We start from the raw sequence: 132,889 nt of genomic DNA on the forward strand, positions 1-132,889 counted from the left end.
AATAGGGATAACCGCACCCTGGAGAGGATTGTGAAACAAAACCCATTCAAAAATGTGGGGGAGATTCACAAAGAATGGACTGCAGTAGGAGTCAATGCTTCAAGAACCACTACACACAGACGTATGCAAGACATGGGTTTCAGCGGTCCAAAGTTATGTTCTCTAAGTACATTTTTCATTTCCTTTGGATGTCAGGGTCGCAGAACCTGATTTTACCAAGTGAGACATGTTCCTGGGACAACATCTTTGTTGTCCCTGGAACAACATTGTGATTAACCAATCAAATTTGAAGAACCAGTTTATAGATTTTGTGAAGTTTATGCTTAAAATCACTGTTTGGTGCTTGTACATCAGTGACATTCATCTATCATTTCCTCTGATTTTAGGGATTACTCATGGTTAAGGTTAGGTTTAGGTGTAGGGATATGGACAAGAACACATTCTTGGAGTAAAATGTTGTTCCAGGGTCAACAAAATATGTTGACCTAGGAACACATCTAACTCAGCAAAATCAGGGCGTGCGTCAGGGTCCCAGAGTCTGGAGGAAGAGAGGAGAGGCACAGAATACACGTTGCTTGAGGTCCAGTGTAAAGTTTCCACAGTCAGTGATGGTTTGCGGCACCATGTCATCTGTTGGTGTTGGTCCACTGTGTTTTCTGAGGTCCAAGGTCAACACAGCTGTATACCAGGAAGTTTTAGAGCACTTCATTCTTCCTGCTGCTGACCAACTTTATGGGGATGCACATTTCATTTTCCAACAGGACTTGGCCCCAGCACAAAGTGCCAAAGCTTCCAGTTCCTGGTTTAAGGACCATGGTATCCCTGTTCTTAATTGGCCAGCAAACTCGCCTGACCTTAACCCCATAGAAAATCTATGGGGTATTGTGAAGAGGAAGATGTGATATGCCAGACCCAAGAATGCAGAAGAGCTGATGGCCATTTTAAGAGCAACCTGGGCTCTCATAACACCTGAGCAGTGCCACAGACTGATCGACTCCATGTCACGCCGCATTGCTGCAGTAATTCAGACAAAAGGAGCCCCAACTAAGTATTAAATGCTGTACATGCTCATACTTTTCATTTTTATACTTTTTAGTTGGCTTTAAAATCCTTTCTTTATATTGGTCTTAAGTTATATTCAAATTTTCTGAGATACTGAATTTGGGATTTTCCTTAGTTGTCAGTTATAATCATCAAAATTAAAATAAATAAACATTTGAAATATATCAGTATGTGTGTAATGAATGAATATAATATACAAGTTTCACTTTTTGAATGGAATTAATGAAATAAATCAACTTTTTGATGATATTCTAATTATATGGCCAGCACCTGTATATTTGTTTTTTTCACTGTACAGCAGAATGACAATGTTGAATTTCCTTCATGAGATTTTCTTCTTTAGTCACGCTTGATCTCAAGTCTCCATTAGATCTCAAATAGTTCCTACAGTCAACAAGTGTGCGGTCTCGCGGTCTGATCGAATCATCTAGTGTGCACGTTTAGAGGTTTATAAGGCTAAAATAAAACGGTTGAAATTGTTTTTATGTCTTGGTAAACCCAACAAACATACTTTGTCTCTAAAACGTTCAAAAGTTGTTAAAAATGTGTGTAAAAATGCTAGCAATTAAAGTATCTCCATGTTTCAATGGTCATTTCCATCATAGAATGTTGCTAAACACAACATTAATTTAAATGTGGAGAGAATACAGCCCAAAGTTATTTTGCAGTATTCAAAATTGAAGGTCTAAATTAGACTTGTCATGTGGATCAAGTTGATGGCAGACTATATCTGAATATCAAATGGTTCTTTGACAGCTAGCTCAATTTAGGATCAATGGCTGGCAAAAATCAAAGTACAAGTCTGTACAGTACAGTGCAGTGTGTGTTTTTAGGATATCTTTTAGCAGTTTGTTCGCCAATATGGAAACATGGTAGTTGACACCACAAATCAGCAGTGTTGTAATACAAGCAGAGATTCCAGGTTCCCTACAGCCACAGTTTGTTAAATTACCTTCAAACGGACAAACCGATGATCCCTCTCCCACAACTTAGCTCAAATACAGCTGTATAAGCCATTGATACAAAATCTTCAAAAAAAAAAAACAACAAGAACCAGGGAAAGGGTAAAGCAGGCATGATAGCTGGTTATTAGTGTCATAGGCTACAGGTCCAAACTGTTCTTAGCCCATGCCTCTATCGCATGCTGTAAAATGATACTGTAAACAGTCTATCAGCTGGGTTAGTCAGCATACCTTCACAGCAAGACAGTCAGAACCTGACTGAGAGACGAGGATCAAGTTATTCGCAAATATACTCACAGTAACAAGGCTAAAGCTAGTGATCATTTGTGCAATTTGTAATAATCTCCATAGTGTGGGCAAATAAATATTTATGTCATTCAGGTTTGGAAAGACATGAGGGTGAGTAAATGATGACAGAATTTGTGAACTATCCCTTTAAGCCGTAAAGAACACACACAGACACCCTGGACAACAGACAGGATTTAGTGGATCCTAATGACTTAGGATCCACTAGAACTAATGACTTCACATTGCCATTCATATTTTCCTAACAAACCTGTCTGTCACACAGCAGATGGGCCAACAGCTGTGCATCTCGGAGATAGCGTGCTGTTGTTCTCCAGCCCACCAAGATTTCCAAACAGTCTCAAATGACAAAAGAAAGTGCACTGCAGATGTACAGGATATGATTCACTAGAACTTATTTTCAGTCACAAAGTTCAAGTGAATTTTGAAGAAGTAAAAAAAAAAAAAAAGAGTTGAAGTGTTACAGTAATATAAGATTTATGGTAAACATTTTTGGCTTGTAGGTTAAAGTAACTTTATTGTATTATTTTGCAACTACAGTATGTAAAAATTCCACTTACTTAACTGTACATTTTTATAATGTATTCATGTGACAGGTAGACAAATCCTCATTGCAAAGGACTCTAAAACAAACATCAGATTTTGTTGTGTATTTTGACTTAATGGGTGAACTAAAGATATTTTTATGCAATAAGCATTTTACAAAAGCAATAAGTCCCATGAAGCCATGGTTTACAGTGAATTTAGAACTCTAGATATCTCCACTCCATGTCATACCTAATAACAGTCCTTATAGGTACTTATTGCTTTGAGAAATATTAAGTAACCACATTATATTAAAAAACAATGCCTTTAGTTATGTAAACAAGCCAAAAAAAGCGCATTAGGGCCATCTCTTGTGGGCACTAATTTACCAAGCAAATTTCACTATATGTAGTGAACAAAATCCCTGTAAAATGTCGTCTGCCTATAGGGAGCTTAATGTATACAAATCTAAGGAACATAAAGTTTTGTGTCTGTATTTTCAGTCTTCAAAAATGGATGTGCCCGGTTTGTGAATGAATCAATACTTGAGCAGGTTCTTTTCAATGAATCGGTCAAAGGGTTAGCGAAACTCTCTGAATCATTTAAATTTTTCACCCACTGAATAATTTGGAGTGGTATCTCTCACAGTAAACAAATATTAGTGAAACACAGTTTTAGAACCCACAAAAAGAGCGGACGAATTCTAGTTGAAACCTCCTGATGGATCCTGTCTTTTTGCAGCATTGAAGAAGTTATTTATTAACTGCGCATGCTACTTGTAAACAACTGTAGTGCAAGTAAAGATTAAATACATTGAGATGCTTCTCAGTGCTGCACAGATTCGTGCTCATCTCAAACTAACGTATTTTCCAACAAATAGTTACAGTAAATTATAATAACCTGCATTGATAATATGTGTCCTCTCACCTCCAGGCCAGTACATGTGATACCTCCCAGCCCCTTGCTCACAGTTTCTCTCCATGACCATTGAACCAAGCTCAGAGATGTTAATAGGAAATAAAACGAGGTTAGAAACCCTGCTGACAAGAGCAAGTACTGTTCCTTCATGTCCTCCTTCTCCTCTAGTGTTTCCGTTGCCAAGATATCTCACTACCAAAACAAAATCAACAACACTACAGACACTTGGAAACTATTCACAACATTATCTTCTCTTCACTGTCTCCCTCTTCTCTGATTGCTGATAAGGTAGCAACCAGTTCTCTATACCACTTACCCACAGCCAGCTTCCACCCACCCAGACACATTCCACTCTTCTCTACCTTATCTCCTCTTACAGAGAATGAGGTCTCCAAAGTTCTCTGTGCAACTGTCCTACAACCTGTCCAATCTGTAGGTGCTCCAGGTGATCTCATCAACATTTCCCACCATGTTTAAAAAGGCCCAGGTAACCCTATGCTCAAAAAAAGCCAACACTCAATCCCACAGCTGCTGAAAACTACAAACCAGTCTCATTTCTGTCCAAAAGAGTTGTGTTCAATCAGCTCTCTGCTTTTCTATCAAAGAACAGCCTAAGTCAGTCTGGCTTCAAAAGTGGACACACCACGGAGGCCACACTAAAGGGTAATCTGCAAAATTTTTAAAATCAAATTTAAAACGTTTTAAGACCTGCACAAATAAAATGTATATCATATAGGTGGGGTACGGCAATGTCTATGGTAACATATTAAACCAGAAAATTACTTTAAAAAGCATGATTTACAATTCAGATAGGTTTTCACAAAAATGAAAAGTTTTATAAAATCATAACCTTACATTTCAGCATTTAAACCATTTTAAAGAAAAGGGAGTCAACAGTATATATATCCTTAATTTAAATAATTATTATCAATAAATTATTATATGAATTTAATAACACACACATGTATATATGTATATATGTATATGTATATGTATATGTATATATATATATATATATATATATATATATATATATATATATATATATATATATCTTGGTGTCTTTTATAATGCTTAGCATTAGCTTCTTGTCAATCCACTAGTTCACATTTACAACTGCGTGTTTGCTGCATAAAAATATAGGTCGATTTTAGCCGATATGTTTTCCTGCTTGGCCGATGTTTTCGAGGCAGGACTTTTATTTTGACGGCGCTGAGAGCGGTAGCCTCTTGAGCGCCCACAGCCCGCAGTCTCTTTCTTGTTTACCGTCGTTGTGAACAGTTCTGTCTAATATGGATAGAAGTCTGTCTAAAAATCTAAAATTATTATAACGATTGCTTTTATATTGCTAGTAAAAAAAAATGCCGTTAGCATTAAGCAAATATGCATTTCATTTAAACAAATCATTGTATGGCCAATAAAAATTAAATTTCACTAACCTTGCAAACTTAGTCAAATCCAGCTGTGAGAACTTGTGAAGTGTGCATGTGTCCTGCATGATTGTGTGCTCTCTGTGTGACGGTCAGTCCGTGTTAAATGAATGCTTTAAACTTTAAAGTCATGATTTTAAATTATGCTGTGGTTTATGCATTTGCCCACTGCCATATTCATGTCATTTTCTCTGTGTACCGTATGTAAAATTAGTGTTTCTCTGGCTTTATTTGAAAAATATGATTCCCACTGCACACAAACTTCCCAGAATACTTAGTGCCCTGTTGATTACAGTGTTTACTTCCTTTTAAATATTTTTATTAAATATTTACTTATTTGTGAAAAATACTTTGTTATCTAAAGTATGTTTATTTTACACTTTTATTTTTTAATCCATTGTCAAATTATTTCTAATTTCTTAAAAATATATATATATATATATATATATATATATATATATATATATATATATATCAGCCTTATATCGGCTAACATCCCCGTCATCCCCGGCCACATCGGCCGTCAAAAAAAAAAAACAATATCGGTCGACCACTAGTCAATTTTCCCATTGGTCTGAACAAAAAAGGCAGGCTGGCTTACTGAAAATGCAAATTCACTCTCTGTCAGCAGGTGGCGCTTTCGGAATGTCAGAAATATAGCGGGTCCCTGGTAACTGCAGTACACAAGCAGCCCAGCACCTTACTTTGAAACATGCAGTGCTCAAATACAGTATATTCAATGAAATCATACACCTCTTGAAATCATAAGATCATCTTTTTATATATTTTTTTTTTATAAATTTGATACAACTAAATGCAAGATTTAATTCTTTGTATGGACCCATGGAAACCCCGAACTAACCATTGCTGAAACTCTACGACTGGCAAGAGCGAATTTCAAATCATCTGTTCATCTTTTGCTGGACCTGTCTGCGGGCTTGGGCACTGTTTACAGGAGGAGCACCAGATCCTCCTGTCCACCCGTTCTGACTTGGGCATCACAGGTACAGTACTATGGTGGCTTCAGTCCTATCTCACAGCTAGATCTTTCAGGGTTTAAAGTACAAATTTGGCATAAATCAGATTTTTCAAGTCTCTTATGCTGCACCAAGACTGCATTTTTTTTATAATTTTTTTTTATATATATAATAAATACAGAAATATTTTGATATAATATTGCAATTGCGAATATGTTTTTCTATTTGAATACATTTTAAAATATAATTTATTACTGTGGTAGCAAAGTCAAATAATATATAATATAATATAATATAATATAATATAATATAATATAATATAATATAATATAATATAATAAATGAATAAGCAGCCATTTCTCCAGTCTTTGGTACAGTTATTAATAAATAATAATTGATAACTGAGCATCAAATCAGCATATTATAATGATTTCTGAAGAATCATGTGACACAGAAGACGGAAGTAATGGCTGCTGAAAATTCAGCTCTGTCATCACAGGAATAAACTGAATTTTAAAACATAATCAAAAAGAAAAGAGTTCTTTAATAAAACTGTTTTTACTGTATCATTGAATAGTTAATAAATGCAGTATTGGAGAGCTTAAGAGAATTCTTTCAAAAACATTAACAAATCTTAATTATTGCAAACTTTTGACATGTACTGTATTGTTTATATGTCAACAATGTGACTCATAGGAAAGCTGAAATTTGAAGTCACCCTTAAATTGTTAAACCTTGAACAGCCAGAGCTGTAATGCAATGTAAGTGCATATGAATAGAAAACTAAAGAGAGACTGATAACAGATAACACTGCTGAAAGACTGCCAAAGGGTTCACTGTTCACCTCTTCATTCTCTTCATTAGTAAAAGAGGCCATGAAGATGTGTTATACAACTGTTCTGTAGCTGTAAGTAATGCCACAGGCTCAACTGTGAAATGTCTGGAGTAAAGTGTCCTCTATCAGCTAGAATTAGATTAAAATGATATCGTCTGTTAACAGTGCATTCAAAAGGACACCACCTTCGCATGCATTGCACAGACTGCTGCCTTGCACTTGAATGATATATATATATACATTTTAGTGAAGTGAAAATGACAGTTGTCTTTGCACCTGTTTAGTCACAATGACTAGTTTCTCATTCAAATCTGTTCTTCAGAACATTATATTTAATCAGATTCAGTTCAGATATGGAGACATCTGCTGTCTGTGACTGCTTGCGCAGGAGCATGAATCTCTGTGTTTTATGTTCTACAGAAACCATGGAAACTTCATTCATCATCTCTAGAGACTGAAAGAGGGAATCAGTGATTCACTGTGAAAGCGCAAGCAGAGTGTGTAATTTCTAGCACTGTGGAGACATTAAAAGAGGCCCAGGAAAACACTACTCGTGTATATCAAGTAAGGCTTGACCTCCAGGAGAGAAATTTCGTTTCGAAGGCACCTAGATCGGTGCTGCCACATGGAGGATACATAGATGTAGAACAGAAAAGTGAAAAATCTGTTATGGAAACACTTTATTATTGATACATATTCTGATTGTTATGAAACAGATGACTTATATAATTATTTAATTAAGGGATGATTTCATGCAGGATACAGGCATTTTATCACAATGATGGAGTTTTATTGTTTTATGTGTATTGTTTTAAGTCTATTATTGTTAATTTTCTGTTTTTCATATATAAGTGTTATATTTCATTTCTACTGGGTAATTATGTCAGGAATACCATGTATGTTTGTACTATGTTTGTACTTTCTTTTTCACTTGAAGCTCCTGCTGCCAAGACAGATTCCTTGTGTGTGTAAATATATTTCGCAATAAAGCTCTTTCTTTCTTCTGACTTCTGAAAGTTCACTCTCAAGCTTCATCTTGACATGAAAGAGCTCCACTTCCTCCCAGCTATGACCTCTGTCAAGTCTCTCTCTATTTTGGTTAAAGGTCAGCTGTTGCCTTCAGGTGTTTAGTAAATAACATTCCCACTAGCTGTTAGAACAGCTGATGCTCTAACCACATTACAAAACAACAACAAAAAGCTCTACACTGCCCTGTAGGGTGTTTGTTATGTCAACTTATCTTTAGAGAATTGTATGTAGTAAATAAAGAAAGTGTGCATCTATACTATAGCAAACTAAATTTGTATTTATTTGCAATTTGTGCATTTCATTTCGCAAAAGAGACCTAAAAAAAAGGAATCACAGTTTCCACAAAAATATTAAGTAGCCAAACTGTTTTTAACTTTAACAATAATTTCATAAGCAACAATTTAGCATATTAGAATGATTTCTGAAGAATTGTGTGTCACTGCAGACTGGTGCACAATTTTAATTATTAGAATTTAAATTGCAATAATATTTCAAAAGATTACAGTTTTTTCTGTAATATTCATTTAATAAAATGGATCTTTGTCACCATTAGAATTTTCTTCTAAAAACATTTTTACTGACCCATTATATACTTTTGAACAATATCTAAAAAATAAAAATAAAAAAAATAGAAATTTAAAAATTTAAAACCTGTAAACCTATTTTGTATCTGAAGTTTGTGCAATGTGTAAAATAGCAAAGAACATTTAGCTCTGCATCTGAAGTGTGTACTAATAGTTGTGGCAGATATTCTGTTATGCAACACAAAATGTTTCATATACATCCAATCCTTTAAGAAGTAAAATCAACATGGTATGTTCATTTTTATTTGAACTGTAATAGCAATCTTTAAGCACTAGAGGGCGAGAGAAGCCCTCATATACAAATCAGAAGTAGGCTGCATTGAGATCTGAACATCTGATTTCAACTTCTGTGGTAACCCTGGAGATAGCCTATGGATTGAGTTCCCCTGTTGTCTGACAATTTCCTGTTCTCTGTGCATTTGCTCAAAAATGATTCATATAACTATTTACATTACACACACACACACACATATAGGTGCTGGTCATATAATTAGAATATCATCAAAAAGTTTATTTCACTAATTCCATTCAAAAAGTGAAACTTCAATATCATATTCATTCATTACACACAGACTGATATATTTCAAATGTTTTCTATGGGGTTAAGGTCAGGCGAGTTTGCTGGCCAATTAAGAACAGGGATACCATGGTCCTTAAACCAGGTACTGGTAGCTTCGGCAATGTGTGCAGGTGCCAAGTCCTGTTGGAAAATGAAATGTGCATCTCCATAAAGTTAGTCAGCAGCAGGAAGAATGAAGTGCTCTAAAACTTCCTGGTATACAGCTGCGTTGACCTTGGACCTCAGAAAACACAGTGGACCAACACCAGCAGATGACATGGCACCACAAACCATCACTGACTGTGGAAACTTTACACTGGACCTCAAGCAACGTGGATTGTGTGCCTCCTCTCTTCCTCCAGACTCTGGGACCCTGATTTCCAAAGGAAATGCAAAATGTACTTTCATCAGAGAGCATAACTTTGGACCATTCAGCAGCAGTCCAGTCCTTTTTGTCTTTAGACACTTCTGACGCTGTCTGTTGTTCAAGAGTGGCTTGACACAAGGAATGCTGAAACCCATGTCTTGCATATGTCTGTGCGTAGTGGTTCTTGAAGCACTGACTCCAGCTGCAGTCCACTCTTTGTGAATCTCCTGCACATTTTTGAATGGGTTTTGTTTCACAATCCTCTCCAGGGTCCGGTCATCCCTATTGCTTGTACACTTTTTTCTGCCACATCTTTTCCTTCCCTTCACCTCTCTATTAATGTGCTTGTACATAGAGCTCTGTGAACAGCCAGCCTATTTTGCAATGACCTTTTGTCTCACCCTCCTTATGCAAGGTGTCAGTGGTCGTCTATTGGACAACTGTCAATTCAGCAGTCTTCCCCATGATTGTGTAGTCTACAGAATTAGACTGAGAGACCATTTAAAGGCCTTTGCAGGTGTTTTGAGTTAATTAGCTGACTAGAGTGTGGCACCAGGTGTCTTCAATATTGAACCTTTTCACAATATTCTAATTGTCTAAGATACTGAATTTGGGATTTTCCTTAGTTGTCAGTTATAATCATCAAAATAAAATAAAAAATAAACATTTGAAATATATCAGTCTGTGTGTGATGAATGCATATAATATATACAAGTTTCACTTTTTGAATGGAATTGGTGAAATAAATACACTTAATTTCTAAGTGTTTAGCACTTTGTAGTTTGAATCACATTGTGAAATCTGCACTTATGTGTCCATAAGAGGACAAGACATTGTGGCTTTATTAATTGAATCTCTGGACATTGAATGGAGAAGTTAATTAACAGATAAAAGAATATGGAAATTAGTTTATGCTTTGATTTTTTTGTAGGCTAATTCAAAAGATTTTAATAACCTCTATGGAAAGATAACCAAACAATCATGAGAACTCACTTAATACTCACCAAATAATACACCTCAAAATCTATTATTAAAGTAAAAGCATATCATGTGATTCTGAGAACTGCATGTTAAGGAAATACAGCATACTGCACCAGTACTTTAGGGCAAGTTTTTTTTTTTCTGTTAAACGTAAACGAAGATATTTTGAACAATGTGGATAACAGTTTCTGGTCCTACTGACTTCCATAACATTACATAATGTGTACTCTAATGGCATGAGCTATTTTGACTTAAGAATTGAATATGGGGGCAAAAAGACGTTTGTGGTGGCTGACAAATGCTGAGATTGCTTTAATTGTCATTCTACAGGTCCATATACAATGTTAAGAGTAATACTCTCTTCTGCTTGCTCGGTTTGTGTGAAGGATAATGCTTCCTGCCTCCTTGCACTCTTTGTACCCCACATGTCACTTGATTCAGTGCCAGTCTAGCGCCCGGTGTGCCGGCTTCAATAGGGCTTTGAAAGCGCTGCCATCCAGATCTTCCGACCCACCCACCCCCCAGGCAGCTATTCATGGGTTCCCATGATTCCTCCCAGTTGGCTCTGGTACAATATGTGTCTGTCAGGGGCACCTCATTGGCATGCACTGGCACATGCGCACAGGCTATGTCTCAACCGAGTGTGCCCTTACAATGTGCTTTCCAGAGACAGCTGAATCCAAAACGGTTTGCACTTAATCACACTTTTTAAGACCCTAGATTCATCAAATGTATAAATGCAAAACATTTTAATGTTATGTATATATAGATAAAAGAAATGGGGGAAAACTTGTCATGCTGTCTGGTCTCTGTTCCACTAGTGGGCTCACTTCCCCTTAGGCACCTCACAGTAGGCACTACAATTCCCACTAGCCTTGTCCCTTCATCACAGTAATTGCACTCCTGTTAATTCCACCAGGTGCCTTCACTTATTAGTCATTAGCCTCCCTATATTAACCAGTCTTTTCCTGTTTTCTGCATGGAGTCCTTTCCTTATGTTTCCTTCCGTTTCCTTCCGTTACCCAGTTTTCTCGTGTTCCGAGTTCCTGTTCCCTTTCCTGTTCCCTTTCCTGTTCCTTCTTTGTTTGTTTGTTTGGATTGATTTCTGGTTTTGACCTCGGCTTGTTTGATTCTGATTTAGATTACCCTTAATAAACCCATACTGCAATTGGATCTATCGTCTCCTGCATTTCACTGGGTCTCCGATCGTCACAGAAGGACTCCATCATGTTGAGATCCAGCGGGGTGGGACTTCATACCCGTTCCCCAGCCAGTATGGTGGAATGAAGGGCGTAATATTTGAAATTAACCACCCTCCGCCAAGAGGGCAATGAGGTGGGTGCCATGGCACAAATGTTCTGGTCCCTAGCTGAGGGGATGGGATATAATGATGCGGCTCTAAAGGACACTTTCAACACCGGGCTGGATGACCCGGTTCCTCGTATCGAAATGGAGCAGTTGGACGCTTATAGTTTCTGGGAGTTTGTATTATACTTACAACATCGGTCTCCGTGGAATACCCCAGCCACACCTGTCTCTCCCGGTGGGATGGCCGATTCTAGACCGGGGTTTACAAACAGGAGAACCGCCAGTCCAGCGCCACTGCACAAGATGGCCGTCAGCCAAGCACCACAGCACAAGGTGGTCGCCAGCTCAGCGCCACGATGCAAGATGGCCGCCAGCCCAGCGCCACAGCACAAGTTGGTCGCCAGCCCAGTGCCACGATGCAAGATGGCCGCCAGCCCAGCGCCACAGCACAAGGTGGTTGCTAGCACAGCGCCACGATGCAAGATGGCCGTCAGCCCAGCGCCACTACCCAAAATGGCTGCCGGCCAAGCGCCATGGCCCAAGATGGCTGCTTGTCCAGCGCCTCTGCACAGGATGACAGCCACGGTTGACCCTCCTGAGTCGAGTCAGGTTTCCATGGACCCTCCAGAGTCGAGTCAGGTTCCCGTGGACCCTCCAGAGTCGAGTCAGGTGCTCGTGGACCCTCCAAAGTTGAGTCAGGTGCTCGTGGACCCTCCAAAGTCGAGTCAGGGCTAGTCACCGTTGACCTTCCAGAGTCAGGGCTAGTCACCGTTGACCTTCCAGAGTCAGGGCTAGTCACCGTTGACCTTCCAGAGTCAGGGCTAGTCACCGTTGACCCTCCAGAGTCAGGGCTAGTCACCGTTGATCTTCCAGGGTCAGGGCTAGTCACCGTTGACCTTCCAGAGTCAGGGCTAGTCACCGTTGACCCTCCAGAGTCAGGGCTAGTCACCGTTGACCTTCCAGAGTCAGGGCTAGTCACCGTTGACCCTCCAGAGTCAGGACTAGTCACCGTTGACCTTCCAGAGTCAGGTGCAAGTCACCAATGATCTTAATGAGCAGAGTCAGGCCACCAATGATCTTCATGAGCAGAGTCAAGTCAGCATTGATCTTCTGGAATCCAGTCTAAACACAATGGCATTACCAGAGTCTCTCCACTTCTCATGTTCTCTGTTTCAGACTTGCCTAACCAGACTTGCTGTCCTGTCTCGACCGCACAGATGTGGTGGTCTTCCGCGCTGCCTGGGTGGGCTTCTGTCCCGACCGCACGGATGCGGTGGTCTTCTGCGCCGCCCTGGTGGGCTTCTGTCTCGACCACACGGATGTGGTGGTCTTCCGCGCCGCCTGGGTGGGCTTCTTTCCCGACCGCACGGATGTGGTGGTCTTCTGTCCCGACCGCACAGATGCGGTGGTCTTCTGCGCCGCCCTGGTGGGCTTCTGTCCCGACCAAACGGATGTGGTGGTCTTCTGCTCCGCCCTGGGGGGCTTCTGTCTCGACCACACGGATGTGGTGGTCTTCTGCGCTGCCCTGGGGGCTTCTGTCTCGACCACATCGGATGTGGTGGTCTTCTGCTCCGCGCTGGGGGGCTTCTGTCTCGACCGCACGGATGTGGTGGTCTTCTGCTCCGCCCTGGTGAGCTTCTGTCTCGACCGCACGGATGTGGTGGTCTTCTGCGCCACCCTGGGGGGCTTCTGTCTCGACCACACGGATGTGGTGATCTTCTGCTCCGCCCCGGGTGGGCTTCTGTCTCGACCGCACGGATGTGGTGGTCTTCTGCGCTGCCCTGGTGAGCTTCTGTCTCGACCGCACGGATGTGGTGGTCTTCTGCGCCGCCCTGGGGGGCTTCTGTCTCGACCACACGGATGTGGTGATCTTCTGCTCCGCCCTGGTGGGCTTCTGTCTCGACCGCACGGATGTGGTGGTCTTCTGCGCCGCCTGGGTGGGCTTCACGTTATGTCCTTCCCGGACTTGTGTTTGTTGTAGTTTTGTTTTCGGTTTTGTTTCTCTCCTGTCCGTTTCCATCTATGGACCTGGCCCTCACAGTAGGCACTACAATTCCCACTAGCCTTGTCCCTTCATCACAGTAATTGCACTCCTGTTAATTCCACCAGATGCCTTCACTTATTAGTCATTAGCCTCCCTATATTAACCAGTCTTTTCCTGTTTTCTGCATGGAGTCCTTTCCTTATGTTTCCTTCCGTTTCCTTCCATTACCCAGTTTTCTCGTCTTCCGAGTTCGTCATGTTCCGAGTTCCTGTTCCTGTTCCCTTTCCTGTTCCTTCTTGTTTGTTTGGATTGATTTCTGGTTTTGACCTCGGCTTGTTTGATTCTGATTTGGATTACCCTTAATAAACCCATACTGCAATTAGATCTATCGTCTCCTGCGTTTCACTGGGTCTCCGATCGTCACAAAACTATATTATATTATATTATATATTATTCTGCAAACCACTTTGACCTATCCTATGTAGGGTTTCAGGTGTTATATTATACTATGCTTTAAATCAGGGTGAAGTACATTTATCCTGGAGGGCCACTGTCCTGCACAGTTTAGCTCCAACCCTGAAAAAAAAAAAAAATGACCTGTATCCTGAAGACCTTGATAAGCTTGTTCAAGTTTGTTTGATTAGGGCTAGAGCTAAACTCTGCAGGCACTCCAGGATCAACGTTCCCCAGTCCTGCTTTAAACAGTCTAAAATATGTACATTACACTGAGATTAGATATGATATATATATATATATATATATATATATATATATATATATATATATATATTCAGCAAGAGCTATATGTCTCTGCCTATCTGTCCCCCCCCCCCTGAGAAAGAATCAGCATCCCTCACCACACGCAGTCTCTACTCCCTCTCTTTCTCTTTTTCTCTCTCTCTCTCTCTCTGTCTCTCTGTGATGAAGGAGGAGCGACCTGCTCGTGTCGTGAGCTACGTGCAGAGTTCACATCTACCACCAAAAATCTCACTCGCCCATCCCATGAAGACGTAGCGTTATATCAAGAGCGCTCTCAGCCCACTACAGTCTCATGCGATCTGGAGAGCGAATTTAGTTTCTGTTTTACGAGTATCCGTGAACCCACAGCCTGCGATGCTTGCTTGAGCTTACACGATTATTGATTTGTTAATAATGCGCACGGTTTTATGCACATTTAAAGACCTGATTGATTCATTAATGGTCGCTTGTTAGAAGAAGGTATAAGGTGCGTTATATTGCGGAGGCGCTGAAATTGAGCTCTTTTCATCTATTTGCGTTTGTGATCGAGCAGGAGGGAGGAGTGGCGGTGACAACGGCTGGTAAGTCCATAATACTACACCCACACGAGCAATTAATACATATAGCCTATCATGTGGTTTTTGCACTGTCATAAACAGACATTCTTCCCTGACGAGGTTCATTCCGCGAGTGCACTGATCAAAGCGCGGCGCTTAACAGTTATACTGAAGTTTAAAAAACATAAACTGATGCCTTGTAACGTAGACTCCGTTAGCCCCGCTGGTTAGCGTGTCCGAATCGTGAATGAATCTTCATTTGAGTCGGATCTCCGTAATGTTTCGGTTGATCCGTTTCACAAGTCCGATCGGACTGAATTGAGCGAGAACCGTTTCTTTTGAATATGTCCGATTCATAATCCAACATAACAATAAAACATGGATTAAGGATTTCACTGATAGGACGAAAACTATGAAAGTAACTCTAAAAATCTAATAATTTTAATATTACATATTAAATGTACTGGATTTTATTTTACTAATTGGGTTGACAACTAGCTTTTATCAACAAGCCTTTGCTTTAATAACTCTCATTTTATTTGAGCATGAATACACTTTTCAGATAAGGGAATTAGTTTTTTAATGTAAATGAAAACTGTATAAGTTCCTAAATAAAATGTGTGTAACTATAAATCCTACGTACTACAACAATATAATGTATTATTAGCAATAATAAAATGGGATGACGCAAGACGTCATGATGTAAAAGAACGTTGAATTATTTTAAATGATTTTTTTAACTGTTCGAATGAGTCGATTCGCATAAATTAGTCTGAATTCCTTATTCTGTTTCAGATAGCAGAGCAGCTAGTGAGTTTATGCAAGTCGAAGCGTTAATTGTCGCTATTAGGCTTATAATGTTAATTACAATTAGACATACGTGCTTTTGCTTTTACAAATAATGTAAGAGAACATTAATTACTCTGTATGGACGATAGAGACACTGCCTTCTATCAGTCCAATAAAAAATATATCCGAAGTTATACATCAATGTTTTAACCGATTAAATGGAACTCAGTCGGGTTTTGAGAAGTGTAGACTGCTTTTATTTGCTTTGTCTGCCACTGCGAGAGGGTTTTTTGCTGAATGCTCGTTCATTCACGTGTGGTGTCTAAACTTCAAAACGACGTCATTATGAAAACAAAAGGAAGCGCGAGAGCAGAATGTTCGAGGCGCGTGCTGGTCTGACCCCAGCTGTTTGTGTGTGTACCACGCGCTTCTGTTACACAAAGTAAACACAATAGCAATCTGTGCACTTCATTATGAACTCCAGCGCTGGGGAATGTTTAGTTATGGTGTACCAAAACATGATTTAAAGTTGCTTTGAGATATAGGCCTAATTCTTAAGCATACTTTTAATTGCTGTATGTCTGTCCAGTGTTAAACCTTGATTGGGTCTTACGTTTTTTTTTTTGTTTTTTTTTACTTTAAACTTAATGGTTTTCATGGATTAGGGTATATTCATGTTATTATTTAACTAATTTGGTGACTGACTACCCAGTAAAAGATTATTTTGTACCAAAACACAATGGAGTTTCACTGACCACTTTGTTTCTGTAGTTATGCACAATTATAGCATGCTGTTATTTTGGACCATTTTGTTATTCTGTATCATTTTGGGTCTTGGCCCACCAGTTAAATTCCACTGATTTAGATATGGTTTAAGTGCACATATAAACGTCATAAGATGAAGAAATCCAAACCACAGCATTCTTCTTAATTTGTCATGGCAAGAACATTTATTTGCTTCTGTTGCATCATTAAGCAGGCATGTCTGGTCTCTGGTGTAATACACCAAGCTTGTGCACGCTGGTTTTCAGTGTAGCTGGCTGAACGACATGTACGACACATAATAAGATCTAATCAGGAACATGTTTTTGTGCACAATGTCCAGAGATGTCAGTTTGCCTTATGCCACCTTGGCCATTTGGTATTAGACAATGAAAATAACAGCCCCCCTATGGTGTAGAGCAGTGTTTCCCAATCCTGGTCCTGGAGACACCCCAACACTGCACATTTTGCATGTCTCCTTAATCAAACACCTTATCCAGGTCATCAGCTCATTATTAGAGACTCCAAGATGTGAAGGGGGGGGTGTCAGAGAAAGGAGACATGCAAAATCTGCAGTGTTGGGGTGCCTCCAGGACCAGGACTGGGAACCTCTGCTGTAGAGGACCTTATGTGGAGCAGTGCTCAGAAACTATAAACATTTGCCTACAGCTAACTGTTAAAAGCAGTGTATTCATGGACAACTGACAATCAAATCTATCTCTTTTCACTATGTGTATTGAAAACCAAAGTGGTAATTTCTGATGTTTATGCATTGTAATAATGTACAAAATGTTTGAATGATGCAGTAGGGTTATGATTGACAAATCCATATTTTGCTAATTTAACTCTGAGGTTACTTAACATGCAAATGAGCTGTTAAACCTAGCCTGTGATTGAGCTGTGGATAATGCTTATGAACACATGCCAGATATGACTCATGGGTCATTTGTGGTAAGTGTAGTTAACTCCAGTTATTCCATTCTTTTTTTTTTTTTTGATAAGACCAGAAATTGTTTTATTCTAGACTATATGTGGAAATGCAACATAGCTAGTGAGGCAATTTACCATCAGCTGGATTTGCATGTTTGTTCCCCTCAATACTCTTTTGTTAATAAAAAAAAAATAGGATTATGTAAGTTTTTAAAGACACAGATGTGAATTAGCCATCATGTTTTGCAGGCTCCTGAATTCGGAATCCTGCCTAAAATCCACAAAGATGCTATATCTGCCAGTGTAAGTCTTAATATACTACTTTACAACATATTTGATAGCTGAGTTCAAGTTGTCTGGTCATTTAAAGGGATATTTCACTCAAAAATTAACATTTGTTGAACACATACTCTCTCTCAGATATTCAAGATGTAGAGTTTGTTTTTTCAATAAGAGATTTTGAGAAATTTACCATCACATCACTTGCTCACCAATGGATCATCTGCAGTGAATGGGTGCCGTCAGAATAAGATTTCAAACAGCTGATAAAAACATTACAAAAATCCACACAACTTCAGTTAATGTCTTGTAATGTGAAAGGCTTTAAGAAACAAATCCATAATTAAGCCGTTTTAATGCAGGCTTCCTCCAGTGGAAAATCTTTACATCCAAATCCACTGATATTTGTTCAGAGCTTTAGTTTGTAGACAGTGCTTGATCTGTGCATATTTCTCTTCTAATTCTAACAGGACAACGTTATCACTGGAGAAAGCTTTGTTATGGATAGAGGACTCGCATTTTAGCCAGAAGCAACTATTTGAAGTTAAAATTGTCTTAATTATGAATTTGTTTATTACAAACACAACTTTTCATTTAACAAGACATGAATTAATGGACTGGAGTTGTGTGGATTCTTGTGATGTTTTTATCAGCTGTTTGGACTCTCATTCTGAAGGCACCGATTCAATGCAAAGGATACACTGGTGAGAGAGTGATGCAATGGTAAATTTCTTTAAATCTGTTCAGATGAGGAAACAAACTCATCTACGTCTTGGATGGCCTTAAATAAGTTTAAATTAGTTTTCAGCAAATTAACATTTTTGGTTGAAATATTCCTTTAAAGTTAATTGATTAGCAAAATCCAGTTCTAGAGATTCTCCTTATACAGTTGCATCTCAATAAATTAGAATGTCGTGGAAAAGTTGATTAATTTCAGTAATTCAACTCAAATTGTAAAATTAATGTATTAAATAAATCCAATGCACACAGACTAAAGTAGTTTAAGTCTTTGGTTCTTTTAATTGTGATGATTTGGCTCACATTTAACAAAAACCCACCAATTCACTATCTCAACAAATTAGAATATGGTGACATGCCAATCAGCTAATCGACTCAAAACACCTGCAAAGGTTTCCTGAGCCTTCAAAATGGTCTCTCAGTTTGGTTCACTAGGCTACACAATCATGGGGAAGACTGCTGATATAACAGTTGTCCAGAAGATAATCATTGTCACCCTTCACAAGTAGGGTAAGTCGCAAACATTCATTGCCAAAGAAGCTGGCTGTTCACAGAGTGCTGTATCCAAGCATGTTAACAGAAAGTTGAGTGGAAGGAAAGAGTGTGGAAGAAAAAGATGCACAACCAACCGAGAGAACCACAGCCTTATGAGGATAAAGCAGAATCGATTCAAGAATTTGCCAAAATCATCACAATTAAAAGAACCAAAGACTTAAACTACTTCAGTCTGTGTGCATTGCATTTATTTAATACACGAGTTTCACAATTTGAGTTAGGCTACTGAAATAAATGAACTTTTCCACAACATTCAAATTTATTGAGATGCACCTGTTTTATTAAAGAATTAAACTGTCCCTTGTATTTCATTCAAGTTTATTTGTATAGCGCTTTTTACAATACAAATCATTACAAAGCAACTTTACAGAAAATTATGTTTCTACAATATTTAGTAGTAGCTAGTAGTTTGTGCACGTTTGACAGGATTTTAGAAAAATAAAAATAATAATAATAATACAAGACGTAGTCAGCTAGATGATGAACTATCAATATTATTAATTAATAGTAATTATAGGATGCAGTCACACATGTAGCAATAATTGTTAGTTCTGTTTGTTGATTCAAGGTTAGGATCATCTGGGGTCCTCTGAGGGTCAGCATCATCTCTTCTCAGGTGTTCTGGATCCAGACTGTAGCTTGTGTAAATCCTAGTTACCACGGAATGTAAATCCCGTGGCAAAACATAGAAACAAAATAGAGACATCATTAGCATAGCTGCTGATCCAACAAAGTAAAATTAGTTTAACCCAAGCTAAAGAATAAAAATGCAGATGCAACTACACTCACAATTTAAGAGATACATTATTCGAATGCTTGGCGAAAGAGATGCGTTTTTAATCTAGATTTAAACAGAGAGAGTGTGTCTGAACCCCGAACATTATCAGGAAGGCTATTCCAGAGTTTGGGAGCCAAATGTTAAAAAGCTCTACCTCCTTTAGTGGGCTTTGCTATCCTAGGAACTACCAAAAGTCCAGCGTTTTGTGACCTTAGGGTGCGTGATGGGTTGTAGCGTGGTAGAAGGCTAGTTAGGTATGCAGGAGCTAAACCATTTAGGGCCTTATAGGTAAGTAATGATAATTTGTAACAGATACGGAACTTAATAGGTAGCCAGTGCAGAGACTGTAAAATTGGGGTAATATGATCATATTTTCTTGACCTGGTAAGGACTCTAGCTGCTGCATTTTGGACTACCTGTAGCTTGTTTATTGACGAAGCAGGACATCCACCTAGAAGTCCATTACAATAGTCCAGTCTAGAGGTCATGAAAGCATGATCTAGCTTTTCTGCATCAGAAACAGATAACATGTTTCGTAGCTTGGCAATGTTTCTAAGATGGAAGAATGCGGTTTTTGTAACATTGGAAATATGATTTTCAAAAGACAAATTGCTGTCTAATATAACACCCAGATTTCTGACTGTAGAGGAAGTAACAGTACATCCGTCTAGTTGCAGATTGTAATCTACAAGATTCTGTGTGGTGTTTTTTGGTCCAATAATTAATATCTCTGTCTTATCCGAATTTAATTGGAGAAAATTATTTGTCATCCAATCTTTTACATTTTTAACATACTCTGTTAGCTTAGATAATTGGGAAGTTTCATCTGGTCTCGTTGAAATATATAGCTGAGTATCATCAGCATAACAGTGGAAGCTAATTCCGTATTTTCTAATAATATTACCAAGGGGCAACATGTATATTGAAAATAGAAGGGGACCTAGGACGGATCCTTGTGGCACTCCATATTTTACTGATGATAAATGAGATGACACCCCATTTAAGTAAACAAAATGGTAGCGATCGGACAGGTAGGATCTAAACCATCTTAGAGCCTGCCCTTGAATACCTGTATAGTTTTGTAATCGATCTATGAGTATGTCATGATCTATGGTGTCGAACGCAGCACTAAGATCAAGTAAGACTAGAAATGAGATGCAGCCTTGATCTGACGCAAGAAGCAGGTCATTTGTAATTTTAACAAGTGCAGTTTCTGTGCTATGGTGGGGCCTAAAACCTGACTGAAATTCTTCATACAGATCATTTTTATGCAGGAAGGTGCTCAATTGAGCAGACACAACTTTTTCTAAAATTTTAGACATAAATGGAAGATTTGAAATAGGCCTATAATTTGCCAGTACACTAGGATCTAGTTTTGGTTTCTTAATAAGAGGCTTGATAACCGCCAGCTTGAATGGTTTTGGGACGTGACCTAAAGATAACGACGAGTTAATGATATTGAGAAGCGGTTCTTCGGCTACAGGTAACAGCTCTTTTAGTAATTTAGTGGGTACAGGATCTAATAAACATGTTGTTGGTTTAGATACAGTGATAAGTTTATTTAGCTCTTCCTGTCCTATATTTGTAAAGCACTGCAGTTTATTTTTGGGTGCGATGGATGAAACTGAAGTGTTAGACGCTGTAGAATCTACATTCGCTATTGTATTTCTAATGTTATCTATTTTATCAGTGAAGAAATTCATAAAGTCATTACTATTTAACGTTGGTGGAATATTTGAATCAGGTGGCGTCTGGTAATTTGTTAATTTAGCCACTGTGCTAAATAAAAACCTTGGATTGTTTTGGTTATTTTCAATGAGTTTGTGGATATGCTCTGCCCTAGCAGTTTTTAGAGCCTGTCTATAGCTGGACATACTGTTTTTCCATGCAATTTTAAAAACTTCCAAGTTAGTTTTTCTCCATTTGCGTTCAAGACTACGAGTTACTTTCTTGAGAGAGTGAGTATTACTGTTATACCATGGCACAGTACGTTTTTCTCTAACCTTTTTCAATTTGATGGGGGCAACAGCTTCTAATGTATTAGAGAAAATAGTGCCCATGTTGTCAGTAATTTCGTCTAATTCATGTGTATTTTTGGGTACAAATAGCAGTTGAGATAGATCAGGCAGGTTATTTGCGAATCTGTCTTTGGTGGCTGGAACAATAGTTCTGCCCAGACGGTAACGCTGAGACATATAGTTAATATCAGTTATACGCAGCATGCACGATACAAGGAAATGGTCTGTAATATCATCACATTGGGGTACAATATCTATAGCAGTAAGATCGATTCCATGCGATATAATTAGATCTAGTGTATGATTAAAACGATGAGTGGGCCCGGTGACATTTTGCTTGACTCCAAAGGAGTTTATTAGGTCAGTAAACGCAAGTCCTAATGTATCATTTGCATTATCAACGTGAATATTAAAATCTCCCATGATTAGCGCCTTATCAACTGTAACTAGAAGGTCTGAGAGGAAATCTGCAAATTCTTTTAGGAATTCTGTATACGGCCCTGGTGGTCCATACACAGTAGCCAGAGCAAGAGATACATTAGATTTCTTTTGCATGTCTGACAGTGTAACATTTAGCAGAAGTATTTCAAAAGAGTTAAACCTGTATCCTGTTTTCTGGGTAACATTGAGAATATCACTATATATTGTTGCAACACCTCCTCCACGACCAGTCTGACGGGGCTCATGCTTATAATTGATCATTCAGCTGAATTTACTCACCTTCATCATGTCTTGCATCAACAGCTTGTAAGTTTCTTTAATGAACAGTTGCTCTGATATTTCCAGTATCTGGTGTTTTATAGACTCAATGAAAGAAGACGACTCTTATGTTGTTTTAGAAAAACAAATTCTCTAGTGAAAGATACTAGTAATAATACTGAATCAAAGGGCTATTGCGTGCATATTTGTGTACATATACATGGCCACACGATGAACAGAAGATGAGAAATAAGACCAAAAGAAATACCGGCAATAAGAAATACATAGTTGTTTATGAGGGCCTCTCAGGGAAATGTCAGCTGAGAGGGTAAATTAGGGGCAACAGCTGCTGGTGTCACTTCTACAACTTGTTTGTACCATCTCATGTTACTGTTTAGCCTCACAAGACAGGACACTTGCCCTCTTTAATACATTTAAGATCATTAAAGCACTCATAAAAGCGACAACAGATCTGTTCTCAGATCAGTATAACAAGCCAGCTTGCACACTCGGCACATAGAGCTTTGGAGAGAATTATTGCAAGATAAGCTATATGATAGCATGCACACTATTCATCATTACTCTGGACCTATAAATCATATCATATTTGTTCCCGTGCTTAGTCTACAGTGTGTATTCTTGTTCACCCAGAAATGAAATTTCTGTCATTTGCTCACCCTCATGTTGTTCCAAACCCATATGACTTTCTTGCTTTCAGGGAACACAGAAAGACAACATTTCACCTATTGTGTTCCTTAATAGATAAAGTCATATGGGTTTGGCTTCTCTTCTCTGTCCTTTATAATCCCTCACCTGCAGCTCTGCTTCTCCTTAAAATGGATTAATTAGCTGCGGATCTCACTGCCCACACATACTGAGGCAAGACGATTTTTTATACTAATCTTTGATGGTTTAGATGATGGTTGCATTGATTGAAGGTTCATTTCTGTGCTGTTCTGTCATTGTCTGATACTATCTATTATTCTCTCAGCTGAGTTGAAGCCTTGAAAGCAAGCTTTGTCATATCAGTTAATTTTGAGGCATTGTAGGGTATATTTTTTATTTTATTATTATTTTGTTTTGATAAATGTGAGTGACTGCTACTGTAGACATGGTTCTACAAGACTCACTAACATGGCACCAACAGTGTCAGAACCCACACCACTCTCCTTACGAAGCTTGAGGTCCTCTAGTTTTGTTGTAATATTAAGTTTCAAATGTGCAGCTGGGATAGCCAGGGCTCAAGGCTCAGTGGAAATTTCCACTTCAGATTCAGGCAGCAGCCTTTGTTCTGATACAGGGGCTCGACTCAATTTGCTGGAAATTGGCTTGGGACTTTGTTGCGAAAAAGTGCAAACAGTGTTTCCCTGTAATAAGAAAAAATAAAATAGATGAAAACCGATAATGATTAAAAAAAAAGTAAAAAAAAAAAAAAAAAACTAAAAATCAATTTCTGGTAAAGCATGTTGATTTTTTTTTTTAAAGGGCTCCAGTGAATAGAAGGATGTTGAGCAATCCAAGCTTTTTCCAGCCTTAAATGGTCAGTAGACTATACTTTTTTTTTTTTTTTTTTAGGAAGGCAGACTCATGTTCATTCTGTAAAAATGTTTACTGACAGACATCAGGAATACTAATTATCCAAACAAATTTCCCCAATATACCCCAATTGATTTTGTTTGGAGTCTAAACGGCTGTAAAAAGGGAACTTTAAACTAACAATGTTAGGTGGGGAGTAATGTTTGCTGCCCAGTAGGGGCATGTTGACAGTCTTAAGATATTGAGATCCTCCTTTGATGGTGGGGGTAACAACTACCCTCCCTTTTTTACTAGAAGTACCCAGAAAGGAGTCTTTTTTTCTGCTTGATAGTGTGCATGGATAAATAAGAGTTTTAACTTAAAAGCAAAGGTGGGTTATGGAAGCAAGTGTTTCTGTCTCCATTAATACCATGTCGATTTCTATGGCGCTTACACAAGTGTTGTAGAGAGGTCAAATAGTGGTGTCAGTGAGAGTAGTAGAGTTATTTTTGTCTTGTCTTGTTGAATGGTCATAACTGCCTTTGAATGAAAAGCTGAGTAGAGACTTGACATAGGGAAAACAATTATAGTCTGTCTGTTCCAAAAACCTAGTAATCCAATGTCTGCCTATCCAGACAACATTTTAGATCATTATAGATACACTCTTAATGCAAAGGGTGGATGACAACAGTATAGTAACTTCTCAGTGACATAATTTTTTAGTAAAGTCTAAGTATCGCATGGCGCATGCATCCTTTGTGACGAAGGCAATCCCAAAAGGCTCTGCGAAAAATTAATATAAGTTGTAAAAATAGGACATGAGAAATGTTGATTATTAATATACTGTATTCAGTACTGAAGAAGCCACTTCTCGCTTTTCTCTCCAAAACTGACATCAGAGGTTTGATAATATTCAGGAGTTTGAGCTTGCCAGGGCAGATGCTGAAGTGCATCTTGGCTCTCCAACTGTCCAGGTTTTATGATCTTGACACCACCTTTTGTGCATTTGAGCATGTTTGTTTTTGTTATTTAAAGTTTTAGCAGTTGCAGCTCTTTCATGGAAGTTGACTTTGTGATGGTCAGTTTTTGTGGAAATAGAGTCTTCCAACTGAATATTGAGCAGAGGTGGGTAGAGTACCCAAAAACTGTACTCAAGTAAAAGTAAAAGTACTAGTCTTGAATAGTTACTTGAGTAAGAGTAAAAGAGTATCGGATAAAAAATCTACTCAAGTAGTTAGTTACTAGTTACTTTGGGTCATATATACTGAGCCTATTTTTATTTAGATATATAGATAAAATGTAGGTAATGTATGTGTGCGTGTATAAATGTATATATTAAAATCACTGAAACTGTTAACACTGTGAAATCAATATCTTAATTATAGATTCGTACACACATCTGCACTTTGTTGTATAGCATTATATAGCATTATTACAGAATTGTTTTATCAAAATTGCAAGCAGTAAAATATTTACGGCAGAACAAGCTCTGGAACAATTACTGGAAAGTGACGAGGGGAAATCTGGAGCAGACAGCTTTTACACAGATGACGAAGCATTTTACCAGGATGGGGAAGATCCATTTGAGGACTGGTATGTAACTTCAAATAACCTCTTTATCATTATAATTTATTATATCATACATCTTGAGTATGTATATGTTTTGGACTTTTAGTCAGATAGCGATTGAGGCATGAAATATTTGTTTTAGTGTACCATACTACTCTTTCCCTGTAAACTCAGTTCAAGAGTGGTGTGAAATTTGTTTCAATAGACTGACTTACTCAACTAAGTAAACTGCTCAGGTCAAGAGAGGTGAAATGTGTTTTTAGTGTACAGTGGAGTTTCATAGGGTTACATGAGTTTATAGGAGTTATTTTTTCTACATTGAATTTTGACACAAAAAAAGCTTCCAGTTTGATTGTGTATTTGCTCTGATGCAGGATGCAGACAGGACAACTTGCCGCACACCCCTACCCATTGTCCCTTGGACCCAACAAACCCTGCACACAAGCCTGCAGATGTCAGAAAGTACTGTGAGCACTGCAAGGCAAGCAAAGTGTACAACAAGACCTCCTGGCCTTGCTTTGCTCACTGGCATGCCTAGGACTGTTTGTAAAAAAAAGTTAATTATTTAATTGTTCTTTACACATTTGATTAAACAATAACACATTTCTGTCAAGCAAAGAGTTTGAAAAAAAATTTTTTTTTCAAAAACTGTTCTATATTGTGTGTTTTTCAGTAATAAATGCTGCAGTAGTTCTGTCATGTTTGGACACAATCCTTAGCGTTTGACATTCCTATATCATTCACTTTTGGTTTTCACCCAGTATTTTTCTTTGCTGATGAAGTCTTGCCATGATTTTGTTTATGCATTCTTAATTGTAAAGACTGATGATCTTTAAACTATAATACAATTAGGCTGTTAGGTTACAGATATGGCTTAATTTAAGGTGTTCGTTTAATTAGTTATGGAAAAATAACGCAATTTAAAATATTTTAATGCAGTTAATGCACTCGCCCCATTCCAGATCTGTATGTCATCTTATATTTCAAATAGAAGACTGTTGGCAGCAACTCACTGTGTGATTTAGTTTATAAATGCAGTTATGTGCAAATTCAAGATATTTGGGCAAAAAATACCTCTGTATGAGAATTTGTCTCATATTTATGCCATATGATAAGCGATATCACATGAGCAGCGAGTGCAATATCACACAAGTGCTGTTTTTGTCCCCAATAACAAGAGAGCCCTTTTTTTTAATACAATTCAGTAAATAAGAAGTTATATTTTGTTAACTTACATTTCCTGTTTTTGCTCAGTTTTGCAAATGAGAATATTACCTATAAAGCCACAGCAGAACTCAAACTCATATATGTCTCTTACAGTTATACAGCGATTATTAGTGTCTGAATTAATCTGTGTTTTGATGAATCATGTGAACCAATGATTCAGTGGCTCATTCATAAAGGGAGCCATTGACATCATTCCTTACATCAAGCCGTCTGAACGAATCAAATGAATGAATGACTCAATGACTTACTCATAAATAATTCACCAACATTTTCATAAAAAACAAACAAACAAAGGGATAGTTTGCCCAAAAAAAGAAAATACTTTAATCATTTACGTCCATGTTAGAATATTTGCTAAGCTACATGCTGATTGAAACTCTATTTCCATCCATTGTGAGTTGTGTTTCCTGTGTACTACACGTGAAGAGTGCTAGTTGTATGAGTCAGATGTCCTGTGTTGCGTGTTTCAAATCAGTCACTTATGTTCTTCCATGATTGTTAGGATGCTGCCTTGAAAGGTCCACTTTAGTTTAATATTGTTTGCATGTTCATTTAAATGTCATTTATATTTAATATGTTTGGGGCCACTCAGAGGATGTGTGAAATATCTATGAATTAATGTTTGCCACTGGGTCTTTAGCTGCAAGGCAACATAAGAGAGGTCATTATAAAGGTGTGTGTGTTGAAGGTTTACTTTACTGAGTTTCACAACATCTCTATGCAAACACTTTAGCAATCAGGGATGTGCAGAGAGTGTGTAATTATAGCTCTCTTTACTGCAGTAAATGCTTCCTTTTGCATCTTTGCTCAGTGTCAAAGTGAAACATGACTCATGAGCAAATATGAAAGTGAATTTGAATGTTAGAAAATTTAATATCCTTAGTGTATATTAGGGAATTGTTTTGCTGGCATATAGACAGGGAAAGAGAAAGTATCTCTTTTTCTTTTCCAGATATATGTTGGTGCTTTTCTTTTAACCTCAGAAAGACTTTTTTTTTTTTTTGCTCAGTAATCCAATGGTGGTCAAACATTGACTTTATCAGCTATGGATTTGGCAATTAATAACAGCCCTTTTCTTGCAAAGTATGAACATGGTTTGTGTGGCCTGCTGGTTGCAGATCTAGACTGCTAACCAAAATAAGTTGTAGGTTTGAAACCTGAAAATGCCTCTGAAATATGGGTGTTGTAGTTTAGTTGGGATAAAATAATCTGGTAAATGACAGCAACCTATAATTTTACATTTAATTTCCAAAATGTGCCAGAAACACAAAACATAACACAACAGAAAGCCATATTCTGATTCTGTCAATTACAAATTGGTTTCAAGTGTTTCCTTCAAGGGTTATACATTTACAGCATTCACGTATTTGAACAGTGTTAATATTTACATAATGCAGTTTTAACATTTCAATTTCTATGAGTTAATGAACTATGGATGATCTTGAATTATTTACAGACATGTATATTTATAAATTAAGGCTAACTTTGATAAATGCTGTAAAAAAAATGTATTGTTATTATTATTTCATGTAATGCAGATGCTAAGTTCATGATAAAATTCTGTTAACCAAGGTTCAAGATTATTGTTAATTGTTATTGCTTTCACTCCAGTGCTATTTTGTTTTCAAGCACCAATCATTTATTAGTGTCGGAAGTCATCTTGAAGTCTAGATTTGTTTCCTTTAGCAAAGATCCTTTAAGTGCTTTATTATATTTCAAGTGTACCAAACAGGCTATTGAGATTTTATATATAAATATGTACTTCTCACTCCTTTATTTACACTGAAAAGGAAATAAAGTAGATGTGAATAGGGCACTATAGAGTATAGGTTTTGCTGCTTTGTTTAAAAAAATAAAAGTACTACTGCTTTGCACATGGCTCACTGCATGTGAATCATTGTGTTTTGTCAGAACCTTCTTTTAAGTCCAATTTTGAACAAGCAAGGACCACTACAGTGTTACTCTGCACTTCCTCTCAGCTCTGAGAGTGCCTCTGCTCTATTGAAAAGCTTTCCCTTCTCAGCAGAGGTGAAATACCATTTGGCAGTGTCGTTACAGCAAGCCAAGCATTGCAGAATGACCTTGTCTGGCCAGTTTGGTGACATAATGGGAAGTAGGGGTGAGAAGAGACTGGATATTGCACCCTGTGGTACGGTAGATCAGAAAAAGAAGCTGTTTAATTTCACTTCCCTTTATTTTGGGTGGCAGCAATGGCCTGACACACACTTAAAAACACCTTTTGTGGTTTGGCTTGTCTTCCACAGCAAGACATTGGCTCCAGGATACATTTGGTGTCTGCGACTCTCTTGCTTAGCAGAAGCTGGTGTGTGAAACTGTCACTGCGGTTCACAGGGGGTTTCCATTTGTGGTGTCCCTGCTGCAACCTCTGCAAGCTTTCCGTCTTCTCCCTTTTGAGAAGTTGACATGTAATTCTAAAGCTTTAGACGATCTGATCTGCTCACTATTGGATATTCCCTTTACAGGCTAGGTTCTTAAAAAGTTACATAACTATCTTACTGTAGTCCATCGAGAATGAGACTCGAAGGAAAGGCGCCTATTACTCATTTAAGAAACATCTCAGAATCACAGGATCAGATTTGGGGAAAATCCCTAACACTCCAAAGGTGGATTTGTGTTATTATGTCTTGAGTAAACAAAGGATTTTTTTTAAGTGCCATAAAATCAAATTGTTATCATTTACACTATAAATCAGTGCTGCATTTCATCACATTTGGGATCTGTTTAATGGTTATAAAGTCAAAATTGATAGTTGCTTTTAAAGATTCTGCTTAAGTTGTGTACATTTATGTGAGAAAGACAAAATCCAGAACGTTTTGTTTGAATGTTTTTATCTTCTATGCAGGATGAGACTCATAAGCAAAATTGGATGAGGAATTTGCATTGAGTTGATATCACTTCACAAATTGTTTCATTACCTACAAGATAAAACTTGCAATGTGAAGGTAGAACTGTGTATTTGAAATAGCAGCAGTTATATGCACTTACTGGATAAAATGAGTTCATTATTAAAGATATGAAAAATTTTATCACAGTCCATTATTTTAACTCATTTATTTAGTTTTACTGGGTTTATTTTAGTGTCTCAGTGAGGAGATCTTTCTAATGATGTGACAATACTGTCTGATCTGTCTGATGCATTTGCTAATTCCGCATTTCAGAGAGTAAACATATTGGTTATTGTATCATCTGCAACAAGCTGTTATTGATATCGGAATTTTCACATCAGTGCATACTTTATGATTGTGGCTATTTTAACCTATCCAAACCCCTTGTACTCAGTGTGCCCTCATGGTTGATAAGCACAAATCTCAGCTGGAATGCTGTGACTGTTAACTGGGGTGAAAGTGATGTTGTGACCAATACATCCAGCTCTCATACTTTGTTTAAATACCTATCTTTTTCAACCTTTTTTTTCAGATCAGTGTGTCTCTTTGTTCAACTTTGATATCAGTGAAAAATGTTTCTTGAGCACAAAAAGTCAGCATATCAGAATGATTTCTCAAGGAACTTAAGGAGTTTTCCCAAGTACATGCATCTTTGTGTTTGAGGGCATTCAAATGCCAGTATGTAGGCTATGTATGTTTTGGCTTTGTGTCAAGAACCAGGCCTCAAGAGCTCAGACAGTTAATTAATGGCTGTACAATCATATTTTGCCACAGAGTCAAAATTACATCATGAACCCGACAGATTCAGACCTCAAACTAGGTTAAACAATTAATACTGTTTACTAGTACATACTGTATCGTTAAGAGTAAGCAATGCTGTTATTGATATAACAGTGTGTGTGTGTGTGTGTGTGTGTGTGTGTGTGTGTGTTTGTGTAAAGGCAGCTGGTTATTGATTTTCTGTTTGGATGTTTACCCTCATCTGTCAGAAAGCTTTGCAAGGGGTAAAGCTGTACAGACACAGACAGAGGAAAGTGGGAGCGTTTCCGAATGTGTCAAAGGCCCTCACATTCAGACAGGTCAAGGATGTCAGATGTTTATACGGAGAGCACAGCAGCTCCAAGTCTGAGAGAATAGTGTAGCATATATATATATATATATATATATATATATATATATATATATATTTGCTAACACCAGCTCCATGTGCTGTTACATCACACAGCTTTTCTATACCTTCCCCTTTGTTTACACACACACTGTCTCATGTGTCTGTTGTCTTCTTAAGGGATGTCCAGACATGCTTGTACTGGGGGGAGTAACAACCCTAAGACTGTCCCACTCTCACTCTCACACATATAAACAAACAAAAGACCCCCCCCCCCCCACACACACACACACACATCATGTTTTTAAGAATAAAATGTTAAATATATACATCAGGTGGATGATATATTGGCAAATCCTAAAAATATTGATAGGAATAAAACTATATTTAATGTGTTCAAGTTCTAATGAAGTGGAGATTTCCGGCTTAGTGCTTGATTTTAAGAAAACAGCCTTTATAGATATGTGTTGTAATTGAAATGCAGACACAAAAAGTTAAAGGGATAGTTCACCCAAAAATCTAAATTATGTCATTAATAACTTAACCTCATGTTGTTCCAAACCCGTGAGACCTCCTTTTATCTTCGGAACACAGTTTAAGATATTTTAGATTTAGTCTGAGAGCTCTCAGTCCCTCCATTGAAACTGTGTGTACGGTATACTGTCCATGTCCAGAAAGGTAAGAAAAACATCATCAAAGTAGTCCATGTGACATCAGAGAGTCGGTTAGAATTTTTTGAAGCATCGAAAATACATTTTGATTCAAAAATAGCAAAAACAAAGCAGTTTGTGATGTCTGGTTGGCGAACTAATCATTTGATGTAACCGGATCTTTTTGAACCAGTTCACCAAATCGAACTGAATCGTTTTAAACGTTTCGCGAATCCAATACGCATTAATCCATAAATGACTTTAGCTGTTAACTTTTTTAATGTGGCTGACACTTCCTCTGAGTTTTGAATTTTGGTTGAACTATCCCTTTAAATTGTAATAAAACAAACACTTAAATGTGTGTTTTGGTCTGAATGAAAACAACTTATAAAAGCAAAATTGCCCCAAATCCACCAGTACTTAAATTATCAAAGGTTTTGCATGCAGTTTTTATTAAACAGATTTTCTTAATGCAGGTGACTTTGTTTTAATATCTTTTTTTTTAAAGTTTGACCCTTACATTTTGCCTTTTGTTTTACATGTTATTTGATATTTTGCTTTCTAACACTGAAACTGAAGTGTCCAAATACTTTTGGGCCATTACTGAATTTAAGTTTTGGCAAGAAAATGTATTAATGATTCTGTTAGAAAGTTTAGGGTTTAATTTTGAGTATTTCTTCAAGTCAGAAGTGAATATATGATATATTAATTTTATAACAAACATGCTCATAAGGGACCAAGTCAGAGCTGTGCTGACTCTCAGTAGATTAGTTAACACTAATTTCCCACAGACAGACAGTGTGGGTATTACTTAATGGCTCCTGCAGGACCAATGTTCTCAAACTCTCTCCCCTAGAATATTACATGCACTACCCAAAGCACAATTTAATGTATTAATGAATTTATTTATTGGTCTGTTGGGTACATAAGCAGTTGTTGTGGAAACCATCCAGAAATCAAGCCAAGCCACATATCAAATCACAGTCATACTGACAAGAACATTTGCGTATACGTGCATCGGCAGACAGGGTGATTATTTTCCTTTGAGACTGAGCTGACACAACATAAATGGATTACTGCACTAATGGCCATGTGGTCTGCTAGCATTTGTACTTGCATTTAGTGTTGTGATCAATAAATCGCTCACTGATGTTTCTTTGTCTCCTTTCCCTCTCATTGTAGGATATCCATGAGCTCAGATTTACAGCATTACAGTTTCAGGATGCCGAATATAGGGTTCCAGAACCTTCCCCTTAATATCTACATTGTCGTCTTTGGGACGGCCATTTTCGTCTTCATCCTCAGCCTACTCTTCTGCTGCTACTTGATTCGGTAAGACCACCTGGTTGTTCAATGTGTGTGGCAGCAGAATGTGTTTGGACAAGCCTCAAAATGCCATACATTTGCTTTTTTATCCTCTTCAGCCAGTTACAGGGTTTTTAAAGTCTGATTTAATCTCTAAATATACGGGCTATAAAACGGAATTGTTGTAATTAAATGGCTAACACTCATTTAAGAGTAATTTGCATCATGATTTGTTTGCAAATTCATGAAAAAGGAAATCCACCCTGTATGAGTAAGTGGGTGTAGTCGGAAAGTGTGTTGTAGTGTGTTGCCATCAGGACTGATGTACGTCATTGAAGTCACAATTACACCACAAATATAAAAGTAACAGTTCTCTTTCATCTTCAAATTGTGTTTATACCATGTGAGGCAGCTTTTATCATGCTTACCTTTAAAGACTGAACCAAGTCTGAATTTCAGAGCCATGCCTTAATTATTAGTGGCTGCCTAATAAAGAAGTAGAGATAAAATGGCACGTTTTATTCATTTTGCTAATTTGGGAAGCTAATCCTTCACATTAACACAGTTTGTTGTTGTTTGTTCTAATAGAGCTGTTCAGTTTCATAATGGGTTCCCTCTGAAATGTTGGGTTTAGTTTTGGACTTATGAGTAAAATAGGGTCTGTTATTTTTTTTATTTATTATTATTCATTTATATTTTTTAAATACACATTAAAAGTCAATTCCCATGGGGAATTCCCAAATTACAGCCTTTCCAGGTTGGTCTACAAACCACATCTTGATGGCATGCTCGAACAGCTCGACTGCATAACAGCATTTTCATGGGGATGGTGTCTTCATCTTGTAAATGAAATCCAAAGCTTCTGAAATTCCTAAATAAGCAATGATCGGGACAACAAGGCAATTGTTTGGCATTTTGAAGGAAGATCATGATTACTTGTTGCAGAAATGGTTTTGTTACTTTTAATTTTTTGTTTGATGCACTAACAAAGATTTTCACAAAGAGTGAGAAGGTCAAACAGCACAGTTTGGAGAAGCTAAGAAAACTACTGACTTGATAATCTGAATTTAAAATAAAAATACCATTACAATTTTGCCCCCTGCTTGGATTTGGCTGGTAGTTTACTTGTAGATTGATATAAAGCTTCTTATTTTTCACAATAACGGAACCCAAAGCAGCTTATTTGCACGATCACAAATTAATGCATTTTCCATTTTCAACTACATTGTATCACACAATTCCCTTAAGTTAACTCTACAACAAATGCTTCACAACTTGAAGGACATATTTTTTTTCTACTTTTCAAGAGAGAATGAACCTGGCAATGAGCAAACACATAGAAATGGGAATATTTGGTTCTTCATGAAGCTTAAGGAATGCTTTTTCCTTCAGCTATTGAGCTGCTGTCATCTAGTCAGATTTCATGTCAGATTTGCACTGCCATGTGGTCATTCCTGGCAGCAGAGATACTGAAGCTTTAATGTGCAATTGTGTAGCATCTCTTACATAAGACAGTGAGAACCAGCAGCTCTTATCCAAATTCACACTAACCAGTGGGGAAGATGGTAAGTTCTTTCCTATTTAATATAAATTATTTCTGTTTTATTTGACTTTGCCTCCCCCTTACTGTATTTTCAAATGTTTACCTGTATTGATAGCCTTTTATATTCTTATATTAGTAGTACCAGTAAAATAACACTAGATTCTTGAATGAAAAACTGCCAGATTACCAAGTCATTTATAAAACAAGTTTGTATTTAGCCCAGATTCCAAGCTTCTAAAGATGCAGTCTCCCTTGCATGGAATTAGTTCACAAATTTTCATAACTTTCTCATGGAATTACCAGCAAACATTTGAGTATGTGTCCACTAAAAACATTTCAGGCGCACTTAAAAATGCATTAACATCGTTTTAATAATAATTAAATAAACAATGTCAAAATAACTGGTATTTAATTTAGTTGACTGCACAGGTACACATTTCACCTACAACATTTAAAAAAAAATGTTAGTGGGGCCACTGTACATCTAAACAAACAGCTCTGAAATATTTACTGTACATTACACCAGCAGGGGATAATGAAAATGACAACAATCGCAAATTCAGCATGTACCAAAAGAGTAGGCCACCATTTCAGATCAAAGCTGCCTAGCTGCATTTTCCACTACATTTTTATCTTACTATTTTTCACCTCCACATATAAATTCAGCACTGTTGAAACAATAGGGGAGAACGCAGAGTGCTTATGCACATCTTTTTACACCATTTAACAGTTGCTTTTGATAGGATGGAGACGTCCCTAATGAAAAGACCAGCTTATGTTGTGTTTGAATGCTGGTTACTAAATGGGATGTCTGTATGCTAGCGTAATTTTCCTCCCGTAGAACACAAAAAGATTATTTTTAAAGAATATCTTGACTACTCTTTTCAATACAATGCAAGTGAATGAGGACTGGCGCTGTCAAGTCAAAAATGGCAAATAATCCAACTGATCCAGTCATATTGATCCGGCCACTGTGCTAAACAGCTCACTAAACGCACATTTCAGCCATTTCTATACCAAACCTTCTGTATGGCTTCAGAAGACTTGGAATATAGTTGTTTGGACCACATCTAAGGTACGTTTATAGTTCTTTTATGTCTTTTATGAAACTTGAAAGCTCCAGTCCCATTTCATTGTGAATGCATTGATAAAGGCTTGAAAAAGTGTGTTATCAAAGAAATACCCTCTTTTCCAAAGAAAGAAGTAATATGGATGAGTAAATGATAACAGAATTTTACTTTTTGGTGAAACTAATTCTCCTATATAACTTAACTAGTTACCAGCTAGAAAAGCATGAAGTTAGTCTTTTCAGCAGGGATTTCTATGTAAAAGATGCTTTCCTTTAAACTGCTATTTTATCAGGAAAATCATAGACTGAATAAAGGACCATCGGATTGTAGTCGTGCAATTCTGTGGACATTCACAAAGATGAAGGGAGTCGTGAGCTCAATTGGACCTGTGTTATGGATGTCTTGATTGAGAGCAAACACATGCAGCCGCACGTAACATCCATGCACCAGCTCTGGCACATAAATGCGAAGCGCCCCTGTGACTTGTGAACACCAACATGGAGAAGAAAACAGCCGGGTGGGGGAGTGTTCGTCTGGCGCAGTCATCCTCATGGGAAGAAAATCACAAATTCACACACACCCATTCTGAGATTGAGCACTTACTGTGACATGTTAATAGCTGTACCAGCTATTTTACAATGCAGGGAAATGGTTATAAGGTGGTTTTCTACATGATTGACTGGAACACTAACCTAATGGTGCATGAGCAATCATGACTGCCTGTAGTTTATCTTGACCTAGCCAACCTCAGGAACAACACTTTGATTTTGGCCATGATTATGAAACATGAATATCTTCCTATTTTGAGTTCCCATCATGTTATGATCATATTTTTGCTTAGAAGAACGAATGGTCCTTGACTACTTTTACCCAGCCACCACAGACTTCAGGTGCTATTCACACAAAACACATTTTTGCATTCCACTTGACATCATTTCCATTGTTTTCCTTTGTAAATATGCGGCAGGCAGACATGTGTGACCACCTGCATTTTTTTGCAGTGTTTTATGCATGACATGGCATTCTAAAAATGCGTTGCTTAAGGTAAAAAAAAAAAAAAAGATGTTCCTTTTTTTTCATACCCGTGCCTTAAAAAAAACATTATTTTAAGGGGCCCTTTAGACGTCAACATTAGCACCCGGGTTTTGGGTTTGATTTGTTTTTGCATGCCAATGAGAATAAACAAAATTTTTCCTAAAATACCCATAAATCCCTCATCCTCACCCCAAAAGGGAGAATCTGCACCTTTACCTGCTGGTCTCTTACAGAATGTCAGTTCATCTCCTAGACTGTGCTGCCTGTTTTACAGGTCCCTCTCACTCTGCTGCGAGAGGTTAAGCTTACTTGTAATGGAGGTAAATTTTACAATACATGTCTCCAGTTTTCTCATATCTATCCAACTCTTTCTTCATTTGCTAAATCTTTTCTGAATGTATACTGTATTGTCTTTGATCAGATTGCAAGATACTGCAGTATCGTATGTTGTGTTCTTTTCCTTTGCACAGGAAGGAAGTTATATTGGTTGAAACTATGTCAAATCTTTCAGAGCATCTAAATGAAAAGGGTTCCAGCAAAACAAACATTCAAAAAAGGCCAAGATACCGTAAATGCCTTGTAAAGCTATTGGACTAGGACTAATGTTCTAACAGCTCTACAGACATTAACAAGTCGGTGTTAACAAATTAGAGGCTAAACATAGTGTGTGAGGCATTTGCTGATTTTCTTTAAATAGCCTTTTTCTTACACCAGAGACTCGATGCATTCCAGTTATTTTCTGCCAGAGTTTCTCTCTCACTTTCTCTCTCTGTCTGTGACACACACTTGCTCAAGTTCAAAATAGTGATAAATGTAGACTGTCCACTGCTTGGCTGCCTCCATTTCTTGAGATTATGCCAAGAGTATCGGTATATTGTTCTTTTAAATGGTTTGGCTCCAGTCAGACAGTCACACTCAGTAAAGCATTGCAGCTGTGTGAGAAGGTAGTATCTGGGTAGTTTGGTTCAGACAGGCTGTTAAAGTGTGGTCAAACATGATGAGACAATACAAGACTACTCTAGAAAGACTCTGAAGAGAGTTTTAAAATATTAAGGCAGCTCACAGCACTGCTAGAACTGGACGCAGCCAATGTCAAAAGGAAGATCTCTGAAAGTGGATGTCTCTGTGTTTAATTATATGATTAAGCTCATATATGGTGGATATAATTTATACTATACACTGACCGGCCACTTTAGTAGGTACACCTGTTCAATTGTTTGGTAAAACAAATTGCTAATTAGCCAATCACATGGGAGCAACTCAGTGCATTTAGGCATCCAGATGTGGTGAAGACGGCTTGCTGAAGTTCAAACCGAGCATCAGAATGGGGAAGAAAAACGATTTAAGTGACTTTGAACGTAGAATGGTTGTTGGTGTTAGATGAGCTGGTCTGAGAATTTCAAAAACTTCTGATGTACTGGGATTTTCACGCACAACCATCTCTAGGGTTTACAGAGAATGGTCCCAAAAAGAGAAAATATCCAGTGAGCGGCAACAGTAACTCAAATAACCACTCATTACAACCAAGGTATGCAGAATACCATCTCTGAACGCACAACGCATCGAACCCTGAAGCAGATGGGCTACAGCAGCAGAAGACCACACCAGGTGCCGCTTAAGACCACTTAAGAACTGGAGACGGAGGCTACAGTTTTCACAGGCTCACCAAAATTGGACAAACAGAAGATTGGAAAAAAACGTTGCCTGTTCTGATTAGTATCCATTTCTGCTGCAACATTCAGATGGTAGGGTCAGAATTTGGCGTAAAGAACATGAAAGCATGGATCCATCCTGCCTTGTTTCAATGGTTCAGGCAGGTGGTGTAATGGTGTGGGGCATAGTTTCTTGGCACACTTTGGGCCCTTTAGTACCAATTGAGCATTGCTTCAACGCAACAGCCTACCTGAGTATTGTTGCTGACCATGTCCATCCCTTTATGTCTACAGTGTACCCATCTTCTGATGGCTACTTCCAGCAGGATAATGCATCACAAATCTAATAATAGATAATGCATGTCACAAAGCTCAAATCATCTCAGACTGGTTTCTTTAACATGACAGAGTTCACTTTACTCAAATGGTCTCCAAAGTCATCAGATCTCAATCTAATAGAGCAGCTTTGGGATGTGGTGGAACGGGAGATAAGCATCATGGACACAACTGCGTGATGCTATGATGTCAATATGGACAAATCTCTGAAGAATGTTTCCAACACCTTGTTGAATCTATCCCACAAAGAATTAAGGCAGTTCTGAAGGCAAAAGGGGGTCCAACCCAGTACTGTCAAGGTGTACCTATAAAAGTGGCCAATGAGTGTATATGATTATCAGGATGACAGGGGCAATGCCTTTTGGGTCGTGAAGAACACAATTTGTCAAATTGTGGTTGAAAAATAAGGTTTAGGCATGTGTTTGCCATAAACAGCTGGAATATATAAACTGAGGTCCAAAAGTGAATACAATGCATTTATCAAACCCAGAAAACCCTTTGAAAACATTGCCATGTAAAGTGGTCTTTAATTAGTCTGTTTTTTTTTTTATCATGGTTCAAGTTGATCTTGGTCTTTGTTTATATATAGTTTGGTATTATCAGTGACTCTCCAGCACAGGTTTATGAAAATGTTGACACACTCTGAACTAAAACAAAGATTTCCTTTGTCCAGGTTACGGCACCAGGCTCACAAAGAGCTCTATGCATACAAGCAGGTGAGCTGCTGATGTATCTGTATTGTGTAAATGTACATTATTTACCGTATGATTCAGTTTGGGTGTGAATGGGAGTGTTGCAAACTGATAGTGTTTTTTTTTTTTTTTTTACAGGTTATTCAAAAGGAAAAGGTCAAAGAATTAAACTTGCATGAGGTGAGATTTTCATTTATTTAATGATTTATTGTGACCAATCATGTTATTCATTTTCTCAAAGAAATTGTAAAAATTGTACAACACTGTTGAAACACTGGTTTTAATCACTGTCTGTTCACCGTTGTAGCCTTTTCTCGTGTTTTTGTATTTTGAGAAAGTCACATGTTCAAGTTTAACATTGTCACCCTAATTGACATTACACTTGTAACCACAGTAGCTGTCTGTCATTATATTAATGAATATCAGTTACACTTCTCAGTAGATACAGACTGTTAAACCTGCCTATGTGCATGAATGCAATGTAATATTTCAACCAAACAGCTATTTTTTTCCATTTGTTGGAATACTCGGGCTTGTGTAGCATCTGGCTTATTTTTTTATTTGTATTTGATACAACAGCACTACAATTGCAACACAAACAAAACCGTTAGTAACATATTATCTTGGAAAGGAACAAAAAATTCTCCCAGCTACTTCATTTTTTCTAGTACATAAATTGTCATTGATATTAACAGCACTATTAGTGATTTATATTAGTCATATCTTTTGAAACACACCTGAAAACGATCAGAACTGCCCTGAAGTGCCAAGCAAATGTCAACTGCACGCAGTTTTTATGGTATTCCGCATGTTTTGTTGGACTTTCCGTGCCAGCAGTCATGGGACGCAATTGTCGGACTCAAGGTTTTATATTTGATATTTCATAAATACACTGTAAAAAAAAGAAAAGGTGACTTAACTTAAAATTACAAGGTAATTTGCTGCACAGTTTTTTTTTCAGTTTACTCAACTTTTAAACGAACTAGTTCACTTAACTCAATTATCTGAGTAAGGTCACATGTCTTCCAACTTAAGATCTTTTGTTCAGCTGATTGAGTTTTTATAGTTAAAAAAACTTTTATGTAATTTCAACTTTTAATATTATTTTCACTTGACTTAAAGTATGTTCAATTGACTAAAAATGTGTTTTTAAAAAGTATCACAAGGTTAAAAAAAACTACTACATGCTTGATAAAAAAAAACCTTCAAAGTGCTGTCTCATTAAACCTGTCCTAAATACTTTAAATGTTCTATGTTTAACATTTTAAATTGTTAACACAAAACATGTTACAAAACGAGCAATATAAGTGCAAGTTAAAGGAGTATGCTGACTTTTTGGGGCTTTAGCATATTCACCGTATCCACCACAGTTAGGGTGAGGCTCCTTCGTCTGTTCGGTGTTGGTTCACTTCATTGCACATGCGCCAATTTCATGGTCGTTACAGTGTGCATGCTCCAACCTCCAACCCAACTTGTATGCTTGTTAACTTGAAATTACAAATTGAATTTACAATCAATTCTAGGTTGGTCCAACGATTGTTGAACCAACGTCTTTTCACTAGTTATGCCAACATTTTTGCATTTAATTGTCCAGTTAACTAAAATATAATCATTAGTCTAACTTTTTGTGAGTTGGATTTTTTTACAGTGTAGCTTTGGGGAAACACTTTAGTCCATGTGCCTGATACTGGCTTTTTATAATTTGCAGGTGTTCCCATTTTTTGTTAGGTAACAATATCTGTTAACCAGGCTAATTTGATTATGCTTTAAGCGAGCAATAAGGGCTTAGTTCTCTCAGTTATTTTTAAATGTATTTAAATCCATTCCACCATAAAATTTGGACCATTTTACTACAAAATTACAGTAGAAATGTGCAAAATATATATTCTAGTATATATGCTATTTTTTCCTTATCTGTAGTTTAAACTAGAGCATATTGGAACATTGTTTATAAAATAATTTGACAGCTGTAATGGTACCATGTAATACGCATTTTTTAAATCTACATTGATACTGTTCAGTTTAACAGTACACATGCATGAGAGATTCCCCACCCACCCAAACCCCCATTAGTTTAAAAGGTGATCTGGCTACAGTTGAGTTCGTAAGCTGAATTACACTGCTTCACACCACTGGCTCTATCCATGATCTATTAGATGCAGTTTGAAATGAAGGAATATAATCTCAGCTCTCAAAACATTAAGTACCCTTCCTATAATGTGATTATACATATATACACACACACACACACACACACACACACACATTGTACGGTAGAGCTTGTGCATGGATGATTGACGTGCAAACACACTGGTGCAGAAATCTAGCACATGTGCCAGACGGTTGCCAAGATATGGATCCTCAGTTGGCAACCAGTGACAACAGCAAGGACATAAATATCACATCATTTTGTAAGATTTATTTTTCATAATTGCACTGCAGTGAAATAGTTGCAATTAAAACCACATGGTTTGTGTTTTATTATACTTTTATTATACTTGGCTCTCTAGGTGAGAGATCAAACAAATGAGAGCGGCGGTGTGAAATGGACTTAGCAGTACTCATGTCCGTATGGTAAAAAAGACTCCTGGCAGTCATATTTGAACTGCAGTGGTGGTCTGTTCAATTCAGAAACCCAGCAGACAGGAGAAAAAGAGAGCGAGGACATTAATAAAACAGAAATACATGATGATCCATGGTAGTTTTATTGAGTTTTTCATTAATATTGTGAATGAGATTTTTAAATATTGTCTGTTTTCATTTTAAGTTTAGGTAATTTTGTTGTGCGTTATGTATTTTGTTTCATATGGATGTACTATCTGTAAGTGTTTTATATTTTATTTCAGTTAATGATCATTTTATTTCAGGTAACTTTTTTTTTTTCTGTTTTAATCTTAGTTCTAGTTTTAGTTCCTCTTAATATCCATTATGAGAATGACACTGGTCTGGCTGAAAGATTTATTATAACCAGACTGGCCTTGGTTGGAGTATAAACAATAATAGTGAAAGAAATAGTAGCATCTGTTTTGAGCAGGATTTAGCTACATGTTTAGTGCTGTGAGAAACATTCTGTCCCTTGTTGGCCTGTTAATGCCATTCTTTCCTCACAAAAGCCAACAGTGTATATTCAGCAGACAATCTCTTGCGAGACGTGTGCTTGCAGTCTCGCTGGTCTCAGACAGAGAACCATTGTGTCTCGATTAATTTGCCAGCTACCCTCAGCTCATGGTCAATGACACCTAAAGCACTCGGGCTGTATACAGAACGATATCTTGTTTTATGATGCACACAGAACAGTAAATAACTGTTGTGACCGATACCCATGTGCCCCGGCACATTTGTCTGAAACCACTTGTCTTCTCTTAAAACTGGTACTGTGCATTTCCCAGCACCCTTGTTTGCTGTCAGCAAGGTTAATGAAATATTTACTTTGTACACAGTTCTGGAAGATGTCCTGGATAAAAAGAGCTATGAAACATACTGTCCCTTGTATTCTAAATTATTACAGAAAGGTATTATAATTGTATGTATATTGTGAATTAAAACTTTGTCAAGGCTGTATGATTTATTCTAAATATTCAGAAAATTCTAAAAAATAAAAAAGTGGCAGAATTTCTCTTAAAATTTACAGATTTAGCTTAATGTAAATGTACAGTAAATAATTAAGTCTATTTTTTCAGTGACAAAATTGTCTTTTTAAGATGGAAAATAAAATGGAGATACATTTTTTCAGAACATTATTTAGATATTTGTAATTTTTACATTTTAGCTTAATATCTTTACCATGGTACAGCTTGTCTTTCTGTTTGGCTTTTCCTCAGTTGACTTTCTCATGTTCAACTACTGTAGATGTTAGCCCTTGGCCTTATATGGAATAGCCAGAGTATTTTGCCTACCTCCAGATTACATCACTATTTATATCCAAATTAATTAAACAAAGAAAATTAGATTTAGCTAAATATTGAGGTTGGTACCTTGGATGTTCAATCAGATGTCAGGGATGTCTAGTCCCACCCCTCTGGCTCCACAGCTCTGGATTTAGACATGTTAGCCAGCAATCAGAAAATGCTGCATTTCAATGGATGTCCATGAAAGGTTTTTGTCATATCTGCACCCCCAACTGCTACACTTCACTGCTAGATTACAAAGGAAAGGTCTTGAGTGTAGTCCATTTGATGGCTTAAGATTGAAAAGCCTTAAAAGAAATGGTATGTCTATTATAAAGTTGTAGGTTAAAATCTTCACAAGAATACCGCATTACAACATATATTCTGGTCTCACTGATCTTTGAAGGATATATCATCCATTTCTTGTAATAACATGCTGAGTGTATTCAGTGGAAATGTTTTCTTCATTGAGGGCAAATTAGTTTTTATTTCAACATTTTATCTGTGTTCATGGGAATGTATTGTTTTCTCTCCCCAGATTTGTGCGGTGTGTTTGGAGGAATTCAAGCAGAAAGATGAGTTGGGAATCTGCCCGTGTAAACATGCCTTTCACAGAAAGTGAGTACCCTGGCATATGTTGTTTTCTAAAAAGAGGAACATTTCTGCACCGCTAGCTGCACCAAACAGTTTTTGCAGTCTGTTTATTTGAGCGACTCTCCTGGGCCAAAATGAACATTGGGGTCTGAGGTTGGACCACCTGTCTGATGAACCATGGCAGACGTGTAGTGTGTACTAAATTCAATGAAATCCAAATGTACAGTGTAACATTGTTTTAAATGTGCTGGATAACTGTAATCTGCCATTGATCTATTTGAAATGTCTGACTCACCCATCTTCTCTTTCGCCACTTTGTGAAACATTTGCACTGAGTTGTATATCAGAGTAAATGTCAGAGCAGTGCTTGGACTCTTATCAAAGGGGTGGGCAACTCCCTGTTCTTTATAAACATATCAACATTATAGTTTGCTTCTATGGGAATCCAGACAATTTTTAGCTTAAATGGGTCGTTGAAGTGAAGCCATATATTACACGGTAAACTGGTAAAATGATAGTAGTTAATTATTTAATTAATACATTTGTATTTGTGAATACTTATCACATGATACTTTAGAGGAGACAAAATGATACTTAATGCAACAGATTTGAGCTAGTAATAAAGGACCGAAAACCTTAAAGAAGACAAAAAAAAAAATTTAAACTGGAAATATAAATAATTATTAAATGTTCAGGATAATTTATAAAATAATAATAAATATAAATAATAATAATAATAATTGTTGTTGTTTGAATGTATATTGATTATAATGGACTGTTATTGAAATACAGAGAGGTATTTCTAAATCGGTTTGATTCATTTGTGAAATAAAAATATTAAAACTTAAATAAGTATTCTATAATATTAATACAAATTATAAAATGGATAAAATTCCTAAAAAAGAACCCTAAAGGCTTCAACATCCCGAATGTGTTAGTGGTAAATAGGGACTTCTGTATCATAGATCTGTTTGTGTACCTGATGGGACCAGCACGGCCTAAAATAGAACTGTGCTTGCAGTGAATTATTTATCAGTGCAGAGATGGCAAAATCTCACTCAGACTAACCCGAGATTCATTCTCACATTCCACATGGGAAGAGAAGACGCATAACCAGCTCTGAGATCATATGAGCTCACTTTAGTCTCGCTATCAGTAGCATTATTGGTAGTTTGGGTTAGCAGTGTCTCTTGATAGTGGGAAACTCTGTTGTGATCTTGGAAATTTTGGGACAGATTATTTTCTAGTTGGCCATTCATCTTCTAAATTCTCTTTGTATCTCTCTCAGGTGCCTTATTAAATGGCTGGAGGTGAGGAAGGTTTGCCCGCTGTGCAACATGCCCGTCTTGCAGCTGGCGCAGCAGCAGAGCATGTCCGAATCTGTGCCCCCATCGCAGCAGCCTCTGCCCGGAGTGGAGAACCTGGTGTAGCCCCTCCTGTTTCTCCTAAAAACCACCACTACCTTCACACTCACTCCTGTACAGGTACACATTCATATCCAAGGACAGAGCGCAGGATTCGTGCCTGGAGCCACGGTGACCTGTGACCTGCATATGTTCATGTCCTGCCTCGGTGGTTTTACAAAGGATTTTTTTTTCTCCAAATTACAAAAATAGATGACTTCCAGTGGGATAATGACAAAGAATTGAGTTTACATGGCCAAGCCATGTTTAAAGTAACAGTTCCACACCAAAGCACTTTTTTGAGGACACCAGTAAGAGGCTAATAAAAGACAAGGACTAAAAAAAACATAACATTAAAACGCATTAAGAAAAACTTTTTTTTTTAACTAAAGGTTTTTTGTTTTTTTAACTAGCACTTTACACAAAACTCAATCCTAGTTGCTTGTGATAGTAGCAAGATCTTGTTTTATATTTTATGACTTCAAACTTTTTTTTTAGAGCCACAGAGCAAACCATTGCTTTTATTTTCATTAGAAAGGGTTACATTTATACTGTATATTAAAGGGACAGCAGCTCTCCAGTGTGTATATGTTTGTTTGCGTGAGTGTTTATGTATTAACAGTCAGTGGAATGGCTGTTTCGCTAGATACAATTCATTGTGACCTTTAGCTGGTGGCCAAAACAAATGTGAACGCAGAGTTTGTCTTATTAAGGTCAGGATGTGACCTAACAGTATTTGATCTGTGTTCTGTGGATGTCTTTATATTTGAAATGCTTTTTAACTGAGGGCTGTGTTAAATAAACACACACACACACACACATCTGTACCTTTTGATTCAAGGCCATATTTGATGCGAAATAAATACTGAAGCAAAATACACGTTATTGTCTAAATAACAAAAGCATTATATACTTATAAATAAATAAATATATAGATATACAGTGTAAAGATATACACAACTCGTTTTTTTTTTTTTGCACCCCTGACTTTGGCTTCAAGTTTTGCAGATGTGTTACAGAGTTGAAATAGGTGCAAATTAAATGAGGCGTTTAATCAAATTTGAACAAAATGTCCCAAAGTATTGTTTGTCTTTTTATAAATTATTGCATAAATCTGGGGCTTTATGCCCCAGGTACTGTTGAGTATTATATTTTCTTAGTTATTACTTATCTCCCATGAAGCCTTGGCTCTATGCATTGCAGCCTGTGTGTGTGTGTGTGTGTGTGTGTGTGTGTTTGTGTGTCTGTGTATGTTCATACTGGCTCTCATATTGTGCTGCATAGCTTTCTGAAAATATGCTTGGCAAAAAGCTCAGATCTGTCTCCAACAAATATTAATGAATGAAATGGCGCAGAGGCAAATCAAACAAGACATGCAACAGAAACAAACTCCGATTTGACCTGAAGCTGCAGACACAATCTAGTAATCAGTCCAGCACAACACCGAATCCTCAGCCATTAAGACCAATGACCAGCAGGTGGATTCAGTCAGCAGGAAAAGCCGTTCTTTATTGTCTGTAATATAATAGAAGCTCTGGCTCTTTCCTGCTCTATTATACAGCTATTTTGCAGGGTCTTCTATAGGGTCAGGCTGGGTCTCTGTGCGCTCCAGGTTAAGCCATTCTAGAAAGGAAATATGTACATTATTAGACATATGGGCTGGCCACAACACCAGAAATGATGCCAGATGTGAAAACTTCTTTTTGATGCCAAGTAGAATTATCTGACACAAGTAATGTTTTATCTAAACCCAAACTAAATCGGCACTGGTTTGGTTTAAAGTGCTGTCTGGTCATGGACTACTCATTCATTGCCAAGCAAACTGTCCACCACGTTCTGCAATGTGTCTTTGTGTTTTTAAGCTAGATTCAGATTGTAAATTAAGTTGAGCTTATATATTGTATTTATTTTTATTTTTTTTATATAAATTGCATTTGCTGAGGGTATGAAGAAATTAAAATAGGTTTCTTTCTTCTTCTTTTTTTCTTTTTTTGGTACTGTCTTAAATTGTAAAACACTGAGGATTTCTTTTAGACTTGTAATTCCTTATCATGGACAAATATTGTTGAGTCCTAAATTAGGATCTCTCCTTCATCTCTTTGGTGTTTGTAACACAGCAGGTCTTAAAGACTCACTCTGATCACGAATGTATGCATATAGAGAGCTGAGGTTCATCCGTGTCAATATAATGTGAAAGTAGTTATGCCTAAAATCACGAATTACATTACTGCACTTTTTCATATTCTTCGATTTTGGTGGTATTGGTGCCTCTCCATTGAGGCTGAACTGAAATGGGGCAGAAAAAAAAATGCTTTCTTATTTATTGTGTGCTTGTTTTAAACCCATAACATTTCAGTTGTACTTTCTAACAGCTCTTAGATAGTGCTAATGCAGATTAGGGTAAGAAAAAAGGCTTTGTGGACACCGTTACAATCTACTTCAATTTGAAAACATCTAGAAAACTGGTCAAATTAGTGTGTTTCTACAGGAGTGTTAGGTTACATTTTTGCTTAATATATTCAAACTAATGTTTTGTACTGATCATTATTGAAAGTGCCACATCTTGTTGACCAATTGTATTTTGAAAAGGCAAAATAAGGATTTCAGATCCAACTTTGCAACTTGTTTGTTCCGAGCAGGCTTTGTAGAGATAAAGATTTTATTGTAAGTAAAGAAGACTGTTTGGGAAGATATTGGCAGTATTTCTTTTTTAAAGTAGTAGTTATTTTATTGAATGTTTTCAAGAGTCACTAAGGCACATGACGTAATAAAAAAAAAAAGAAAAATTAAATACATGAATACTATCAAAACTGAACTGCCAATACATCAACTATCCCAAAGTCATTGTTAACCACCGTGACAATGCGACATGTTCTTTAAACTTCTCACACCCCTTCTTTGCCTCATTCAGAGATGACCTAATCTTGCCCCACCCCTCATTATTGTGACCTCACAGATGTAAACATGAGCCCCACCCCTTCTTACCACAGTCTTTTAACACTGCTAATGTTTGTGAATTTCACAAACATGTTTGTAAAAGTAAGAATTCTGCAGCAGAATATTTTCTGTACAGTTTTTGTAAACTATATTTTTGTATATTTAATCAACATTTCAAAGAAAATAACTGCAAAGATGCTTTTTTTTTTGCTAATTTTGTGTTATGTTCATTCAAACATGTTGCATGTGACTGACTTGAATTGTAAATAAAGTTGCCAAGTTTTTGGAATAAAGAATATTTTTTGTCATTCTTGAAATTGGAGGAGGGGGACCCTGCAAGATCAGCATTACAATAAACAGGTAAGAGTAAAGTGGATAGTTTTACTTTGAGCAAGAATTAAAATCAAATAATATTTAAACAAATAGCAGCTCTTCTTTGACAGAGGCCCTCAGCTCATCTTCATTTTTTGGTCTATTGCTTCTCATTTTCCTTGACAAAATTCCTTGACATGTCTATATGCCTTGACCCCAGCCTCAGTCCATTCCTTGTGAAGTTCACTCAAAGTCTTGAATCGATTTTGCTTAACAATCCTCATAAGGCTGCGGTTCTCTCAGTTGGTTGTGCATCTTTTTTTCTTCCACACTTTTTCCTTCCCCTCAACTTTCTGTTAACATGCTTGGATACAGCACTCTGTGAACAGCGGGCTTCTTTGGCAATGAATGTTTGTGACTTACCCTCCTTGTGAAGGGTGTCAATGATTATCTTCTGGACAACTGTTATATCAGCAGTCTTCCCCATGATTGTGTAGCCTAGTGAACCAAACTGAGAGACCATTTTGAAGGCTCAGGAAACCTTTGCAGGTGTTTTGAATCGATTAGCTGATTGGCATGTCACCATATTCTAATTTGTTGAGATTTCATCACTGAGCCAAAATCATCACAATTAAAAGAACCAAATACTTAAACTACTTCAGTCTGTGTGTACTGAATTTATTTAATACACGAGTTTCACAAATTGAGTTGAATTACTGAAATAAATGAACTTTTCCACGACATTCTAATTTATTGAGATGCAGCTGTATTTATATATTTGCTTTGAAACCAAATGAATTTGACTTGTCATGTAAGAAAAAAACAAAACAGTGTTTCACGTCTATCACTTTTCTTAATTGCGCTTATTTTAATGACAGGAAGGTTTATTGGCTCTTTATAAACAACTGAGAGGGCGTCAAATCTTAACTTCATGTATACCTTTTTCCCCCTTTGGACCATTTGAAGAAATTTGTGACTGATTAAAAGTGTTGACTTTTATTTAAAACTATGTCGTCTGTTTCAGACACTCTCTCTGCGATGCAAGTCATTAGATGATTTATACATTCTACAAACATCTGGTTATATTCTGCATACGTAAGCTTTATGTAGCCTATATCAGCATGTACCAGAATATTCTCTTGTGAATTTAATGGAGCGGTAAAGATAATAATTCAATTAGATTTTTGTTTTGCACAGGCAAGTACGCCTCACATTTTAATCTAAAAATGTAAACATCTAGTTAAAATCGAGGCGACTCTTTGTCCGAAAGGCCATGAAACCTGTATTTACTCTCTTCCAGCCTACTGACCCACTAACTCTCGACGTGTCCCCTGTGCTGATAAGAAGACAGGAGAGAAAAAGCTTGTCTGTACTGTACACATGCACTCAAAACATATACTGCTATCCGTTTCTTTTCTAAGAGAAGACTGCTCCTGAAAACACATGTAGGCTATTTGTATCACACACAAAAACTTCTTCAGGCTCTAAACTCATGCCTGATGTTAGTGATAAAACAATGTTTATAGATAAACAGTAATGTATGATATACTTGATGTAGGTGTAACTAATAACCTTGAATCATTTACTAAAGCAATTAGGAAAGACAGGCCATGTTGTTTTTCACTTGCTTCCACAGTGCACTACTGACATCTGGTGGACATGCTGTTTTTATTTAGTCTTTAAAATCAGTTGTAGGCCTATTGAAACCTAAAAATATATGTAAAATGTAAATTACTTACATTTTAACAACTAAAAATGTGCAAACACAACAATGCACTATAAACAATGATCAGCCCTTGGCGAAAATACTTATTAGGCTACTTTTACACTGTGCATTTGTGTGGGTGTGTGTACGGCAAAATGTTTTTAATAAGAAACATTTGTTGCCGACGATTTGGTCCAAATATAATAAAAGCACCCTAACAATACTGCCAGAGGACACACTTCACACCCCATTTCTTCACTTTTTACTGCCCCCCCCCCCCCTGTCTGTCTTAGAATTGACTTTACGAAATGTTTAAAACGTAAAAATTTGTGCTTCAAGGGTATATTCTTCATTCCCAATTAGTATGAAATACTTAACCTAAAGGCTGCATGCAATACAAAAATCTCTTTAGACAATATAAGTGAATGTATCAGATTTTTATTATAACTCATAGAATATGCCTGGAACAAAATGGCATGAGATTCTGGAATGTAAACAATTCCATCACACTTTTATATTCAACTTTTTGCAAACTGGGATAACCCATCGAACAGACAATAAGGAATGTTAATTAGCAGGCCACAAAAATACAGGAAAAAAAAAGGTCTGCAGTTTGTTCCCACAAGCAAGAAAAGAGTTTAATAATGAACATTTTCCAATAAATATTAACTAACTTCGGGTGATGAATTGCGTTCTTGTGCAACGGCAGAGAATGTGCATTCATTAAATAACTTCAATGCAATCTGTTGGTATAAAAAAAGCAGCACAATTCAACTTATGTTGCCAGAAGATGTTTGAGGTTATGCATGAAAGCAGTTCAGACAGATGGCATAAAATACAATCATTCAAACGAGAGCCAAGAGGTAGACTAATGACAAGCCAAGAAGTATCATGGCTAAAGAACAGCACAGCACAGAGCTGCACATTGGAAAAGCAAAATCTCAATATCGTGACATCAAGGACTGAATGCCATATTAATGGACAGACTAGCAGAAATAAAATAAAACTGATAAATGAAAGGCATTAAGATGTACTATACGTGGTTATTATCATTCCAGGGCTATGGAGTTTGAATATGGCTGTTAAGATTGTGAATGATGTTTTATCTTACACCATGTCGAGTCCACTAAACATAACAGAACAAAAAGCTGATAATATTCCACTATTAATAAATCATCTGTTTGTCTATTCGACTTACTTGCCAATGACGAGGTCATTGATTTGATGGTTACAATTACAGCTACACATGAATAGTCACAACATCTGGCACCTAACAATAACAAACACCAATATAACTGATTGATTCAAGAAGTTCTGGTTAGTGGTACAGAAACAATGGTTATGCTTACAAAAAAAAAAGAAAAAAAAGTATATTTATCTTTTTGAGTGCTTCAGGTCTTCTGTTAAAGTGGCATTCTGTAGACATGAAGACAAGTTTCAATCGATCTCAAAATCTGTCTTGTTTATGGTAATCCATCCAGATGCAAGTTTGGGTTGGTATAGTTCAGAATCGTTTTAGGCTATTTTTAGTCAAATAAAATTTCATATTCAAAGTGCTCAGTCCACACACTATTACCCAGCATGTCATCATGTTCACCACTTGCTTAAAGCAAATAAAAAAATATTAATGTTGCTATTTATTGTTATATTGCAGGTTAATGCTATGCATTAAATAAGACCACTGAGAGGGTTTCATAAAAAGTCACTAAAACTATTGAACGGACTGATCACATGATGAATGGGAAGCTGATAGTCTTCTGGTGCAAAGCTTAGGAAAAGAGGAATTGCACATTAATTATATGAAACCAACCATCACAGAGCAGTGGAAGTGCTCTGATAAAAAAAAAAAAAGAAATGCATTTACATATGTCAGATTCTTTAAAAAGACTCGACATTAAAAAATACAAATAAAAAATCAACGGCTTAAGTAGCAGTTCATTTTTATCATCATAATGCTGCAACGGTTGCTCAGTCTAAAAATTAAAGGCAGCAAGCAATAATCCAGAGCACTCAGATCTAATAATCTAATAACATCTACAGCAGAACACTTGAAAAGGCAACATGATATATATATATATATATATATATGTGTGTATATATAATGCTTTAGCACAAACATGCCATCATCATAGACATCTTTTTATAGAAATAAATAGTTGAAATAAATTGCACTCTGTTTTTAAATTATTTCCATCTCTATAGGACTCTGATACACATTCAATATAAAGCATCTATAATACACAGCATACTGCAAATTCAATATCTTTGAACTCTGAAAGTCATCTGGTCAGTGTGGCCACCACACCGGAAACCATTTGTGGGCGGATATCCTTGAAACACTGCAGGTTATCTCTTTCCTTAAGTTACATTTGAAATATTTACACAGTTTGTAATTCCTTCCTATAGAAACAACATATACATACAGTTTTTCAGCAGACGAGTGCCAACACACTCGAAACATCACTGTGTGGCATTGTGGGTAGAGTAGGTTACCCTCTCCCACTTCTGCAGTTTCTTTCTTGAAGATGGTTTTGCAGTTTCCATTCTGGTCCACATTGTCTCATTTTGAACAGCCATCCTAAAATAAACTCGAGCAGATTTTGTGAACACTCCTCTCATCTTAATTCAAGCCCCATATTGTGTTTTAAGACAGGAAGTAGAACGTTGCACTGTAGAAGTGCTCGCCTTGACTAAAGCACTTGGAGTAGAGCGTTTGGACTGTGTGATTTCAGCTCAGAGACTGGCCAAGGGGAGCAGCAATGCATGATGGGTAAGTGGTACAGCACCGAGAGCAGTCGAGACCAGTACTTGCATCAGTATTATTGCATTAGTATGTTTTTATTTTATTATTATTATTTTAAAGAAACTTGATGAGAATGCTATATTCTAGTTCCCTTTCAGTCGGTCACATTCGACGTTACGAATGGGGGATCTCGCCCGAGAGCCCAATCACCTTCGAGTGGTACAAAACGAGCCAATGGTACACAAAGTACCTTGGTCTGCGGGATTTGCATCGCGAGCTCCGCCCCGCAGAGCGGGTAAATAAGGAGCAACGCGAACAACTCGCATTCAAGCTTTCGCTTCGGAGCCGAGCACATCGTGTGCTGCTTTCACCGGAGTGTTACAAGCAAGAGTCACTGGTGTTGGTGTGACGGCGCGATTCAGCAGTTCGTCTGGGTCTCCCGCGTTCCCCTGAGCGCTTCAACACCTCAGAAAGAGCAAATTTCTTTCACAAAAGAGATACGGGCCGATTTGCGTCTTTATAAAGATGTCACTTCGCCCGTGTGTTTCTGGGTGCGGTCGATACATCGCTCCTCGTGACAGCCACGATCGTTGTGTCACGTGTCTGGGCTTCCAGCGCGCTGCGACTGCGTTTGTGGATGGCTCATGTTCTCATTGCGGGGACATGACTATCTCGGCGTTGAGATCGAGACTCGATTACCTTAAAAGGTATAGAGTCCCCTCTGCCACACCCCGTTCTAGCTCTTCTTCTCGTAAGAGGGCTACTTCGGCTGGTGGCCAGGGTGATCTGAGGGTTACTGTGCGGGCTTCCCGACGAGCGAACCTCCTCAGGCCACACCCCACTCACATACGTCGCAGCCGGTCAAGTTTCCGGATGAGTTTGCTGGACCCTCTCAGGCTCCTGACATCTCATTCGGGGCTAGCGGAGAGAACCGCATCACAAGGCGGGCTTGAGTCCTCGGGAGATGAGGATTCGGGTGTGTTGCCTCCCTCGGGAGTGCCAGCGTTGTCCGAGTCCGTTCCTGAGCTGACGGCCGTGCTTTCCCGGGCAGCGGAGAGCATCGGGCTTGAGTGGAATCCTCCGTCCTGTCCCGAGCGCTCGAGGCTGGATGATGGTTCCTGGGGCTGCTCATGCGGATCGCCAGCACCCCCCTCTGGTTCCTTTCTTCCCGGAACTGCACCAGGAAGTAACCAGTTCATGGAAGGCACCTTTAACTGCCCGAAACCGTTCCTCCGCCTTCACTGCCCTCGATGGCGGGGCGGCCAAGGGGTATGCTGGGATTCGCTGGAAGACAGCCATGTGGCATTTTGTAAGGGATCACATTCGTAACGTCGTACGTGACCGACTGAAAGGGAACGTCTTGGTTACGTATGTAACCCTCGTTCCCTGGAGGAGGGAACGGAGACGTTACGTCCCCTTGCCACATTGCTGTTCTGCTGAACGGCCGGGTCACTGGCTCGACTCCTCAGCGAAGACTTGAATGCGAGTTGCTCGCGTTGCTCCTTATTTACCCGCTCTGCGGGGCGGAGCTCGCGATGCAAATCCCGCAGACCAAGGTACTTTGTGTACCATTGACTCGTTTTGTACCACTCGAAGGTGATTGGGCTCTCGGGCGAGATCCCCCATTCGTAACGTCTCTGTTCCCTCCTTCAGGGAACGAGGGTTACATACGTAACCAAGACGTTTCTTTGTATGACTGACTTTCAGGTAAAACACATTTAAGTGCTTTAACATTCATTGTTTTAGTATAAACTTGATTCTAATACTGGAGTAATATTCCAAACTGAAAGCAAAACCTGACATATCATACGATCTACTCAAAAATGCCCCAGCAATATACCATAAATAACCTTTTTCCTTTTGAAAACAAAAGAAAAAGTTATTTTTACAATGCTGGCCTTGACAAAATGAGGCTATAAATATTGAATTCAATCTCAGCTGTGCAGAATCATTTTGTAGTCTAACATGGCCTATTATGGCTATTGTTAACTTATTTCCCAGTTCCAGCAAGTAAAGTTCTATCCAAGGAACCAAAGCCAAAACTTAACCCACTCATTCAGAAGTGAAGTTCTGATAAGAACCTAATATAAAAACTCTATATATTTGTATTCATCCCTTCTATTTGATTGTGAAAGGTGTCCATTCAGTGGTGTCTACCTTTGGAACATGGAAAATACCATCTGAAATCAACAGAGCAGATGGAGAACTGATCTAGTGAGTGGCACCAGCCCGAGTTTTATAGTTTGAACAGCAACTGATGGAAGAGATGAGGACGTTGACATCTGAGGTGAAACAGTTGGTGTGCATTGGATTGACAGAACCATGAGCTTGTCTCTATCCCTCACTATTCCCTCTTAAATTCTCTTTAGATAAGTGCACACCTTGTAGGGTATGACTTAATACCTTTAAGACTAATGGCACATTGGGTATGACCAAAATTCAACCTTGAAAACAAAATGTCTGAGCTATGGGTGGCACATCATGGAGAAGGCATTGCTAATCTGTCTGGAACAAGAGATCCAATGATGAGAAACATACCCTGGTCATGGGAATACGGCTAAAAGACTGGAGGGTCTGACATGAACACGAACAGCTTTAGTTTATTGGCTTCTCCTTTCGGTTTGAACTTGCGCTTAAGGACACAAGATAGCTGCAAGTAATAGTAATTTCTATGGAGACATGGCTTCCCCTAAATATAGGTCTCTGTAAGCCACGTTTGAAGCTGGTGATTTTGTTATGTTGATACTTGTCCCGGTAATATGGCTGGCTGACGGATCTAGTTCGAAGAGTAATGCTCTTAAGTGACAACTAATGAACGAATGCGCCTCTCTGCTGAACATCGGGGAAGCATTCGAGCTGATCACACAAACACACACTCCCACATTACTAACTTACCCATGTGGATTTTAAATTTGTGCTGTTAGGATTTCACATTGATTTTATGATTCAAGTCAATCTCGAATATGAGACCGCTCCCTCCTGCAGATCAGTGCTCTGAAGAGAGACGGCATGTTCTCTGATATCTTATAAAACTTTAGTCCCTTTGGCAAGTAGGAGAAAAATCCATAGTCTGTAACTGGATGACTGTTGGAACGGCAGCCATGCCGAGTAATTATGCCTTCTTGTAGTTTGTTACATATTATCTTTAAATACTCCTCTATTTGGTTGCGTCTGACTGAAGCAGAAGTGTTTGATTCTTCCTCGTTTATTTAAGGAGAGAATGACTCGATCAGGTTGAAATAATCGGTGAACCTTTATGTGGCTCTGGCCGCAACACAGCAGATCTAGCACAAGCCATCAGCCTTCACATGGAGGATTTTGGAGAAACCAGGTCTTTTTTTGAGTGCCTGAGAGGACAGGACAGAAAGGATATGAATGAGCAGGTGTTATATTTCTGGAAATACAGTATGTATATTGTATGTATGTATGTATACAGTGTTATGTTGAGTACATGTTGTTCAAAGGTAAAAAAAAAAAAAAAAAAAAACATTTTTTGAACAAGTACAACAGTCAGGTCTGATTTGGCAGGCCATTTCAGGTTTACATCATTTCTTTGCTCCGGTGAAGGACAACTAACATTAAAAAAAAAAAAAAAGTGTTGTTATTGTTATTTATTTAAAATAATGCTGGAAAAAATATAAACATTAAATGCTAAACTTAACTTTTTTATTGGGTAGTTATTTGAACTTTTATAGTGGTTAGTTGATAAGATTTCTATTTAAGTGTTTTTTTTTCTTCTAAAATTACTTAAACTAAAACTGAAATAAAAATGTTTATTTTATCTTAATCTCAGAAAGTAAAATTCTAATGAATACAGAAAATATAAAAATAAAGATTGATTTAAAATATTAACAAAATAATATGAGGGTCATAAAAATATAAAGTATGTATTACATAATATATATATAAGATAGGGGTCATAATATAAAGGTATGTAAATAATACTAAAAACAATTTATTTTAATTCTATTGACTATTGTTATTGACTTGTATGATACATTTCATTTATTTATTTATTTGTTTGTGAGTATCTCTGGACTAAAAAAAACTTCTGGCAATAGAGCATTATAGTTGCATAATTTGAGACTTAAAATATTTCTGGATAATCATAATCTCCGCTTGTGTTTTGACGGTTCAACCGATCCTGTAGTGTGATTAAAAAGTATTTTCATTTTGCTTTTTATTTAGAAAATGAAAGAACTTTCATCCGCAGGACCACACAGAGGAACCAAATCACATCTGTGATGATCTATATCTGGACACTATAAATTTGTTTCCACGTTGATGGTGGAAATAAACTGTGGGCAGTTACTGAACAAGCACAACATATTTTTGAGCCTCTTATGAAAATGATATCTGATGAGCAATGCGCTCTGTCAGCTACAGCAGCCCATTTCAGCACAGCTTGTGTAAGACATCCTGCAAGTCACTTTAGTTTGAGTTTTCACGTGGGTGGGTGTAACCCCACTTCCACTTCCTCTCCCAGCTTATCTTGAGTCAGAACAGAGAAGAGGCAGCTTCCTGTGTCCTCATAGAAAGCAAATGGATGAGATGAATCACTTGCATTTGACTCATAGAGAGGTTCTTCTGCTTCCACTTACTCATCTTTAACGCTGTCTCAAACACAGGAAACCCCATGGCCTAAGATTAAATTACTACACAACAGCTTTTGCTGGTAAATTTAGTATGACAGTGAAGAAACGGATATGGATGGGTCAATTTTTTGATGGCCTCAGATATCTTAAAAACCTTTAGCAATGATTCAATACCTGCAGCTTGTTCACCATTTCATCAAAGAGTTTTCTGGCCTCGGGACTGTTAGGGTCTTCAAAGTAATCTTCTATACTGATCTGGACTACTATGGATTTCAGGTTACGACACACACCTGTGAAAAGAGTGGAGCTGGGAATGAGTAAGAGAGTGAGGGCAGAGAGTCATTTTACCGGAAGTGCAGGCGTATTTCAAAGAAATAACTAAATCCAATATTTAATCTGAACATATTCCAGCAACTCATTTCATCACCAGGCTTCCACTGGTTGATACTTCGTTGAGATGCACAAACAGAATTACAGTTCACTGTTACTTTTCAAATAACAAGCAATAATAATGAATAGGAATCTGAATCAGTTTGTGTGGACTCACTATTAAAGTGAAGCAGGGCTTTAGGAGTAACAGGAGTGGAGGTGAGCACCAGCATCTCCAGACCCTTCAGTCCCTCTCGGCACATCTCAGCAGCCACTTCCTGATTGATCTCACTGACGTGGTCCAACTCTAGCACCTGCAGCCTCATGCAGTTCCTTGCTGAAGATATATACACACAAACAGGGTGATTACAGTCTTTGTGGAGATAGAAAGCATTAAAGAAAGTCTATTGGCACCGTGGTAGCTAGCTGCATTAGAGACAATGTTAAAAGGAATGCTTCACTCAAAATTAATTTGAAAAAAGGCTCCAAAACAACAAAAAGCACTATGAAAACATTGTGAAATTAGTTCATACTACAAGCGCACTATTTTTAGGAGAGCACAGGAAGAGAACAACTCAACTAATATACAGATGTGGTGTTACTGAGGACAGTAACTGGAAGTGAAGTGGAAGAAAATAACTGAAAGGTTTGAGAAAAACTAATTCAAAAACAATTCTGTTTATCTTCCTGATTAATTTTCTAAAGTGGTCTATGTACGGCTCAGATGTTTTTTTTACAGAGCTAACCACAGTCTTGGGATTCAGAAAGGTCAAAATCCATTATATCAAAATGAGGAAGGTACTCGAGCAGTGTAGAAAATGGTTTGTCTTCCTCACAGCAGCATGGTAAAAGTGACATTTCCAGTGTCTCTTTGTCCCAGTCGCAATGGGAAGAACAAATTACTCTCTATGCTACATAAGTAATGAGTTATGTTGCCTTGCAATGCTTATCTGTGAACAGCTAGTGTAATAATTAAAGTAAATAAATCAAAGAAAAAAACACAGTAAATACAGTAATATTAATAACATTTAAAACAGTTTCCTATTTAAAATGTAATTTATTCCTGTGATGGCAAAGCTGAATTTTCAGCATCATTCCTCCAGTCTTCAGTGTCACATGATCCTTCAGAAATCATTCTAAAATGCTGATTTAGTGCTCAAGAAACATTTCTTCTTATTATGAAAACAATTCTTCAGTTACTTATATACTCTTACATGCGTGTATGTATGTGTATATATATATTTATATACACACAAGCATATCAAGAAATAATGGCGAACACTAGTTTACTCTCACTCACCCAAAGAAGCCAATCCCTGTAAGCCACAGCCGGCTCCGCCCACACCCAGCGCTCGTAGGTGTGGCCAGCATCTGCCAATGGTCTGCAGGCACCTGTTACTGAAGCGTGCTGGCTGCTGACTGCAGAAAGACAATTCACCTTTTTTTATTATTTGCATTCAACTTAATTTTTTTTTTTTTTTCTAATATCAAAAAGACAAATGCTCAAAAAAAGAAAGCAGATGTTGCATTTTTAAACTGACATAATATTTAAGCTACCAAACCTTATTTAAGAAACACCTTAACAATAATCTGCCTTGTAATAAGTGTATTTCACTCTTACCATGGATGTAAAGGTGCCACCTGTAGTGAGATGATGTCTCTGCAACCAGCTCCCAGTGCCCAGATAACTTCCTGTCCAACAGGGTCTGTCGCGCTCCTAAGACATAATCAAGATCAACATCTGAGAAACTTTCTCGCTCTGCCTTTGCAAACCTTGTTATGACCTGTCAATGGGAACTAAGCAATCATACATTAATCAACATGTTTGTTTCTACTCTGACCAGTACTGGCCTTGGACATAATTACAAAAAGCTTCCCTGCTAATATAGTATTGATCCAATTTATTACATGATCGCTTCTTGAATAAATAACTAAATATACATGAAAAATCAATTAGAGTCGATACTATTTTCATTAAAGCAATTTAGCAAATTGGTTTCTCAGCACAGTGGTCATTAATAGTCATTATATTTAAATGCTTTTGTATTCATTCACAAAAGCACTGGAATATAGTTTTCCCTCCCACCTCAAAGGTTTTGTGAGTGAATGCAAAGATGCTTGGAAAAACCAAATGTTTTGAAAGTGAACACAAAGCCTCTGAAATATAAGTTTTCCTCCCATCTCACATCCCTTTAGGGGCTCTGTAAAAAAAAGTGTATATCTTATAAGATAAAAGTCAATGTGATGACCTTATTCCATTATCATATTATTAAATGCTTAATTATATCTAACAGCCAGTCAGTTATTTAAAAAAAAAATTTTTATCCAATTTATTACATGATTGTTTAGTAAATTAATAATTAAATAGACAAATAGAAACAATTCATTAAGAGTTGATATTATTTTCATTTAAGTTATGCAGTAAATTGATCTCCTGGGGACAGTGCTCATTAATACAGTTTAGGAGTCATGATACAGCAATATCTGCCTGTACAATGATGCAATTGACCAATCAGAGTCGAGTATACCACAAAGTTATATAATAAAAGAATATATGAAAAAAAAAGACTAAATAGTGCTCCCTTGTGGACCAACCTGTATGTGACAGCCTGTAGTGCCCTGCAATAACAGCTGGCCAACCACAGAGAGCGATCGGTCAATAGATTCGGACAATGAGACACCTTCAGAATGAGCAGATTACTGCCAGAAGCTTTCAACAAAGCCTCCAGACCCTCCTCAAGACACCCACTAAACACAAAACAAAGAGAATCTATTAACACAATCTATTAATATCTCAGTTCATACCAAATATGTGGGGACTACGGTTACCAGATGTCCTAATAAAGATATGACCCATACGCCAATGTAATATTCAGTACATTATACAGTACATTAGATGTTTTTGTATAAAGTTGCATTCATAAATTACATATATCTTGTTTACATTTGCGGTTGCTACACACAAAACCCCATAAAATCAACTATTCAGAAAACGTACAGTACTCATGTAAAAATATATATCTCTTTATAGGTAATGTATATGGCAATACCACTCTTGATAAAGGGATATACTGTATACAGCACAGTATGTCATATATGACATTTTTGTATGGGGACAGTCTTGAATTTATTAGCCCGCAGTGCCGTTTGGTACATCTGAGATTGCTTTTTGATTTTAAGACAAAAAAATTACTTTTAGCATTAAATCCACCAAATATACGATGTCTACGTCAAAGTCTTTCATGAGGTTTTCAACTGGCACTCTGGTTGAGGTGATTTAGCAGAGCAGTTAACAGGCTGCTCATTCTGTGCCCTTCTCACGCTGGATCTCTGAACAAGCACTTCACAAGTGTCAGATCGTGTGAGCGAGTGAGTGTGTATCTGTTTGGTGTGAAAGCGTGATGAGAGGATCAGAGAAGAGTGCAGAAGGTAATAAAACATCGGCGAGAAGAGGAGGTGGTGCGTGGAGCTGTGGGAAGGCAGTAGCCACACAAACAGCAGGGTCAGTATGTTAGAGTAAACAGCAGACGCAGCGGGAGACCGCGTTACCGTGTGCTCTTCAGATACTCCTCCTTTGTCTCTTTTTTGCCCCTCTGCCGGGGTTTGAGGTTCTGGAGGATGAGGGAATGCGTCTGTGTGCACCACTGAGACAGAGTGCACAAGAACTAAACAAACATAGTGAAAGACAGAGTTAGAGAGCTTGGCCTTTTTCAGGTTTACGAAATACGTGGGCAGCAGATAATTAATGCTACACCGTTTCACATCTCATTCAGAACTGTTGAATGTCTTGCGGGTCAGCAGTACAATGCAGTACATTTTGCTCTCTGCATCATGTATACACATCATAAATATATTATATTATATATTAATTTGTCTATTAACTAATAGACATTACATATTTTTTCCCTGTGCCCCTAATATAACTTTCTATCCTATCTACTTTTCCTAAATAAATATTATAATAATAACAATAAAATAATAAGATAAAAAAGATATCATCCTCTAAGTCTAGGAAGGGATATCATTACTTATTATTTATAAAATATCACAAATTAACTTATTACGAATATAAACCCTTTTGTCTACTATTTCTCATTTTTTTGAGCAATGGACAACTACAGTTCTTTTCAAATTGTTTACTAAAATACAGCACAAGCATATTATTATTATAAATTATTATTATTATTATTATTATTATTATTAAGATAACAATCAGCTCAGAAGTTACTGCATAACAGGAATGACCCTTTTAGTTTTGAGTTATAGTCTAATGAAGGCTTAATCCAAAAGCAGTTCTGCCATTTAAACTGTGATAATGTTTGACATGTTCAAGACAGTAATTCTGGGTAATATGATATAAATACTTATGTCATGTTGTAGTGTTAGAGCAAAACAATACAGAAAAATACAATTCCAGGCTGATTTGATTTCATTCACCGAAAAGGCTATGGAGAAATTAAAAGAGAAATATATTCTGAAATCAGTCAGTTCTTAAACTGAACAGAAGTACTATTGTAAAAGTGTTTGTGTTAAAACCTTTGAGGAGATGCGAGCGTTCTCCAGCAGCACTCTGGTCCACACTGCCGGGTGACGAGCCACAAACTTCCAATCTCGGCACACCTCAGCCGCCCGCAGGAGTGTCTTCATATCCAGGTAGGTAAAGATGCAGAAGAGAGCGGCACGTATCTTCAGCACCTCAGGACTGATCACCTCGTTCAATTTAGAGGGGCTTTTCTCGTGGCGACAAGGCTTGTATACCCCTTCAGAACGACCTGCCGACACAAAAAAGAAGAGCTGTATCTCAAAGAGAAGTCCTTCAGCACACTGAACATGGGTGAGTTAATTTTTTATCCTTTTACTGGCTGCTTTACCATTTATGTTCATATGGTGGCGCCTCACTCAAATAAAAAGAACAGCTATCAGTCTGTTTGCTCTTCTCACTGCCTCCTACAGGTTCTGAACATCTTCCAAATCATGCACGCAGCAGGCCATTTCTATCTCACAGCTCCAGTTTGACAGATTCTAGGTTTACTCGAGTCATACACGATTTGCTTCGAATCCGTTCATTTCTTAATTTACACAATTTTAGATTTAATTAACTAAAGAATAAGAATAAAAGAATAAAAAAGGTCATGGTAATACGTATTTAATTAATGCTCACCAATAATTATTTAATATGAATTAATTAATTTGTGAAATAAAAATTATTAAATTATGTTTGTACTAAAAAATTTTTTTTTTTATCCAAATATGTAAAAATAAACTACGAATAAAAATGTGCAAAAATAATAATAAATAATAACAATAATAATATATACATAAAACAATAATTTATTTTTTAATTGCATTCACATCTGCTAGAAACAAGTATGCACTTAAATTCACAGAATACATCCCCTTTATCTCTCCAATGGATTTTACACCAACTTCCAAATACTTTTTGAGGCTGACACTTTGACATGGAAGGCATATGTATCATTCAAATATAGGTTCTCATGATGGCTTCTGTAATGTTAGGAAACAATCATGCATTTATTTTTCCTCAATACCTTTTTTCAGTAAGATGTGAGCAGGTCCACTGCTGCCCCCTACAAAGGTTGGTAAAAAAAATGTCCACAGAATTTGACAGGCGAACAATGGAGAGTTGACAATCTACAACCCGAATTCCGGAAAAGTTGGGACGTTTTTTAAATTTTAATAAAATGAAAACTTAAAGACTTTCAAATCACATGAGCCAATATTTTATTCACAATAGAACATAGATAACATAGCAAATGTTTAAACTGAGAAAGTTTACAATTTTATGCACAAAATGAGCTCATTTCAATTTTGATTTCTGCTACAGGTCTCAAAATAGTTGGGACGGGGCATGTTTACCATGGTGTAGCATCTCCTTTTCTTTTCAAAACAGTTTGAAGACGTCTGGGCATTGAGGCTATGAGTTGCTGGAGTTTTGCTGTTGGAATTTGGTCCCATTCTTGCCTTATATAGATTTCCAGCTGCTGAAGAGTTCGTGGTCGTCTTTGACGTATTTTTCGTTTAATGATGCGCCAAATGTTCTCTATAGGTGAAAGATCTGGACTGCAGGCAGGCCAGGTTAGCACCCGGACTCTTCTACGACGAAGCCATGCTGTTGTTATAGCTGCAGTATGTGGTTTTGCATTGTCCTGCTGAAATAAACAAGGCCTTCCCTGAAAAAGACGTTGTTTGGAGGGAAGCATATGTTGCTCTAAAACCTTTATATACCTTTCAGCATTCACAGAGCCTTCCAAAACATGCAAGCTGCCCATACCGTATGCACTTATGCACCCCCATACCATCAGAGATGCTGGCTTTTGAACTGAACGCTGATAACATGCTGGAAGGTCTCCCTCCTCTTTAGCCCGGAGGACACGGCGTCTGTGATTTCCAACAAGAATGTCAAATTTGGACTCGTCTGACTATAAAACACTATTCCACTTTGAAATAGTCCATTTTAAATGAGCCTTGGCCCACAGGACACGACGGCGCTTCTGGACCATGTTCACATATGGCTTCCTTTTTGAATGATAGAGCTTTAGTTGGCATCTGCTGATGGCACAGCGAAATTGTGTTTACCGACAGTGGTTTCTGAAAGTATTCCTGGGCCCATTCAGTAATGTCATTGACACAATCATGCCGATGAGTGATGCAGTGTCGTCTGAGAGCCCGAAGACCACGGGCATCCAATAAAGGTCTCCGGCCTTGTCCCTTACGCACAGAGATTTCTCCAGTTTCTCTGAATCTTTTGATGATGTTATGCACTGTAGATGATGAGATTTGCAAAGCCTTTGCAATTTGACGTTGAGGAACATTGTTTTTAAAGTTTTCCACAATTTTTTTACGCAGTCTTTCACAGATTGGAGAGCCTCTGCCCATCTTTACTTCTGAGAGACTCTGCTTCTCTAAGACAAAGCTTTTATAGCTAATCATGTTACAGACCTGATATCAATTAACTTAATTAATCACTAGATGTTCTCCCAGCTGAATCTTTTCAAAATTGCTTGCTTTTTTAGCCATTTGTTGCCCCCGTGCCAACTTTTTTGAGACCTGTAGCAGGCATTAAATTTTAAATGAGCTAATTAAGTGGATAAAAGTGTAAAATTTCTCAGTTTAAACATTTGCTACGTTATCTATGTTCTATTGTGAATAAAATATTGGCTCATGTGATTTGAAATTCCTTTAGTTTTCATTTTATTAAAATTTAAAAAACATCCCAACTTTTCCGGAATAAGGGTTGTACAGTGCAAATGAGCCTTAATCAACATTAATGAAATACATACAGTAAAGATATCATGGCCTTAAGTCACACTGTATATGGTATGATTTTTGTATGAGAGCATATAATAGACTGTTGGTTACTCATTTTGCTCTTCCCACAATGACCTGGAGTCAGTAGGTGGAAAACTGTGCTCATTGCTCATGGCTTTATGACACACGCTCTCTACTGCTCTCTGGCCTGTGATCCTGGCAGCAGTTGCCTTCATGTGACCTAATTTTCCTCAGCCGGCGTCCTGGTCCTCTGACCCGACTATACCACCATTATTTGGAGAGTGGGTACTGTGGCCTCTGGCATGACAAAGTGGTCAACAAACTCATAACACACAAACTTAAATATTGCAAAATGACATTTGAAACCAGCGCAGCATTTGCTACAGACCTGCTCTTTCCCGCCTGCCCCAGATTGTGACCGACAAGCCAAAAATGGCATTTACATTTATGCCTTTGAAATTGTGTTCCTTGGGAAATGAACCATGTTCTTCCATGAACATTTAGAAATACAAAATAAACCCAAGGACAAATTCTTCGCTCGTTCTACCCACGCAAGTCAATGACACACCTGTAGCTAGTCTGTATCCTCCACGGTTCCCCCTGTGCTGGCTTTCTCTCCTGTCTTGCTCCCACATCTCAGCCTCGGACTCGGTGGTGCGGGATCCTACGTCAGACACGTCGCCCTCCTCTCCCTCTGTGCTATTCCGGTACGGCCGGCGCTGCCAGTTCTGGATGGCCTGTTTGCGGAGACCCCAGCTGCGAGAAGCAGCAGCCCTTTCATACCCTCCACCTCCTTCTCCGAGCCGGCACTGGACGTGGTAGTATTGAGCATCAGGGCAGTCCTCCAGAGCATGGAGGTCCACACTGTCACTGTCATAACCTCCTGAACCCTGGGACACAGTCTTCCCTCGTCTTGATGCGCTGTTTAGGAAGAGCACATAGGGAAGCATGGAGAAAAACACCGGGACAATACTGTGGTTTATCTGCAGTCATTTATTAAAGGAATTACTGGACATCTACTGACATAATTGTTTAACATGCAAATAATCACTCAAATAAAATACTGCAAAATCCATTAATTTTACCATGAAATGTAGGCCCAAAAATATGCAGAAGTTATTCACACAAAACACTAAATGTATCTCAATTTGTAATCTTAATTACTTACATTTTAAAAATAATTAATCATTCAAATAATTCACCAAATTCTTTAAATATAGTCTGGAGCTTTTTATTTACCTTTCAGTTGGCAATGTTGCCCTAACAACTAACTGAAATAATATATATATATATATAAAATGTGAAAAGCACATAAAAAGGAGTGGGGAAGTTGACCAAAATCTATTTCTAATTTCACAATAAAGATATATTTACACTTCACGATATAAACAGTAAAGCATAATCTATAAAAATAGACACTTTATACTGTAGCCACAATATATGTGGTCATAACTTCTCAGATCCAATGAATACTATGATAGAATATATAATACTAAAATAATAATATATGTCACAACAAGTTAGCATAGCATTTTCTTGATTAGTCTAGCTTCTACTAACTGCCTATTTATTTTGCTAGCCTAATAATGCACAATTATACGAGTAGTTGCATTGTCTTATTTGCATTCCATGAGCCTATAGAAATATCTTGCCACCCATTTTCTGGATCAAGCACCACCAGCTGAAAACAACTGCTTTGGATACAGGGTTTGTGTTAAAAGAACTGTGTAAAAAGAACAGAGTTTACCAGGAAATACGATCAGATCTGTCTAGACAGACTTCCTATAATACACACAGACACACACACCCACTAATTCAGAAAAAAAGAGACTCTGCTAGCTCACTTTGTTGGAAGAAAGATTAATAACTTACAAAGATTAATCTTGCAAATATTATGTTTAAGCCTGAATGAGTAATGGGTAATTTCCTTAATTGCAAATGCAAGAGTGGCTTTCAGTTGTTTTCTGCTCAGAAGATTCTTCTTACCACTGAGCTCAGAACACTAAACAACACTAAAGCAAAACTTGTAGGAGTATCATAAACTTTTTATTATGCACTAGTGTCAGTACTGACTCTTTAAGTACTCAGTAGCTCTATATATTAAAAAAACGAGTCTAGGTTACAGTGGTTGTCAAATTAAATGCATAAATATTTAACACATAGCCTATATGTATATACAGTATTTATGTGGATTCAGCAGCTGGTAATCAGCATACGACTGCAGTATAAAAAAAGCAATTTAAAGCAATTGATCTGAGGATGCTGTGACACAATTGGACTAACCAAATGTAGACATGTGAATGCATTATTCCTGATTCCTTTTTGCATCTTCAATAATTATGTAACTGTAATTTTACAAAAGACTCAAATAGTTGCATCCAATCTTATGGGCTTCAGTTTTAATGGATAAGATACTTTTGAACTCTTCCACTATGCAAGGCATTTCGTTAACTATTACAAGTGAAACCAATCAATTCAGGCAACAGTTAGGGCATTTGCATGGGATTATGGGTAAGGAATGTTCTCCTCCAAAGCTTAGCAGGGACCGAATTTCCACTGGGGATTCCAGCCAGACATTTAGTAATTCTCCAGATGTTACAGTTCAAACGCCAACACTGAGATTTAAAGAGGTAATGTGCTACTGCAGTCATTAGTTTTTAGTGGCTGGCTAAAGCAGAGATATCAAAAGCCATTTTAAACATAACACGTAATGACTAAAAAGAAATTATATGAAAATGTTCATGCAAACTGACAGTAAACAAATAATGACATCTGCAAGAAAAATTTGAACTTATTTGAGGATAAGTCTGGTTTCTTTATAGTATTATAGAGATTTTGCAATGTTTCAGCACAACTTACATGTAAGATCTATCTATTTGTAATTTTCATTTGATGCTGAATATGGAAGCAATGGCTTCCACAACGTGTTCCTCAGACAGATTTACAAACTCTTTTGCTAAATGGACTGCTGTGGACCTTCGGCAGCCATTACTCAAGACTTCAGTGTCACAAGATCCTTCAGAAATGTATTATTATTATCGGCTGAAAACAGCTGTCCACAATTTTTGTGAAAACTGTGATATTTTTTTTTTCAGAATTCTTTGATGAATAGAAAGTGCAAAAGAACAGTATTGATTTGAAACAACCCTTTTGTAACATTATAAACGTTTTTGCTGTTACTTTTGATCAATTTATTGCATTCTTGCCAAATAAAAGTGTTCATTTCATATTGTTCCCATATTTTTAACAGTATTATATATGCCACTTCTTTATTTCATGTATTAATAATTGATATATGATGGTGGTTATGTCATAATAAAGGAACAGCAGTGTTTCAAGCCTCTCTCGTCTGATTCATGAGGAAGACCTGTGGAGTCTGTGATGTCAATTTAGGGACAGCAGACTCCAGGCAAACGCACACTGCTCCTTCCTTCCCATCAGTGCACCAAATGGTTTGATATGGCCCATGCGTAGATGCACACACACAACAGATGGATAGTGATGTCTCATTCACAGATCAGAACCTTGTTAAAAGAGCTGTCACAGAAAGGTTATGGTATGTTAGGTGAAATCGCATATGAAGAAGAAGATCTAAAAATAAAACAAAAAACGGAATTGCCTCTTTCTCTCACACACACACACATCTTTATTTCCATTAAGATATTATTGCATTTGTTTATTAAAAGGATACTGTAGTTTAAATAGAATTCTATCATCAATTCGGTCCAGAATTTAGGTTTTACTGAATTTGGGCATTTGGTCTCCACTATGTAGGCAAAACCTGACCTGACCTGACCTGACACACATGCTCTCAGTGCACACACAAGAAGTGTTCAGCACTATCTTTCAAGAGCCTTGGGCAATGGTAGTTTTTGGCCTTGTGCTTTTAGGCACTTTAGCTTTGCCACACACAGCAATGCGTTTATGTGTGTGTGTGTGTGTGTGTGTGTGTCTGTGTGCAACAGGACTCTTTCCGCATATCTTCTGCATGGCTGAGAGATTACAGACTGGTTTAACCCAATCTAGCAACAATCTAGCGATTTTCCCTAGACACATCCACACCAGGCTGACTCCAACATACCCACCTCTCTTAACAGATAAAAGACATAAACATGCTGCTCTGCCATACTTGAGATAAAACTGCATAATTCTGATGGCTAAATTTTAACTTTAATACTTCAAAGTCCGAAGAAAAACTACACTTTCAGCATCCTGTAAAAGAGATATTATGGTATCTTTATTAGTGAGTCACTGAATCAGTCATTCAACCAATTTGTTCAAGCAGGTTAATTCAATCAGGAACAAAACAAATCATTTAAACGATCTGTTAAAGAATTCAGAATGCAGAATTCAGCTATGATGAGACTTACGCAGTGCTGGGGGAGGAACGTCGATCGGACACTTGGTACATGCCCCTCGATGCCCCAGAGATACTGGAATTTCTCTATGAGAGAAAGAGAGAGAAATCCAGCTGTGTGTGTGAGAGAGTGAGAAAGATGCCATTTCACTGAACACAACTGAGATACTGTAGCTCAACATTAGCAGGCAAATAGAATCAAAGCAGATTAACAGGTAATGTAGAAAACTAGGACAATAATTGTTCAAACATGATCCAGACTAGAGAAATTGACCATTTCACATTTTCGTGTTTCTCAGCAGCAGCAGTTGTCATAGTTGGGTAAACTTCTACATAATAATGAATGGGAGGCTACCATAAATATATTCCCATTTGCTCAAATAGCAAAAGGGACAAAATAGCAAAAATACCACGACTTAGGTGCCCTTGAGCAAGGCATCGAACCCCCAACTGCTCCCTGGGCGCCGCAGCATAAATGGCTGCCCACTGCTCCGGGTGTGTGCTCACAGTGTGTGTGTGTGTGTGTTCACTGCTCTGTGTGTGTGCATTTCGGATGGGTTAAATGCAGAGCACAAATTCTGAGTATGGGTCACCATACTTGGCTGAATGTCACGTCACTTTCACTTTTTTCACTTTCACTTTTTCACTTTCAAAAGAAGAGCTCCATGATAATGTTTTCATGACTTTCAAAAAAAGGCAAAAAATCAAGAGAGACTGATAACAGCAAACACTCTCGCATCAGCGTTAACTCGTTTTTTTTTTTTTATTTGACGCAAAGGTAATATAATACAAAGTATGGTGTTATAAATGTATATATATATATATATATATCAAAATACAAAAAAACTTTAGAGGATTTACGAAGCTGATGTGTCTTGAAAAGGGTCCATACAGCACTTGCAGTAACATGTCACATTTTCGTCAGAACATTGATGAGATCACGTCACTATTCATGCTTCATGAGAAGTAGGTTATGTCTGGATCAACACTGACAGTAATGTTTCAAAACTCCCTGAGTCTAAAATAACAGCACAGCCAACGAGACAGCAGGTTGCTTTGCATCACTGATTACTCATCTTACCAATAACTCATTTGTCATTTGGCTGCTAACCGTACACTTATTACATGGACAATCCCCTTGGTGCAACCTGTGTTAATGTGTCTTGCTGAAAGACTCTACCAGGCCAAATAATAGGCAAAGTTGCACCAAATTGACTGATTGTGCCAGTTTAACAAATCTGCTCAAAGCCCTATCAAAGGATAATGCATATTTTATACTTTCTGTGTTTTCAAATATTGTGTAAAATTGAGTTTATTTCATTTCAGCAAATCTACACCAGTGCTATTTTTGTATCATTGATATCCTATAATAATTTAAGTTAATACTGAAATTTATTTTATTTATTTTTATTTAGAGTGTTTTCACTTTAAATGGATACTCCACCCCAAAATGAAATTATCAGCAAAATGTTCATTTTGGAGGAGAGTATCCCTTTAATTTTAAAGTATCAGTAATTTTATTGTATTTTTATGTTTATATAGTTGTCGTTGTTTTCGTTTATTTTGTTGTAATCATGTAAGTACTTCAACTAAAAAAAGGAAATAAAAAAGAAAACATGAGAATTGTTGAAATAAAATACCTTTATTTTATCTTTATTTTATTTCAAGTAACAAAATGGAATGGTTTTATTTGAGTTGGTTTTGTTTTAGTTAACTATAATAATCCTAATCTATGTAAGTTTTATTCACATTTACATTTAATCATTTAGCAGACGCTTTTATCCAAAACGACTTACAAATGAGGACAATCAAAAACAACAAGAGAGCAATTATAATTATAAGTCTCAGTTAGCTTAACACAGTACATAAATAAAAAGAAAACAGATGGACTACAAAAAGAATAGATAGAATACAAAAACATTAGAGAAGCTAGTTTTTTTATTTAAGAAAACAAGCAGTTAGTAAACAAAGAGTGCAAGTCTAAAAGGGGCAAGTTTTGTTTTTTAACAATAGAATTAGAATAGAGAGTGCTAGAGTTAGAGGGTCAAATAAAGATGGAAGAGATGGGGTTTTAGCCGATTCTTGAAGATTATTTTAATTAAAATTGTATTTAAGAGCTTATTTGCAATTCTGAGATGCCAAAATGCAGGGAAATATGGGTCTTTGTTGTTTTTATGAAATACGTTTTTTCTGATATGAGAGAAAACAGCCTGGCCTACATTGATTTCCCTGTAAAATCCTTAATATAGTCCCACTTCAGATGGTATAAAAATGTGTTCTGATGTAGATTTCCCATATCCTGTAGAAATACCATATCAGCCAACTACTAATGACTTTTATTTGTCAGATGCAAGTATTAGACTTATATAACGATCTCACAAAGGAAATAAGAAAACTGTGCCTTTAAATCACTGCTCTAGCTGGTTAGGTGATACACCCAAGAAAAAAATGGGCCAAGCAAGGTGCCATAATGCTGACAGGGCACTCACGCATTCACAAACACACACTGGGCTTAGTGCCTGAAGAAAGAAAAACAGCACCATTGATCTCACTAGTGGTGGACAGCATAACAGACTGGCTGGAATTGTGGGAAATGCTTGAGATGACAACAATAATTCTGCACCTCCATCTTTTTCTTTCTTACTGACTTTCCTGCACATTGCCTGTCTGTGCTGTAATTAGGCCAAATGTCCTGAATCACAGCGTGTATTCTTCTAAAACACTCTGCCCTTCTTCTGACATCACTGAATGTACTTCCTTTCCAGATAGTAGGAGACTGGAAGGCTGTGGCTGGCATTTGGGAACACAGGCTGTGTGTGAACTCAAACTGAGTCACCAGTGCTGTATGCAGTACACTATATGAGTAAATGACAAATGTAGATTGCTGTTTCCATGGTGATTAAGGGGTCCACCCCCCAATGATGTCAGAGTGTGAGGTGTTAGGGTGCTGCCTGAATGTGCCATTCACTGTCAAAAGAAGCCTAAAAAAGGCAGTGTGAGTAACCATGCACATATACATGCACACACTGAATTTTTCTAGAGCTGCACGATAAATCGCATGCCATTACCATGCACATCTCATCAGTAAAGCCGGTTCTATGATTAGTAGTAAATCTCCATCACGTGCTTTCAGATGGAGTAGAATTTAATACACAGAGCCACGATCACTGACAAGCTACGCAATATCACGTTTATAATCACAGATCATTTGCCGTCGATTATGAACGTGATATTGCATAGCTTGTCAGTAATCTACGACTCTGTGTATTAAATGCCGCTCCATCTGCAGCAGCATTTATTTGACTGAAAATAAAGTAAAAGATTTATACTGTAAAAAAATGCATTTTAATAATGCTAATACAAATAATGCCGACGCAGCCATTGCCTTCAGAAATGATTCTAATATAATGAAGAAACATTTATTATTATCATTGTTGCTTTATATTAATATATATAAATATTTATAAGGAAACTGTGAAGCATTTTTTCAGTAATCTCTGATGAATAGAAAGTGCAAAATAACAGTATTTATGTATTCTTGCTTAATGAAATTATTAATAACAAAAAAATACTGACTACAAACTTTTCAGTGTTTACCAGAGGGCAGTCAAATTCATACTTATTTAAACTTGGTAAATGTTCAGTAATTAAACAATTCACATTCTGCACATTTAAAAAAATGGCATTTGTTAAAGTAAAATGTGAATGCGAAAACCTCACACCTTTATTCTCAACAGGATCATGACCTTGAGCTCACCTTTTTTGTCACCTACTGACGCCTTAAAATGATACCTTTGTAGGCACCTCAGTATGAACAGGAGCAAAGCTAACATTTATACCTATTCAAATTTAGTTATGCATTACACTGATATACAAGACAATGAAATCCACACTTTGTAAAATGGATATATCAGCTGCAGAGCTTTTTAAGACGAAACAGAATGGTTTATTTATGCCATGTAAATGATTCCAATTATGTATATATGTATGTATATATATATATATATATATATATTTTTTTTTTACACAAAACTGCATAACTGACTACAAAGACAGGTGTAATTTCTGATTTCTCTTAGTACATCACTCCAAAGTGTTTTGTTCTCCTTCATCACTTTCGCTCAGTCATTGTACCTGTTGTCCATTGGCTTTGGATCCCTGGAGACTGCAGTGTCCCAGGCTGCCGTTGGGGGTGGTGGCACAGCTGCTGATGATCTGGAGCTGTTTCTCAGCACGGTCAGCCCGGTCCAACAGCTCCTCGATGAACTGCTGAAGACGCACTTTAGCATTGGCTTCACGTGCAGCTGTTTCCTGCAGAAACTGGTCGATATGGGCCACCTCGCTGAGTGAGGAGGAAAAAAAGAAATGAGAATTACTGTGAGTACTGTCAGTTGCTCTTGACCATTTTTTAATAAGTATGGAGTTTGTTAAAGAGAATTAAGCATGTAATTCTTAAGATATGGTGGTATTGGGTGACATATAGAAAAACCTGATGTATTCCTACAAACGGTATTTTCTTTTTTAAGACCTTAAAGTCTACAGAACATGCTAATTTAAACCTCTCACATCTCGACAAATGGGAAAAGGGCATCTGATATCAATTTCTCCCTCCCGTTTGTCCCTTTTCTCATTCTTGTTTATCTCCTCTAGCATTCTGCAATTCCCTGGAGTGTGCATACAGCCAATGAAAGCATGACAACTGTTATCTCCGTGTAGGTAATGTCTCTGTACATAAACACTGGTGTGCGCCTCGACACCATCAGCTCAGTTATTCCAAGCTTCTCTCACATTCACAGTAGATTCTCACACAGTTGGAGTTTTCACTTTCGTACGTCAACAAATGATATTTCAAGATACTGACATCTCGAGTATTTCATCAACAAAGGTTGCAAACAATGTCAAAGGCCATAGTGAATAATGCAGCACTCCCTGTACTAAAAGAAGAGGCCTTAAATATCCACATAAATTAAAAGCAGCATTTAATAAACTAGGAAAATTAATGTGCGTAAATGTGATCTCAATTTCATTTATGTAATTGTGTAATCTCAAATACCCTCTAAGTAAATAACAATGATAAAGATCAGGCCCTATTAAATCATCACTGTCAAACAGACTAGTCTGCACTGGTTGGAATTGTTATTTTTGTGTGGACTGTTCAATTCAAAACAGCTTTTCAGTATCTCATGTAATCACTTCTTGAATGACTGCTTTCTAGTCACTCGACTGCATTCTTACTGTAGTAAAGGTCAACATTGTTTTTGTTTACTCACAGCAGAGAGAATGACAGTCAATCAGCACTGTAAACTAATTACAGGCCCAGTAATGTGGAGGCAGGGAAGAGCGGCGTGTGTTCAGTGTGTGGTATACCATGCACACAGCCGCATACATTACATCTGCCTCTGCTGCTCACTATCTTAAACTGCAGTGACTTTTCAGTAATTAAAGGGCTGGCACCTAATTTCGTCGGTCAGCTTGATAAATCTGTTTATCGTCCCATAATGTGTGGGGCCTCTCAAGGGAGAGTAACACTGTGACCAGTGTGTGCTTGACCCCAGGGAATCAAAAATGAAGTTTTGTGGATTGTGGATTATGTTTACATAGAGACTGTCTCTATGTGAGTATACACATTCATATGCACATAAATGCATTTTTACTAAAATAGTATTCATTCTCTTGAAAAAAACAAAAATAAAGAAAAATACAAAAAGTAATGATGACTCATGTTGTATGCAAGGGTGTATGCAAATTTTGGGTAATAAATGCTAGTAATTTTTAGCAACAATCGGTTTGATATATCCTGCCCCAAATTCCTGTTTTAATAGTTTCAGTTATATACTTTTTTTATCGTTTTCACAAAAGTTTAATGTCACCTAAAAAAACCTGTTTTTTTCTAGCTTCATGCAATCTGTTTTATATCAACACTTGAATGTGTTTCATGGAAAAAGCAACATTTTTAACAAAAAGAAGAAAAACTGAATTTTTTTGTCAACAATTAATTTATACTCATTTCCTTGTTATTCTGAAAAAACTACGATATATCACATTATGGGAATTAAAAGGGTAGGCCTTAAGGTAGCCAATGATGTGCTGTTTTTAAGTCACATGACAACTGAATGTCCTCTCAAAACTCCTTTTCCCATGGTCAACCTCACACAGAAGACACCTGTTGAAGTGCTCCAGAAATTGCTCTATTAACCTAATTTCTAAACATCTTTTCTCAAGGGGGATTTTTTTGCAACATCTTTGGTAAGTAAATTAGATATTTTAATTCATAAATCAATTTTGTCTAACATAGTTTTACTGTAAATTAAGAAAATATCAAGGTTGCCATATGGCAACTCTGTACCACTATGGAAAAATAGGTGCGTTGCCATATGGCAACACTGTACCACAGTGGAATTGCAGTAATATATTTCCCCATTGGGATTTTTTATAGAAAGTAGCATCAATAAAATTATCACATTTATTTAATGATTTGAAGTGTTTATTGTAGTATAGTTGTATTTATGTATAAATAACAAAATTATGTCTTCTTTTCAGAAAATGAATACAGCTATATTTTATGGAAAGGGCAATAGGAAGAGTGCAGAGTTGGCCTGTCATGGAGAAGAAAGGGAAGTGCAAATACCCTGGCTGCAGGGGGATTGTCCACATGAAGCGCAGCAAATGTGACTTGCACCTTTGCATCACAGCTGAAAGGAACTGCTTTTTGCAGTTTCATGGGATGTCATGAAATTTGACATGAGTTGGATTGAGACGGGTGCACATGGATGGACTGGAAAAACCCACACTGAGGGGCAGCTGTGCCTTAATGGTCAGAGTGTTGGACTAGTTACCCAAAGGTCACCAGTTTGAGTCTCGGTGCTGGCAGGAGTTGTAGTTGGGAGGTTGTGAATGAACAGCGCTCTCTTCCACCCTCAGTACCCATGGCTGAAGTGCCCTTGAGCAAGGCACTGAACCCCCATTTGCTCCCTGGGCGCTGGATATATAGCTGCCCACTGCTTCGGGTGTGTGTTCACTTCTCACTGTTGTGTGTGTGCACTTGGATGGGTTAAATGCAGAGCACCAATTCCAAGTATGGGTTACCAAACTTGGCAAATGTCACAACTTTCACTTTTCACTTTACTTCAGGGAGCCGCCTATCGTAATACCTGTATTTTATGTTTTTATGTTCTACTTGGTATTAGTGCATGTTCCAAGCTACCATACATTTACTTAACTTGTATAAAATACTTTCAAAATATTTGTTTTTGTTGTTGGAAACTTTGTTGATGAAAAAAAAAAGTTGATGAATTTGATATCCATATATGGTACCAAAGCAAATTTTTTTGTCCATTTGCAAGCATTATAATAATACTTTTAAGTACCACTTTTAAGGTTAAATGATAGGAACCTACCTACTTTTGGTTTGCACGAGTTCCAAGTATAACAATCTATCAATATCTAAAAGAAATGTCAATTTAAATAGAAAAGATAATCATAATTTAATAGAAAAACGTACTCGGTTACTAACGTAACCTCGGTTCCCTGAGATGAGGGAACGAGTACTGCGTAAACTAGCTTACGCTATGGGAAAAGGTCCCCTTTTCTCGAGAATATGAAGCCAAAAATTATCCTTAATTTTTAAATAATGTAAAACGCAGTGCTGCAGCACAGCAGACCCAAGCGAAGCGGCTCGCGCGCTTATTGGCTGTGCTGCGGCAACTGCAGCAACCTATGGTGAGGCGGCGGAGAGTAACGAACCAATGGGGGCGCTTCGCGCCCATTGGACGTCAGAGCGCGCCAAAATAGGCGTGGCTGGAACTATATAAGCCACCGCTTCACCATAGGGATCAGGTTTTAAATCGACTGAAGCGATCACCCGGTCCGAGCACATAGCACGGCAGGTTACGCAGTACTCGTTCCCTCATCTCAGGGAACCGAGGTTACGTTAGTAACCGAGTACGTTCCCTTTCGAGAGTACTCTCGTACTGCGTAAGCTAGCTTACGCTATGGGAACACAATGTAAAACGCCGTGCGTGCTCGGGAACTTCGACCTGTCACAGCCCGAGGCGAGAGCTCGGGGCTTTATAGCAGGAGAAATCCCAGTCCCAACAGCCAACCTTAGTGAGCTTTATATAGGGAACGAAAAAAAAGGGGGACGTGATAAGGCTTAGCACGTCTATATAGAAAGTACCCTGGCCTGCAGGGCAGGGACTTGCAGATTATAGAATCTAATAAATGTGGACGGAGAGGCCCAGCCTGCCGCCGCACAGATATCATCCAGTGGTATCCCGCAGGACCACGCCCATGACGAGGCCATACCTCGGGTGGAATGGGCTCTGATGCCGAACGGGCAGTGAAGGCCCTTAGATTTGTAAGCCAGCGAGATAGTGTCTACTATCCATCGCGATAGGCTTTGCTTCGTGGTGGCGAGACCTCGGGTGCGCCCACCAAAGCATATGAAGAGCTGGTCCGACCTCCTGAATAAGGCGGAGCGCGCAATATAGGTTTTAACAGCCCTGACGGGGCAGATGAAGCTCGCGTTGCTTTCGTCGCTTTGCGAGGAAAGGGCTGACAGCGAGATGACCTGCGCTCTGAACGGTGTTGAGAGCACCTTGGGGACATAGCCGTGTCTTGGTCTGAGAATGACTCTGGAGTCATTAGGCCCAAACTCGAGACAGTCAGCGCTTACAGATAGCGCATGTAAATCCCCCACTCGCTTGACTGAGGCCAGAGCCAGTAGAAAAGCGGTTTTGAACGAAAGAAGCTATATATCGACAGACTGAAGCGGTTCAAGAGGGGGGCCCTTTAAGGCCTCTAGGACCGTAGACAGGTCCCAGGAAGGGATTGAAGGGGGTCGGGGAGGGTTCATCCGACGAGCTCCCTTAAGGAAACGAATGACCAGTTCGTTTTTTCCCAGTGATAGGCCGGCCACCGGAGCATGAGAAGCTGCAATGGCTGCCACATACACTTTGAGCGTAGACGGGGATCTGCCCGCATCTAAACGCTCCTGTAGGAAGGAGAGTATCTCCGTCACGTCACATAAGTGAGGGTCTAGGTTCCGTGTCCCGCACCAGGTGGAGAACACTGACCATTTCTGCGCATATAGGCGCCTGGTTGAGGGCGCTCTGGCTTCCGTAATGGTCTTTAACACTCCCTCAGGGAGGTTCCCGGGTACCCGTTGAGGGGCCATACATGAAGGGCCCAAAGTTCGGGGTGGGGATGCCAGAGCGCGCCCTTCAGCTGCGTGAGGAGATCTTTCCGCAGCGGTATTGGCCATGGGGCTGTACTGGACAGCTGCATCAGCTCGGAGAACCAAGGTTGGGTCGTCCAGAGTGGGGCTACTAGCAGCATAGCACATCTGCTCTTCCTGACCCGATCGATGACCTGCGGTAGCATCGCGACCGGTGGGAAGGCATAAAGCGGGCGTCTGGGCCAATCGAGGGCCAGCGCGTCCCTGCTCTTTGAAAAATATATTGGGCAATGAGCGTTGTCTTCTGAGGCGAAGAGGTCGACCTCTGCCCTGCCGAAGATGCTCCACATCAACTGAACCGTCTGTGGGTGAAGAGACCACTCCCCAGGGGGAACATTCGCCCTGGAAAGCATGTCCGGGCCCCGGTTCAGGATGCCAGGTACATGCGCTGCCTTTAGCGAGCGCAGATTGTAATGTGCCCATGTCAGAAGACGCTCGGTCAGGGTGTGCAAGGTTTCTGACCTGACACCACCCTGGCGATTTATGTAGGCCACCACTGACATGCTGTCTGATCTGACCAGAACCCTTTAAAAATGGGAGGAAAGCTTTCAGGGATAGTTCGACCGCTATCATCTCCAGACAGTTTATGTGTAACAGTTGCTCCGGGCTCGACCAGAGGCCGGAGGCAGACCTGCCCTCGTACAGGGCGCCCCAACCGAGGTTGGATGCATCTGTCGAGACTACTTTCCATTTCGAGACAGCGCCCGTGCTTACGCCTAACTGATACCAGTTGGCTATTTTCCAAGGGGCCAGAGCTGTGATGCAGCCGTGGGTCACCCTGATGCGCGCGCGGCCGGAAATCCAGCCAGCGCTGTAGTGGGCGCATGCGCAGCAGGCCCAGTTTGAGAACAGCAGAGGCTGATGCCATCAGACCTAGCATTTCCTGAAATTGTTTGAGCGGGTAAAGAGACCCGGCTTTGAACGACACGGCTAAATGCTGAATAGTGAGAGCGCGCTGTGACGTCAGACGCGCTGTACATGTCACAGAGTCTATGTCTATCCCCAAAAAGGAAATCCTCTGGCTGGGAGACAGAGCGCTCTTGACAGTGTTGATCGTGAGACCCAGGCATTCTAAATGGCTGAGGATCCAGGATCTGTATGTCGTCAGTAGTTCCTCGCAATGGGCTAAAACTAGCCAGTCGTCGAGGTAGTTCAATACTCGCACTCCCCGCATTCTCAGGGGTGCGAGAGCGGCATCCATGCACCGTGTAAACGTACGGGGCGCTACGGAGAGGCCGAATGGAAGAACCATGTACTGATAAGTCTGCCCCTCGAAGGCGAATCTCAAGAATGGCCTGTGATGGGGTGCTATTTGAATGTGAAAGTAAGCGTCTTTCAGATCCACTGAGAAAAACCAATCCCTCGGGCGAATTTGCGCGAGTATTTGTTTGGTAGTTAACATTTTGAACGATCGCGTCATAAGCGCTTTGTTCAAACGTCTGAGATCTAGGATGGGTCTGAGACCGCCATCCTTTTTTGGTACGAGGAAGTAGCGGCTGTAAAAGCCTGACTCGCGCTGCGCAGGGGGGACAGTTTCTATCGCCCCTTTTGCAAGAAGGTTTATCAGTTCGGCGCGAAGGACGTGTGTCATTTCGCTTTTCACTTTCGTTTCGACCACGGCGCGAAAGCGCGGCGGTCTGCGAGCGAACTGGAGCGAGTAACCTCGTGTTATTATATTCAAAACCCAATTTGATATGCCGGGGATGGCCTGCCATGCAGCGGCTCGTGCGGCTATGGGTTGAATGTGCTTCGGGCACTGGCCGCCTGTTATGAGGGGACCAGTAGCTCGGGTATGCTGTGCTTGTGACACTGTGGTGACAGCGCTTATTTGTAGGGTTGCGCACTGAGAAGTGGGCACGCGCGCTACATTTAGAGCACCTCCGGCGCGAGCGGGAAGGTGGGCATGAAAGGAGACCCGAGTGAGTCTTTGTGACACTTGGGGGAGTGTGTATACATGTAGGGGTGCGTACTGTGTAGTGGGCACACTGCCTACATAGAAAAAGCTCTTTTTGTGCTTTATTGAGGTCGCCGTGAAAACGGCGTTTGTGTGCAGGCATGCGTGCATTGTAACAGGCTCGTTTACTGCAGTATAGACATCTCCAACCGCCTTTAGTGAGGGGATTGGAGGAAGCATGTGAGGTTTCTTGTGTGGTGGTCCGGCCGCAGCGGGACTTAACCACGGCCTTTTCAGCCCGAAGGTCAGGAGGGCTTCGGAGGCTCGGGGTTCAGCACAATCCTGGGCCGAGGTCCCCGTCTCTCTGGCGGTTTGCGGCTCGTAGAGCGAGAGCGGTGCTGGGTTTTGGTCGCTGGGCGAGACTGTAAGTCTGGCTGCGATGGCTTCGAGGTCTGAGGGGGCGGCGCATTTCTACGGCGTCCCGCAGCAGAGCTAGAGCGTTTCGGCAGGAAGTGTCTCATTGCCTTTGACGTTTTCTGAGCCTCAGTGAAGCGTTCAGCGAAACCCTTAACCGACTGGCCAAAGAGGCCGGAAGGCGAGATAGGAGAGTCGAGAAAGGCGGATTTGTCGGCGTCTTTCATCTCCGTGAGCGTGAGCCAGAGGTGTCGCTCTAAAACAGCGAGGCTTGCCATGCTTCGGCCGATCGCTTGTGCTGTGGTCTTTGTCGCACGCAGGGCTAGATCAGTAGCGCTGCGGAGATCTTTAAAGTCATAGGTATCTGGGGCAGACTCGTCCAGGTTACGGAGAAGTCTGGCCTGAAAAACCTGCAGCACAGCCATGGTGTGTAGAGCCGAAGCAGCTTGACCAGCGGAGGTGTAAGCTCGGCCAGCGAGAGCTGAGGTGGTGCGGCACGGCTTGGATGGATGCACAGGCTTCGACCGCCATCCAGCGGCTGAGGGCGGGCAGAGGTGTGCAGCAATAGCCTCCTCGAGAGGGGGGAGGCTCTCGTAACCGTGGTCTCGGGCGCCGTCGACAGAGGAGAGCGCTGACGAGACAGAAGTCTTCAAGCGTGCGGAGAATGGGGCTTTCCACGACTTCGTGAGTTCATTGTGAACTTCCGGGAAGAAGGGGGCGTTTCTTTGCGGAGGGGCCGAAGGGCGCCCCTGCAGGAACCATTCATCCAGCCTGCTTTTAGCGGGCTCGTCTGGAGGAGACCAGTCGAGCTGAAGGTCGCTGACAGCCCTTGTAAGCACGCGAGTAAGCTCCGCGTCGATATCGGCGCGTTGTCCGGTTCAGCTGGGTGCTGTAGAGGGGGGGGTCCGCAATGGAGCCCGACCATTCCTCACTACTGGACGCGGCGAGAGAAAGGCTGTCGTGTCTGTCCTCTTCCGCCTCAGGCGCTCCGAAGGAGAAGGGGGCGCTGGTGAGCAGGGACTGGCGCTGCTCGTCCACGAAGAGGACAGGCGAAGGAGAGAGAGCGGGCGAGGCACGCGGGGAGTGTTCCGGCGTGAGCTCGCGTGTAGCAGTATGCTCAGGCATTCTCTGATTGCGGCGTTTCTTACGCGGCACTTGAGAGAGAAGAGGCGGAGCGGGTGGAGCATCGTGGCTGGTTTGAGCTAATCGAGCCCGCAGGGTCGATATAGCCATGTCGTCGCACTCAGGGCAGCCGCCCTTGAAGAGTGCGCTCTCAGCATGCTCGCGGCCCAGGCAGGAGAAACAGATGATGTGGCGGTCCTCGCTGGGCAGAGGGCCTCGGCAGGAAGCGCAGGCCCGAGGCATTTGAAACAACGCCTCGAATTCTGGAGGAAAAAAGTGTGATGCAGCGGCAAACACACTAGCTTTGAAAAGGATATAGTCACGCCGGATGGCGCAGCAGGAAGCGAGTGCTGAAGGCGGCGTCGAGATGAAGCACGAGCCGGCGTCCTCAGATCTGCGTTGCAGTGCTATCCCGCTGAGAGGCTTTTCGACGGCGTGTAGAGGCTTCTCCGGAGAAGACAGCGAAGTGCAGGTGAGATCGCTGAAGGAGATGAAATCTGATCCCTATGGTGAAGCGGTGGCTTATATAGTTCCAGCCACGCCTATTTTGGCGTGCTCTGACGTCCAATGGGCGCGAAGCGCCCCCATTGGTTCGTTACTCTCCGCCGCCTCATCATAGGTTGCTGCAGTTGCCGCAGCACAGCCAATAAGCGCGCGAGTCGCTTCGCTTGGGTCTGCTGTGCTGCAGCACTGCGTTTTACATTATTTAAAAATTAAGGATAATTTTTGGCTTCATATTCTCGAGAAAAGGGGACCTTTTCCCATAGCGTGAGCTAGCTTACGCAGTACGAGAGTACTCTCGAAAGGGAACTACTTTTTTGGCCATTTTCCATTGTGGTACACTGTTGCAAATATGGCAACGTTTTCATAAATACCCCCCCAAAGAAAAATTTCACAAAATCTTTTTGGATTTGTATAATTGAAGCTATTTCATGTAATAAAAACTTATTTAAAAAAATATTTCATGGTTAGAACATAACCATAGAGGGTTAAAGACTACATCTGGATCAGATTCAGAACAATGATCAAAACATATGGTATCGATCGCTTCCATCAACACATCCAAAGCTTGCACGAAATACCATGTCCTAGATCTACATTTCATTCAGTAAAGTTAGGCAGTTTATATTGTTGTTTTATACATTATTTTACATATGAATCTGCTTACATACGTGATTGCATGTTTCTTCTGCTACTTCCTCGTGTTTTGACCCAGACATTCAATACCCTTTCATAAGATGTGTAATAGTGCCTCCTACCATACACCAGTGAAAACACAGAAAGCCAGAAAATTCTGTCAAGGAACCAAATTAGACAAGGTGTGAACAACAGGTAAATGTGACAACACATGACAACAAACTAGAACAACCAAGGCAACAAACAAGGGCATAAATAGAAACCAAGGATACAGGGACTAACATGAACAAAAATAACATCAGAAGTCCAAATAAAACACAGAAGAAGAATGAAATATTAACCTTCACTTATTCATCATAGTGAATGACCACTTATGATCTCTGGTGGTGGCATCCAATACTCAAATCAGATCGGAAAACTCTGCCTTTGCATATCTCCACAGGGAATTAATGACTTCCGTTTTGGCGTTTATTGGAGATAGTGAAAAGGCAGCTTAACGCTTGTCCAAGCAGATGCAGTTAAGGGCAAAAATGTAAAAAAATCATTGATATGTATAGGTTTAAAGTGAACACAGTTAAGTGACAGAAGAAAGCGTGAACAATTAAGTGGCCGAAGCAGCATGACATATTACATTGTGTCTCCCGCTGTCTGCCCTAATCAAAACTCTCCCAGTGTAGCTTCCAGTCCTGTAGCTGACTGAAGCTTTTTCACAGTGGAACATGAATGCAAATAAGACTTCCAGTCCAAACAACTAATATCTAAATTCCAATATGCTACAAGCAAAGCACGCTGAGAGATACCCTGGCTTTCAGATTCACACTGAGAATTCAAACTAAGTACGGCTGTTTGAAAGAGCTCTAGCTTGTGTTTGCTAATAAACTTACCCTTTTCTAACTAGCACAATCATACACATTCCCAAGCATGCAACCTTTTTATAACTAAGAACAAATAACTATTTATTAATATCTCAACTCGAGGTCACACCTCAAGGTTCAACTGGAATGTATGAGAGAACGCAGTCTGAATGTGGCGCTGAGAACACAGTGTACAGAGAGACTGACAGAGTGTGTGATAACCTGTGTGCCTGCTTACTTCCACACAGCCCTTATCTAAAAGCAGTGGATTAAAACTGCTCAGATATGATGCTGCTGGTGTTCAGAAAGATACATTCCCCCCAGGAACCATTTGTGGTTGGACTCCAAGAAGTTCCCATTTGTAATGCCTGATCAAAAACAAATGCTGTTTTCATCTGGTTTGAGCTGGTTGTATTAATCAGAAAAAATATCCAGTTATGCATTTGTATTAGCGGTTATCATAGAACAGGAGATTTTTTTATTGATAGACATTAATATTTATATTACGATATGCTAGAAAAATAGAATAATCAGTCAGCCCTACAGCATGTAAGATAACCAGCTAGCTTTCTAATCATTTCTGTACATTTATGCATCTGGCATAATGTGATTTTCTGTAATTTTGCAATCAAGTCTGTCCGGTTAAGTCTTACATCAAGCGTCACTATTGTGTTCCATGGGATCACAGCGCTTTGTATGATTTGGAGATTTCTATGCAGAATCATTGGTAATGTAGTTTTTCACCAGGAATTCCACTATTTAATAAGAAAAAACAAAAAAACAACAACAACTTGACATAATGCTGGCTGATGGCTTCGACAAAATAATACACCATTGATTAACAACCTCGTAGCTCACTGCAGGTGTGTTTTTAAAGGTTATTGTTCAAAATCAATTCTCTTACAGAGAAAATGAACAGGAGTTTTACTTCAGGAACAAAGTCTGGGGACTGAATTCTGTGATAGTGCTGCTCAACCTTGCAAGACACCAATGCAGAGCTCCAAAAGGAGGCTCTCTGTGAACCTCCTTACAAGATGCACACAGCGTGGGGCGTAGTTAGGCCTGCTCTCATTATAGAAAGTTGTCCTGCTGAGGCCTCCATTGCTAGAGCTCAGCCATCTACTGCGAGCATCGTCAGGCCTCCTCTCTATACAGAGAGTTATCTTCATAGAGGCCTCCGCTCGCCATAGCTCTACTAAAGACAGCATCTGTGAGTAGAAGACTTTCTGTGAACCTCCTTCCAAGATGTCGAGCATGGGACATAGTAAGGCCTCCTCTAGTTTTAGAGTGTTGTCATGCTGAAACGCATTTCATGCCTTATTTAAAATCCATGTTTATGGTAAGAGCACCATAATCTTGTTGAGGCCTCCGCTCCCCAGAGCTAAACTCAAAGAGTAATGGTGAGTAGTAGTAGTAGGAGTAGAGCCTCCTTACAAGAGATACTGAGTGCGGGGTGTTGTTAGCCCTTCTCTCGATTTGGAGAGGCATTCATACTGAGGCTTCCTCTCCTAGAAAAATGCAAAATCTGACCTTAGTGTGGAGTCTTGATAGGTCGCCTCTCATTTAAGTGGTGGTTTATTTAGGTCTCCACTCTGCAGAGCTTTGCGGGCCAGTTAGCTCTGAGAATTAGGCTCACTCCAAGCCTCCTTGGCCTGAAAAAGAATGTAGTTAGGCTTCTTCTCTCCTGTTGCGGCCAGGGCCGGCCCGCGGCATAGGCGGTATAGGCAAATGCTAAGGGCGCCACTCATCCATAGGGGCGCTAGAATGAGTGAACGAGTGAATTTTTATTTTTATTTATTTATTTTTTTTACATATTTTTTTATAATATTTATTATTTAAAAACCATTAATTCGAAATACTACCAAATAAAGCAAAAAAAAAAAAAGTCCGGCTCTTCAATCTTCCCCCGCCCATCGAGTGCTTGAAGTGCGTCAGAAACAGAGTGCACGCGATCAGTTGTTGGTAATTTGTTGTGTAGCGTGCCCGACGCCGCATCCAATGTAGACAGCACTGCTTTTGTTAACACACAGCTCGTAGAAACGGGCCTGGCAGCTCGCGCCAGTTCTAGACACGGTGAAAGTTTCCTGATTGTGACGGAAGGCCGAATTTACATGACACATTATAAATGAGCATAGTCTGCGATAGATACAGTGCCAAAAAGAAGAGAAGAGGATAAAGACAGAGGTAAAGAGATGTAGTGAATGAACAATTTATTGCATAGGAGTAAGATACTATAATTTCATGGCAGTTATTTTTACCTTAAACTTAATGTTAGCAGTTGTTCTGAGTTCTGAGTCCCCAGACTGTGATTTTGTACAATCATGTCAGTTTTAAGATGCATTTTTTATTATCACTTTTTTATTAATGTTTTACTCTACAGTTGTGCAGTTTTGGGGGGATTCAGTACAGGCTAGGGATGTCCAGATCCGATCACGTGATCGGAAATCGGGCCCGATCGCGTGGTTTCAGACTCGATCGGAATCGGACGTTACCTCCCGATCAGGACTCGGATATATATATATATATATATATATATATATATATATATATATATATATATATATATATATATATATATATATATATATATATATATATATATTCTCATTAATTTTTAACACATCTTTTGTTATGCGGTGGCACAGATTTAGACCCTTTTGACTCAGAAACAGCGACGCGTGCGGCATGATCACTTTGTTTTCAAGAGCTGGTGTGAATAAATATAGATTCAAACTCAAAGAGACATGATAGTTTGCGCATGACCTGATATTTCACTCGGACTCAGGATACAGCGAGATGAACATCACAGAGCGCTAAACTCTCATGCAGTGTGTGTTTCATTCATACTCGAAGCCGGAGCACGCTCTCGCGCTGATATCAGGATATTCCCAATATGGACAAAAGCGTCCAGCTATGCTGTGGTGCTCACAGGAAAACAGAAACTTATGCAAACACGAAGACGTTAATATACGATCACGACAATAAATTGTTCTTCAAGTCATCTCCAGCAGGTGATAAAGTATGAACAATGTAGTGCTGATTGATATAGTATTTATTACAGTATAGAAACTATTCTGCATTATTATGTGATAAACAGTGTTTGTAGTATATAAACAAATCATTATTATTTGTTATTGTCCAGCATTTATAGATTTCTAAGCCAATTAAAAGCTAGAAGTTAGAGAAAAAATAAAGTTGCCTATACTACCAGTCAGAAGTTTTTGAACAGTAAGCTTAAGGTTTTTTTTTTTTTTTTTTAAGAAGTCCCTTCTATTCACCAAGCCTGCATTTATTTGATCCAAAGTACAGCAAAACAGTAAGATTTTGAAATATTTTTACTAGCCTATTTAAAATAGCCGTTTTATATTTGAATAAATTTCAAAATGTAATTTATTGAACATCCTGGATCTGTTTTTTCGCTCTTCTTTATTCTTTTTTTATGTATTATAGAAGTATCGGATCGGGACTCGGTATCGGCAGATACTCAAAATCAAATGACTCGGACTCGAGGACAAAAAAACCTGATCGGGACATCCCTAGTGGCTAAAAGTTTAAAAATGTTTTTGAAAGAAGTTTCTTCTGCTCATCAAGCCTGCATTTATTTGATCAAAAATACAGAAAAAAATGTAATATTGTGATATATTATTACAATTTAAAATAATTTGTTTTCAATTTATTATACTTTAAATTATCATTTATTTCTGTGATGCAAAGCTGAATTTTCAGCATCATTACTCCATTCTTCAGTGTCACATGTGACATCCAGTCTATCACATGATCCTTTAGAAATCATTCTAATATGATGATTTATTATGAGTGTTGGAAACAGTTCTGCTGTAATGTGTGTGTGTGTGTGTGTGTGTGTGTGTATATACTATATATATATATATATATATATATATATATATATATATATATATATATATATATATATATATATGCATGCTAAATCATGAACACAATGACAGGGTGAAATGGGCTGTGATGCATGGGGCGCCAGGTAAAATCTTGCCTAGGGCAGCAAATTGGTCAGGGCCGGCCCTGGTTATGGCCTTCGTTCTTGAGAAGCTCAGGTCTATGATCGCATTACTGGTGCAGGGGTGAAGACTTCTTTGAGTCTTTGACTTAGCTCAGCCAATAAGGCACTCATCCCTTCAGCATGTGTGGACTCTTTTATACTCTCTGCCACACCAGCTGTGACGTCATAGGCTATTGCGCTGTCAAGTTCATTGTCGTGTTTAGACTTATGTTTCAGACACCGGTAGTGCCAGAGGCAATCCCCATAGCTCCCTCTAGGGGATGCAGCGTCTCGTTCCCTATTCTCAGGGAACTATGGTTAAATGCATAACCTGAGACATTTTCGACACTGCTTTCAACGGGAAAAACGATTGGTTGGCTGTCAGATACATATGAAAATATTGCTTTTTATTGCTACACCAAAGAATATTTGAACAGTGCACTGGGAGTTACTTAAATTTAATAAGCCATTTAATTCAGATTTAAAGAATGATATTCCATTCATATAAAGTGAGATGACTAATACAAGATATTCTGGAATATTAGTTACACAATACAGTATGAAATAAAATGAGTACAAATGTAATGTGCAAACCTACATCTGTATTTTTTTCACCACTGATAAAATATCAAAAAATTATAAAACAAATTACCTGCAACATAACTTAATACCAATCAGTTATTAAATGTATATTGAATGCAAATGAGCTAAAACCACTAACTGGCTGCATAACAGGGATGGAAATTAGCACCCGCCACCAGCCAAATGCAGGTGATTTTGTGTTGTGGCGGGTAAACTCGCTTCACCTGCTGGCCACCGTGGCGGGTAAATAAAAATAGCATACTGTTTCACCCGGCTGGTGGACAAAAACGTTAATTTCCATCCCTGGCGTGTGTACAACACGCAATAAAGTGTAATATCATCCGAAGCAGCTCCGTGGAGAAAGACGGTGTAAACCGAGCTCGAAACGGCGGCGTTGTTCCCAGTACAGTGTTTGCAGCTGAAGTTAGTGCCACTGGCGGAGTAATATATTTGTTGGTTATTTACAGAACGTTTTATAGCATGCACTTATGATATACAAGATCGCGTGAAGAGTTGAATTTGTTATCGCGCACAAATTTCCGCATACTGTCACGTCTCTGTCAGACCCCGGTAAGTTCATTCTCCTCCAGCATTCTGCAACATTTTAGATTATATGGACAGTTTGTGTTTATCTTATTGTTTTTAACGGCATAATAAGCAAACTAACAAACAGTATTATCAGTCGCATGTCTAATAACTGCTCTCAGGGGGATTAATTCTGTTTTCAGTCTTAAAGTAGCCTACTTTTTCAGAAAGTAGCTCTGTGGCTAGTAAGTTGTTATGCTGTTCATTTTTGTTTGTAGAAACAATGGCGTGACGAGTAAAACGATGTATTAAAAATGCCGTGCATTAGTTTGTCGATGGCGTAAAAGTTTGCGAGCCGAGATTTCTTTCAGTGATAGTGTTGAACATGGGACTTTTCCCCACGTGTTCTCTCAACCACAAAAAAAAAAAAAAAAAAAAATTAAAAAAATACACATATACTGGTGAATCCTTTCCTTTGGAATTAAATACAACATTATTAATGTGTACAAAAACTGTTTAGAATATCGCAAAAAAATTTCTGTGCATTAAAAAAGTTCAGTGTAGTGTATCATCCGGTTGGGCTATGGAGCTGAGAGAATGAGCTGCTTCAGCAATAGTGATGTGTCGTTCTTGAACGATTCGTTCATTTTGAACGAATCTTTAATGTGACTCGGGAAGAACGAGTCGTCTCGGGGAGTGATTCGTTCAGTCGCGCATGCGCATTATTCTATAGGTTCTGTTCTAGTAGTAGTGATTCACCTGTCAGTCAATGGAGTCTTGAGCCGGAAAGAGAATTGATTAGTTCATAGTTCGGGTCTATCGGGTTTTTGACTCGTTCCTTAATCACGTGACAGCCCCATACGCTAACCCAATGCAGTCTGAGCCGGAAAGAGAATTGATTAGTTCATAGTTCGGGTCTTTCGGGTTTTTGACTCGTTCCTTAATCACGTGACAGCCACATACGCTAAAACCAATGCAATATGAGCCGGAAAGAGAATTGATTAGTTCATCTCATGAGTCTTCGGGTCGGGTCGAGTCATTCCTTAATCACGTGACAGCCCCATACGCTAAAACCATAGACAGTAAAAGAATGCAGTATTGAGTCGGAGAGAGAATTGATTAGTTAATCTTTCGGTTCTTCGGGTTGTTCGTTCTTTTGTCCCGTGATGTGACAACATTGGCTAGAGTAATTATTAAATCAGATTGTCTGTATAAACCATACTTTTGTAACATGACACTTTATAAACATTAAAAAACACTGTGTACATACTTTTGAATTGTTGTTTATTGTTTATTTTTGTGCCATTAAAGCTTTGTAACAAAGAGGACAACTATTCCAAAATAAGTCAAAATAATAAAAAAGTATAATAAAGATAAAATTAAAAGATAATAAAGCCACAGGGTCTAATAACCTTAACAAATGAACTTTAAAAGTACAATATAAAAAAAGAAAAAAAAGAGAAAAACTAAATATTGCGAAAGTGAAGTGACATTCGGCCAAGTATGGTGACCCATACTCAGAATTTGTGCTCTGCATTTAACCCATCCGAAGTGCACACACACAGAGCAGTGAACACACACACACTGTGAACACACACCCAGAGCAGTGGGCAGCCATTTATGCTGCAGCGCCCGGGGAACAGTTGGGGGTTCGGTGCCTTGCTCAAGGGCACCTAAGTCGTGGTATTGAGGGTGGAGAGAGAACTGTACATGCACTCCCCCCATCCACAATTCCTGCCGGCCCAGGACTCAAACTCACAACCTTTCGATTGGGAGTCCGATTCTCTAACCACCAGGCCACGACTTCCCACTTGCACAACAAGCTTTGCTTTTTTTATATAATAATTTAAAATGAATACATTTTAAAATAAATAACACTTTTGTGCCAAAATAAAAACTTTATATCAAAGAGTATAACTATTCCCCAAATAATTTTAAACCATTTAAATAAAAATAAATGAAAATGAAGAGATACTAAAGCTACGGAGCCTTATAACAATAACAAATTACCTTTAAAATCACAACAACAACAAAAATATTGCACAACAAGCTAGTCTTTTTCTAAATAAATAAAAATAAATAAGCTTTAAAATAAATAACACACTGTGGCTCTATTTTTAGGACTTGCTTTAAGGCATGTTTGCATTAAAAAAAAACAAGCTCCCTGACCTTGGATGGGCTGAGTCTGTTTCTTCTATCTGAGATAATCTGCCCAGTTTTAGAAAAAATTCTTTCAGATGGCACAGATGTGGCCACAATGCAAAGTCTTGTCTTTGTGACTTCAGAAAGGCTTTTGTATACTGGTGAACATCTCCTCCACAGGCCAGAGGGTCTGATGTGCGGGGTAAGAGTGGCTCTGCAAGGTAGGCCTGCACCTTTATAGCATCTGAGGTCTTAGAAGAGGTAGCAGAAGGCCTCAAGCTTGCTACCCTCTCGTCAAAGTCTTCCCAAAACATGGCCCCTGCACTGGCAGTAGCACCAGGATCTGAAGTATCCTCCTCACTCTGAGCTGGGTTAAAACTGTTAAAGCTGAAGTTATCATAACCTTAATGTTTTAAACTAACATTAATAATTCAAATTCAAAATTTTATTTGCTTTTAATGTATATGTCATTATGTTTTTTGAGCAATCTTCTTATACATATATTACACCAATATGTCAAGTCTGCCTAGGAAAAGCAATTATTATACTAGCAAACTCAAAATTGGAGTAAAAATGAACAAACTAGTATAATTACTTTTTATTGTAAGCTTGAATTATTATATTATTATATAGCCTAGTGTTTATTTACCGATAGACAGTCAAAAAGACAAATTAATCAATATTTTATTTATAACAGGGTTTTATTTATTTATAAAATAATAACAAACCACAGATCCTCAACAAACAGTAACAAAAACACAGTGACAGAAATGTCAGAAATAGCGTATGGGTCTGTCACGTGATTAAGGAACTAGTCAAACTCGACCCGAGACCCGAAAGACTCATGAGATGAACTAATCAATTCTCTTTCCGGCTCAAGACTGCGTTAGTTTTGCGTATGGGTCTGTCACGTGATTAAGGAACGAGTCAAACTCGACCCGAGACCCGAAAGACTCATGAGATGAACTAATCAATTCTCTTTCCGGCTCAAGACTGCGTTAGTTTTGCGTATGTGGCTGTCACGTGATTAAGGAACGAGTCAAACTCGACCCGAGACCCGAAAGACTCATGAGATGAACTAATCAATTCTCTTTCCGGCTCAAGACTGCGTTAGTTTTGCGTATGTGGCTGTCACGTGATTAAGGAATGACTTAAACCCGAGGATTTCTTGTCAGATAAGAGGTGAGGTGAGCTAATCACAGACTGAAGACCCAGGTAAAGAAGGAATTTTTTTTTCTGTATCTTATAGCATTTTAGTTTTGTATTGTTTTTAATGGGATCAACGTTTGCGTAAGTACTAGATTTGTTGGGGAAGTAACACATAACATTTTCATTACATTTTGCTAAAATGAACGAAATGAACGAAATGACTCGAAAAAAGATTCGTTCATTTTGCTGAACGAGACTCAAAAGTCCGAGTCGGTAAAATGATCCGAACTTCCCATCACTATTCAGCAAGAGTCGGCTGTGAGTAGCTAAGCTGCCTAGATAGGCAGCATTTTTGAGCATCACTGAAAGAGAAAATGTCAGTATTTCATTGAAACTTGAGATTAAATAAACTGCTTAAGTATTCTAGATCTTGTAGTGTTAGTTTTCACATGCAGTTACACATTGTCAGTTAAAAACAAGAAAGTGGCTGGTAAAAGCATTCAGTGTCTGGTAGATTTTGAAATCCAAAAAAGTTAATTTCCATCCCTGCTGCATAAACATGAATTTTCTGAGGTGAAGCAAAGTCTCTACGATTTATGTATAATTTAAAAAATACCATATTTAAGACTGTAAGTCTGTTAACACGATTATCCAAAAAAAATACTGATGCAGGGCATTAGACATGGACAGATGAAAAACAAAGACGTTGCCTGGAAATAGGAATTGAACATCTGATATTTAACTTTCCCCAGCACTAACGCAAATACAATTATTTCAAGTGCACATAAAAATAGCAGCAGAGGGCTAATCAGTGACACAATGTATTAAGAATAGTAATTGATTGTGTCAGGCTGTAAGCAACACACAGTCTCCAGACAATATGAATGATAATCAGATGCAAGTAACAGAAGAAACGAGTGGTCAGTGTGATCAAATTAGAGGAGAGTAAAATGGGGCTCTTGGAATGCTTGGAAGTATTACAGATTATAAGCTTGACTAAATTGCTTTAGTACACACCTCAGAGATGTACATGCTATCAGTCGCTCAGCTGAACCTCAATCAATTAACAGACTTATTTATTTGCTTGTTACAAAATGTACAAAGAGATGTCTAGACTAGTGATGAACCAGAAATAATTTTTAATGTACCAGAACCTAGTTTTTATTAAGCTGAAAGTTTATTAATCAGGTAATTTATTTAATAACACAAAATAGTTGTATATGAAAATTAAAATTTTACAAATAAAATTGTTTAGTGAGTGACTGATTTATTCAAAAACACATTAAGTAACATCAATGAGTTCGAGTAAAAAATGTGTATGTAATATAGTGCATATATTTAGCAAAATGCTCCTCTAGAGTTCTTTTTTTCTAGCTAACTAGTGAGTTTATGGACATTGAATGGCTTTCCTGAGGTAAATGTAACATTATATGACATGATGTTTTGACATCTGACCGCATTGAACAATGATTGAGCAATATGAAAAATTTAATTTCATAGAATTTTTAAAACAAAGTTTTTGGGTTCAGAACCAATACCAGTTGCTTAATTTTCAATTTATCTCTACTATTCTATGACAAGAAGCTCATGTCAACACACACACACATAGTATATCAATCTGTAATTCCCACATCAGAGGTACTCTGACTGCAAAACAAATGAATTAATCATGATCCACAAACCTAAGTTTGCATAACAATGGCAGCCATAGACACTGGATCTTTCTATTCACATTTAAAATAGCTAAACAGGACATTGTGACAGGAATTTAAGGATGATCATTAGTTAATTTGAAGCATGAAAAAAAACTGCTATACCACAAAAAAAGCAGCTGTTGCTATTTGCTAATAAAGCAGGTCTGGCTAGAAAGTTTAAAAATGTTTTTAAAAACCTTGAAGATATAAGTCAGTAAATGTGATCAGTTCATATACTGTAGCACACCAAGTTATAAGAGTCTAAAGATTTGTGTTTAGCTTGAAAGCTCCAAAGGAGACACATATGATAGGCAAATGAAGCAAAAATCATTAATTGAGAGAAGAATCCAAAGTCTGCAGAGGAGAAACAGAAATCAGATGGGATATGAGACGCTAACAAGATTGAGGTGACAGTGAGAGGGAATAAAACGAGAGAATGGAGGAAGGGTATTTAGGGTCAAAAACAGAGAGGTGAGAGAGGTAAAAGAGAAATGAGGCCTCTTTCTTTCTACCTGCAGTGCGTGACCAGTTTCTCAAGAAAACTCTAATCCACAGGCAGCTACAAATCAATCACATATATTTAAGATGAAGTCCTGCTGAGAATATCCCCCACAGCATATGAGTCTCTATACTCCGACCACTCCAAAACCTCAATTCCCGTATTGTAGTATATCAAAAGAAAATCATTTTGGGAGAGGTGATATTTTATTTTGAATGACTTTAACAAAGAATCATTTTAAAGTATTTTTATACCTTTTTTCCCTATTCATTTTTAACAACCAAAATACCATTTGAAAGGTTTTATACTCCGTATAGTTAGAATTGTATACTTTAAAAATATTTGAAAACCGTCATTTGTAATATTTTCTGGCTTTTGATCAGAAAGGAAATCAGATCAGAAATTAAAAATGCTTTGAAACCATAAATTGGGATTGAAAAGGCTTAGTGATATGCAACCTTTAAAACATAACATTTCATGCCTTCAAACTGCTTAGAAATCAAAGTTATAAGCTCATAAAATCCAATGAAAGTTATCCAATGGACTCAATTTATTACTTTCTCTCAGGGTGGCAGTGAATCTTATCATAATAACCCCAACATCAACACATATTTGTGACTCAGCAGGAGCTGCTACAGAGAAATAATACTGCAAGGAAGTTGGTGCCATTGCCATTATAACTGTGGAGTGGACTGGTGAAAGACACTGGCAATTAAATGCAATGGCCCGTAGGGTGTAGGGTAGTTTATCAACTCTTAGGCAAAGGCAGTAAAAACATCTGCAGATCACAGGTGCACAAGCCTTCAGGAAATGGCATTAAGGGATAGTCCATTAAAAATGTAAAATTTGCTCACCCTCATGAAAAACCTTTATAACTTTTTTTTCTGCAGAACACAAAAGAAGATATTTAGAAATATGTTAAAAGATGGTTTTGATGACCAATAACACGGACGCTCAAAATAATTTCCTTTGGGTTGAGTAAACAAGGACAGAATTTTGTTCTGCATTATTCTGCATTCAGCTAAGCTATAGAAATGTACAAACGTTTTTCACGCCAATAAAGCACACTAAACTGAAACAACCACGAAGATGAAAAGCCTGCAACAGAGCAGTCTTGTTTAAATGCCTTGTCTAAATGAGGCTATGGACCCATGGAACTGTCGAAAACAACTTCTGTCTGCTCCACAAAGCAACCTGTGTTGGAGAACCCTAGAGTGAATCAAGTCTTTGAGCAAAAACGGCAAGGTTCAAGCAGTCAAGAACATTTCTCATTATTTCTTCAATCAAAAGCCACTTTTTCCTCATTCTAAGGGGTGGTCTGGTCATGCAACAAGGTGGGATGCCTGTAACTTACTGTTGTTTGTGTGAGAGCTCCTGCTCCTTGTTAACAAGATCCTGCTTAAGGCTGGCCAGCATCTCCACAGACACGTCAACTTGCCGCGAAAGCTCTGTGGCCTTGTCCTCCAAGTCTTGCTTCTCCTGACTGAGTCTCTCACTCTCCAGCGTTGCCTTTTCCAGTTCCAAACTTTTCCTCTCCAGCTCCGCCTGCAGACGGCCAACACGCGCTGCGATCTTCTGCTCCACCTCCTCCGACAACTTCTCGAGCCTTTCGTCTAGCTCGAGCCTCTCAAACGCTCGCGCTTTCAACCGAGCCAGACCCTCTTCATAAGCTGCCTCCACCGCACTAGCAGCCACATTAGCGGCCACCGCCACAGCGTTGTTCCCTGTGGAGGACAAGGCGTCGCCAGAGCTCATGGCTGTCTTCACCAGGATCTCGCCAAAAGGAAACTCCACATTGGGCAGGTAGCATGCAGTAGACAAAGGCGCAAGCCTGAGCTCTTCACCAGGACAGGGCAGTTCGTGGTACGGAAAACGGGATTCAGCAGTGAGGGCTCCGTCTGCCACTAGGGGGAGTAGTGCAGCGGCATCGCATACGCTGTTGGACTTTGACAGCACATACAGGGTCTCGTAGGTGTGGTTGTACTCCAGATGGGCGCGCAGAGAGGACAGACTTCGAAAGCGCTTGTGTTCCCCACAGCGAGGACAACGGTACGGCAGGTCCAAAGAGGCCATTCCACGCTCCCGTGGATGCCAGGATGGAGCAATCTGCTCACGCCACCAAGCGCTGCCAAGAGCAGGCAGGGACAGCGGCCGAGGACCAAAGAGGACCACTCATCTCAGACGCGCTGGGTTTGCTACGGGCTGAGCAAGGTACAGGAGATCACCACACATGCTCTTCTGAGTCACAAGTTCTTGATTTAGATCTTCAATAAGGTCTTGACTGCAGTTAGGCCTATTTCTGGCACTTAATCTGTTTTCCTCCGAGTCCAAACCTTTTGTCCTAGAGAGAAAACACACACAAAATGAATAAATATTAGTACATGCAGTACAGGGTATCTGCAGATATCAGCACTTCTGATTTATTACTTTTAAATAACATTTTCAAGACCTTCCAAAAATATTTTAAGAGTGGCTCATCACTTCTACCAGCTTTTATGCAAAGACACAAAATCATCCTGCTCAACAGATATTTGCAAATGAACCAAATTGACCATTTTTTAATTTCTGGCTTTAAATAAACTATAGCAGTGAAACCTTAGCCATTATGATTTTTGTAGAACTATTTACTCCAATGATGAAAGAAAAACATAATCCAGGTAAAAGGAAATTGGATTATGGTGGTCAGAAGAGAGAAAGAGGTCAAATTTACAATCACTCCCTCAGCAGTTGTTAAATGAATGAATTTAATAAATTTTAAGAATTTTTGAAATTTGCTATTTAGTATATAGTGCCTTATGTGAGTGTACTTTATTGCATTTAAAGATGGATATATTAATAGTAATTAAAAGTTATTTCTTGAATGTGCAGGTTTGAAAGGTATATTAATATGTATATTATATGCTCTTATTTGTATTTGTGCATTGCAGTATGCTGCAATATATATAATAAATCCATGGGTTAAATAAATCTCTGTTCCTGAAATCTGCACCAATCACTAATTTTGTCAATTCTAACAACTTTCCACTAGTCCGCATGCATGAACTAGCATCATGGAAGTGAACGAAAATGTGCAATGATAAAACAACCTCAGGACAGTCTAAAGCATGAGTTGAGAAGTAAAGTCGACTAATCTCTGTGAGTGGTTTCAGCCTCTATGAGAATAGACTCGCATGGAGCCGATTTACCTGAATATGCATTTCTAAACACCAATGGAATTGAACACATTTTGTCCAGGCCTCAATCAATTAAGTATATCTTTCAACATGCCACACTTCAAGGTGATTGCTCAACGTAATGTTTGGCAATAGTTCAAGGAACAGTCTTAATAATACTGCAAAGGAGGCATCTATTGTGTGAAATTATTGGTAGTAGGTCACGTGGTATGATAGTTCATCTACCTATTTCCAAAGAGACACTTCATCAACGTAAAGCAAGTCAAAATGTGTAATTAATCCACATTAGTGTTCCTCAGTCTTCTATACTGTTTCAATTCCCACCCTTTTCATTCCCACAGTACTGCGAACACTGCAGATAAGAATGAGCATGAAACTGAAATGATGAGTATTTATCCTGCACACATGATCCTGGAATGAATTTCAGCCTGAGGCTAAAGTGAAAGAGCAAGTCATATTCATTCAACTGGGGATTAGACAAGCACAATTCCCCAAAATTAATCCAAGATATACTGAATCAAATTATCTGCCATAGCAGGTCATGCGCAGTGTATTTAACAAGCAATATTATAGAGCAAAAGGGCAACCTCTAAATTGTCCAGCAGTCTTGGCTCCAGAAGTTTATTCCGTTCGTATTCTGAATAGAATTTCTTCATTAATTCTTTTTAATCCTGGAGCAAAACCAATCAACTGACAGATGAATCACAAAATACATTTGATTCCCAGTACTGAGAAAAGAATAAAAAGACAAACATTCATGCACTTATAAAGGAATGAATGAGCGGTCATTCATAATCTAAGGAAACAAATCACCTATGATACTGTGCAAAACATTAAAAATTAATAATAATTAATAATGTAAATAAAAAATAAGTCATGCAAATATGTCATATATAAAAATACAATACCATTCAAAAGTTAGGAATCCGTAAGCTTTAAATAAAATAAATTAATACTTTTAATCAGCAAGGATGCATTAAATTGATAAAAAAGTGACAGTAAAGACTTCTACATTGTTACAAAAATATTAAGCAGCACAAGTGTTTTCAACATTGATAATAATAAGAAATGTTTCTTGAATAGTCTCAAATCATCCTATCTGAAGGATTTCTAAAGGATCACGTGACACTGAACACTGTATTAAAAACTGTTGAAAATTCAGCTTTAACGACAAAAATGACAAATCTGGCTGCCATTGTTCAATATTGCCATAATGGTTTTAGAATTATCATTCTAAACCTGCTTAAACCAGTTAAGACCAGTTAACCACCTTAAGCAGGTTTACATTGTTAATATTGAATTACTGTATGTGACCAGTGCAAGAAGTGCTTAGTCTGAGGTAATAAATAGAGTGTGATTTCACAAAATTTTGAATTGGGTTGGCTGGACTACATCTCACTGTTTAAAAAGTGAAAGAGGGAAAACAAATCTGACAACCCGCTTAAACAATCATGTCAAAACCTATACCACATGTGCTGTCCTTTGCTCATCAAATCTCCCACAGGGTACAACACATAGTCTCTTTCTCTGAGGGCCCTTGCTGATTTAAGAGCATCATCATTATATCATCTATTGTGACACACATTCGAAAGAGAGGAAACACATGAGAATCTGTGCAATCAGATTCATTTTGTGGATGTCTTCATATGTCATTCTGTCAGGAGTGCACATCATTATAGGTCGTTCTTGGTCTTGTCCCTATTGTGCCACAAATGATCTCTGTCTGGGTTTGTCTCTCTTGATAAGCTCCTTCCTCCTCAGCTGAGGAGACAGAGAAAACCTTGGCATTACTAATGGGGCTTGAAGACTCTCTTGTCTCAGATCTGTAATGGGACAACAAAAGACTTTTGATTAAGGCCTTCTTAGCAAGCATTAACAGTAAAAACATAACTAAAACCATTAGAGGGTTCTTTTAACAGCAGCCATTTAAGCCTAGCAAACAGCCCGGTGCTATCAGAGGTTATGAAAGAGTGGCTGCTTTGACGCTACATCGCGATCAACATTCCTGCAATCAGCTCTGACCTTGATGACAGAGAGAGGCGTTTGAGTCTCATAGACAAACTGCTGCTTCCAAGATGGAGGTTCGCTGTTGCCACGGATACAAGCTTAGAATGTAATGCACAGTAATAAATGGATACAAACAAGCCAGCCAGTAATGATGAATCATCAGAAAGAGGTAACACTGAGAGGAGGATGGGGCGGATAAATCAAAGAATTCAGGAAGAATGTTGGAATGGATCGAGAAGAGAGTTAATGACAATGGACTGGCCGATGCAGGGAACTCCAAGAGAAGATGATATTATGAATTAAAAAATATGAATATTGTGTATAAATAAATAAAGATTATGATTGTAATAGGAATATATTGGTTTTTGGCTGATTATTATTTTTTTCATTTATTAAAATGTAATCCTAGATTTTTATTTTTAGATTGCCTTTGCCATCATCTTATGCTCACTTAAAGGTACAATTTGTAAGATATTTGCAGTAAAATATCCAGAAAACACTAGGCTAGTGTTATATATTTTTGTCCAGCGGATTACTAGCAATATCTCTAATGTTTTCAACTACTTGTAAATCATGAGAAAATTCCCATTCTAAACCGTGACACGGGGCAGTGCAGTCACCTGTCAATGACGTTAGTTTCCCTTTCGCCTTTACTGACGTAGAAACCAAATGACAGTTTTGTGGACAAATGCGGAAGAAGCTTCGTGACAAACTTCAACTAGAAACAGATGCCGATCTTGCTTGTGTTTTACTCGACAGTTGAGGTGTTTTGATTCGTATCTTTACAGAAAACGTATGCTATTCTAAAAATCAACAAGATTAGTATTATGGGGCATACATGCCAAACGTGGGGCATCGCGTCTGATCCATAGTCTGATTGCGTCTTTGCATTGACTTTGTATGTAATCTACTCGCGCAAATCGTTGAACTCCCGTTAAATCCATGATTTATCTTTCCGTCTGAATGATGGCCGTCAGCGGTTGGGTAGAAGACAACAAATCCCATCATTCCACACTCCTTCTTAGCGTCATCAAACCACGCGATTGTTATGGTTTTGGTAGTGCTCCCTCTAGTGGCAGGTACAACCTGTACCTTTAAAGGGATCGTTCAAGAAACAATTGTGTTATTGTGAGAAATCACACAAATAACAATGCCTTATTTTTAGTGATCTTATTGGCTGATTATTGGTGATTTTATTATGTCACTTTAGCTTTTAACATTGGTGGGGGGAAAATCGTATTGCATTGTTTCTGGTTAGGACATGGTGTTAACATTTTACTGAAAGATTCATACATATGCAAATCACATGTGTCCACGTCATTGTGTTTTATTATAACAGGTCATGGTGAGCAACCTTCTTTGTATTTCTTGACACATCAGTGCATTACATAATTTTTTATCATGATATTTGAATTCTATTCATGGAATAGAAAGAGGTAGCCTAGAAATCTAGACGCACCCTAGCGGCAGCAAAATGTATTTCGCAGCCTAGAGTACAGTCTAGCAACTCTCAATACACCTTCTAGCAGCAAAAACCCAGATTGGGTCAGGCCAATCACGTCGTGTATAGAGCAGGCGGGGCGGGCTTAACATATGATGACAGAGTTGCGACGGCTGCCACTTGAAAACAAAGAATGGCGGCTGCAGCTGTCGAAGAACGATCTTTTGAATCGGCTTTGGCCGCGACTCTGGAGGACTTGGAGTTAAGTTTCTCTTTAAGAAAAGAGCAAAGAACGGCACTTAAGTCATTTTTAAAAAGGAAGATGTGTTTGGAGTTTTGCCGACTGGATACGTTGCTCTGATTGGTTGTAGCACTATCCTATTGCGTGCAGAGGGATTTTGAGAGACAGCCGTTTATCCCGCCCCTCGGAGTAAGCCTCGTCTATGGAGAGTTTCCAGACTAAACATCTTGATGTAAGTCTGGCTGGCCAGGCTAAGAAAGAGGCTTTGTACAAGCTGAATGCTGTCATTTTATCCATTGAGTCAACACAATAACATTTATTTATATACATTTTAAGTCTAGGAAAATGAACTGAAGTCATACTATTCTAAGCCTACATATGATTAGGCCAAGATTTTGACTGATCCTTATTACCTATATGTACAATGCATAATTAAGTACCATGCATAATACCATTTCACTTTCATGTATAAACGAGTCTTAAGCCAGAGAGACCGCACTCAAAATGCTATTGATTCCCATTCATTCTTGTTTCTGGAACTAGTGGTTTCTCCTCAGTGAATAAAACTGGACATGCTAGCATGATCACACAATGTCCCATTTAAAAGTAGTATCCAGAATAGCTCAGCTCTTATAGTCCACTGTGTTGGATCACAAAAGGGTGACAACAAGCAAACAACCAATGCTACTGTTACAGAGTTCCACTAGCATATTAACATTCAATATATACATACTGTTATGCCTACGTATTCTTTGTTTTTTTTCATCAATAATTTAAAACACTAGCATAGTGGCGGTGCCATTTAGCTTAGCACTAGAGCTGAAACAACGAATCGATTTAATCGATAAAAATCGATTATTAAAATAGTTGTCAACTAATTTAGTCATCGATTCGTTGCTAAATAATTTTTATTTGCCGTAAGCGGCTCATTTCGTGCATATTTCAAATCTGCGGTGACCAAAGTGTGGCAGTAATGAGCCACCGGAGGTTTTACTCAGCCAGTACAGCTGGAGAAGTAGCGAATAGCTGGCCTCGTTTTATGTCACGTGCTTCCCGAACAGCGTCTCTGCAGCATTTAGCGGGATGTGGGAGACTGGGAGTACTTTACTTTGAGCCTTCAAAAAAGAAGAGTAACCTGTAAACTCTGCACTACTGAACTGTTTAAGGGGACGTTCACATATCGCGTCTTTTGCGCGCTCAAGTTCGTTATTTCCAACACCGCACCGCGTCGAGTTAAAAACATCTCAACTTTTCAGAATGCTGCAAGCGCATCGCGGGTCATGTGACAAGAACTAACCAATCAGCTTCATCCTTTCCCGTAACAACGTTAAAAGCTCAGTCAAGATGAAAGGAACAGCTGATCATAGTTGTATATGGATTTCCATTTTGAAATAAATTTAGTAGCAGAGCTACTGCAAGCGATTTTTTGAGCTGCAAATCCATTTATCCTTTGCTGAAATTTCCGCGTCTTCAAGGAGAGAGCACGTCATGGTTGCTTATCAAAGGCAGACGCCTCAGGGGCGCTTCTGCCAGAGCGCTTTGGAAAGAAGGAGAAAGCGGCGCGCCTAGCGTTTTCCACGCGTTTTTAGGCACGATATGTGAACGGCCCCTAAGACTTTTATTTGTGCAGATTCTCCAGTACAATGTTGTTTGCAAATGTTTAGTCGTAAAAGCTGATAACATTGCTTTTTAACAGTTAACAATTAAAGCTTTACAAACATGTTCTGTGATCAGTTTGTCGTTTAACAGTTCAAAATTCAGTCGTGCAGCCTAATTATGACTGAATGAGAGAGGTAAATGTTTAAAGATATTTGAAATGCACTTTTTTTTTTCTAAGTATTCACTGCTCTTTTTCACACAGCAGGTTTTTTGTGTGTGACTGTCCAATTTTTTTTTCTGGACAACCTTCTGATGGATTTTACTTTAAATTGTGATTTCCATTCAGGTTTCATGCCACTGGCACTTTATTCGAAGGATTGTTTACAATTTCACAGCAAAAGCTATAAAGCTGTTTCCCAGTAAATAATAAAATACAATGCACTGCAATTTTATTCTGTTTTATCCTTATTCTCCGTGAAAATATGTTCTGAAAGATTCCTTAATAAGCTTCGTTCGGGATGTTAAACTACTTTAGGAGCTCTAAGGACTGCCATGGTGAAAACATTATTTTAAATCTCCTTGTGAAAGAGTATGGGTCAGTGTTCTGATTGCAGAAGAGTTCGACAAAGGATTACAATAAAACAACTCCAGGTTTATTTTTGATTAGGATATGACAGTGCAAAATTGTTAAAATCTCTTAAAAATCTATGCTGAAGGATAAAGACCATTTATTAATAATTTACTTGGGGGAAAAAATGGGAAAAACTAAAATATAAGTACATAAACCGATTAATCGATTAATCGTAAAAATAATCGACAGATTAATCGATTATCAAAATAATCGTTAGTTGCAGCCCTACTTAGCACCATTCATTCCTTAGGATCCAAACAGGGATGAATTTAGAAGCTACCAAACACTTCCATGTTTTCCTTATTTAAAGACTGTTTCAAGAGTAGTTACACGAGTAAGCGTGGTGACACAAAATAAACAGTGGCGATTTCTAAAATGGATAAAATTTATGACTATTATGTATGGCGGAAGAGCACTTCGACCTCGGGGCAATAATATAATCACTCCTGAAAAATCCCCTCCCCCTCTCCCTATAACTTCCGTCAATACAACCAACGTGAGGAGTTTTCAGGAGTGATGAGATAATATAGTGATATAACTCCTAAGCAATGAATGCTGCTAAGCTAAACACTAGCATAGTGGCACCACGCACTACAGCGATTGAGTGCACGCACTGAGACGGGAGAGGTACGTATCAACTCGTTTCCTTTTAGAGTTAAGGACTTATATTTGGAAAAACTAAACATATGGAGAAAAAAAAATCTATAACATTACTTCCCCCAAACTTCAATTTTTAAAGTAAGCTCCATATGCAAATTTAGTCCACAAATTAGACCTACCTGTACACTCTCAGAAAAAAAGGTACAAAAGCTGTCACTGGGGTGGTACCTTTACAAAAGATACACTTTTGGAAATTTTAGGTACTAATATGTACACTTTAGGTACTTATATGTATCTTTATGGTATCAATATGGACTCTTTAAGTACTTTTTGAAAAAGGTACTGCCACAGCGACAGCTTTTGTACCTTTTTTTTCTGAAAGTGTACCTGAAAACCCAATTCACACAATACATATTTAATATTATATATTAAATATATTTATATTTATCTTCTTACATCAAAATCTAACAACTAGATCTGCCTCTGTAATGATTTCCTTGATAGCACTGAGGGCTCTTATATTTCTAAGCAATCCAATCAATTCTCAAAAGATAAAATCAAGTTCTGCCTTATGGTTTTGTCACGTTAAATTTTGTTATACCCAAAAACACATTACAAAAGGGTCAGTGCATCTCAAGTTTCAAAATGTTTCAAAAGTCTGAAGCATCTTGACCATTTTTAATTTCCCTTATAAATTTGTACCTCTATGTACTAGTGGTATTGCAAAAAAAAAAAAAATATTCCCACTGTCACATGTTCTTTGTGTCAAAAACCACAACAAATGTTTGGATATTTATGGAAACCTCAATATCATTCTTGTCCAAGCTTCTTGGAACAAAACCAATTTCTGAGCACATATGACCTCCACTGGTAAAAGCTTTGTGAATGCCATTTCATGCATAGGCAAGAAGGTAAAAGACACTGTAGGAAAATAACATGAAGGAGCCCAACCAGAAGAGCCAGCTGGCATAGCAGCAGAATCACAAGGACAAAGCTAATGCTTGTATGAAGTATGCAAACAATCCTCATAGCTGCCTGAGCAAAATTCATTACAGTGAAGGCCAAGGCTGCTCAGGATGGTTGATTCCAAAAGTTGAAGCTCCACTGGTGAAAGACTCATCTGGCTCTTACTGATCCATGGGATTTCGCTGAGCCAATTATCCCTCATTACCCACAGCTCATCAAATGCCACTAGTCTGGGAAGACATCCCAATAAAACACAACAGACCCTCTCACACTTCCCTTTCTGTACCAGTAGCTAATGCAGGCCAATCAATTTCACAGTTATGTTATTTTCCATACAGGTTAGCAAACATTCCCATCCACTGAGTGCACTGTTTGCTGTAGTTCAGTTGCTGAAAAGGAGGCACACAGAAAAAAAACATTATTGTATTAACAGATGCAATTAACAGACATAACTACTTAATTATCTCGCCTAGTGGTGCTTTCCATTTTAGGCACTTTGTGCAGCTCTGCTAAAACTATAATTATTCCATCATTTTTACAGCAACCAAATCGATTAAATAAAATAGAGTAAAAAAGGGCAGAAATACTAATTTCCTAACCCTGTTTACTAATATCTATTTCAAATGATCTGAACAAATGTGATCAGCCCTAACATGGTGTAGCGTATCTGACTCTAATCAGACAAATTAAAGAGTCGATCAGAACTGTGGTTGAAACACGAGCCGAATTCCTCAGAAAGGCAACAGGAAGTCATAAATCATTCCGTGCCACAAGTCAGAAACAAGTTAACCAACCAACCAACTCTTTCACAGAACAGCTTTCAACATTAACACCACTAGAACAATCACTGACAATTTCGATTCGGAGAAGAGATTGTCAAATTTGGGGCAAGTAATTGAGATGCAACGCCGGACATCACATGTAAACCCATGAGAGTAATAAACAAGATCCTTGGATTGACTTCCCCCACCTACCAGAACCAGACTGAAATTCCTAAAGGGGGGCCTTTTAACCTCTGGTCTCCACAGAAATCTTTATGTCAGAGAATGGCACAGAAACTGTCTTTTCTAGATATAAATGGACCAAAATGAACTCAAAATGACTTCTAAATGAATATCAGTCCATCGCTTAACTCCATATTCATTTATATGTAACCCACACATTTGACTATCATGTTTAATTATTTATTGTGTGTGTCTTTTAATAACTATGGGATAGCTTAAGGATACATATTCATGTTTCGTATGTACGTGTTTGAATCTGTTAGCTTGAAACAGTTCTGACCATCAGTTATTTGTCAAATGTATCATATTCTTGTTATAGGAATCATGTCCAAAATTAGACCCTGCAAGAGCGGGAAAATTCAGACCACATACTTAATAAGATAAGATAACATGATTTATGATACCCCCAAGCCAAGACAATATCTGATTGGTCAAGACAACATTTGAGGTGTGGCCAACAGGCCAGTTTAAATACTCAGGACACCATAAAATTCTACTATCAGTCATGCCGGCTTTTAGCTTGTAGCTTTGCTTCCTAGCTTTTAGCTTTGCTTCTGCTATCAGTCACGCCTGCTTTTTAGTTTGCTTTTAGCCATGCTGTTTGTCATCACTGTTCTTAGAGCGCGGTTCCAGCGTGCTTCGGCCTGCACGCCTTCTGCTACTTAGACTCTATGAGAAGAAACTCCACCTAGTCTCGTCAAACTTTACTTCTTTTCTTTTCCGTTTGAGAGTTTCGTGTTCTGAGTTAAGTTTTGTAACGCCATGTCTGACCTCGAGTGCCCGTTCAACTTCAACCAGCCCACACAACTCCGCGTCTTCAGCCAACGCCAAACCACGGGCTTCCCAAGACGTCACTTCAGCGACTACTGAACTTCCAGCCATTCAGCAACATCGGGAAACCCGCTTTCAATGACAACAAAAGGAAACCCCATTACACAGGAAACGCAAGAAGTACCGCCAGACTCTGATCTATGCTGGTGTATCTAATATAATTTTAACCTCATTGAGGAACTCAATGCGAGGGTTAATTAAGTGATTGATGGTTGTTCATGTCTATGCAATTTCACGTATTGCTGTAAACTTGGGACTTCACATTTTCATTCTCTTAAACTCACGCTTTCCTAACGTTCTATCTTTCTGTAACTTGTGTGAATGTGTGCGTTTGTGTTAGATTAGTTCATATGTCTTAGATTTATCTAATAAAGCCTTTGAAAAGAGAAGTATCTTGTGTTTTGTGCTTACAAGTTAATGTCTTAAACTGCCGATCTTGTTACTGTGCTAATTGATAGTGTTTTCACTATAGTTCGGATATTAATATCCAGTGCAGATTTGATGTTAAACGGCTCGTTCAGTGAATCGCAGGGCGCCTCAGTGATCAGCCGTGAAACAGTGATTCTGTTCAAATTCCCTTTAAAATCTTAAATGATTCCCTTTGAGCTAAATTCACCTGTTTCCCTTACAATGTTGTAATCTGGTTTCCAAAATGTGTTGTGATCTGATCAGTGAAATGCTTGTGAACTCATTGCATTTGAATTGTTAATGTTAATGCATCACAGTCAATCTGAACAATTGCCTACTCACCTGTCAAATAATCATTGCACTACAATAATGTTTTCAACTTTTGTCGAGGGCTAACTAATAAATGAGTCACTTTGTCACTATGGATATGTCAACTGCCAAATCACCAATTGTAATGTATGGCCAAAGATTTAATAATATGAAATTAAGTCTTTTTTTTTTTACTTTTATGTTACAGGACTTAAAGCACACAAGGTCAACAATAACTACCAAAAGGCTCCCTGAACCCCTGTCAAAACACTACTTATTACGGTCTTCAATAGTCTTACATATGATGAAAAGGTCTTATGATGCAAATTTCTTTTTTTGCAAAGTTGTTACACATTTCCTTGAACAAACACATGAAATCTGAGAAAACGGGACTTTACACAGGAGGTAAACAAACCAGCCCTGAGCATACTTGAGATCAATAGCAGATCAGGCACAGGGGACCACCAATTTCTGAAGCAGTAAATAACACTATGTCATATTGTCATTTGTCATTGAGTCTTATTATCATCATGTTATGCTAAAGAAAGTGGCAGCATTGATAACCTTAGACTTCTTTACAATAATTAGGGAAATTACTACATTGGCTGTCAACTGATTTTCTTTACAGTAAATTTAAATTGGTCAAAATAAGTGCAACATATTGCTTTGACCAATATTTTTAACAATATTCACAATTTATACTTGGTTATTGGTTCTTTAATATTAGTCTACTAATAATATTAGTCTACTTAATAGTGGTCTACTGATAAAGACCACCAATTCCTCAAAGTCTAAAAAACTGAAAAAGAAATTAAAGATTTATACAGTTACAGTCCAAACAAAGATGAGAGACGAATTTGTGAGCATCAAGATCGACAACCAACTTTGCATTAATAGTATTATTATAGACTGCAGTTTTTAATGTAGTCTATCAAATAGTTATTATTGTAGATAGATATTGTTAGAAGCAAAAATAAATAAATAATTAAAAAAATAAAATCACATCTAAATAGTGTTTTTTGGACATTTACACAAAATAATCTGTATTGTTTTTTATGTTAAGCATCAGTTGGATTTTAAAAATACATTTTCAATTTTAGTGGTCTGATATTTTCTTTTCTTTATATATTTTTTATCTCAGTGTAGGCTAGTTAATTATGACAATCTTAAACCTTTAAATGTAACTATTCATAAGCTGTCGGATGCCTTGGAACGGATCTGAAGCAAAACTGCAAAAAAACAAAAGCAAAAAAAAAAAAAAAGTGTTGCTAAACTGATTCAATTACTTTTAATGGACCACACAATCTGGAATCATCCAGACAAGAAAAAGGCCGGCGACATCATGGCCATGTTTACGCAGGCTGCTAAAACCGCTGTCTAGGTAGGCAGTTTTGAGACACAACCTATCATTTCACACGGGATCTCTCCCTAAATAATCAGGATTGTGCTCCGTGTCACTGACAGCTGATGCGGTCGTGGGCAAACATGTCATGTATGATAAGGGTGGAGGCACTAAATAATCAGAAATGGAGCTAATGCTCTCACTCAATCTCTTGGGTCCGTGGATGAGAGAAATTATACCGCATACGGCTCTACCGCTTTTCCTACTAACCATGGAGTTGCCACACACAAACGCAATTTAAGCATATCGGTCATGGGCATATATTTGGAGGTATGTTACCTCGCCGCAAAATCGTGCCCGACGCCGCAACCACGGTTCAACAGATTTTCACCGTTTTTCTCCAATAACGTAGGCGAGCCGCGGTACAAACCCGTCTCCTCGAGCCCCTTACATGACCGCCGCTTTCTAATATCAGCAAATCCGATGACTAGAAACGCGCAGTTCCCATTGTCACCGTCCAAACCATGTTACATGTGTCAGAAAGTATGCCTCTCACCTCGCAGATCTGTGCCCATTTTCCGCCCGTGCCCAGCAGCCGCTCCAGCAGGATGACGTCACGAGCGCCACTCTCTGCAGCAGTAGACGAGCGCGAGCGCGAACACGCGTCGCGTCGCGTAGCGCGGGGCAATAAAAAAGGGGCGTGTGTGACGCTCACCGCAACGAGCAGAACATAAACCCTACCCTAAGTTTAAAAGCGCATTTATTGTGGATCGGTTTTATGATGAAGGTACGCCACAATGCTACATTGTATGTGTCGTCGTATAGCTCAGAGGAGTTCAAACTTTTTAATGCCAAAAAATTACTTAAATATAAAAGCAGTTGTATTTTATTGTATAATGACCTATTTATGCTGTGTGAAGAAAATATTAAATGTGATGTAATAAAGACACATTTAAATACTGTCGCTGTACTAAAACCAAGGCAATTTCTTAAAATGTTATCTATAAAAGGTACCTTATTTAAATACTATCTTATTTAATTTGCAATGAGTTGGTCAAGCATCTTACTAGGATTTTTTCTTCGCTTGAGACAATGAAATTCAGCTTAATATTAAAGGAAAATTCTTCTGAACAGAACAGGGACATTTCTATCTAGTGTAACTTAAGTCTAAAGGAAAAACGAGCTCTAATGTGAAGCAATTGCGCTCATATCGTGTAGGCTTAATAATTGTGTTGGTGTATCTAGGAAATCATGCTTCGAACCGGTCGAATTTGTGGTGGAAAAACATAATTTTAGCATTGGCTTGTTGTCCAGAGGTTTTGTTGTTTGGCTGTGTTAAACAGCTGATCAAATGTGCAACAAGCGCAGTGCAGAGATTGAGAAACAACCTTTCAGTCTAAACCCTGAAACAAGTGCAGAGACTTGGAGGACATCATTACAGTAAGAGATTAGCGCCATCTTGTGGTTGTACTATAAATACGCACGAGGTATGGGACTGGACAAAATAATCTAAACATTGTAATAGGGGTTAATATCATTTGTGTAGGCTGCAGTGAAATTTGATCGTTGTCTATATTCTCGAGGTGTATATCAGTGTTTTATAAGTTCAGCAGTGTTTAGTAGGCTACAAGTCGTGGTTGAAATGAGCGTCTTAGTTGTCAGACTTCCAAAAATGACAAACAAATGAAGCCCATTTAGCAGGCACATCTATAACCTCAACAGCCCAATATTTTTGTGTTTTAAGAACAACAGTCTTCACTTTTATGGCTGCGTACACAATAGGGATGGGATGGTATGAAAATTTAATATCACGATTATAGTGACTAAAATTATCACGATTATCAATATTATCACGGTTTTGTTGAAACGAGATGAAAGTGTTCAAAAATAGTTGATGCTCACACTGAAAACATTTCAGCAAGTTTTATATTTAATAATCAACAAACAACTAATAAAACAAGCAACTCTATGCACTTAATTTAAAGAAAGATTAAATTCTGTGGCATTTCCTTCCTTACAATGAAAAGTGTAGAAGCATAGAAAAGCATAGAAAAGTCACTGACTTTCGCCATTCCTTCTCGAAAAAAAACAAAAAAACATTGTGCGCTGCGCTTGCGTCAGACTGTTGCTGGCTGGACATGATTTAATAGCGAGTTATTAAAACCGCGATAATCAAACACGGTTTTAATGATAATTCATTTTTAAACGATATTACTAACCTTCAGCACATTTTCTCACGGTTATCGATAAAACCGGTTATCGTCCCATCCCTAGTACACAAAGCATGGCAAGACTTCATTAGCAATTAAATATTGGACGAAAACTGAAAGTGAATATTAGAGACTGTCAAACACTAAGAAAGACTGAATCCAGACATCAGAGAACCACTGCAGCATAGTGATATCAAACCCCGGTATACACCTCTTCCACAAAAACTGACCACATAAAACTCCACAAAGCCGACGTCCATGAAAAAGCTGAAATTATTAAAACTTTAATCACAGTCACCAGTGCTAAAATGCTATCTATCCAGTGCTATCTGAGCATGGCAAATGCTACTTCAACCAAAGCCACTACAGTTCGGTCCCACTGTGAACACTGCATGTCGTAGCAGACATGACTTCCAGCACCAGGAGTTTCATCAGACCTTCATCTGCTCCCTTACAGATAACAATGTTCTATCTTGTTATCTGCAAGGGAATATTACATGGCCGCGTGCATTCTGGTGTCCTCAAATAGCCTTTAATGAGACCAGTAATTCCTAAACACCTGCTGAAGATGAAACACTGTCATTTTCAGCTCAGCTAAATTAAAGGAAGTGTTTTCACCCAACCCTTTTACACACACACACACACACACACACACATTCTCTCTACAGCCTTTTTAATTCAGTCATTTCACAAAAAGTGACAACCACACTATGGGCTAATTACTAACCTGTCATCTACTTTTGTATTTTGATGGATTCCATTCATGATGTGCTGTGCTTTTCCATAGCTTTTTAGCAATAAATGCTTACTGAGGATATTATTAGCTTCTGTTTGCTTAGCAACGATAGCATGTGCTTGAAATGTGTCGTTTTTTCACTGTAATTTAAACACTGAGACATTGGAGACGTGCAGTATTGAAGGAAAGCAAGAAATTAGAATGAAATATATGAGCCACACTGAACTTGATTGTGAATTTGTGCAATGGTATGTTCCGCATAATAAAAATAATAAGTGCATTTCTGTTAAAGCCAAATGGAAATCAATACACCTGCAAACGATATACATTACTCACATCCTGTACTCACATCCAAAAGTACTATCAACAGGGGCCAGGAACAGATAAAGCTTCTCAAAGGGGGCAAACAACTGCATGTACCACAACCACAGAAGTGTTGTTGCATATCACATCAATTAACTACAACTACTTTCTGCATGCTAATTTATATAATCAACATAATTGTGTTATTCATTGCCATAATTACATGTATTGCAGGAGACAATTGCTTATACTTCATAAATAAAATTCAATATAACTGCAAAGTGTAAATATATATTTAAAATAAAATAAAAACTTTTTAGTACAGTGATAACTGCAATATTGACAGCAATAGGGTGTGATTAAAATATCAGTCACACAAAATGCATATCAAGCTAGATTAGACACTAAATGCTACAAAAATGATTGTTGTCTTACTGTAGACTTTGTAATTGCACAGGGATTTGATTTTTAAAACTAACATATCAAGTGGACAAAAAAATCTAGTACTCTTTATCTGTTAATGACACTGTGCAGATAAATGTGTGAAAATCACGTTCAGTAATGACAATAGTACAGACCTCTGCATTCTTAGCTTGAGCCACAGATGTTGCCATAGTAACAGAGTATATCTTATCAAGTATGGCTCTTGTGTGTGTGTGTGTGTGTGTGTGTGTGTGTGTGTGTATGTGTGTGTGTATGTGTGTGTTTTCTTGAACTTATTTGGGCTTTCAGTGTAGGTATGACAACAGGCTGTTGTTACACTGATTTGCATGTTAATAGATTTAACAGCTATGGTGTGTTTGTTTAACCCCTAGCAATGGTTCACATCAATTGCAGTCATATAGGTTGAATTAGGATCAATATGGGCTTTTATGTAATTAGTATAAGATATTGTCGCTTCAGATGAGAACAAATCAATTCAACATTTGGGTGGATATGGCTGCCAGTAGTATTAACTGTATTATATTGAGCCACTACTTTCTCTATTTTTTACACCTTAGAAAAATACATCCAGTTTCATAATGATTAAAATACTGCACATACTGAGGGAACTGAGAATCCAAGGCAAGGATGATTGACAGGTGAAACTGTTCCAATACATGGCTTTGACGCTCATGCAATCTGCCGTGAGCTGTAAGGCAACGTTCATGAATTTCCCTTTCTTACCCCTTAAGTCAACGATCTCCGCATAAAACAAGATGGGTGGCCTATGGCCCTTGTTGCATATCCATAAAGACTAAAATGTTTGAACCTGCTAGACTTTATAGCCCCCGCTCAGCTCAGGGAATCGCCTTGCGCGCATCCCATTGTCAAATATAATGAGGGTGTTTGATGTGAGGGCACTGTGGTACATAATGAGGTGTGTTGCTCTGAACACATAAAAGTATATCTGGCCTATGCTGGACCGCTGCGGGAGAAACTTTGAGCCCTGGTCGCCTGGACAGAAGATTTGGTCCCATTTTGATGGAGATCTGAATAAGTTCATGCAGTTATTAACTGTGTTTTGAAAAAAATACTAAGTTTTGAAACAGCAGGAAGAGTAATTGATGACTTTTCAGATATTTCATTACAGATATTTATTTGTTCTTACAGAAAATAATAATAATAATAATATATATATAATAAAACAACCTTTCAACTGATTAACTGTCAGTTACCTTATGAAATCAAAATTATGGTTCCTGGAACTAAAACCATTGTATTACCATGTAATATACAATGGGGGAAAAAACTATTTAAGCAACTATATAGCTTTATATATCTGGTCATCAATATTGCTGCCTGTACACACAAACACACACACACACACACACACACACACACACACACACACACACACACACACACACACACACACACACACACACACACACACACACACACACACACAGAGAGAGAGAGAGAGAGAGAGAGAGAGAGAGAGAGACAGACAGACCATCAGACAGATAGATAGAGATTTATTCAAACATCTTTGAGATGTTGCCACACTTCTTCTTGATTTTTTTCTTCAGACTCCTTGTGCATACAGAAATCTCACTGGATTATTACTATTAATGGCAAAAGGAAAGTTTGGAAATATAAACTAATATCTCTTATTGATACACAATACAGCAAAAGACAGAAATAACTGGTGTAAAGTCTTTTTCTTTTTTTTTGTGTGAAAATACTAATGGCCTAAGACTTTTGCACAGCCACACACACACACACGCACACAGCCACACACACACACGCACACACACACACACACACACACACACACACACACACACACACACACACATTGTAATTGTCTTTTTTATACTGAATTTCTGGCAACCACACCTATAAATTTAAAGGCATAAATCTTACAGTGTTTCTAAAAGCTATCTTAAAGCTTGTACAACTTAGGTTAAAATGATTAAAAAGAGTATGCAGATCCATCACAGGCTATCTGTCAGTGTAGAAATAAAGATGGACGACGGACATCATGCCTGTGGAGATCTCCGACATAGTCAGTTGTTAGACCGAGTCAACAGAAAGCCCATAACTCTTACCACATGAATCCTGATACACTCAGTTGGTTAATACTTAACCTGTACATCCTGCCACCGGTCTGTTAGGCACAAAGAAGCAAACAGGGTAGAGCAGCCCAGGGAAGAAATGGGCTTCCCTCCTAAAACTAGGCTTTCCTCACTCAACTGATCGCCAATGGCAGTAGGCTGACACTTCATGAATGCACTGAGCCATCAATCCAGTCAGCTGTCAGAGCTCACTGAAAAAAGGACGAGAGAAACGGGACTTAAATCGGTCTCCCATTGACTTCTAATAGATCTGAATGGCCAGCCAACCCTAAGAGGATGTAAACGGCATCTAACAAGCAGTGAACATCAGTAGATCGAAGGTGCTCCTGCTGGTTGATGCATGGCACCCTTGGAATATCTTGAGAACAGAAATAATGTCCAAAACTCTTTGATTTGTCAGCAGAATGAACTAGATTAAAATCAAACTTGTGAAAAAATACCTTGAGTGTCCTTACTGTGAGAAATTATCACATTTTCCTAGGTGAAGATTGTGTTGTGTCAAGGGGTGACAATCTCTTAACTGGCTTTATATATACTAATGTAATTTCATTCATAGAATGGAGAAGCTAAATCTCTATCGGAAACACTTCCTCTCAGAAATAAATGCTGATAATTACTGTAGAGAAGAGACTTCATGTGTCTTCCCAGTGGTTCACACATATCTCACCTTATGCGGCCTTGTGAGTATAAAAAAACTAGGTTTTCTAAAAAGAGGGAGAAACTTTTGTTTCCTTATCTGCTTTTAAGGGTAAAATCCTATTTACTTTGCACATACACCAAATATCCAACCTATGTCATTTCAGTAATTAACATGCTTTAGATGAACTCAAATAATTATACAATTTATAATGGGCTGCTAATTAAGGACATAATGACAGGTTTTTTAAAGTGCGTAAGCACTGCAGGATACTATCGGAGGTCAGTTTCATCCTCCGTCGTGGTCTTGCCTACCTACTGGTCAAGTAGAGTCCTTAAAGAGCTCGTGTATTTTCACAGCGAGGTCCCCAAAAAGACAGCACCCCCCGCCCCCCTCACTCTCAGTGACAATAAATTTTCAGTAAAAAGCCACAGTGGGAGGGAGAGGGGGTGGGGAGATTACAAGGCTCTTACAGTTTCTGCTCAAACAGAAGAAGAAGAATCTTAGTTTGTTTCACAATACCCTGCATATACTCTCCAAAGACTAACAACAAATAACACAGCTTTAAAACAAGTGGAAAATGAACCAGATTAAACAAAGAATTTAATATTTCTGGTCATCAGTGTGCACCAGAGACGGTTAATGAGGTTGTAATGTTCCTTCATTTCCCATAAAATATGTAACACAGATGAGACACAATAATAAAATATGATTTCTGAAAAAATAATAAAAATTAAAGCAGAAGATTTCCATTCAATATGTAACCTATTAATAGTAGATAATAGTGTATTAGACTAATAGTAGATAGACAGTTGCGGTCGTAAATATAACTTGTTTGCTGAAAACAAGTCATTTTTTTGAATAAATTCTTTCACAATCCTTATTTATCAAGAAGTCAAGAAAAGTCAAACAAATTGGATAAGGAAAAGCAGCTTAACACTATTAAGATCAACCCTGCAGATTATACAGCAGACAGGTGACATTATGATAAAAGGACTTGTCAAAGAATAGTATTGCAGCTTCTTATGTTACACGTTACTGATTTAGGCAAACAGACACTTAACACAAATATTGATGTGTCTAGGACATAAATCTTATTAAATGAACTGTTTTCTTTTATAATATAGTACATATAATGTTAAAATAAAGTGATAATGCATTTAATAATAATTATTTTTTTAATTCTTTCAGAAGTTTTAGCTGGAAGTCAACCTAACAATGTCTAACATACACAGATTCTTGTATAAAGATATTCTTACCTAACCATAACACAATCTTTAAAGTACATGTTAAGAGTGCACAGGGGGCCACTGTCATGCATACTTTTATGTTTGTTTGGTATTTTATGTGCAAGTCACTTTGCGGTGTTTCTAGAACAAACTGGTCATCAAGCACAGACCAGTGTGAAAATGTCAGCATGAAAAACTACATGTCTGTTCAGACACAAATTATATGTGTGCATACAGCTCATGCACATATAATGGCACCATGATTCACAGGCAGTGTTGAGGAATAGTACAGCAGGTGTATGTATAGACTACTCCTGCCGAGCCCTGACGGTGTGAGTACAGCCAACCCACTCATTTGCTAATGCCCTTTTGGAACAGGATTTCAACTACATTCTGATAGTGTGGGGGTGGTGGGGGTTGCGGGGTGGTATAAAAAATGGATAAACATGCAGGAATCTATTGCCATATAGAAATGTAATCTACAAACAATTTGAAGCACAAACTCTATTAACACAGAAAACACAGAGGCTAAAATCATAGGTTATGAAACAACACATTTGTTGGCAATCATTATAACAGCACAACACGGGAGTCTGTTTCTGATAGTGGATTCCAGTGTGTTCAGATGTGGTAAACTTCATTTGAGGTAACTGTTGCCTCACTGTGGCACTCAATCGTCTGACACGGCATGTGAAACCATTGGCAACGGTGTGACTGTGACTGACCATATTGTTTTTTCTCTCGCGCCAATTCTCTCCATATCCGAATACATGTCATGCTGTTTCTTTCTTTTTATCTTAGCCAATTCCATCCTCTCTTTCTCTTTCTTTACCTCTTCCTCTCTCTCTGACACACGCTGACATGGGTGGCCCAAAGTGACATAGCCGTTGCAGGCCAAGCCTCATTACCGTGGCACAAATGTCAGCCACACCACAATCACTGTCCCGCTGAGGACAGGGTAACAGCCTCAACTCAAGGTGTTCTTTTTTATATATATATACTTATAACTATGAATGTGTGCTATGGATGTATGGGTATTTTTGCATTTTTAGCTTAATGTGTTGAGTAACTGGGATGAGTATCTTTATACTGGATTTTGATATAGCCTATAACTTGTGTATTTATACCAAACTGGAGCTGTCAGTACTGTAAATTGACGCAGCTTATCAAGTTTGGATTTTGACTAAAAAGTTCATTCAAAAAGTTGGCTGCAGCAGTTGCCCACTTACATGTTTATGTTTAATCTGAACATCTTTCTTTCTGTAAAGTAAGTAATATGAAAATACATGTTTCCCAGCTGATCCCTAACATAACAATAGCAGTCACACTTATTACTGTCTACTCTTAAACACTGTAATTTGCCATTTAACTCATCATCAGATTAAGACTCAAGGCTTTAAATCATACACTGCATTATTAATTTTAATAACTATTAGGCAGTTAGTGTTGTAATACTCAAGGCAGGACAAGAGTCCAGGCCGAGACCAAATGCTCCTGAAAATATAATCATAGACTTGGACCTGAGACTGACTCAAGTATTACATCACTGGCTTCTAGATACAAAAAGCAATAAAGCCCTACCTTAAATTTAATAGATGAATAAGTTTACATGCACTCGTTTTTGTCAAGCAGAATGAACCAACTCCAATAGCTGATTTCAAAAGTACTAGTTATAATTACCCTAATCTTTGCAATCCGACTGCAATATCAATTTACACGCAGTTTACTCATATTACGAGCAAAGCCCATGTGCAGAGCATCAGATGAAAAGTCACAAGCTCAGAGAAAGCAACCGTACTTTTACACACATTACAATTACATAAAAGATGGATTCTTTAAAATAATATAAAGTAAAAAAAAAAATACCTTTTAACATTAGGCCTAACATTTCATGTAAAATTGCATTCATTGGTGTGCTACACGCTATTAAATCTAACACAAAAGTATATTTCAATTCCAGCAGAAGTGTAACCCACAAAAACACCATTCTCCTGCTTTATTATTATACTGACTGCATTGCATTAACTCCTAACAGTTTTATATGAACTGTTCTGGGGTCTAAAGTCTCTTTGCCTCCACCGCACCATCAAGGACAGCTCTGAACTGTTCCACCATGTGATTGAATTGTTTTCAGGCAATTCATCTCACTCAAAATGTTCACCTCTCCATTCCTTTTTGGTGCACCGTGATGCTTAACCCTTGTTGCCATAGTGATGTTTCAGACTCCTTGACCCCCTGGATTAACTTGTCATTTATTGCGGAATAAAAACACCTCGACAAGTTCTCGAATCCATGCACTAGTGTCTACCCTGACCAGTAATACTAATGAAGAAATTCGCTTTCGGAACAATGGGGAGAATCAAACACTTAAATGTTTGCATAACGAGCTCTTTTACCTCGCCACTTCTCCATCTTAATGATTCGCACTCTCCAAAACACCCACACCCTTCTTCAGGATCAGAGACAGGACCGTCGGGCCGAGAAGCCATCCGATGAATTAATCCGCTAAGGCTGATTGCCATCAGGAGTTTATGATTATGCACCCTGATTACGAAGCCCACCCGAGGACCACACTATACGCCGGCTACACATCGTCAAGGTGGATATAAAATCACTCAATGATTGCACGGGGACGGATCAATCTACCGGCCGCGTCGTCTTTTAGCTTGGTCTGAAGTGCAACTATGATTAATAAGGTGTACTTGAGACCTATATATCTAGTAACACTTAACGAGATCTCCGGCTTTTAAAAGTCGGGTCTTTGCGTGTCATAAAACAAACACTTAATTTGACAGACATGAAGAAATTTCACTCACTGTAAACTAGCAACTTGAATAAGACAATTAATCTGTCAATGAAAGCTAGAATTGCCTTTTAAATGGTCTTTCCTGAACCGAATTTCACAACAAGAGACTATACATTTTTAATAAAGTTGACTGTTCACTGATTGAAAGAAAAATACACATAGTAACACATCACTTTAAGAAATAACTGCAACGCTTTAGAATAGGGAACACATACAGTACAGACCAAAAGTTTGGACACACCTTCTCATTCGAGTTTTCTTTACTTTCATGACTATGAAAACTGTAGATTCACACTGAAGGCATCAAAACTATGAATTAACACATGTGGAATTATATATGGAGTTATATACATAACAAAAAAGTGTGAAACAACTGAAAATACGTCATATTCTAGGTTCTTCAAAGTAGCCACCTTTTGCTTTGATTACTGCTTTGCACACTCTTGGCATTCTCTTGATGAGCTTCAAGAGGTAGTCACCTGAAATGGTCTTCTAACAGTCTTGAAGGAGTTCCCCGAGAGATGCTTAGCACTTGTTGGCCCTTTTGCCTTCTGTCTGCGCTCCAGCTCACCCCTAAACCATCTCGATTGGGTTCAGGTCCGGTGACTGTGGAGGCCAGGTCATCTGGCGCAGCACCCCATCACTCTCCTTCTTGGTCAAATAGCTCTTGATGCCTTCAGTGTGACTCTACAATTTTCATAGTCATGAAAATAAAGAAAACTCTTTGAATGAGAAAGTGTGTCCAAACTTTTGGTCTGTACTGTATTCACTATTAACTAGTTAATAGCAAGAATTGATCCTTTAAAAAAAGTGTTACAGAAATAACTAATTCTGCCACTAACCTTCTCCATATATATATATTTTATATATGTCTTATACAGATATCAACAGCCACATAATTGGTCTGGAAGAATCATTCAGAATCTTCATTGTAATAGAGACAAACAAAGGCTTGTATCTCTAACCTGACAATACATAGCTTAAGCAGGTCATTTTAGAAGTGATTTTGGACAATAAATTATAGAAATATAGGATAAGCTATGTATTGTCAGGTTAAAGGTACAAGCCTTTGAAGGCCTTTATAAAGAGTTGCAGTAATGATTACAGTTTTGTAGTCCAACCTGGAAGATAGCACCACAAATAAAAACCACTTTGATGAAGTTTGAGGCCGAATCAAATTGCCAGAAGTAGATGGTTAAGCAAAGCTATAAATGAACTACAGCACAGTCACATAACTTTAATGTCACATCAAGCTTCAGACAACTCTTTCAGTCTTTATTTCCAAAAAAAAAACATTTTCCCTGAAAGTTTGAGTTATAATAGATTGCAAGAGTGTAAGTACAAACACAACGGGGCTGTGAAAGTGGACTAGAGAGTAGATTTTCCTGCTGGGTGTGATGATGATATATGTGACCAACAACCTCTCAGTCCATTTAGCTAATAAGTAATTGCCTTTTTAAAGACAAGGGAAAGCTTTTATTAATTATGTATTTTATGTTGTAGAATAAAACGTGAAAATATCTTGACTTTATCATGTGTAGAACCAAAAATCAATTTACTTTGGAACAATGGAACAAATGTATTTAAATGCCAACTTGTTTCTGTGTTTTGGCCTACAAAAATACGTCATGCCTCCAGCACTCTATTACAATGAAGATTCTGAATGATTCTTACAGACCAATTATGTGGCTGTTGATATCTGTATGACACATATGGCTGCCTAATGTAGGCTGTTGCTTTTTTAGTAACATGGAAGCACATCAACGCAAAGGAAAAATTTGACCAAAGTTTATATATATGTATATAATAGTGAGGGAAGTAGAATGAGTTGAGCTAATGGAACTAGGGTTTAATTTGGATTTTAGCCTAACTCCTATTCTCAGTAGTGGAAAATTAGAAAATATAGCTTGTGTGGTTTTTGGTTTAAATACACACTCTAAAAATGAATGTTCCAAAAGGGGGTTTAAACAGTGATGCCATAAGAATTCCATTTTGGGTTCCCAGAAGAACCTTTCGGTGAACAGTCTTTAAAAGAACCATTTTTTTTTCTCAGCGTGAGAAACATTTAATGTTCTCCATGGAACCATCGATGCCAATGAAGAACCTTTATTTTTAAAGGTTTCAAAAAGGGATATTCACAGCGATGTCACAGAAGAACCTTTTCAACTGTTCTGGAAAAAAAATGTTTTTCTTAGTGAGAGGAATATTTTAATAAGATTTTAAAGGTTCTTCACTGAGCAATCGATGCCAATAAAGTACCTTCATTTTTAAAAGTGTAGGCTTCCATCTCTTCTACTCCATATTGAAAACGTGAATATCATTCATAGATAAAGTGCTGCACTATAACTATAAGCCACTACAGTACAAAAGCAGCACTTAAACACTTATCATCCATGACACACCCTGTTCCAAAGAGGACAGTGATAGCATCAGAGGAGATCTATGCCACAGTTTGATCAAATTCATTATGCTGAAATGTAACTGCGCTGTCCATCACACACTGATCACTGACAGTAGCTAGAGTGTCAGGAAGACAGCAGAGGCTCTTACGCACTGGAGTGGGAGCCAGTGATGTACTGCCAGTGGGACACGTCATGCGTACAGGGCAGCCTACATGCTGAGGAGTCCCTATTGCTGCTGCTTAGCACTTGGCGACAGATTGCAAGAGCTCAGAGCCATGCAGTGTAGATGTATGCATGAGAAGGGCAGGAGGGATGGGAGGAGTATATACAAAATCGCATTTATAGCAAAATTTGCTTGCAGTATCATTTGAATGACCATTCTCAGTAAAAAGCTTTCTCCTTAAACACCTCAAGAAATGGTTTTATTCATAAATATTTGTCATAAAAATAACAAACATCAATGTTCATCCAAAGTATTTTGTATAAATGGTCTTGATATGTACAAAATCATTACTCCATTATAATTATTATAACTTAAGGCAAGTTCACATTTTCTACATTTCCCCATTACCTCTATTGAATAATTCAGCTAGTACAATGCAAAAGCTTTTAGACTGAAAGCCATGTTGAAACTGTTCTAGTATCATGTGAAAGAACTATTGAAAACTGCAGCAACGTATGCTATCTAATCACTTAACAGCAGTGTCGAACCCTGTGCTATTCTACTTTTTTCACATCACATTGCAAAATAAAGGAGCCATGTGAACTGGATAATTCATAATTAATGAATTAGGGTCACATGGTCACACACTAACACACAATTATGATCTGGTAAAAAAAAAAAGAGAGAGTACCTGTTATTGAATAGCAGATACCTAGGGCAGACAATGGTATTAAATGGCTTAATACATTCAAATTATGGACTGAAGAAATTCAAGACATCTTATGCGTGGCCCGTGTTTTCCATAACACAAGGGCCACACTGAAGAAAGAAAAAAAAAGATATAAATAGTCTTTCAGTTCAAAATAAAATGTAAAAAGTAGCACTTTTTAGAAAAATACAAATGATCATTGGCATATAAATGTATTTATTTCTTCCCACTAGGCGTGTAAATTTGACAACAGTAGAACTGGATTGTATAATTGTACAACACAATTACTAATCGATAGAGCATAGCAACAAAAATAAACAGATATAAAGTGAAAAATACGTTGTAAAAACCTTGGCACAAATGAATCAATAATGCCACCATGTTGTAAAACGAGGTAAATCTGACTTGTGCCGTGAAGCATCAGTGATTATTAATATCACGCAAACATATACATGCATTTTTAAAGAATTCTTAATTCTTAAACAGGTGACAGCGTTAGGATAGAAAAGACCAAAAAGCACGAATTAAAACAACTTTAAGTTCAAAAGTGGAGATAAGTGCAATACATTCCAGCTGTGCGTTTTACTGCCGCATTACAATGCAAGGTCGAGGTTGGAGCTGTTCCATAGTGAAAGTGCTGAACTGCAGTTCATGTGTTCTGCAAAAGACGCTCCTCGAATAAGAAATATAATGGTCGAGGACAAACTGTAAATAAAAAATACTCGATTTAAGTTGCTGCACACACCCCAAGCTGCACGCAAGGTTCAGTGTGGGAGGTCCTGGTTTAAAATCCTATTCCCTATTTCACCAAAAGGGATCCGTCACCTCAGTGGACCTTTACGCTCACGCGGATCGCTTGAATCAGTTGCCACGACGTTCACTTGAGCTTTGGAGTTGTATTCTGTAGCCTAAGCAACTGTTTTAGTAAGCTTGAATCTTCCAAGACGGTAAGATTTGACATCACGCACAACGAGCGCTCATTACGCCTTTCACAAGTTTTGCTTAAATGGCCTCTGGCAAAGTGAATGGCCACGCGTTGACTACTTGTGGCTTCAACTCCATCTTTTCTTTCTGTTTGAGATGCACCCGACCGTGTCGTTTCCTTTCGTCGCTCCTAGCAAAGCGTTTGCCGCACACATCGCAAGAAAAGGGCTTCTCGCCTGTATGAGTGCGGGTGTGCGTGGTCAGATGGTCGCTTCTACTGAAGCTCCGCAAACAGATGCGGCACTGGAAAGGTTTGTGTCCCGTGTGGATGCGGATGTGCCTGTTGAGCTCATCCGACCGAGAGAAGCGCCGGTCGCAGGTCTCCATTGGACACGTGAAGGGTTTCTCCTTAGCCGGTCCGGTAGAGGAAGCAGGGCTCTTTCTTACACGGTTAGGTTTTTGAGCCCGTGTATAAGTTTGACTGAACGACTCCGGCAATAATGATGAATACAGGTCCGAGTCTATTGTGGAAGTCGAATAGTTTGTTTCGCAACTCGAATGGAGTTCAATATTTGGAAAAATGGTTGGTTTTAAAATACTGGTGGGTGGGATATCCATAACTGGTGTGGAGTAGTTAAACATGGGAGCACTGAAGCCCTGTGTGCACGCATCTCCAAAGCACTGCTCTTGTTTCAGGGTACTCTCCACTTTGAATTCAGTCTCTGGGTTTGAACAAATTGGAGAATAAGAGTCCAACAGGTCTTTCACGTCTACCTGTTGTTGATCAATTTGAAAACTATTCGACATGGAGAACGGCTCTGACTGGAAGCCAGCATCCAAGTACGACTTATTGAATGCCCCCCACTCGTAACAGCTGCTCTCGAATTCATTTTTGATGACTACCGGGAACGTCGCGCTCTCAGACAGCGGCTCCGCGTCTTGCGCAGAGGAGGCAAAGTTTAAATGCGATGCAGCGGAGTCTTGGGCCTGCGCGGCGGTCTGGGAGTCCGAGTAGCTTTGGCCTGCCTGTCCCGGGGAATACAGCGGCGGGGTGGTGCACGTGGAGGCCTGCGTCTGGACGCCTTCGTCACCGAAACTGCTACGGCTTGCGTTCATCGTACCGTCTGCACACTGATGCGCATTCGAGACCGGGGTAGTTGAGATGCCAACGATTTCGGTGATCATGTTGAGCAGTGTTTCCGTGCTGCAAGGTGTTCCTTGAGCTGTTTCCACGTAGAAGCTGCCTGAGTAAGCTAAGGAGGTTGTGTAGCTTTCTTTTGGACCCTGACAGGAGTTATACTGATCTGTACTCGTGGGCTCCGTTTTGGGGGTAATAGGCGCACCTAACGTGGTGAAAAAAAGAGAAAGAAAAAAAGACATGCATGTGTCAGTACCTTCAGTGAAATGTGCAATCAGTTATATAACTATATAGTTTCGTGAGTGTCTTGAATGAACTAGCATTGTATTATTTTTCATGCAGCAGTACTGATATCTGCTCTTTAATAAACAGAGCTAAGATTTGTAAAGATCTGCCAGAAACTCACCGTGTGCAAACTGGGCAGGTGCTGTTCTTCCAGATTCCATGAAATCATTCTGGCTGTCTTTGGAGCCGTGAGTTTCCATCCCTATCGCAGAACTGTTACAGTTTCCAAACTGAGAGTAGAAAGAATCTTGAGAGTTCAAATCCATGTTGTTAAGCATCTTTCCGTTAATGGCTTTCCAATGGCTGTCAGACCGAGCAGGTTATTGATAAATGGGTATTGCAAACACAAGAAAGAGCAAAAACCGATCCGATAGTTAAGTCCGTGAAGGCGTTCGTCCAAAAAAGAAATGTAAATACTTTGGAATTCCCCCTTTTTGATATCTGCCTCGAAGTAATAACTCTCCAGCTGTCTGTAGATGTGTAGATCTGTTGATTCTCACACCAACGGCTTCCCAACGCTCGGCTTTTATACACTCCGTCTCACCGATCAGCCCTCCTCCCCATTCATTGTCTCCAGTGAGAGGATTCCCCGCTGCGTGTCATCTTCGTGACCATATATGGACAGAGGATATGACGGGCTTCCCCAAAAAAGGAGAATTACGGTTCTGACGCTTCAGTAAGACTGTCGTTAAGTGCACGGGAACGACGGAGAGCCAGGCTTAAGCTATGAATGTTTCTTAGCTAATTCAGACGAAAGCACTAGACTGCGTTTTCGTAGACATCTGAAAACGGAAAGAGTTTCGTAAAAAGCTCCTTTTCATGTTCAGTCTCTTTCAAAATCAGCCTCTAAAAATTCGACATCGAATTCAATCTATTTCCTTTCATTTCGTTTTATGAACGTCTTGTAAAACTTAACTTACTCCTATGTGTTTAACAAACATAAACGTTCACGACATTGTTGTTTATAGCGCCATAAAAAATGTGTAAAATTAATTTAAGCAATTAACTGACTGTGAATGTAGACATATTTGTGTTTTGAAATTTAGTTTGTTAGGACATGCAAATTAGTTATGAGGTAAAAAGCCATTGCAGTACGCAACAGTATGTACCGTAAAGCGTGGAAAGAAATTCTCATTCACATTTCCCTCGTTTTTTTAAGCGTAAATTATATTTTCACCTTATTAATGTTTTGTCATTACATTGACTAGGCTGTAAAGTCATTGCGGTCCTAAACATTTAAATTTTCCAGAACATAAGTTCGACTGATTGTACACTAGATATAATTTTACACAGATAAAACACACTTCATAGAACATCATAAACAAGACAGAATACAAAACTAATTATAATATACAACATTAAGTAAAACGGCCCTGAGACAAATGTGGATATTTTCCTCATACAAGTAGATTGTTGAGACGCTCTGCCATCCTGTCGCGTAGAGCTGACGGTAAAAGTGATCTGTTGTTCAGCACCATGGAGAGCGCCACTTGAAATAGCAGGCTGCCCTATTCTACAATTATAGTTCACGGCCTGCAGTCTGTGTAAAATGCTATAACGGTGACGCTCTTGCTGTCGGTCTAATATAACAGTCGAACTGATAATGGTTTCCTTTCTCCTTTGCCTTTTATTTTTTATTTATTTATTTTTGCTACATTTTTTATGCATTTAACTAACGCAATTCATTCAAATAGACTATACTTAAAGACCTCTTCATGATCATGTTTTTAATTTCTGAATGAAAAGTGTTTTTTCTATTTTTCGTAGGTTAAAATAAAAATGCCTAGGTTGTTTAATTTTTAGAAAACTTTAAACAAAAGTCTCATCAACAAAAAAAGCAATAAGTGCATAAGTTGGCCTTATTCTTTATAAAAAATAAAATTTAAATTGAAAAAAAGATTTTTAACTTTTTAAGGAACAGCTCTATAAGCTCAAGTTTATTTATTATTATTTGCTCAAAAAATCATGTGTGTGTCTGTCTGACAAATTGTTATTAAAACAAACGTTTTTTAAATGAATAAATTCATTTATATATTTTTTTTTAATTAAGTTAATTTTGTTTAATGTATAAATTTATGTAATTAAAAAAATCTTCTGATATTGGGCATCTTTATTTGTCACTGACCCATGTACTGTTGTCAAATCTAGGCCAATTTCTAGGATTTTGCCTCTTCAACAAGAAATGATGGCAATATTGAGTTATTGAACAATATCTAAAACAGATTTTCTAAGAAGGCATTTCATAAGAACAAAAAAAGTAGCCTAGATTTTAGATTAATAAAATTAAAGTTATGTTTTGCAGCTTCTAAGCCAAATTTTCTAAAAATTACAACAGTGGCACATGAAAACTCCTACACTGGTGGCTTTACTCTCTACAACTACAATTCCCTGTTGCAAAATCCAGTTTAATCTGGAAACGGTCTTGGAACATAGTGGCTGGCTGATCAGCCGTCATGCTCAAAAACAGCTTGAACTGTGGTTCAAGATGGTCTACCAGCTTGGAGCAGCTAATGATCAGAGCTATCATGTTCCAAACAACAGCTACCAGCCTAAGCAATACTTTATGGCTTGGTTTGCAAAACCTCTGTTAAAAAAAAAAAAAAAAAAAAAAACATATTGGACAATGATGTCTTCTTGTCCTGTAATAGGTAGGTGAAAACTTTATGAGAATTGTAGGTGCCTTTAAAATCACTAGAGAACTGTGTTTGCCCCATCCAACTGTGCAGTAATAGCTGTGACTGTTACTCTTGTGCAGTATTACTTTGCATAGGCCACTGGAGCACCAATGGAGGACAAAAAGAGACGAGGAAGAATATGTTGAGCAGTGGGCTGAAAAAAGCGAGGCACTTATTTAGCACATGCCTCCTCAAGTATCCTTTGTTCACTAAATCTATTTATGTATTTTTATTTTATGGCATTTTTTTATATATTGAACAGCATGTGCATACAATAGTTGAAAATATTGGCAGTTGCAGTATTTTTTTATTTCTTTTGGAACAGCACTGAGTAAATAAGATTGACCATGTAGGCCCATTTAGGCGAGGTTTCCATAAATGCATATGACCGGTGACAAAGAAACAGCCATTTGGATTATGGAACTGGCTTTAGTGGTGCATGAAATATTCTTCTTATTATGAGGATACAAAATCACACTTAACAACGAGTTTGACATTTTCTTGAGGTAACTGTTCGCATCACACTACTTTCCCCTATTGAGCCCCTACTATCCCCCTCTACAGTGGTCTCTTCCAGTTGACCTAAACCTATTAAAAAGCTCTCCTCTTAAAGAGTTCATAACACTGAGACGCTGTTGTGATAACTGCCGAGTAGCGCTCACCTCTCGCCTCTGCAAAATGTCACGGAGCTCTGTAATGGATTTATGTAATTCCTGCACTTACCAAGATTATTATACCAAAGAGATGCAATGAAGGTAAAAGTGTAATGAGACCATCGATCTGTCAGTATTTTCTTAAAAGTTTGTCGGATGATCCGAGCTTGCACTGCAACATCAGATTTTTCAAGCCAATTCAGTGTTTTAAAAGAATCAAATGGCAAAATAGATGTCTGTAGATAATATTGCTTTTCCAGTACAGTATAAGCTCCTGCAAGTGCAGTGCATGTGAAAATGAAATGAATATTGTCTCTACAATGTCTTCACTTTTTTTCATGCTCATGATCCATCTGTTCATAGCAGCATTTTGTAGAACACTAACAACACCATTATCAAATGGTATAATCGTATCAACACATAATTTGACTAATTCCCAAGGCAATGATTGAGCTGAAGGAAGAGGCAGCACAACAAAGAGAAAGTTGGAAAATATTGCATCTAACAGTACAAAAACAGAGCAATAAAAAGGAGCAACGAAGACTCATGTAAAATATTATGATAAAATAAGTTATTTACTATTGCAAAAAGCTTAGGCTCAAGCTTATGGGCTTGAAATGCATGAAGACATACTGAAAAGAGAGGCTTTGGAGTACATTCAAGAATGTCTGGTAGATTTTCAAGAGGCAGAGGAATCGTACGCCCTCCACATCACATTTCTGTAGTATGTCCCATATTACAAACCCCCAAAGGCACCGGATGAAGGCTCATCTTCCTCAAACCATAGCAACAATGAGAAACCGGAAAAAAAGGGATTGGGAGAGCTAACATCAGAGTTTCCACGACCGGAAACACAACTCAATGCAAGCTTGCATCATGCTGCCAAATAATTTAGCTTTCTTTTCCCTTCCAATCACAATCCCATGCATGACCACGCTCCAGCGCTTGAACCCCTTTCAGAAAGCACAGATCTTTCGAACCGGCGACTTAATCACTCTCCACCATCTATGGAGTGTGGGAGTGGGGTTAGGGAAGCCCGAATGCAGAACCAAAACCCCACTCAGCGAGCTGCAGGTTTTCCTTGCAGTTCCAGAAATACACCCTTGTGCTCGCCCACCCTTGTCCCCAGACAACCATCCTCGCCTTTCAGGCTGGGAGGGGCCGGAGCTTAGGCTTTCTTCCTGATCGTGACTGTGGAGGGTTCCAGCAGTTCCCCGCCCGCTCTGACTGACACCCCCACATTCCCTGCAACCTCTTCTCTACTCTGAGCCACAGCTACAGAGCATACCAGCAGGCCAATCTGACTCTCCTCCAGCTACCTGGAGTTGATAAATCATGATAAATGAGGATAAATTAGCTTAACACCACTGCCACAGGGCTCACTTCTTGTTACACAGCATGGCGCTCAATGTTGTAGCACTCATTCTTGTTACAGGGATGAGGCCCATAACTTTTCCCTCAACTTCCCAGCTGCCACCTGGGCCATTTGGAGAAATCAACAAACTCATTGTGCACTTGCATGGCAGTCCTCTTCCTACTGTGTAATTCAAGCAGCTAGCACTGCGTATTTCTTCAGGAAGCAGATTTCATAAAGCCTGACCCTGTCAAGGCGATTCAATAAAAGCCTGTAAAAGAATTCACCTTTTCTGAGGGACAATTACAGACTGAAAAGGAATGAGTCTACTGAAACAGATTGCACTGCTGCTATGAGGAAACCAAATAAGAATGTGGCATCTTTCTCTCTGTCTCTCTTTCCTTGCTAACATAAGTAACTATGGTAACAGGCGCTCTGCATGGCACTGCTTCCACAAGCTCTCCAGAAATAAAACTGTTGGGCTAAGAGCAAGCGGGTAAAGACAAAAGATCCCGAGCGCCACTATTTATAGAGGCAGGCTTACATAATTGCCACACAGACCAACGCTGGCCAAGGGAGGGTGGGTTTTGGGGTGAGTGGCACTGGGGCACCAGCCCTAGAATCGGGTGTGCGAGAGTTCTGTCTGGAGGCTACACTGAAGATTATGAGCAAGCATGAAAGGCTTCAGGAGGGGGAGGAAGTGGGAAAGAAAGAGTTTGAACAGAGAGGTGGAAAGGCAATGGTGGATTGAATTTGATGGTTGCACTGCTAAAGGGTGAACGCTCAGCATACATGTGTTTGGTGATCAGCAACTCAAGCTCCCATGGGATGCATACTAGCCTGTGGTGGTGGGAGATGTTCGCCACTGAACGTCACTGGTTCAGTGATTACATCACCACTCGATTCTCTGAGGTAAGAAGTGCTTATGACAGATGGAAAGAATGCTGTCAGGGATAACAAACACAAGATTTTACCCACTGGCACTGTGAGCCACACTCACTACATTCCACACAAAATCAAGAGAACAAAGCTGAGGGCCTGAGACGAAAACGTCACAATATGTTTGATACTAATGATACTGATTGAAGCAGAACTGGACAAGTCTTCTATTGTTGATACAGTATCTTGTTTAAAAGAGAACGCTGAAAGACCCGGTGTCAGAAAATACATTTGTTTAACGCAACGAGTGTGACTAAATGGCTCCCCCTATCAGTCGTACACAGTCATACACCCTCCACACTATAATATTGATTCTTTTGAGCTTGACTGAATGAGGTGTGAATGAACATCCCCATTGTTATCCATCAGTTGATATAATCAGCAAATGAAACTCTCACACTTCATAAAACAGGAAGCTTTGAGAATGTAATGCAATAATTGTCAATTACGGGGCAAAAAAAGTGTGACTCACCTAAATATGCCCCAACTACTCTTACCAATAGATGCAAACAGAGGCTCGGGATCTCATCAATGCGCAAATGGAGGCACTCTGACTCATCTATTTATGCTTGTGCGTTAGATCTGGCTAATGCTGTTTTGGCTATTATCCCATTGTACCGTGCGTCTGAGAAGAGGGAGGGGGATTGCGCATTGAGTGTTTTAGTCACACCGAACAACCAAAAACTACAAGTGCTGGGAGATGCATTTCAAATGGCAATACCCAAGAGGGTACACATGCTATGATGCCCAAAGGGAATGAAAATATAGAAGGAGATGTGTGTTTATATCATAATTCGTCATATTGCTCACATTGCCACGTGGTTCTTTCATTGTGTTAAAAGATATTGAAGTAAAATAAATAATAAAAAAATGTCAAATACAGCATGATTCATCAACAGGCTTGTCTCCAAAACACTACTGATGCAACCAGGAGAGTGTGAACAGAGTGAAGTCAACTCTTTTGAACTTTCCCTCCGATCATCATCATCAAAAACACACTTAAAACAATCACAATTAATCTACAATCTCAGCTACCTATCCTATTAAGGGTCCCAAAAGTGTTGCTTAATTAGACTGTCAATCTACTGAATGAATAACAAATAAAAATATGTATAAGATGCTAGGTATGCAACAGCAATTTAATAGACTAGTATACTGTATATGTAAATTACAGATTCTGAAGTTCAGATTAACGAAAGCAGAAAGCCTTTTGTATAGTGCAAATACTACCTCCAATTAATATTTTAATAAGTCATGCCACATAATTTGTTTGAACAGCACTCATTCAAGCTGCACATAAAGCACTAAACAGTGCTTAACAATTGTTTTCTGCTTACTCAGTCAGCCAGTAGTTCAGATTTTTACTTGACCTACCAAAATTTGAATTTCTTTAAAAAAATAATAAATAATAATAATAAATAGCAATATAATTTTCTGTAAAAAAAAAATCTCCATACATTCAAATAGAAAATAAAAAAAGAAAGAAAATATTCTGGAAAACAATGCCATACGATGCTGAAAAATTTGATTGGTTTATAGATTAACATTCTTGTTGATGCTTCCAAGACTATCACTATACTATTCCAAGACTGTCTACCTGAAAGAGAATAAAAATACACTGTACATGTAGACACAGAGAGAGAATATATATACTTTTCCTGCAAAACAATATCAGCTTTCATATTCAAACTAGTTTTTAGTATATGAACATTTCTTCAAATGTTTTTACACTTCTAACCAAAATGGTAAAGTACAATTAAACTGAACTGGAATAAGTTTAAGTGTATTTTAAATGTAAAGTTTGTTCGTACTAACTGTGCCATGACAAAGGCTTGTTTGAAAAAAATTTAAATTAAAAATAAGTTAAAATATGTCTAG

General features: G+C 38.5%; 3 protein-coding genes and 1 long non-coding RNA gene across 5 annotated transcripts in view; 2 read left to right on the plus strand and 2 right to left on the minus strand.

Annotated features, from left to right (window-relative positions):
• LOC132141982 (uncharacterized) overlaps positions 1–8,274 on the plus strand; it is a 9,547-nt gene extending 1,273 nt beyond the window's left edge. Inside the window, exons 2-3 of the long non-coding RNA XR_009433986.1 lie at positions 3,789–4,260; positions 7,436–8,274. This is a non-coding gene — a long non-coding RNA (uncharacterized LOC132141982). The remainder of the gene's footprint in view (positions 1–3,788; positions 4,261–7,435) is intronic.
• Positions 8,275–14,764: 6,490 nt separating this feature from the next.
• Positions 14,765–45,981, plus strand: LOC132142623 (RING finger protein 24). 2 transcript variants are annotated; one of them, XM_059552626.1, is made up of 7 exons: positions 14,765–15,146; positions 17,853–17,906; positions 32,828–32,977; positions 39,260–39,302; positions 39,417–39,458; positions 43,704–43,783; positions 45,048–45,981. In XM_059552626.1, the coding sequence occupies exons 2-7, from the start codon at positions 17,890–17,892 to the stop codon at positions 45,187–45,189; spliced, it is 474 nt and encodes a 157-aa protein (XP_059408609.1). In that variant the 5' UTR covers positions 14,765–15,146; positions 17,853–17,889; the 3' UTR covers positions 45,190–45,981. The 2 variants fall into 2 exon arrangements, with proteins under 2 accessions (XP_059408609.1, XP_059408610.1); XM_059552627.1 differs by lacking the exon at positions 17,853–17,906 and having other exon boundaries at positions 14,766–15,146.
• Positions 45,982–56,093: 10,112 nt separating this feature from the next.
• On the minus strand, positions 56,094–109,962 carry LOC132142625 (F-box only protein 41-like). Its single transcript, XM_059552629.1, has 13 exons — positions 109,844–109,962; positions 96,090–97,076; positions 73,605–73,812; positions 69,484–69,557; positions 65,682–66,034; positions 62,360–62,583; positions 61,373–61,488; positions 60,419–60,571; positions 59,445–59,540; positions 59,124–59,242; positions 58,002–58,160; positions 57,629–57,744; positions 56,094–56,206 (listed from the first exon to the last, which is right to left on the minus strand). The coding sequence occupies exons 2-13, from the start codon at positions 96,806–96,808 to the stop codon at positions 56,144–56,146; spliced, it is 2,400 nt and encodes a 799-aa protein (XP_059408612.1). The 5' UTR covers positions 96,809–97,076; positions 109,844–109,962; the 3' UTR covers positions 56,094–56,143.
• A 12,614-nt stretch (positions 109,963–122,576) lies between these two features.
• On the minus strand, positions 122,577–125,872 carry LOC132141983 (early growth response protein 1-B-like). Its single transcript, XM_059551627.1, has 2 exons — positions 125,512–125,872; positions 122,577–125,310 (listed from the first exon to the last, which is right to left on the minus strand). Exons 1-2 carry the CDS (start codon positions 125,666–125,668, stop codon positions 124,046–124,048), a joined length of 1,422 nt encoding a protein of 473 aa, XP_059407610.1. The 5' UTR covers positions 125,669–125,872; the 3' UTR covers positions 122,577–124,045.
• Between the last annotated feature and the right edge of the window lie 7,017 nt (positions 125,873–132,889).

The sequence above is a fragment of the Carassius carassius genome, chromosome 6, assembly GCF_963082965.1.
Source record: "Carassius carassius chromosome 6, fCarCar2.1, whole genome shotgun sequence".
NCBI classification, from domain to species: Eukaryota; Metazoa; Chordata; class Actinopteri; order Cypriniformes; family Cyprinidae; genus Carassius; species Carassius carassius.

What these genes read in the sequence shown, in the direction of transcription:
- LOC132141983 (XM_059551627.1), bottom strand. Translation starts at nt 125,668, where the DNA reads ATGCTTAACAACATGGATTTGAACTCTCAAGATTCTTTCTACTCTCAG. An exon ending in ACCTGCCCAGTTTGCACACG is followed by an intron (nt 125,311 to 125,511) that starts GTGAGTTTCTGG and finishes TCACCACGTTAG; the next exon opens with GTGCGCCTATTACCCCCAAA.
- LOC132142623 (XM_059552626.1), top strand. An exon ending in AGCTCTATGCATACAAGCAG is followed by an intron (nt 39,303 to 39,416) that starts GTGAGCTGCTGA and finishes TTTTTTTTACAG; the next exon opens with GTTATTCAAAAGGAAAAGGT. An exon ending in AAGAATTAAACTTGCATGAG is followed by an intron (nt 39,459 to 43,703) that starts GTGAGATTTTCA and finishes TTCTCTCCCCAG; the next exon opens with ATTTGTGCGGTGTGTTTGGA.
- LOC132142625 (XM_059552629.1), bottom strand. Translation starts at nt 96,808, where the DNA reads ATGGCCTCTTTGGACCTGCCGTACCGTTGTCCTCGCTGTGGGGAACAC. An exon ending in CGTTCCTCCCCCAGCACTGC is followed by an intron (nt 66,035 to 69,483) that starts GTAAGTCTCATC and finishes CTTCCTAAACAG; the next exon opens with CGCATCAAGACGAGGGAAGA. An exon ending in AGGATACAGACTAGCTACAG is followed by an intron (nt 62,584 to 65,681) that starts GTGTGTCATTGA and finishes GTCGTTCTGAAG; the next exon opens with GGGTATACAAGCCTTGTCGC.